At 39.5% G+C, this 144,179-nt stretch overlaps 4 protein-coding genes and 1 long non-coding RNA gene across 9 annotated transcripts; 3 read left to right on the forward strand and 2 right to left on the reverse strand.

The window, feature by feature from the left end:
- Positions 1 to 3,729: 3,729 nt before the first annotated feature.
- On the reverse strand, positions 3,730 to 27,864 carry HABP4 (hyaluronan binding protein 4). Of its 2 annotated transcripts, XM_053969020.1 has the most exons (8): positions 27,439 to 27,863; positions 16,986 to 17,133; positions 16,045 to 16,203; positions 15,776 to 15,844; positions 13,938 to 14,021; positions 7,023 to 7,191; positions 5,291 to 5,467; positions 3,730 to 4,256 (listed from the first exon to the last, which is right to left on the reverse strand). In XM_053969020.1, exons 1-8 carry the CDS (start codon positions 27,728 to 27,730, stop codon positions 4,206 to 4,208), a joined length of 1,149 nt encoding a protein of 382 aa, XP_053824995.1. In that variant the 5' UTR covers positions 27,731 to 27,863; the 3' UTR covers positions 3,730 to 4,205. The 2 variants fall into 2 exon arrangements, with proteins under 2 accessions (XP_053824995.1, XP_053824996.1); XM_053969021.1 differs by lacking the exon at positions 16,045 to 16,203 and having other exon boundaries at positions 27,439 to 27,864.
- Positions 27,865 to 37,825: 9,961 nt separating this feature from the next.
- On the forward strand, positions 37,826 to 42,661 carry ZNF367 (zinc finger protein 367). The gene is made up of 5 exons (XM_053931832.1): positions 37,826 to 38,437; positions 39,416 to 39,566; positions 41,177 to 41,296; positions 41,670 to 41,808; positions 42,388 to 42,661. Exons 1-5 carry the CDS (start codon positions 38,078 to 38,080, stop codon positions 42,626 to 42,628), a joined length of 1,011 nt encoding a protein of 336 aa, XP_053787807.1. The 5' UTR covers positions 37,826 to 38,077; the 3' UTR covers positions 42,629 to 42,661.
- On the reverse strand, positions 42,556 to 45,876 carry LOC128781844 (uncharacterized). The gene is made up of 3 exons (XR_008428529.1): positions 45,797 to 45,876; positions 43,996 to 44,075; positions 42,556 to 42,641 (listed from the first exon to the last, which is right to left on the reverse strand). It is a non-coding gene; the product is annotated as an uncharacterized LOC128781844 (long non-coding RNA).
- SLC35D2 (solute carrier family 35 member D2) lies at positions 45,495 to 69,335 on the forward strand. Of its 4 annotated transcripts, none has more exons than XM_053931831.1 (14): positions 45,751 to 45,832; positions 47,087 to 47,182; positions 48,389 to 48,422; positions 50,008 to 50,094; positions 52,919 to 52,986; positions 55,389 to 55,460; positions 57,439 to 57,507; positions 57,731 to 57,775; positions 58,562 to 58,664; positions 60,665 to 60,757; positions 63,832 to 63,899; positions 64,635 to 64,713; positions 66,506 to 66,588; positions 67,189 to 69,335. In XM_053931831.1, exons 3-14 carry the CDS (start codon positions 48,402 to 48,404, stop codon positions 67,289 to 67,291), a joined length of 891 nt encoding a protein of 296 aa, XP_053787806.1. In that variant the 5' UTR covers positions 45,751 to 45,832; positions 47,087 to 47,182; positions 48,389 to 48,401; the 3' UTR covers positions 67,292 to 69,335. The 4 variants fall into 4 exon arrangements, with proteins under 4 accessions (XP_053787803.1, XP_053787806.1, XP_053787804.1 ...); XM_053931829.1 differs by lacking the exon at positions 45,751 to 45,832 and adding an exon at positions 45,972 to 46,061; XM_053931830.1 differs by lacking the exons at positions 45,751 to 45,832; positions 47,087 to 47,182 and adding an exon at positions 45,982 to 46,061.
- A 14,284-nt stretch (positions 69,336 to 83,619) lies between these two features.
- Positions 83,620 to 91,697, forward strand: HSD17B3 (hydroxysteroid 17-beta dehydrogenase 3). Its single transcript, XM_053931391.1, is given in 9 exon segments — positions 83,620 to 83,683; positions 84,699 to 84,810; positions 85,269 to 85,331; positions 86,092 to 86,126; positions 86,553 to 86,584; positions 88,228 to 88,274; positions 89,303 to 89,395; positions 90,538 to 90,592; positions 90,925 to 91,697. Coding segments are annotated over 9 exon segments (672 nt in total). The 3' UTR covers positions 91,096 to 91,697.
- Positions 91,698 to 144,179: the final 52,482 nt, after the last annotated feature.

Consider the following 144,179-nt stretch of genomic DNA (forward strand, 5'->3'; position numbering starts at 1 on the left):
AGCTTCATTGGGTTTTACTTTTCCCACACTAGCTTCTAAAGTTCCAAGTCTTTGCTAGAGCTAGCAGAAACTCTGAAAAGAAGCACTCAATCCAAAATCAACAGAAATATAACCAAGCAACTAACAAGTATAGAATTCCTGGATCAGAGTATGTCAGCTTATTATTCTCTTCTGGCATGAGAAAGAAGTAACAGCAAGGTGCAAAATTTTTATGTTTTTGCAGAACTATCCTGCTTATTCAATTCCAGTACACAAAATTCAGTATTTTTAATTCAAAGAGTCACTACTGCACAAATCTCAACAGAGGAACTACTATTGCTAAAAGTAAGGAACAGTTTACTGAGTCCTGCTAACTAGCTGGAAAACATTGTAGAGACAACAGAATACAGATTATGAATAGTCACACTAGTAACTAGTTTAGTTACCTAAACAGGGAGAGCAGAAACTTTATTCAATTTATTTAGGACTGGTTAATCTCCAATGTAACAGTTATTAAATATACAGTATCTGAGGCTGTGCTGAAGATACAGCTATCTGCAACAATTGTATCACAAATTCAAAAAGGCATTTGTTGAGAAATTAAAAAAAAAAGAAATAAAAATCTGCTGAAGATAGAATTTAACTTGAAATACATTTTAAGTAACACAGACAAAGTGTAACAGTTGTTGCTTCCTCCAAAGACTGAAGGCTGTTCCCCTCCAAGCACAAACTGTTCAGTACTTGCTCAGCATATACTACTCAAAGAGAAAAAGCTCTGATTTCATGCCCAATATTCAGTGATTAAAATGTATTTTTTATGCAAAGAATCATTTTTCACATTCAATTATTGATCCACTGATAAAGAGTCAGCTGCATGTGTATATATATATATGTATGTATGTATGTGTGTATATATATGCACATATATTCAGTTTTTCTTATGAACATATGTACATGTGCCTGTGACAGCTCTGGAAAAAAAAGGAAAAATTATGTTAAAGTTGTGTAATATAAGATTAATAATCTTAATGGCATAAGTGTATTAGAGGTACAGATTTTGTGTTTAGGCCCAAAGCACACTTTTACCCCAAGGCCTATTTTCATACAAAAAAGTGTAACCAGATGAAAGCTCATTTCTTATGGGCTCAAATGCCCAATATTCTTATCCATCAACTCAGGGTTTTTACTTCTGAGTCTCTTAATTCATTCTTTGGTATTCTTACCTTAAGCACAGACATTTCTCTCCTCTTTCTTCTAAAGGCACTTTCATATTAATATATGCTTGCCAATCCTAAACTGTAGTACTGCATATGATTCAATTGAGCAACATCATATCAACGCTATCATATGTAAGTGACAGTCGTTAAGAGAGGTGAATTCCTTTCTTTGCAAACTTACTGCAACTTAACATGAATCTAAAACTTAACCTGAAATGCAGTAGTTCTTCCTAGGCCACTCACTACATTAATCCAAAGAGTAGCTGGTAGTAGTGCATTAAGGAATAACATGACTAAGACCTGCAACACATTTTAATATCTTCTTAATATGCATGCCATGTTCTACTAGTGTTTGTGTATATATTTACACCTGCTGCCAACTGCTTTACATGAAGGAGTAAAGCTACACCAGGAGTGACAGCAGCAAATCTGTGCTTAACAGATACAGCTACTTTGGTACCTTAAATATGACAGATGACTGAGATTTACAGTTCTGTTACCACACAGCTAGGCAAAGAAATTGCAACACTGCCATCACTTACAATTTATTTATTTTCTATACTTGGATATACCATCAACTGGAGAAACTCTTAAGCTATATTCAAGTCTGACAGACTGAAAAATAAAATTGTCACACATAGATGCTCTAAGAAACTTCTGGTTGAAGCAGTAATCAATTACACTAAATCTCATTCTCACAAAGTTTTGGATTGGATGGGTTGTATTTTTTAGTTTTGGTTGGTTGGTTTGTTCTGTTTTTAAACAGTCTTGTAACCATCCCTTTTAACTAGGAGTTTACAATCTGCTGACCAAAAGTGGACATTTTCACAAGTCCTTTAAAGCATTCCTCGAAGAACCTATTTGTCATTCTGTTTTGAAAGGCAGATCAAAGTTAGAGGAATAAACAGTAACTTTGCAACAGCAGGAAGGAGATTGAAAAATAAAATAATTCTCTCAGCCTTCTCAGAGAACAGTCAGAACTAAACTGAATGCATCACAGCAGATTGAGCCCAGTAGCACAGCACAGCAAATATTTAAATTTTTAGTAGAAAAAGGGAGGGTTACTTTGAAGTATATGAACACTTTCCTTAGCAAAAACAGGTCAGTAGAAGAGAAGGCTATGTTCAAAACATGACAGGAAATAGAAGGAAGCCCTGCAAAGAAGTTCTCCACATCTCAATGCATATACTCACCCCAGCAAGTAAAAATATAAATAAAAATTCAGACACATTCTTCCCTGTCCAATGGGAAAATAGGAACAAGAAGGGAAGAACAAGCAAAATATTCCAAGAAACCCACAGACCAGATCACTTGTATTCCACATTGATTAAATTGCCATTTTTGGCAGAAACAAACAACACCTGTAAAAAGGGCTGCATCAGGTAAATCTTAAACTGCAGTGATTTCAAGTAATACCTTGTTACTACAAAGTGAAGGAGCTGTGCATTATTTCATCCAGTTCAATTACTCAAATAGCAGCAGCATGGGTTCCTCTAACACCAACACTTTGGTTTTGCACATATTTCCTACTGCAAGTCAGAGCATCTCTATGCCACTACAATGAGCTTCTTGCAGAGTAAAAAATCTCATGTTATGGCACATTGTCATATAAGTAATTTAACAATGCAAAAAAAAAATCCTTTGGGCTGAACTACTCTGCAGACCATCTGTTTGGAGCACAGAGAAAAGAGTCTTTGTAGGATGACTACATCCTACTTGAGTAAAGCCTTATCAGTGAGAAAAGTCTTTTAAAATTGTGAATATTCCTTAGAGCTTACTCCAAAGAAAATCTTTTTTTCTTCTAAGTTTCATCCACTATTTACTCTCAAAGGAGACTGCTTAGAAGTGAGGCACAGAACTGGAAAATGTGAAAGGTTTATAGTCATCTGCTTTCCCAGTAAATTTAACGAACATGTTCAAGTTGAGCAGGCATTTGAAGACTCCTGTGAGGCTGACAGCTACTTCCAAAATGTCCAGGGTGCTTGTCATCTCATTTCTTTCTGTCATCCCCTCTGGCACCATTTTCTTGGTTTTCTCATATCCCCCAGAATGGCTCTCTGTGTCCCCTTGGACAGGGAACAGAAAATCTGGCTCAAGTATGTTAAAGCTGCAATGGAAGAACATTGCACCTCATCCCCAACATGACAAATTTCTTAGTAAGGCATTTAGTATTTTCATTTGTAGTTACTCCTACTAAAATTAAAAACTTCCTTAAAAATTTAGTTCTGTCTTTAGGTTAAAATTCTTATTTTACTTAATCTTCAAAGTAATTGCAGTCTATATCTTGTTACTTAAGTAGGACTTAAGGTTAGGTGTCAATTCAAAGCATCTATGCTGCCTTGATTTTAAAGATCACTTCCATTTGGAGAGATGTTCACTTTTTTTGGTGGGTACAGATTACTGTTTAGGGTCTGGGTTTCCCCCCACACTTTTTTTCCCCAGACTACATTCAAATTACTTCTACCACTCTGACTTCTTAAAATAATACCCACCTACCACTCTGACTTCTTAAAATAATACCTCAAACCCAAACCAATGTGCACTTTCCTTTATTTGTGAAACTCTGAAGAACTGCAACTTGCAACTGTCTGAAATATACACTTCACCCAAAGGAATCTACTTTCAAATGTACAGTGAAATTGAGTTCCAATTGTGGATTGTGTTGTACAGTTTACATTTCACCATGGTGTCATGGAGAACTTGATATAATCTCTATATATACATTTTTAAACACTCTTCCCTTTAACTTCACTTGAAGCCTAGTAGGGAAGTAATGTAAGCTTTCCCGTAAGTTTCATAAATGAGGCAGACATTGGAGCCTGTGACAGGATCCCAGTCCACCCATATTTCCAGAACCCAACTCTATTAGCAGACAGCTGCAATAATTCCACAGCAAATATCCAAACAACTTCCCAGAAAGAAACTGGCCTCCTTAACCCACACCAGTATAGAACTGGTGTCTTCATAGTTAGAAAGCAACTTTGAGATACCACTGTTCACGATGGGTCTTCAAGCTAAAGCCGGAAAATCCTCAGGATCATCAGGATTTGGAGCAACAAGCTGCACATAGAAAGGAAGAAGTCTTATAAAAAGAATGCCATTTCCAAAGTGTCTGACAGCTATGTATACATATTTTACCCTCAAAAGGGTTCACTCTTCTACTCAAATGCTTCTACTACTAAATGCTACTTCTACTCAAGTTGTATCCATCATTATCACAAGGCTTTTATCTCAGACCTTGTGACTACTAAAATTTCTTTTCAGTGTGAATGTTTTTATAATGCTCCCTGGAGAGGACCAGAAGGTCACAAGTTCTGCAGCACCGAATGAAGAAAAAATAAAGCAGTCTCAAGCAGAATACGGCATATTTTAGAAGCAGCATTACTATATTTTTACATTCTACAGCTACTGAATATATTGGGTTGTCATTTTAATCTCTCTGATCTGTTACCATAAAGAACCTTTTTCTTCAAGATGAAACAAATGCATCAACACGTCCATATTATTCTGAAAGTTCCTGGTCTTAAAGCATTTTAGTCACAGTAAAGTTTCTGTTATTATGAAGAATAATGATACCAAATTCCAGGTCACAAATGCTTTTTTCTTCCAAAGGAAAAGGTAAGTGGAAGTTTTTTATAATGGTTATATTGAACACATGAATCATTCTGTAGGATCACAGATTTACTGATCTCACTGTTGGTAAACAAAGTATTACTGTAACACAGAATATCTTCAAAGAGATACAAGCCTTTAGTTATTTTAATTACTTCGCAATTTATATCAAAACTAATTGCATCCTTTCCTCTAGTTACCATTAGAGCATCTAGTAATCAGACCTTCTGAAATGTATGTGTTAAAAGTTGTGAGCCTGAATCAGTATTTAATTTCAAGTAACATAATATGGGCCAGGAACTCAATATGCAGGACAACATAGTATAAGACTTAAGGAATTAAAAACAAGTCTGTCAGTACCAAAATCAAAATTCCACACAGAAATGGGCAGGACACACACAAACACCATCAGCAACAGGAAAACCCCAAACAAACAAAAAACCCCAAATGAACAATAACACCACCACTATAAAAGCCATTACCTGTACTTCTGGTTGAGATGCTGTCTCTTCAGGTCTTCTGCCACGACCACCTCGTGCTCCTCTTGATCCACGGCCAGGGCGAGGAAGACTCCCAAAATTAATATCCAACTGAGAAGTTATATCATTCACTGGTTTTCGAAAGACATGAGAATTATCTTCAAAGTCTTCTTTTCGCAACTAAAGAGAAGATCTGGTTAAAGCCTACAGTTTTTCATGTATGAGCTTCTCCCCTCCCAGATACACATTCACATTTTGTATTATAGACTAAGCAGCAAATGAACCAAGATAGCATCTGGAGTAGAAGACAGGCCTTAACTTGCACAGGATTTTAACACAGATGAGGTAATTCCAGCTTCCCAGATGTCTGGGATAGTTCTTTGTTGGCTCAGAGATTCCTGGTAACAAAAGCTACCAACTCCGTAATACTGAAGAGGTTTGCCAGAAATATAAATCTAGGAAGTTTTCAAAGAGACTAGAGCATCAGACCTAAGCTACTTACTCCTAAGTTATGTCCAAGTAATGGATAAAAGGCCATACCAAAGCTACTTACCAAGGCTACTAGATGAATATGAATTCATCTACATGCCTGCAGGTATGAGATTACTGTGATTTTAACTGTGTGTTCCTAATAACAAGTGCATGTCAGACTATTGCCCAGCATAACTTTAAGGGGGACTGTAGCAGTGATAAAGTGTATGTTAACTCATCCCTTACAATGATTAATCATTTATTCAGTGTCTAATTCAGGGATTTCACTTGCCTATGTTACACAGTTCCTTCTGTTCTGTGTTCGCTTTAACAAGGTCTCTTGGTACCACTAGAACAGAAACTTTATAGGCAAAAGGAACAGAAATTTGTATGTACTTTTCACACACCTGTATGCTTTCTTCAGAGTTTATGGAAGGTACTCTTCCCACACCTACCACTACCTCTCAGAAAAGAAAGAGGGGATAATGACAACTCTGACCTAAAAAGTCTCACTAAAAAGAAGGCAGACTCAATGATCTAAAGTGATTAAGCAAGTTTTGATGTTAATATTATAACTAGAGAAAAGGTACATATTCATAAATGCACATAGACTTCAAGGATCAAAATTCCATCGTGCTAGACTGTATGCACATACTTCTGTGACCTGAAATCTAAGTAAGCTAGAATCTGAAAGAAGCTTACCCTCTCTCCTCAGAACTAGTAGTTCTCCATGGAATTTCACTCTAAATAATACTGTGGAATAAAATTTAGAGGAAATTGAGAGGGGGTGCACACTACAGCACCACAAGCTCTCCAGGGTTCGTTCTAAGAAGGAAGACCCCCAAAAAAAACCCCACATGCTAAAAATCCAAAATTCATATTTCCAAGTGCACAATGTATACTGGCAAGTTAGCTAAACAGGACTCGAACTGAGGAAAACAAGTGTATAGTAAACCAAGTTTCATAAACCAAGTTTTTCTAGCAGCATGACTAGACACCTATACAGGTAGCAGCAGCTGAGCCATAAGGTAGAACAACTTGATATATTACATGTTTGCACAGAAAATAGGGGCGATGATGTGAGACAAAAAAATTGAATACAATTTAAAGCCTGTTTTGGGGCCCATGTCATTGCAGTGATAAAGCTCAGATACTGTTTTCTTGCCTATTCAGATTATACTAAAGCTAGTAGAAAAAAAATAGAGACAGTTTCCTAACCCTGGCCATAAAGGAGGGTTTACAGAATTCCTGAGGCAATGCTTACATCATCACTGTATTTTGACTTGTGAATCACCACTGCTTTGGAAGGAACAGTGGATTCTGGCTTCCGAATGTTGAATTCAGGCTTTGGTCGATTCCGTTGCTGAAGATTTTTCCACTCATCTAATGTCATTTCTTGAACCACTTCTTCCATTGGGTCTCCTTCAGCAGCTCTATAAGTTTAGTTTTAGAGTAAAAAACACCAGCTTGCAACATTCCAGGATAAACAAGAACACTTATCTCCAAAGTAAGGATACTAAACAAAACATTTAGAATGTCTCTCACCAAATTATTTTCAATTCCACTTACTCCCCACAGTAATTTTATGAGATAGTTTTATATTAATGTAACTTAGAGTATATATTTATGTACTCTTTGAAATTAGTCATATGAACAAATGCTGTCTGCAGCTTCCTGTATTAGTACTCATCCAGTCTCATCCTGAATTCAAGCACTTAGATTCCAGACAAAATCATTCAGCCTTTTGATCTGGCATATTCTTAACCCTACAGTTTAACAGTGGATCTACCTCTAGCAAATATAGTCACAGTAAAAAAAAAAAAAAAAAAAACAAAAAAAAAAAACCACACAGCAGTTTTAAAACACCCCAATTACATGGTTTCATTGCTTTGTACTGTACAATGACAATATGAGATGAATTCATGCTTCAGTGTAGCTTTCAGTAATCAAAAATGATCACCATATGATGATCACACCGTGGGATCTTACAGGTAATTATTAACATTTCCTTTGTTAATTTCACAAGATGCTTCCTTTAATTTTTTTTTGTCACATGTAGTGACAAGTAGACAGTATTTATCACTTGGTAAAACTAGATCAATCCTAGTCAAATTATAACTTATCACTAAGTACAATAATGATATGTTCTAGAAAAACATATGGAATACATCAGAGGCTGCCTTGCATATTTTTGAACTGTAAAGACAGAAGGTTTTATGTCTGTAAGACACACAGAGATAAGACAAGATACATAAGCAAAAAAAACCTTCTCTTCCACTGATCATGCTTGAGTACTCTTCTGCCACTTTTCAGCTGCTGATCACGAAAGGCTTCCCAGGACAGCAGCTTTTACAATACTACAGGTGTACATTTAATGATACCTACAGAAAGCTATTACCTACTAACCAGCATCACATCCAGGGAGCAAAACTTCCTACATCACCGTAACTGTCTGCTACATAAACAAGTCAAATACCATGACTTGTATAGGAAAGCCCTCACTGATTACTCCAAGACGTTTGAGAAACCGTTTCTCCTTACATAGAAAACTGTCAAGTTTTACAATAGCAGTTGGACTTGACTAAGTATTTCCCTAACAATGACTTTTCTGGAAAGCCCTTCATTAGAACCTGTCTCATGGGAGAAGATGGATTTGGTTTTACTCATTCAATCACAGTTCTACAGTCCTACCAAATAATTATGATTTCCCCAGTGTAAATATACAGTTTATTAGGTGTAAGTTGGAACGTTTTTATCATGGAAAGATGCAGAGTCAAATGACAATCAGTGACTGTGTGTATTTTGTTTTTAAAGTTGTACAAGCAACCCATTGGAATACACACATTTTTTGGGACTGTACATTACAGAACTAGCCAATATGGGAACAGGCCTGGTCCTCCTTCTTACCTGATTCTGTAGCAAAGCATTCATTTCTTGCCAGTCAAAATTAGACAGCATTTTTCTAAACACCCAGCATATGAATGAGAGAAGCAGAACTGAACACTAAAACAGCCCTTAATTTTAGTTCTAGGATTAACACAGTTCTAAATTCACTTCACAGAAGAGTAACAAATACAGAAGTCCTGCACTACATGCCTGCCCCTCTGACATGCCTTTATGCCCTGTTGTTTTGAAAATTCCAGCTTTATCAACCAGAAATTCAAGGTTAAAAGACTGGTAAACAGTCTGTAGTTCCCTGCTTATTATTATCTGAAACTGTATTAGAAGGACTATTAGGGAAAAAAATAGTTTACTGAGTTACATGAAAAGGATACTGGTGAAAGAAGCAGCTACTTCTGGAAAAACTCCAACAGATACTGTTGCATCTGTAAAAGCACTAAGAACGTATAGCACCAAAAATATTTCAATTTGTTGTCCTCAAGACTAAGAAGCCAAGTAAATTTTGATCAATTATCTGAACCTTCAGTTTTGGGAATAAGTTAGAAAAAAAAGACTAGTAGTAAACACTCAGAGGAATTAAAGAGAAACATAACTAATAGAAGTGTCTCTATTAAACTGATTTAATTTTTTCCTAAGCCACTATCTCAGTAAATTGCATATCTGAACTTTAGGAAGTCTTTTTTTCCTCCTCTCCCATGAACTTATCACCACATTACAGAGATAATGTTTCAGTCCTTGGCAAGAGATGCAGAACTGATAGGAAGAAGTACTTGAGAACTAGCTATCAATATTTCAATTTGCAAAAGAAAACCAAGAATGTGAATGGGAGTTTAACAGTGTAAAATAATGTTTACTGCATTTTCTGTGGCACAAAGATTGCACAAAAGAAGGGCAATAGTGCAAGTATTCAAGAATACTGAATGGCTTCTAATTCAGTGGTAGGAGATCCTAAAGCGACCCAGTGACTTGTAAACAAGCAACCAAAACAACCGTCACCAGAAAGTCCCAAGAACAACTAGAAATATTTACACTCAGGCAAAAGTATCACCCACCCAAACACAGAAAGAACCACTAACAAGACAGAAGCTCTGAAGGAGGAACCTCAACTCCCTGGATTGTGCAGGAGCACTGCACTCAAGTATCTGTTCCTTCTTCAACAACATAGTATGTATGATAAGGACCCACATGAACAGTTTTGTTTGGATCAGATGTTACTGCTGGTAGGGTGGAACAAGATCTCTACTGAATAACGTCTCTCCTACATGGGAACAGGAGAGAAGTCCACAACAGCACTGTAAGACTAAAGTCTAAAACATGTACAATGGGAAGCCTTTAAAGATGTGCAAAGGAAATATACATAATGCTAAAAGAATTTTGCATATCCATGACATTAAGACAAGACATCCAAGAGAAAAAAACCTAACATAGCAGCTTCTATTTTTTCTAAGTATTAGAAAGACCATCAGGGGACATTGAAATCTCCATTAGCAGAGTACATTAAAATCAACTAGACAGGTATCAGAAGCAACAATTAAAATTGGTCATGCCTTGGGCCCAAAAGACCCCTTTCAGGTCTAAATTGCTATGATCATAAGATAACATGAGGACATTTGACCACACAGCAACTTGATCTCACAAAAAGCAAACAGAGCTATTGCTTTGAAAAGTACACATAAATCAAAAACATCCACTTGCCAGTTCCAAAGGAAATACTTGCAGATTTACACTGTAAATATTTGTTTTTTTCAACTGCAAAGTACAGTTTAGGTTTTTACTCCAAGGGATGGTTTTAATTGCTAGGTTATTAGCAGTACAAATTTGTTTTAGGATGTCAAGACTCCCAAGGGGAAACACCTATGAGTGAAGCACAGCAACAAAAACCTGCATATCACATTTTTGGACAGAAACTTAATTGCAGCAAGGTATTTTGGGCACCAAGCCAGCATGGAAGTGCATTCTGTGCATTACTTTCTACCTTCTAACGTTATACATTTTTAGTAATTGCTTGGTGTGCGTTTTCATTAATCAAATTAATAAGCTCCTTGGCACACAAGCAGTCATGCTTACAAAACAATGCCAGACAACTAAGCACAACCTCTGGACATGAACAAACTGAATACACAATGCAAGTCCTACCAAATCACTAAATGAGAGCCTTCAGTAATGGTTCCTACTTCTTCAGTGTCTCCAGTGGATGACAATAACCCTTTAACTATGCCTTCATTACAGTGCATACAGTAAAACAAAATACCTTTTCTTTTTAGAAGAAGGAAGGCAAATGGAAAGGAATGGCATTTAGCTCAGCTATTCAGCTATTATTTTCATATTAAAAATAATGACAAGTCTCTCTCAGATCAGTTTTTGTATTATTCAGCCGCACAAAGCAAATGTTTAGCCAGCTTTTATCAAGAAGTCAATGACAAGAAGCTTTCCCACAAGAGCATTATCACCAGCTATAGAAAAATTTAAAGTTAAATAAGGTAAGACCAAACAACAATTGTACAAACTTACTATGGAAGAAAAACACTGAATCAAATACTTATGAAGCTCTGGCCTGATCTATGAATAGCTTTATGCCACCAGTAACAACAACAAAAAATAAGCAACAACAAAATAAATAAACAAATGAGCTAAAACAACTTGAAGATAAATTGTTAAAGCTTCCTATTACATAACCAATATGATACATAGCTCCACCAAAAATGAAAACTATCATGTGAGAAAAAATGTAAGAAAACCCCACAAGATTAAATACAAGATCTGAAAATACCTTTAGGAACAGGAATTTATTAGCCCATGTGTTGTACTGAATAAAACAAAAAAATCTAATTTGAATTAGTCAACACAAGTGTGTTACATTGTTTGAAATATGAAAAAAAGTTCAACCAAAAGCAGTTGTGAGGAAATATACTTCTCCACTACCTATGGAGGGTTGAGGTTAGGTTTTGCTTTTGCAGCAAAAAAAAGCCCTATATGAGCATGCAGTTTGGGATGATGTAACAGGAGATAAACATTGTTGATACACTCAAGAAGATTTGAGGATATGGGAAAAAACACCTTGACTTATACAAGCATTAAAGAAACTCTTATCCTGCCATACTCTGCAAATAAAAGCTCAGGAATGGCAAAACAGAGTTCTAAAAACAAGACCACATAAGTCCCAGAAGCCCACAGAACCTCTTTTCCAGAGTTGCACAGAAATTAGCCAGTACCACATCAGAAAGCTACACACCATCTTCATGCAGACAGGTTATTCCCAACTTCCAAGGATACCTTTTTTTACTTGTAATTTTAAATGGAAACACTTAAGACTAGAAAGAGAATGAGAGATGAAACAAACCCAACTCTTCCATCTCTTTCTCAATGCAAGCACACAACTGCAATAAAGCAGTAAAAAAGAAATGGTTTCCTTGCAGGCACTGCATTTTAGTGTCAAAATGAGAATGACCCTAGCAGCAGCCCAAGCAAACACACAATCCTGTATAATACTGAGGCTGCTGCAAAAGCAGAAAGTAACGTAATTTGTGTTATCTGGATAGCAGGGACAACCTAAGCATGTAAGACCTTTAAATACATCCTGAAGCCTGAACATCATATCCTACCAGCTTTTGCTTTTAAACATTAAAACAACAACAATTCCATCTTGTTAAGGTATATGCCATACAACCATGCCTAATGACCTAGGCACTATTCACACAAGGTCTCCCGTTTTAAAATACATAGGGCCACCAAGCTGACATCCCTGCAAAAGGTAAGTGCAGGGAGATTTATGTAACTTATGTTTTGTATATAGATTTGTAAGCCTTCAGGACAGTATTTATTGCCCTAAAAGGAGTACACAGTGCAGAATTTTGTACTTGTAGGTTACCTGCTTTTTTGAATAATTTGAGTTTCAGTGGACTATGCCTAAATTAATTTCTTTAAAAAAAAAATACAAACGGGAGTAAAATCTCCAGGAAGGCTCCCAGTCTGGCTGAATACCTAGTCATCTCTAAGAAAGAGTTAAAGATAACTGGCAAATTCTGCCAGAGGCCTTTTCCACTGTATACACTTCTCATGCCTTAAGCTCTACAGTGAACATATATAGGGACATATATACAAAGAGCTTAAATTGAAGTATAAACAAGTACAGGCATGAAACAAGCAAAGGTACCAGCAACTGACAAAACCAAAATTTTTAAAAAGCTGAGTCACTGTTTTCATATTTAGCTAATACAGTGCATTTTTGCCAGTGTACCTATACTACCCATCTAATTTAAGTTAGCCCAGAAACATTTTTTCAGTCATAAGTCATTCAAAGACAGATTTCCCCATGTGTATACACCTCTAGCTATATATTAAAACTTAAAACTTTAAAATTAAAAGAATTGAAGTTATATCAATTGAACTTCTTACATGGTTAAACAACCTGAACATATAAAACAGGTTTTGTAGTCTAGTTAGCTTTATAATTAATAAATGAACCCGTATCACTAACATCTGGAGCTGCTCTATGAAGTAAACAAGGCTTCACAGCAACAGAAGAGGTTGACATACTGCACTGACCATCTTTCACTAATTAGGAGATATGCACAACATGCTATTTAAATATTCTTGAAATCTCTTACTTAGACAAGACTGTCCAGTTATTTTTCTTAAGCCAGTGTTCATTTATTTGTTGTGACACTGATTAGAATGAAAGCCAGAAGACAACAGGCACATTTCTCTCTCAGTTTCTCTACTCTAAGTCTCACTGCATTTTCAGAAAATTTTTCCAAGTTCTAACATGGCCTCTTCACGAATAGATGATATCTGCATGATATTACTGATTGGTGAATACAAACTTAGAATAGCTCAGAATAGCTCAGAACTTAAAATGCTTAGAATAGCATTTTAAATGTGTTTGTACAATTGCATGGGCACCTCGAATACCCAGAGAACATCAAAAAGCATGGTAGTTGTCAGAGAACATCAAAAAGCATGGTAGTTGCTACAAATTAGACAACTTAAAAAGGTAAAACGTAATATGTAGCTCCCCCCTTAAATTATCACCAAATCCTACGAAGTTAAGCATCTGTGCAATTAAATGCAATCTCCAACTGTATAAATCAAGCTTTAGTCAGAATTAGGGACATATTTTCCATACTCACAAATACAAAACAAAGCTTTTCTATTTTTAAATACATGCACTAGCAAAACTTCACCGTTCACATTTCAAGTGTGCCCCTCAATACAAGTACATCAGTAAGAGTTAATTGTTTCCTTTGCATTTAGAAAGAAAATATTTGTCTGACTGTACTTGCTCAGAGGTTCTCCTTCAGATGTCCCTGGCTGTTCAAGAGTTCCCACGGTCTCCTCCATAGATGCAGACTGTTCCTTCCCACTAAAACAGTAAGCAAACAAACCAAAACAAAACACAGACAAAAAACCAAAAGAAAACCACAGTCTTCATGAGTCACACTGGAAAAAACCAAATCAATACATTACTTCTTCTACCAGAATTCCTTGGTAAGGAGGGAAAAAAAAAAAAAAAAAAGGAGAAAAAGGAGAAAATTCTTTGATCATAAGCAGAATGATATACTAAGCAACTAGTTGAGCAACTAACATAATGAGCATATTTTGGGAATATCGGGAAAAAACCTATTTCATTTTTAAAAAATAAAAGCATGTATGAAGATGAAATAATTTAATCATGAATACTAACCATGATTAGTATTAGTTGTCAGTATACCACTGACATTTGGGGTTGCCTTTTTGCTTCTTTTAAAGAATTAAAGTTTGTATTTTCTGTAACAAGGACTTTAATTCACTGTCAAATGACAGCAGGAACTTATTTTCATTCCAGTGGTAGGCATACATATTTAAAATTAACACCTTTTAGATTCAATGTATTATTAGCACAATTAGGACACAGATATGCTTTTAAAATGGTTCAGAGAGCTTTAATTTTATGTCACTTCTACCACATCACAGGAAAACACTGGTCTAAGTTCTGGTGCTATTGAACTGAAAAAAAAAAAAAAAAAAAAAAAACAAACCTTAACTAGGAAGAAAATCCATAAAGGCAAATAAATACCTTGTAAGTTTATGAAGCCTTCCCCAATATCCTACAGAAGATAGTTTTCTGCTAGCTAGTTTTGTACTATCAGTTCAGAACAGTGTTAACCTAGCTTATCCTTTGAAAAGCCAGGGTACCTAACAAACCTACTCTTAATATGAAATTCTGTAGGAGGGAGAGAATTTAATACAATCTTTCAGAAAAAATTTGGAATATCAAGACTCAAAAATTATTACACATCAAGGTTATATTTTTCAAACTTTTAGCATGATTGTCTGAATCCATTAAGTTTTAAAATTAGATTTTATTTTTAAATAAAATTTTATTTTTAAAACAATTTTGTCAATGGATGTGTATGTAGCCAAATTTATTTGCTGCAAATTAAATTAAAGAGTTCTAGATGTATATGAGAACAAAAGCTACTGGAAAGAGCAATGTATTGCTAGATAGAAAGAATTTACAAATGCCAACATAATCAGTGAAGTTTTACAAATCTGAACAGAAATCAGTACCACTAAGAGATATACAGAACTGGAATGGAAAAGTCATGTTTTTTTTTTTAACCTCAAAGTGGCCATTAATCACATTACGCTACTGATTTTTCTAGCACTTTAAAATGTACTTCCATAGCACAGTCAACACAATATTACCTTCAGAACCACACTGAAATATACTACAGTTTTGCAATTTAGAAATTATCCATAAAACTCCAGAAAAGAGTAAGCCCAGTAACAGAGTTTTAATCTTAGAATTAGCATTTTGGAGCAATTCCATTAAATACCAGAGTCCCATTTACTTGACTATTGAGAAAAGTAATAACTTATTTCCACTAAAAGACAACTCAGCTCCAGTCAAAAGATTCTGACTGTCTTAAGTGAACGAACATCATCATGCATTTGCTTCAATTTAATCTTACCATCATGAAGGAGTCAAGTTAAAAAAATGTAACATTACATTAATTACAATAATAGAAAGTGATGCTTATAAAGTTCAAAATGCACATGAAACTGATGAAAATTATGATCTAACATAGGCCATAGAAAATTATCATCTATGATGGGCACAAGTATATGACATACCTCATATCAATCATTGTTCTGCAGTTGCGAGCTCCACGACCATCCTTTCTGTCATCTGCTTTCACAACTCTAGAGAGGAAAACAATTCCGTGAGTTTAAGAGGATTTTTCCTTTTTTTTTTTTTTATGACCTCAAACTAGAACCAGTATTGACGTTTTGCCTGCCAACCTGAATATGGAAAGGAACAGAATACGCAAAAGACAGTACTGCAGTGCTGACACAATTATTTACTTGTATACCAAGTAAGAAACAGCACACAGAACACTTACGTTTTATCATTCCCACTCTGTCTTTCAGGTTTTCGTCTTCTTTGGTCAAACCCATCAAAACTTCCATTTAATCCACCACCTCTTCCTCTACCTCTCATTCTGCCTCTTCCCCCACCACGGCCTCTTATTGGTCTTTCATAGTCTAATCTTTCCACTGGTCTAAGAAGAAGGTAATTAGTCAGACTTTTGTTTTTATAGAACAGTTAACAAGAAGAAAAAAATTCATATTGTCATGTTTGTGCAGCTATGGGACACACCAGTATATAACAGTTACAGCACACAATTTATAGAGTGTATCTTTATACAGCACACGCTACAGCTTGTTTTGGTTTTGTTATGGAAAATGGACATAAACTGAACTCTGGAGGAATTATTACAGCACACAGAAACAGAAAGAACAGCAGTTATTAACACTGAAAACATTACAGAAACTAAAGAAAACATAAAACTGTCAAACCTTCATAACTTCATCATGCAATATCTCCATCATCTAAACCCATATTTATATGCAACTGCTAAAAATTTCAGACAACTTGTTAAATATCAATTATTGTGGTATAAAATAAGAACAGCCATATTCTGAAGCATTAAGGGTTTAGGTGGAATCTTCTAGTATTCACGAAGAAAGCAAAAATAATATGCATTCACTGTCCAAGCAGTAAGTTCCAGTTTGCAACCTCCTACATGTTCTGCAAAGCTTGATATGTGAGCTCAGAAACTAACATTATAAATACGCTGCTGACTAGGGGGTACAGATCTTTACATTTTTCAGTTTTGCCTTTTATTTCTAACATTCAACAAAAATGTACCAATTCAACCCCCAAGGAAGCTGAAACTACAACTCTGACAGGCATGAAGTAAGTAGTCCTGCAAAAAACCTGCACACTAACAACGCACAGATCATCCATGAGGAACCTTAGTTCTCTCTGCAGGGTACATACCGTTCCACTGAGAATTCCACTTGTCTTTGTGCTCCATAGGGACGGTATTCCCTGAAAGATGGTCTCCATTCAGTTTTGTCCTGTTTCCCCTCTGTGCCTCTGTTACTGAACCCTTGTTCTTCTCCCTGCCTGGGTACTCGCTTTGGGCCTACACAAACATACGCAGGGATTACTGACAGCTCAATAGTAACACAATTGCAGTTACCAAACTACTGACTGAAGTGAGTTGGCTACATGTCCAAACCTGAGTCCACCAAAACATTAGAAGTCCTTACAGCTAATGTTGCCAGACACTGTTTGTTTGAAAGACACGTACTTATTTTACCCTCTGTATTGATAAACCTTCAAAATACTATGGGTTTTGACACAAAGATTTCCAGAAAAGATAGTCTAAAGAAAAATCTCATTTTGCTCACAAGAAAAGAAGAACAAAAACTGTTTCTCTCATGTTTTCATGAAAGTGTAGTACAGGATCATGAAAGTGTAGTACAGGATGAGCTGGAGAAGCTTCAATGGAAAAGACTAATTGAAAGATAGCAGCAGAAGCAATGAAGGTGAGGGAAAGAGAAAGACCCCTAACAAATAGGTGTTGATTGTGAAACAACACACCTCCTGCCAGATGAGCTCAGTTTAGAAGTGTAAACCTCCAGGTCCTCTAAGCTCATGGTAACAGTGTCAAACAACCAGCACAGGGTCACTTCCTCACACTGCTGTTCTCTGGAGGAAAGCACCATTCAACAACACTAAAGGTCACTGAGTTCAGCTGGCAGAGACCCAAACAGTAAGTAGAAAGACTTCAACCCCACTAATTCTAGAACATAAACATATTCCAAGATAAAATATACTTAAGCTTTTTAGAGTTTTTTTCAGCCATTGTTGGGGTTGAGGAGGATTGGGTTGGGCAGAATGAAAGAAATTGTGAATTATAATAGAAAAAATTGCAGTTTTACACTCAACCTGTTTACATCTAGCAGAAGTTTAAGGTTCTTTATGTGCTTCTTTTCCCATTTTCCCAAATTCTGTTCTCTATCTGGGACCAAGTCCTCCAGAAGCAAGCAAGCAAGCCATTTAGTCTGCTAGCCTCTATATTTAAACCAACACCTTTTTCAGCCAACAGTGTAAGTCAATCAAACAAGGAACAGGAAAACTGGTCTCAAACAAAACTGAGCTACTGTTTCCACAAGAAGTACTGTGCTACTGTAGAATACCAAGCAGATTACTGAACTCAGGTTAGTGGACAAGTGACAGTCCTGGCTACCTCTGTTGCTAGAATATAGAGAGAAAAAAGGCTATTTTATGTCACAATATTAATATGCAAATTAATTCATAGCCCCAAAGAAATGCCCATATAAGATTATTTTTGATCAAAGCTTAGGTGGTGAGGATGAAGTCTAATACCACTTGTAAAGAGAAAGTTTCAAAGAACTGTCCACTTGGTGAATATGGTAAATAAAGCTTTTTGTTATGCAGTAAGAAGAGTCATATTTGTACAGAGAAGATAGTTTTATATGTGGTGCAGAAGGAACTCCAGCTTTGCTTTTCTTTACACTACAAACCACTTGACATAATACCTTCCACTAATTCTCTCTTCTCAGGTTTGGAGTTACTCGACCCTTAGAAGACTGAGCATTATCTGCATTACCCAAATTACGATGTAGTCTCTGGATAAACGACAACTTTTGATATCAGTTTCTGAGTAAGCTTTTCAAATCAGGACAGTTTAACACAAAGCAAAATTATAGAAGATACAGAACTGTACATGCTGTTGGGAAACATCTGCTCTACACACATCTCAACTACACTACCAACTATGTAAATGTTAATTCTAAATTGGAATCCTGCTGTGGAAAAAAATTACTACTAATTTCTGGCCTCATTTTAGTTATTTTGTTTGGATCTGAATGCAGAACAATGCATAGAAGACTATGGTGTTATTTATTTTTGATCCTTTCTCACTGGCTATCATAACCATCAGTTATTCTAAAAGGATTTCTTTGGCAAGAATGCAGTAGTCAGACACACCCATCCCTACATACTTAGTATTAACCTCAATTTCACCTTGAGATTCAAAGAGCTCCTTCAAACTAGCAAAATAATGGCAAAAAAGAAGACACAGAAGTCATTTTAAAAAGATAGTGTCTCATTTTATTACCCAGTACTGCTTAGAAGTACTTCAAAACAAGTCTTCTTGCCAGACATGTCAGCGCATTACATGTCAGCAGAACCGAGAGTACTGGATGGAGCTGTCTGCTCTATTCGAGTACCAAGCTATTTCACTTTGATTCTAACAGGTGGCTTCATTTACTGCAGACGGATTTTAAACACTAGAAAGACTATTTTATACAGGTAGTAAGTGCCACAAAAACATCTTTAATTAGTTTGACAGACATGAAGCAGTGGATTAAGGCAGTATGCAACACCTGTATCTCTCTAGTAGGACAAGTCACCCTTAGGGCAGAAGTTCATGTGACCTGCTTGTGAATCAGTTCAAAAAGACAGCTCAACTTTCAGCTCTGCATGTAAATGCAAACCAAACTGGAGCTTGGCAGGAGTGACAGCATAAGCTCTACAATTTTAATCCTCTGCTACGTGTGTGTCCTAGCACAGATGTGTATGCCCTCAGTTTAATTCACAGAGTTCAAGGGCCACCTACTCTTTGGGGGACAATAAAACAAGGTAACAAAATCAAGAGAAAGCATAAGCCACCTTGTATATCACTTACATAATAACTTAAAAGAACTGGGGTACACTTTGAATGCTTGCTTAATAACTACCTCTCCAAATACACCTCAATTTTATCTGCTTGCTTGTCTACATAATCTGGTATGCAAGCTTTCTTCAAAACCACACAATAAAAAAGCTCTAGAGTTCTGTGGATCATCTGCTTGAGGCCTTGCAAACACAATTCTGAAAACTGAAGATCACTCTTTCCTAGTTACCTAGTTTAGTCTCTCTTTAAAGCGGTTTTTCTGTGTCTTAAAATTACATCTGTAATCTGTATTCACCTGAATGTGTCCCACTATTCTCCACTTCACCACAGCTTTCCTGGATTGTTACTGCATCAGCCCAGTCTGTTGGTTAAGCTGCCTATCACTTTACTTTCCAAACTGAGGAATGAGAACAGAGATCTGTGTTTCAACAGACCTAGCTTTCTTTTTCCCTAGAAGAAGCAGCTGAGCTATTATTAGAGGGAAAATTACCAGGTACTAGAACTAGGCAGTGCTAAAGAAAAAAAGCTCAGTTTTACAAGATATTGTTAAAACTCTAAATCATACTTAGAGCAAACATAGTTAAGTAGTTTTCACTTTCCCCACAGTAATACTTCATTATTAGTATTAGTTTTGCTAACACTGCAGCACTTAGATAAGAAGACTTTCTAGAGAAGTGTTTTTAATAAGTACATACACAGAACTTGCTACTGGAAAAGCATAACTTATATTTTCATAACCGGCACTGCTTGGTTTTCCAGACACTGGATATCTATATATTAACATATGGATATAAAACAATGCAGCAAAATCTAGCTGCCTTTCCAGGGTTGCTATCTAGCTCTCAGCAACCTTTTCCATCCACATAATCCATCCTCAAACAAGTGAGACTTTTGCTTGGAAAGAGGTATCTCTCTAGGTTTTGTGGCTCTTCACTGGCTTGTAGTGAGTGTGCTCTCACCTTTTTTAAATTTTGCATTTTAAATGTTTTTTTGTAGAAAGCCTTGACTTCAGATAAACACCACAAGGAGACCAGCTTGCAACTGCTATCAGTGACTATAAGCTAAAGTAAAACCTTGCTGTTTCTCCCACTTCCTAATGTAAGGATGTGACAGTGGTAGCTGGCATGCAATTCACAAGCTGAGAGAGGTAACTGCTTACAAAGAGCAAATGGAAAAAGAGTGTTTGTGGAAGGGTCACACTGACAGAAGACTTCCCAGCATAAAAAGAGACCTCTTACAGACCTGAGATACAGAGATATATTTGTTGCCTGAATGGATTGATCTAATCATTATGGGAAGGAGTGAAATCACCAAAAACATACAAAAGGAGCTAAAAATACCAGAATTTTTGAAAGCCACAATCACAAAGCTATGGAGCTGTGGAGTAATCAGCATTAATGTAGAAATGATGCTTGGGCTTAAATCATAAATAAAACCAAAATAAATAAACAAAGAAAAACCACAAAACAAAACTGACCAAACAAACAAGAAAAACCAACAACCACCACCCCCCACAAAAAAAAAAAAAAAAAAAAGGAGGAAACCCCTTCCAGCTTTGAAAGACTATCCTTCTTCCCAGTATACTTCAAAAGGACAAAGTAGACCCAAAATAGGCCCAAGGCTATGTTAGCGATACCTTGACCAAACAAAGCAACAAAGAAAACAGTTGTGAGGAATTTTTTAGGCACAGTAGGGTATTGAAGACCCCAAGAACTAGGGCAGGACTAGGGCAGTTAAGTAAACCACTGAAAGAAGTTATCCAGGCAGAGAAAGTGGAATTGGAGTCTAGAGAAAGGATATTCCAAGCTGTAAAAGGAATATTAGTTATAGGTCACTTGTCTGTGTAACAAAGTAAAACTGATTCTTAAACAATATGATAGACAAACATCATCCCGAATTTAAAATCATTAATTTAATTACTACTACATTAAAAGGATGCCATGTTTTGAATTCAGCAACTTTACTATTTGTTCCTTCCAACAGTGAGCTGAATCATGATTGCTATGAGGTGTTTCACTCCATACACCTATGGACAGATCTGTAAAATCAGCCTCTAGAGACCTTAGATCTTACACTGCTGACCAATGGATCTCCACCCACTATAAATGGAAAACAACACAGAGGCTATGCATTGGTGAGAAACTTTGAGGGGCTCGAAACTGAACCTCTACAACCCTTGCTGATGACCCAAGAGGCCAGATTAATTGCATTAGCAAAAGCAGCCTTGTGGTGACATGACCACCAAGTGCCACTATTTATACTGAGTCTAAATAAGCTTTTGGAGTGTCATGCAATGGGTATGCTATGGAAAAAACGAGAGTCCCTTGCTTCAGCAGAAAATAATATTTCTGCAAATAGTATTCCTGTAGTACGCTCTTGAGCTCATACAAAAGACTCCCAACAAAATGAAAAAAAAAAACCAAAAACTCAAACTTGTAGTCAGATAGGTTTATTTTGGCCTGAAGCTTATGAGCCATATTCTTTGGGATATTATACAATGTTGGGAAATAGCCCTTGCCAACATCTAAGGTTGTCATCAACAGGATTAGTGTTTGGCAAACAATTACAGCTAGGATCAGCCTCTTGGAGATCAGTAGTTGACCCAGTATGTTGAATAAATGCAAAAAAGCTTTGAGAGAAAAAAGACGTAAGCTCAATGGTATTACTGAAGTATTAAGGTATTTTCACAGAAATCCAAATTAGAACCTAAATTGAAATAGTCACTATTTCCACTCTACTATGTACTTTGCTGTTAAAGCTTCGGGATATTATGCCTGTTACTTGTAATAACACCATATGTGACATTATTGATAGCAGTTAAATGCTTTGAAAGACTTAATGAGTTCTGACAATAGTGGGAAAGCTTAATAAAAACAAAGGGAGGACTACTGTGTCCTTCCTTTATACTGAGTTTAGTTAGCCGAATTCTTTTATCTAAGTAGTTTTGCTTAGCACAAGCAAAATGCTGAAGCTTTAGGCCACAAGCTGCGAATTTTCACCTTGAAATGCTGAAGGAGTCTTGTACTACTGTTTAGCTACAATGAAAGGAGGCTCTGAGACTAGTGCAAACTAAAAGATTAGAAGTTATGGCTACCATCAGAAGCTGCAACCCATCCAGATAAAATAGCTACAGAGAAAGAATGTAACATAAACAAGAAGACTCCAAAACAAAAATCACCATCGGAGTAAGACGTGCATGCAAGGTGCGTGAAGTGTGCAAAGAACAGGTGCATAGGTTGTAAAGGTAAAAAATCCCAGGTATTTCTTTGTTCTAAGTCCCTCTGGTGAGACACCTAGCTTGAGCTGTACTTGTTGCAGTACCACAAATTTATTAAGGTTTTTTTTTCCCCAGAAACTGGATGTCAGCTGTGGGAAGCCTAGGGTGAATAAACTTCTTTAACAACTTATACACAGGCAACTAATCATCCTTTACAACAAAAACTTCATAACTGGAAATAGTAAAGGGCAATTTACCCTCACTCAAACACTTATTTTGCTATATTTTAGAGAGTAGAAGAATTAAGACTCCAAAACCAATTTCACTTTCTCCCCTTTAAATGTGTGTGATCCTAATACCAAACTTCAAAAAATAGCTTCAGCTATTGCAAGCAACACACCAAAGAGACACATGGAGTTAGACTCTATCCTGTGCCATTTTGTTTTCATTTGTACCAGTACATGCTGAATTAAAGAATTGCCTACCACACCTTTCCTCTAGACAATCCTTATGGCACTGTAGTTGAAAGAATGCTATCAGGATAAAATATTAAAAAATAAGAAAATTACAGTCAGTCTAAGATAAAACTCCATAGAAACTTCCATGCTATTTTAAAACCACAGCTAAAAACACAAAAGCACACTATTTAGGAACTGTATATGAAGGTTATATCATCATACGTACATGAAAGAAAAAAAGCCTTTTAGAAGTATTAGCAACAAAGGTTTAGAGATTTCAAAAGAACAGAGGGTATTACTGCATGATCAACAAATTTCATTTTCCTGGACTAGTAATGCAAGCACTGCAACTGGGCCTTTTTGAATAAAGAGCTGGCAAATGCAGTTTGGTCACTGTGGTAAGAATGAACTAAGTTAACATCAAGTGGTGTAATTACAAAAGCTGCAATACCAAAAATCAGCCTTTACCCAAATCCTTAGCTAATACAGTCTAAAAATCACAAAACAACAGTGAGCAGAAGAGAAAAAATACACCTTTAAGGTCAAAAGTTTACGTTCTGGTAATAGGAATAGGAGTCCAATGAAATAGGAGTCCATTTTCTCCATAACAAACAAAGCATAAAGAGCTGTCTCCTTACAGTTGTGCCATTTCATAATAAATAGTTTGGATTCTAAAGGTCAAAGTACTGCATTATCTGGCAAAGTCCTCTCAGGAGGTTTGCTTCAAATTGAAAATATGTCCAGAAATTTAGTAAAACTTGCTTTGAAAAACTCAGTGAAGATTAAAAAAAAAAAAACCTTTGGACTTTGTGATTGAACTTTCCACTCAAACATTAAAACACAATACTACAAAAAAAAAAAAAATCTGACTACTGTAAAACTTCTTATATTGAAAGATAGAAGACTGGATGTGCTTTGAGTCTTTCTAAAGACCCTTTTTATAGATTAAATATGCTTAAGAAATAATACTAGAATAAAACAAAAATAATGAAACTTAAACCTTTTTGTAGTCCAAACAAGCAAGTACTCTAGCAATTAGATAAAACAGTCTGGAGGAGTCCAAAGTAGGGTTATGAAGATGATCAGGCTGCAGAATATCCAAAAGAAGGCTGTGAAGATTATTAAAAGGTTGGTGAGTCTGCCTTATGAGAAAAGACTGAAGGTGCTATGTCTCTTCTTCCCTGGACAAGGCGTCACATAAACCACATCACAGTACCCAGGTATTTGAAAGGCTGCAATGATGAAGGCTCTCGTCACAAGGAGCCACATGAAAGTGAGTGGCTACAGTAGGGACAAGTCACACAAGAAGAGATTTCATCTTTGTTAAGAATTCCTTTCTGGTGCTACCTTACGTTGAAACAACCTTCTCAGGGTTAAGCTCCCATCAAAGAAGGCTTTCAAAATGCAATTGGACAAGGTAGCAGATGAGGTCTTAAAGGCTGCCTTTCCTAGAAAAGGTTGGACCAGACCAACCTTCTAACATAGCGTTTCAACCCTGTTCTGTGATGATTCCAAGAACACTAGTACAATATACAATGAATTCCATCATTTCAACTGTAATACTACCAGAACCTGATTCTGCTGTTCAGATGGGTCTAGATGCTATTTTTTGGTGTTTAATTACTAATAAGTAGAATGAAGTTAGAGGTAGTTATGCCCAAAATCAGGGGGAAAAATCACTAAGAAAGTCTAGAAACAAAGTCTTACGTTTGGTATATTGTTGTTTTGTTGGTTTTTTTTTTAATTAAAGCAATTAGTTTAACAATTTAGTAATTTTAAACAATATTATTTATTTCCCCAAACAGAGGTGCAGTTTTCTAACAATGCATCTGTTATTAGAAGCTTTATGCCAAACTGTGAGAGTACAAGGACATTCCCTAGAGGTTGGTCATTCTCAACTGTCAAGCTGATAGCCCCCTGAATCTGACATAAAATACAGAACAAACTATGTTCGAACAAACTAACTTTGTATGGCCCCAATAGAGAGCTGACCCACTCCCTTCCAAAAAAACGCAGGATTTTTCTCTCAACATGCCACTTACTTAACATTTGTCAGCTACATCATCACTTGTGTATTTACCCTAACTCAGAGGGTTCTCTGCCATTCAGAGCAGACTTGCTAAGACAGCACATTCAAAGGAAGAACACACAGTCAAGACCAAGTCTTGACTATCCACACTGGTTTAACATCTTAGGCACTGTACTTTTGTAGTCCTTACTTCCTAACAAGCCCGAGACAAACACACAAAATCCCAAACAAATGCTACGTTTAAAGAAGAAAGTGTGTTTTTAAATACAGAAGAGAAATCACTCTTCTTAAAATAGATCTTAATGTCCTTTCACTAAGAGTACTATAGTCAGCAGTCTTTTCTCCATTTTAAATTATCAGGAAATTGAAACAAGGTGCACATGCCTGTTGTCTCTGTACGAGAAAAGAGGTTTCTTAACACTGAGGTTGCAGAGAATAGTCAAAGACACAAAACCACAGGGCCACTGTGTATTGCCAAGAATGGAGATACTTATAGACAAGATGGAGGTAAAGGATGGCTTTCACATATTACCATGCTCACATGACAGCCTGCTTCACATACTACCATGGTAGTATGTACCACCAGTTCTTGTTAAGAACTTTTTCATCAGAACTTGAGACTTTGCTGTTCACTGAACAGACTCCTTCAACTGCCATTGACAACCACAGTAAAGCAACCCCTAAATAAAATAAGCTGTTATAGTCTGAGTATTGGTTTTAGGAGACTAAGTCCCTCAACTGCAGAGAAATCTCAAAAATATTAGTTTCATATAACTGCCCATAAAGACAGTGATAACTTGTTGATATCTTCCTCTACAGAGGTGCTCAATGCCCAGCACATATTTAGCATTGAAAGATTCTCTGCTCCACAAACTGCTAAAAATGCATTAACTAACTGTTGTTGGGAAAAGTGTAAGACTGTAAGCCTAAGCAATAGAATTGGTAGCACTGGCAACAACTTGGAGCAACAAACTCGATTCAAAGACCTTTTTCTAGGACATTAAAACACACAGTACAAGTACTGTGAGTTTAACGGGAGCTTTTACTAGAGGAAGAAAACAACTTAATAACAGATTTTGTGTTAGGCTTCATTGCTCCCTGCAGGTGAATGGGAATTTACAACTCAAGAGGGTTGAGTTACAAACCCTTTACAAATCTTCTGTGCAAAGGTTCTCAATATTTGGAAACAATCCACTAGTTCTCAAATACTTTAGATACTGAATCCAGCAACCTGAAGCTCAATACCGGATAAGCAGTAACAATCAGATTAAGACTAGCAATCAGCTCCAAATGCAAGAAGCTACAGCCCACAAAGCCTCCAGCTGCGAAAAGGACTGTGACAGACATTTTAGTACAAAAGCCAATTGACTCCCTCTTTCCCCAAGCAGTATTACACATCAAAACCTAGCAGCTGACCATTCCTGAACACCTGCTGAAGAGTCACCCCAAGAAATAAGGTTTTATTCAAAGGCTGGTTCACCGATGCAAACTCAAGGCAAAATAAGTACAGATCCCTGGAGACGTTAGAAAGCTGAAGACACTGAAAGGCCAGAAAACTCACAGGCACCAAGAAATCACGCCTGGGACCTTCACACACTGAAGGATACTGTCCAGGGTGACAAGCAATGAAAGGCAGCAACAGGGCTGCTAAACCAGCATGAAAGCTGTAGATGCCGCTGCGTAGGAGTTGACTTGTCTCTTGGGGATATTGCTGAAGTTTTCACTACATATTCAAAGGCCTTCTCGGCTGAGAGTGCTCGACAACATCGTGTCGGGACCGTGCCCAAGCGTCACTGCTCTCTCTGAGGGGACTTTCAGCTGCGTTCACCACAATGACCCCGGCAAGAACCAGGATTTTTCAGCCCTGCTATGACAGCGCTACCCCCGCCACGCCACGGCTGCCGAGAGGTCGGTGAAGCGCGGAGCCGGCAGCCACCGACGCCGCGGGGCCCGCACTGGGCACCACAGCGCCGGGAACCGCCTTCCCTCCTTCCCAAAACCGGCCGCCGGTCCCGCCTCGCCGGGGCGCTGCCGCGTACCTGGCCGCGGCGGCACCGCAGGGGAGGGTGCAGGGGAGCTCTCCGTCTGCTTACGCTCCTTCTGGGTCTCCCTCCTGCCGCCGCCCGCCCGGCTGCCGGGCACGGCTCTCCTGGCGACGGCCGCCGCCTCGTCGCGCTTCTTCCTCTGCTGCTGGCGGCGCTCGGCCTCGCGCAGGACGTCGAACGGGTCCGAGTCGTCGTCCAGGAGCTGGCAGAAGCGATTGGCGACGGAGCACCCGAAGTTCTCCTGCATGACGGCACCCACCGGGGTGCCCACCAGCCCCGTCATCATCCTCGCGGCCGCCTCGCCTCGCCTCCCCTGACCGCCCCCTGCGGATGCTGCGCGGGGCCGAAACAACGCGCACGCCGGGCGAGAGCGACGCCGGGCGAGAGCGACGGCGGCCCGACCCACGCGCCGCCCCGGCACCCGCGGCCCGCCGCACCTTCCCGCAGCCCCGCCCCGGCCGGGCCGCAGCAGCCAATGGAGCCCCACAGCGCACCCGCCGCCGCCGCCGTCCCCGCCGCCTATAAGCGCGGCTGAGCCCGCCCACAGCCTGCACGCGCGACCGGCGAGCAACAGATCAGCCAATCCGGGCGCCAGGCTCCGCCCTGCCCCGCCCCTCGTGCTCTTGTGCCTGGCTGCGGCCAATTACCGTGCAGGGCCACAGCTGTCAATCACACCCGCTGACCAATGCGGTGCGCCGCTCTGTTATTCATCTGGGGCGCGCCCCACCTCCCCGGCAGCGCTGCGGCCGCGCCCCCCTCTGCCGAGAAGAGCGGCGGTGTTCATCCGGCAGCGAGCTCCGCGGTCCCGCGCGGTGGCACTGCCACCAGCTCACACTGGCAGCGCTGCGCGGAGCGTGCGGGACTCACAGTTCAGCTCGGAGAGCTGCTCCGTCCAGCGGAACCCAGGATGGGGCTCCCCGGCCGTCACCAAGGGCCCATGGTGACAGATTCTAGTGCAGCACGCCTGTCGGGGTCTTGTCAGCTGCTCGCAGTTCTGCACCCAGCTGCGAGTACTTCTGCTGTCTCAAAATAAAACTGTCTCAATGACATGCCGGGAGACTCATCAAGGCATTTTTTTTCCGCAGAGGAGGGGCACTGATATTTCGGGCGGGCGAAATATCAGTGCCTCTGTTTTACCAGCCACAGTAACAACAAAATCTTAGCCCTTCAGCCACAACTGCCCAAAGAATGGCGATTGCAGTCTTGATTTTTGTGATGAGGCTGTCCAATCGTTCATGCGAAACTAGCACTTCCTCTATCATGATAAATTCACTGTATATACCACCTTCTTTGGAAATTAATCTTATCCTTATTACAGTAACTTGAAACAATATCAGAATTCTTGCTATGTTTCAAAAGGCAGAATTAAAGACAGCCCTGTTCTCACTTTGTTTTGGGATGCTGATAAGTCTGTGGACACCACTGTAAAACAAACATAGTCATTGCATCTCTCCTGGCTCTCATGTAGGCCCCCTTTTGCAGGGCATGCTTACTGCAGAAGAAAACTAATTTAATTGGACTTAGTGCCCTTTCAAGTTTCAATTTCATTCAAGCGATCACAAACTGTTTTGCATGGTATTAATTACAGTATATTCAGGCAATTATCTGTTTGCAAAGAGCTTTACAAAATCTTAGTAATGGAGTCAAATCTCTCAGGCTCTGAAACGTTTCAAATTAAAAGCAGAAAAATATAAGTCAACTAAGGAAAAGTATTATTATTTCTGCACAGTTCTTATGTTGCAAAATGTAGCTATCCATAATCAACAAAAATTCGTGAAGAAATTTTCAATAATATGATAAAGGAATAAAATACTTTATAAGAAATGTTCACTTAGATCAACTGTCCTAGGAAACTCTGAATTGTTGGTTTATTTTGTAGAAAGATAAAACTTCATGTGTTTTTAGAGTGAAGAAGGAACTGGGAAGGTACATTGTCCTGTACTAATCTGGAAAAAGACATTAACAACATCACATCACTACAGCATATGAAAAATCTCACCAAATATTTGCAGATCTTTTTGGAGCATTTTGGTATCAATTGCAGCATCTACACTAGATTTCCTCAGCATACACTGTATTCAGAAAGTTTTTTAGATATTTTAGAAATATTTTTATTTAAATATTCTACAAGTTTGAATCAAAGTTATGCTGTATATGAAAGATGACAGACAACCATCATTGATCAGTGCCATCACTGACTATAATGTCCTTACAGCTTTAATAGGTACTTTGAAGGTCATAGTGTCTCTGGAGAGGGATGAATATGAGGAATTCAGATATATTTCAGCAGTAAGATTAGAGATTTGGTGTTCTGTGGCATTTGTCTTTTTGTTCGTGAAGTCTCAAAAGAGAAAAAAAAAGTCTAACTGCTCCGAGAGATTCCACAATGACAGCCAAAACCAGTGTTTGCTATAAATATATCTAGTCTTCATATGTATAATTCTGTTTCCTAAAATGAATGTAAAGATTTAGAAAAATCCTTGGTTTTCTGATGTTCTGAGCTGTCAATCAAAACAAAATTTCTGTAAGAGATTCCAACCTCCGATCTGATTAAAAGTCTTGTATGACAAATGAAAGTAATTTGCAATCTCTTTTTTGCTTGCAGCTGTCAGGAAAATTAATCCAAAATGCCAGAGGTTTTTACTCCGGCTATGGAGTCCCATAGCTTTTTCAAGAATAAAAGGAGAATTGCTAGGGGATGCATCCTCCTTTTTGTCCTAATATCTCAGCCCCATTTCCTTCTCTCTTTCCCCATTGTTTTAGGTACCTGAGAGGTACAGACTTCCCAAATCACCTAATATAGACCCTTTTCTAATGTGCATCCTCCCCCCTTCCCTTTTCTTTGTGTCTCTCTTCTTTTTCTCTAACTCCAGGAATTTAGCACGGCCTTGAGTGAGTAACAGTCTGTGTCAATTAGTGGAATTCCTCTGGTATTTATGTTTCTACTATTGCTTGTTTCACCTATCAGTATCTGGCTCTATCTACCAGCAGGCCCACAGTTTGTTTGTAAAAACTCCCTCTCATTCCTTTCACAGCTTTTCACTATGTGCAATCAGTGTATGATTGTCAAGTTGCTTACTTACACAAAAAATGGAGACAGACCAAGGAAAACCTGAATTTTACTGTCAAAGTGTAACCAAATGCTCTGTCTGGAATTTTATACCAAAAAGTAATAGTGGTGGCTTCAGCATGATTACATATTTGCAAGCAAAGCCTGAATCTCATAGTTGTAATACAAGGCATAGGTGCCTAACCTTTCTGACAGCAGATGACTCATATTAAGTGAAGATGAGGGCTGCCCGCCTAAGTGGCTGCTCCACATTCTCTCCACAAGTGGATTTTTCACACAGAACAGCACCCTACCCAAGGTTGCCTAGCAGGTGTAGATATGGAATATGGCATCTTTACCAAAAGAGCCCTTGCTTTTTTTTTTTTTTATTTTTTTTTTCAAGGTGCAAAAGTGCCTCTGCCTTCAAGAGACAGAATTGAGAATGGTGATTGGTGTTTCTCTGACCTTTGCAGCTAAGTACCTAATCAGCAGCAAGGGTCATCCCATCCTTGACCTTTCGTACAGACACCTTCTCATCCCTGGACATTTCATTTTCTAGTGCCCACATCTCTCCTGCCTGAGGGAGACACATCCTGAACACATCACATGGCTCAAGGTGCTGTTCTGGGGCAGGGCACCAGAACAGGCAGAGAGGGTAACATTGGATCTAGCTATCACATACATTTTCCAGCAAAAGAATTCTACTAAGCAAAATTGACTACATTAAGTCTTAAGCCAAAAAAGAGCTGCATCACCAAAGATGGACATGCTTATAGAGGAGTACATCTAATGGTAAGAGCTTTGTGTGTGAGCTGGACATTTTGCCCTGGCTGGCAGCAAATGGTTGGAGCCCCAACAAATGAGTCAGGAACAGGCACTGACCTTCTGCTAACAAAGGGCACAGGGACCTGCAGTGCTAGCTGGTAGGGGTGGGGGTGGCCAGTCACCTAGAGACTCTGCAGGACCCAATGAGCAAGGAGAAAACCTCAGCCAAAATATCACCCCTGGACCAAGAGGCATGAAGGGTGGCCACGTAGATTGTAAGGGTGTAAAAGCCCAGGGATTCCTTAGAAACAGCACATGCTGCTACTGAGTTGCTGCATCATGATCAAAATATTTCCAGCATCTGGGACATTGCTATGGGAAACGTGGGGTCAAGATGGCAAAGGAAGCTTGTCTAACAGTGTGAGTATGCTGCGCGTAGAGATTCAAATGGGGCACCCATCAGGTCACTGGAGCCACCCACTGCAAAGGGATCTCAGTCCCAGCAGTGAAAGTCTCACAGGTTGTGAATGTGACTTCTAGAGTGGAATCTGAATGCTCAGACAGGAAATCCGGAAACTTGAAAAACGTAATAATAAAGATTTAGATAAAAGATATTATTACCATTGCTAAGGTTTTACATAAGCCCGTTTTATAACATAGTAACAATAAAGTTACATGCAGTGTGATTGTTTGCTATTATCTACCTAAAGGCCATAATCTAAAGTGCATGCTTTAAAGACATAGAATACATCTTTTCATCTTTATTTGTCATGTTTTGTTCTGTTTCCGAGTTAGTTGTTTTTATCTCCGAAAGTTTACTATCCTCAAACTCCGTAATTGTAATTTCTGTCTTGAGTCTAACAAGCTAAATATAACACTGGTATTTTTCCTGCTTTCTCTTGAATCCTTCCTCCCTATCCTTTTACAATTCCAGTCTTATCTCATGTGTGATAAAAAGTATGCTTTGTTGTAACAAGCAGGATTTGATCTGACTGTAGGTTTTATCATGCTTCATTATTTTCGTCCTTTAACTCTCATACAGAACTTTTTCTTGTTTCTACACTAAAATTAATGCTTTATTAAAATATTAATGCTTTAATGCATTGAATTGGGTTTGCAAGGGCAAGTTTTGGAGGGAGGAGGGCTACAGGAATGGCTTCTGTGAGAAGCTGCTGGAAGCTTCCTCCATGTCCAGCAGAGATAATCCCTGGTGGCTCCAATATGGACGTGCTGCTGGCCAAGGCTGAGTCAGTCAGAAATGGTGGTAACACTGCTGTGATAACATGTGGTGGTGTGTTTTTGCATTAAATTTGTGTTTGTTCCCTTCCCTAATCCCTTCTCTCCCCAGTTGTCAATCTTCCCAAGCCCATCCCTCACCTCCTCCCTTCCAAGTTGTCAATCCTCCCCATCCCAGAACTCTCCCTGCCAATCCTCCTTGTCCCAACCCCTCCTTCCAGAGTGTTCCCTGTCTATTTTATTGTACTTGACACCCTATTTGTTACTTTGTGTTATTCCACTCCCCTATTTCTCCTGATAGCTTTACAATAGTTTAGTTCCACCTTTGACCCCACCCCGGCCTTACCCTCATTGGTTAATGTTCCTGCACCCCTCCTCCTTTTACTGTATAAAAACTTCTGTTCACCCCCACCCCCCCAGCTTGGTCTTTGGTTTCAGTTTCGTCCACCTAATAAACTCATCCAGCCTTTACCCCAAAGTCCTGTGTCGTTATCTGTCCCTGCTCTGGACCAGTGATTACTGGGAATTGCAGAGCTCACAGGGGGACGGTTGTGCCCCTGCTTTCACCACCCAGCGTGCCCCGACAGCGCGTTGCAACAATAGCAGATTAAAGATGAAAGGAAAAAAAAGATATTGTGATATTGTGCAGATACAATTGTGGCCAGGGAAGAGTAGGGTGAGAACACGTGAGAGAAACAACTCTGCAGACACCAAGGTCAGTGGAGGAGGAGGAGGCGTGTGGAAGTGTGTTTTTCTGTTGTAAGCTTGACTTTTTTCTTGTCATAAGTTTAAAATGGTTTGTTCCATTTTATCCCCTATGTATGTGTGGTTCCTCCCGAGTTGCACCCTCCCATCTCCTTGTTGGTCTCCCCACAAGATCAGCCCTTTATTCCAAACCCTTCCCTGCCAGTCCCGAAGGCACTGCCCTCCTCCCTTGTCTATCAATGTAACCCCACCTTTGCCTCCAGAACCTTCCATGTCCATCTTACTTTCCCCAAAGACTCATTGGTGTATTTTGTCCACACTCCTCCCCTGTTATCCCTCATTGGTTGTTTAAATGAAATCCCCACCTTGTACTCCTCCCCTGTTGTCCTACTATTGGTTAAAAATTGTATCCTTGTACCCTTCCCCCCTACTTAAGCTGTAGTAAGCCTGTTTGAGCTGTTACTTGTTCTTGGATTGTCTCAGAAATTAAAACCTCTTGGGAGCCCACACAAGTGATCCCTCCCTTTCCTTTGTTCTGGATTCCTCGACTTGGGATAACACCAGTAGCCGCACATAGCAGCCTACTGCTTCTGGGAGCCAAGCAGCCCTGCTTACACCACTACTCAGACCGGCTCAAGGGGTGGATAGGGGGTGGCCTCTCCTAGCACAGGCCAGGAGGTGGGGCTAGCTGTGGTCATTTCCAGGTGGCTAACTGTGTCAGAGGAGAAGCTGCTTGAGGCATTAGAGCTGAGGTTTTCCTGCAGCCCGTGGTGCAAACCACAGTGAGGCAGCTGTGCCCCTGCAGCCCATGGAGGTCCATGGGGATGCAGAGATCCACCTGCAGCCCATGGAGGAGACCCACACTGGAGCAAATGGATGCACAGAGGAGCCTGTTGTTATAGGTAAAAATTGACCCAGCCGAATTAAAAAGAAAAAAAAACAATTTTTATTACAGTGATCAAATTCTGTCTGAGCCAGCCGCAAAAAAAGGACAGAGCCGAGCCCAGGATCGGCGCTGGGTGAGACACAGGTTCAGCCACTCTAGCAGACGGTCTCTCCTGTGCTTCACACCACCCGTTCTTCATGAGCAGTTTTTATACAGTTTATTTTGCTTGAGGCCGGGATTTTGGTGATCAGTGGTGATCAGCCTTTTCTTTCCATTCAAAGTCCCACATATTCATAAGGTCTCTTTTCTCTGCGCCGGGTTGAACAATCCGAGGTCTGGGAAGTGATGTACATCGGTGATGGAGTTATGGGAACCTGACATTGAGATATGTCCCTCGGAGATTCCAGCGATTCCAATCTCGGGTAGTTGTTGGGTAGTCGTTGGGACGGGTCATCCCTCGGGAGATCATCCCTCGGAGTTCCTAGATTATCTCAAGAAACGGCCCATCTTGGAGCAAACCACATGTATTAACTTCTAAATGAAGCCTTGTCTACAATGGTTTCGGCATACATGAGGCAGTCCCCTTGCCCTGGCTTGCTTGCTTTGTGTCTATATTTTAATCATATAAAACTCCTACCCATATATCACTTTATAGGCGCAAATTATGCCTATTACACATAACACTGTGAACCCAAGGGAGGCCCCATGCTGGAGCAGCCTGTCCTTGAGGGACTTGTACCTTGTAAAAGAGTGACCCACACTGCAGCAGTTTTGGGAGGACTGTTGCTCATAGGATGGGCTCACATTGCAGCAGTTCACTGAGAGCTGCTGCTCATGAGATGGACTCATGCTGGAGAAGTTCATGGAGAACTGTCTCCCATGGGTGGGACCCCAGGGTGCAGCAGGGAAACAGCTCCCCTCCCTGAGCAGCAGGAGAAGCCTTGGGTGATGAACTGCCATAACCCCCATTCCCTGTCTCCCTGCACTGCTGGAGTATGAGGCAGAACTGGAAGGAAGGAGGGGTGGCAGGAAGCTGTTTTTAAGGGGTTATTTTATTTCTCATTATCCTGCTCTGATTTTGTCAATAATAAATTTACTTCATATCTCTTAAGTTGGGCCTTTTATACCCATGTTGGTATTTGGTGAGTAATCTCTACCAGTCCTTATCTCAACCCATGAACCTTTTGTTAAAATTTCTTTCCTCTGTCCAGCTGCAGAGAGAAGTGATCGAGACTTTGGAATCTAGCCAGGGTCAAACCACGACACACATTAAGCTAATTAGCATAGCATCAAAATACTATGAAAAGGAAACGTATTTAATATTGCTAAGACACTACAGTTCAGATGATTACTTTAGAACCGGTTTTACATGTTACATGAACTTTAAAAATAATATATCACAATACCTATGACTGTGTACTGAAAAGCAGTGTGTTTTAAGCCCTCTAGGTCAGGTACATTCTATATGCACATTTTCTCTTCCAGTGGCAGGATCTGGAGAAAAAGTTCACTACTCTTTGGTTATGGCTATTACAACATGAAGCACTACTGTTCAGAACAGTTAAAATATCAGATGTGGCATCAACTAACTTCTTCCTTGTGGTGCCTCTATTAACAAAATTCTATTAGTTGGCATTAGAAAAATTTACAAGATCCACGTAAATAAGTTAATCTGTTGCCAGCCCCTTGAAAGTCATCACAAAACATAATGTGTACATTGGGGCAGCATAGGTTAAATATGGAGATATCCAGTTGCTCACAATGCACTGCACCATTCCCAATATCTACAGTTCTGTATACCAGCTCACAATGTCAATTCCATCCATCACTGGAGTTCTTTAGCAGCTACATGTACTATCTGAAGCATTTGGCTTCAGGTTTAGAAGTAGTTTTGGAAAGTTATGAAGAGTATTTGCAGTTTGGTTTTGGGGTGCAGTAATTTTAACATAAATAATATTTTCCCTTTTTTCTATATTTTAAAGCAGGTTTTAACATATTTTTCTTTATTACTACTCCTCTACAACATCATTATATTACCAGAACTATTTACCATGGGCTATTTTTAGGGCCAAAGGTTTTTAAGGGGGTCAGATCCAAGCATGTGGAAACCTATTTGCTCATTTTGGAAATAAATGCTACAAGCTGCAGTATTTTCTTTCTGGCCTGGTAAGCAAGGCCTGACCTGGTATAGTAATGGTAGGACTTTGACATATAACACTGACTTTGAGAAGCTGAGATAGCGTAACGATGAACAAGATTTTGCCTAAGCAAACATTTGAGGATTTTTAGTTAGTTTAAAAGAGTAGTCAAAGCAAACTCAACTATAATTCATAATGAAAGAGCTGCTGATCTCAGGATGGATAAGGAATGCTGCAGCCCTATATTACAGCCTCTGCGCTGGAAGAATTAGTAGGCTTTTCGCATTATGCAAAAGACCATTAATTAGTAGCCATATGCTGCAAACCAGCTCTTCCTTGCACTTTCCTGTTCCTGTCAGTCGTGATGTTTGTTGCTCTTATAAGGCAGCAGTCTGCAGCATACGAACTGTGAACAAAATAGACCTAGGGAAAAAAAACTTCACCATTTTTACAGCTCCGTGGCTTTTCTGTGCTCCTGATAGTGGCCTCAAAATTTAGCTACTAATGTAATAAATGCAAGTTATGTTCTCAGACTGGAGTAGCCTCATTTTGAGGGGGAACTTCTTATGTTTTAGTTCTCTACCACACTCAACGTAATGAAGCTGTTCCTCATGTTGACGTGAAGCTTCTTATGTTTCAGTTTAGGGCCACTGCTCCTCATGCTATCACTGGGTACTTCTGAATAGTCTGGCACCATCCTCTTAAAATACCACCTTGCTTTAAGAACCTCCTAAATTGCCCAAGTCGAGGGCCGTGACAACGTCTCCTGCATACTTCTCACAGCCCCGGGACCGGTGCATGTAGCTGAAAAGCTACGAGTGCCCTATTGCCGCGGGCACCGCTGCTAGACCGGGGCGTCTCCCCGGGCGGCCCCGCCAGCGCCATAACGGCCGCGCTGGCCCGACACCGCCCGCCCTACGATGCCAGCGGAGGCGGCGGCAGCTCACTGAGGAACCCTCGCAGCCCGCAAGTTCGCTCGCAAGTCTGTCCGCCGCTGAAGGCAGGGCCCCGGCAGAGGACAGGAAAGAGTTTTTCCCCCGCCCCAGGAAAGGAAGCCACAACCCGCCACCAGGCGACCGCTTTAAGCCGCCGGGCGCGCCAACTCCGCTACGCCGCCACGGGATTGGCCTGCGCAGCCCGCCCACAGCAGCAGCGCGCCAAACCTGCCCGGGCGCGCCACCCCGCCTCCCCCCGCCCCCGCCGCGGCGGGCCAATCAACGCCTACTCCGGGGCCGTCGGCCCGGCTTCTGTCCAATAGAATGGCAGCAGCCGCACGGTCTCGCCTTCAGGCCCCGCCCCTAGAGGCGCGGCCGCCGACTTTCCCGCCCAGCGGTTGGCCGGCGGGAACAGACTCCCCGTGACACTCGCGCCGGGCCGGGTGATTGGCTGTGCTCGGGCGCGAAACGTAACGCGGGAAAACCTGGGGCTCGGCCCGGGCTGCGAGCGCGGAGGTACCGCGGCGGTGGCGGCGGCTTCTCCTCGGGCATCGCCGGGACCAGGGCTGCCAGCGGGGCCGGCTTCGCTTCGGAAAGGTGCGGGGACGCTGTGACTGCTTCGCTCCGGCCGTTGCCATGGTCGGGGGCCGCCGCTGACTTGGCGGATCCGCTCGGGGGTGGCCGCGGAGGCGGAGGGGTGCGGCGGGCAAGCCACCAAGACCACAGGGAGCCGCCGTCCTCAGTGATGAGCGGCTGAGACGAGCCCGGGCGGCGACAGGTGGTGACGGCCGCGGGACCTCCGTGCAGCTGCACGGTCCATTCCGGGACACAGACGCGGACAGCGGGGCCGTGCCGCCGCGGAGCGCCCTCCTTTCCCTCTCTACGCACTCCCTCCGCCGCTGCCCGCGAGGGTGCGGCGATGGCGGAGCGGCTCCCGCCGGGCCCTCCCCCGGTGATTTTTTGCCAGGACTCCCCGAAGCGCGTCCTGGTCTCCGTTATCAAAACCACGCCGATTAAACCCTCCTCGGGGGGGAGTGGGGGCGAGGAGCCGATGCCCGTCCCGCCCGTCCCCACCAGCCCCGGCTTCAGCGACTTCATGGTCTACCCCTGGCGCTGGGGCGAGAACGCGCACAACGTGACCCTCAGCCCGGGCGGCAGCGACAGCACCGCCGGCCCGTCAGCCCTCCCGCCCCCCCGCGGGGGAGCGGGCAGAGTCCCCGGCGGGGACGAGGAGAAGGCGGGGAGCCCGGGGAGCGGCGGCCGGCACCGGCACCTGAAGGTGAGCGCGCGGCGGGCGGGCGGGGGCGGGCCGCGCGCTTACAGGGTGACTCCGCGGCGCGCGCCCCTCCCGCGCTTCCTCCCGGGCATTTAAAGTGAAGTCACTTCCGGCAACGGCGCGCGCGCCGCGGGGAAGAGAGGGGGGGCGGAGTGGCTCCCTGTTCTCCCCTCCTTTAAAGAGTAAAATAATAAACATAAGAAAACCACCCTCGCCATCGATAAAAAAAAAACTCTTGTCCCCTCTCTCCTCGCATCTGGAGCGCTTTGTCCCGTTCTGGGTTCCTTAGTACAAGAGAGACATGGAGCACCTGGAGTGGGTCCCGTGTAGGACAACAAGATTATTCAGGGACCGGAGCATTTCTTTTATGAGGAAAGGCTGAGGGAGCTGGACCTGTTCAGCTTCAAGAAGAGACGACTGAGATGACTTTATTAATGGATATGAGTATCTTACAAGGGTGCCAAAAGGATGGAGCCAGGATCTGCTTGTGACAAGCTGTAGGAAAAAAAGGCAGGAGGCAAAAACTGATACGGAGGAAGTTCCACCTCAGTATGAGGAGGAATTTCTTTATATGTTGGTGACCAAGCACTGGCACAGGTTGCCCAGAGAGGTCTTGGAGTCTCTGTCACTGCAGATACTCAAGAACTGTCCGGACACAATCCTGTGCCATGTGCTCTAGAATGATTGTTTGAGCAGAGAGGTTGGAGCAGATGACCCACTGTGGTCCCTTTCAACCTGACCCATTCTGTGATCGTGTTGTCAGTTTCTCCCCACACTCCTGAGCACATGGTGGTGCCTGTCACCTCCCCTCCTGCACCGGGCAGTTGGGAATGGGCTGGGCACAGTCTGGTGTGGCTCTGTGCTGTCACAGCACCATCCTTGGTCATGCTGTTGCTCCAGGGGATGCTGTGCCAGTTGGCCAAACTGCCGGGGGTGGGGGAGGAAGTGCCTGAGTTTAGTTGCCGTGTTATTTACACCCAGGATGGAATAAGACGTGGCCGTCCAAGAGCAGACACTGTCCGAGACCTGATCAGTGAAGGAGAGCACTCTTCCAGCAGGATACGTTGCAATATTTGCAACAGGGTCTTTCCACGAGAGAAGTCACTGCAAGCCCATAAACGAACTCACACTGGTGAGTAAAACGAGGTGTGAATAGCTGGGGAGAGCCAATTAGGAAGCAGGAACGAAGGAATTAAATCCCCCCCAAGCAAACATAAAGGAAGTTATGAAAGAACTTGACCTGTTATGATTTTATTGTAACTGCTAAATTAACCATACTTTTTAGTGCTTTTTAGTCAATCAAAGTCTTTGTAATCATATTTGTCATGGAGAAGCAGCAATTTGGGCTATATTAGTATAGTGAAATTGTGTAAGCATTTTATCTGTCAATGTGACAGACTCACTTTGTAAGAGAAAGAACTAGTCTTGGGCTTGGTGCTCTGTACTTGAGCTTTGTAGCACTTTCTATCCTGATTGCCTCTGCTCTGTGATTTGTTTCCTCCTTGCTGATGTATTTTTCACATCACAATTGAAGTTTTGCTGTTAGAGGTTACAGTAACTTAAAAAGCGGCTGGCAACTTCAGGATTGTCACATCCTAGGAAGTGTGCTTAAATATTGAGAGAAGAATCCACTTGCTTAAAATCATCACCCAATTGTTTTTTCCCACCACCTAAAATTAATTTTCTAGGGTGAATTTACTGAATTGTATTTAGGAGGTGATTTGTAGTTAAGCTAAAATGTATGACAAACTCACTCAATACTCAGCTGAGCTTAAACTGAAGATGCTGTTTGAGTTTTTAAAACTAAACAAATATATTCTATTTCTTCAACAAAACACTGTGTTTGCCATAAGATATGAAGAAATGTAGCTCATAATACAGACACAACCACCAGCACTTCCCCCAAACCAACCAAACAAAATCCCACAAAAGCCTTGGCTCTCACCATCTCCTGACTCAGGTCACTATGACTAATCTAGATAATGATACTAAACAGCAGCATTCCTCATTTTTGGTCATGATATGTTATTTCACTCGGTCCTACAACGTGTTGAACTTGTAAGAACTACTTAACTGAGCAGAGCTTACCCTGTCATTCCTCTGAATTAGTGAGCCAGACTCACCCTCATTTTGTTGCCTTCCTGAGGGTGGTGGTATGGCATACCTTTGTGTAGCGTGTGCAGTTCAGATCCATCTGGGGAAGGAGACACCTCTGGTTGCTGTTTGCATGGAGAACTCTTCATTGATGACTGATTTAAGAAAACTTAAATCTGGAATAAGTTTCTCATGTAGCCTCCATAATTTTAACTTTTCTTAAACATGAGATATTTCTCCTGATGAGATATTTCTATAACCTTGTAGTAATGTTGACCTCAGGTATTTCACCCTAGTTCAGGCTATGGTAAGGATAAAAGTTTTCTGGTTACAACCTGAATTACATTACTTGTCCAATTACTTCTCCATATTTCCTGCTCTACATCTGCACAGTTTTACACAACTTACGTAGTGCTATCTAAGAGTCTTAAACGAGAAAATATGACAAAATACAATTTTTTTTTTCTCTTTGGAAATAAGTTTGTTCAGTAGCATAGAGCATGCACATCTAAGTACACCTGGATTTTTTAAGTAGATACAAGTTTCTGAGTGGGTAAAAGGAGAGTTTGCTTTTGCCAGGTTCAAGCCAGGGACCGCCACTGGATACTATGACTATCTTTCATAAATCTCTTCTGTTACTACTTTTAGGTGAAAGACCTTATTTATGTGACTACCCAGATTGTGGGAAAGCCTTTGTACAGAGTGGGCAGCTCAAAACTCACCAGCGTCTCCATACAGGAGAGAAACCCTTTGTCTGCTCAGAGAATGGTAAGTCATAAGAGAACGATTTGCAGCTTTCTGGGGTCAGACTAATATTGGAACTGTATGTGTGTTTACATGGCAAAAGCTTTGGAGTTTAAATTTGGTGGAACTTTTATGGAAGGGAAGAGCCATGCAGAATCTGCTTAATTGTGCAAGTATGTATCTAAGGATTACATACATTCTCAGTCAGTGGATACTAATGTATAAAATAATGGGGCATGTTACCAACTGAGAGCATTTGGTTTTCAACGAAACCTAGGTTTTTGTGAATGGGAAAGGGCGGATTCAGTGGCATTTCCATCCTACAGATGTTACACTTTCTCTGGTTGGCTGCTTTCTGTAACATGTTCTTCATTGTCACTCTGTGTTTTTTTTTAAGGCTGTTTAAGCAGATTCACACATGCAAACCGTCATTGTCCCAAACATCCCTATGCCCGACTGAAGAGGGAGGAGCTCACAGACAGGCTGAGTAAGAAGGAGACCGCTGACAATAAAGCTGTGGCTGAGTGGCTAGCGAAGTAAGTTCCCTCATGGTGTCATCTTAAAATATTTGAGTGGTCTGACACAGCATTTATTTTTTGGGATAGTTAAACCCCAAGAAAGCAAAACTAGATGTTCTTTCAGTACACATCAGTACAGCTTTGCCTCTCCTTGAAGAATTATGAACTTCTGGTCAAGACAAAGTTCCTTATGAAATTTTTTTCTTACAGTTTTGTTTTGTTTTGTGTTTGCTCTCTGATTAAATATTTTTTTTAGCTTGATCAACACCTGCTAATACTTTATTAGCTGGTGCTACAGTTTTGCTGAATTTGCATTTGTATGAGGGGTACTGTATGCCTAGGAAGAAATGCCTGCTGAGAACACCATGGAGACAAGAAATCTGTCACAGATATTCACTTGGGCACTTTACATTTAAAATACTGAATAAAGGTTTCTGACAGCTTAAATACTACCATATAAGGGCTGAAAGGTAAAGCCAAGTGCAATGCCCAGTTGGATGCAAGCTAGTACTCGGGAGGTTTTTGCCCATTTTGAATTGTTGGTGTGCGAGTCAATTGTGTGTATTTTACAAGTATTCCTCATGTTTGATGTTACAGGTACTGGGAGACTAGAGAGCAGCGTGCTCCTGCTCTGAAGACCAAAGCAATCCAGAAAACAGATCAGGAACAGCAGGACCCAATGGAGTATCTTCAGTCTGATGAAGAGGATGATGAAGAGAAAAATGGCGCTCATTCAGCTGCCCGTCACCGTCGCCTCCAGGAGCAGCGTGAACGCATGCATGGCGCGTTGGCACTCATTGAGCTGGCAAACTTAGCTGTGGCACCCCTGCGACAGTAGATAGGAGCAGTCTCTGCCCATAAAAAAATGTACTTTCTGGTGTTACTTAACCAGTTAGATCCTAAGCATAAGCTAAGCACCTTATTTGCTTATAATAGGCTGCTATTCTGTAGAATTTATGAAGAATGTTGTTGCCCCATAACATGGGGTGAGAGAATTGCACTTTTGATAGGGTAGAAGACAGATGTAAAATTTCTAAGTATTTTGTAAATATGGGACTGCATAAGGCAGGGTTAACAAATTTATGTGTCATGGGAGGCTAGATTTTGCAAGGTTAATTCATTTATCTGAAGCAGATTTCACAGGAAACTCTTTCTGAACAAAGTGTTCACGATTAGCAGGAGGGTACATGTGGCCAAAGAAGGCTGACAATAAAGTATTTATCTGATTATCTAGCAAAGTGATGAGTCTGGGGATATTGTTAAACAGCAATGAAATAATGTTTTTCTAATGTCTGTATATCTTTACCTAGCATCTCCAAGGCGAAGGGCAGAGGTTATTTATCTCAGCTAGTACAGGGAAAGAAAATGCTTAATGCAGGGAATATCTTCACTGTGACTGCCCAAGGTATGAGGCTTGACTTTGCTGCTTCACATTTTTTTTTATTTGATATCAGCAGAATCTCTTGGTAGCACTTGTTATTCCTAACATGTGTAGTTGGGAAGTTTTGCACATTGTTTTATCTGAAAATGATTAGTCTTGCAAAGTCTAGAAAAAGGTAAAGAACTGGTAATATTTTTTCAGGTGTTTTTAGGCCCTGTAGTGATTTGGCACTTGATTTTGTTAGTAAAGGGGTTATATACAGGGTGGTATGAATTTGTAGTAAACTATTCTAGGTCTTCTATTAGCAAACACTAAGTTTTAAAGTATTGCTTTTATAATGATTAGCAAATAGAAGCCTCCATACTTACTGTGCATAAAGCCACCTTACTGCTTTACTCCAGCATAACATGCCGATTTTTTATTCACTAACCATAGCACAGCTATAAAGTAAACACTGCTGAAAAGTATTCACTATTCAATTAGAAAATAGGCTTCCAAAGTTAGTTACAAGTTTGTTAATAGCGTGATTTCATATATGTCCCAAATAAATGAAGTTGCGGAATGCTGCCTAGTACTCAGATGCTATAAATGATGATACAAAATGTTTAACAGGGTATCTTGTCACTTTGTGAATGTTGTGTACTTTCAGTAGCATTGTCTCATGGTGATATTTTACCATATTTTGCTTTGAAGGCAGCCAGAGATTCCTAATATGCTAACAAAACTTTGTTTTCAGATTGGACTTTTGTGTGTGGTTTTGTTGTTGGTTGTTGTTGTTGTTAAGCTACTGCTCAAGGGGATATTAATAATGTGTATTTACTGACCTGCTTGCTTTAACTTCTTCCTCTCATTGGAAGTCAGGAAATTCAGATGAGAAGGGAAGCCTCTTTCCCTCTCACTTGAACTGAAAAGGAAGAAAACATTTTGTCAATCACTTGATATAGGCTGACCAGACACATACAGCTGTTCCAGAAAAGTAGAGTGGTTTTACATCAGAAACTGCAGCTGTTGAAGTATGTTCTCTGATAACCTATTGTGATTGAAAATCTCATTAACCCAGTTTGTTTAAATCCTGTGTTGATGCACTTAACTAAAAAGTAATTGAATAATTTAAAAAAAGAAAGTGTCTTTCATTGTTTGTAAATAATTTTGCACCAGTGCTACGGTTTAACTTCTGCTTCAGCTTCTGAAAAAAATAGGAAACACTAGTCATACAAGGCTTCTTTGCCTACATAAAACTGGTAATTCATTAATGTATGTAGGTTTTGGGTTTTTTAAAAATATTAAGTGCTTCTGACTGTTCTTCTGGCTTCATGTGAATAGTCTGATCCCAAAATGAGCCCTGAATACACATCTGTTGTAATTCTGAATCATAACTCAGAATTACTCCCAAGTAGTATTTCACAGGACAGAAGACTGGTATAATTACCAGCCACTTGCAGACTGGTATATTACTTCCATCAGGATTGGTTGTGGATTTTTTTATTTTTTTTTTTTTTTTTTTTTTTTTTTTTTTTTTTTGTTGGGTTTGAGGTTTTTAAATTTCTTTTTTCAGTCAGCCAGAATATTTCCTCAGGTCTTTGAAGTATGACAAGTACACTGGATTGTACTTTGCCAGACAAAATTCAGACAGCTGAAGCAGTTTTGGATCATGACAAGTTTTGGGTAAAATACCAAGTTAAAAAAGCAAAGATGAGATGTGGAAGACTGCTTTTTGTTTTATTAAGTGATTACATACAAGAAATTGTTTGGTGCTTTGAAAGATTTAAGTTGTTTGGCATGAGTTAAAAGCAGAAGAGTTGATGTGCTGTCATTCTAATAGATGCTTTGAATAAAAACTTGATTTAATTTTCAGGTTTAATGTGTGCTGTTTGGTAATTATTAAATACTCAGCGTCTTCCTCGTTTCTGACAGCCTGACACGTTGCAGAGGAGGTTTAAGATGTTTATTTTCCCTGTCCCTTGAAATTTGACACAAATTAAACCACCCAAGGCAAATTGTTTTTTTTACAGTTTCAGGAACTTGTGAGAGTCCGTCCCGCCGTGCGAAGCCCAGGCCGGGCTCTGGGGGTGCTAAGGGTGGCTGCAGCGGTGTCCTGCTGTCTGTGCCCGCGGGGCTCGCCCCTCTCTCTTCCGCGGGCGAGCCCCAGAGGCCCCGCTTTGCCACCGGCCTGGTTTAACAGCACGGCCGGGCGCTCCGGGGACCGGGCTTCAGCCCGGCAGCTGCTGAGGCGGCGCCCCGGCACGCCGGACGCCCCTCGCGGTGCCTGCCCCGCCGCCGAGCCGCGCAGGCCGCGCCGCGGAGGCGGCCCGGCCCTGGCGGAGGCAGCGCCTCCCGCAGGCGAGGTGCGGTGCGGCGCCGCTCCAGACCCGCCCGCGGGGCCGCCGCGCCCGGGACCCGGTGCCGCCGCCGCCGTCTGGGGACGGGCCGGGGAGAAGGAGGAGGAGCGGCGTCCCCACGGCCACCCTGGTGCAAGCCCGCGGTGCGGCCCTGCTCGCCGCCGCTCGTCGCCGCCATGAGCGCTGGGCAGGCCGCGGAGGAGGAGGCGGACGCCGCCGCCGCCGCGTCCCCGACACTTCCCAGGGTGCTCTCGGCGCTCTTCTACGGGACGTGCTCTTTCCTCACCGTCCTGGTCAACAAGGCGCTCCTCAGCGCTTACAGGTGAGCGCCGGGCCAGAGCGGGCGGCCCCCACCCGCGGGTGCCGGTACAGCCGGTGCCGGGCGGTGCCGGGCTGTCCCTGCTCGGCGGAGAAGCCTTCCCGCTCCTGTTCCCTTTCCTGCTGGCGTGGTTCACGGGCGTCCGTGCAGCTCGGAGCCCGAGCAGCCAGGTGGTGGGCAATGTGCTGGAACCGGGGCCGGTTTCTCCAATTTGAGACCCCACTTGTGCCCAGTATGTACCAGTTCTGCAGCACCGCCCGATGGGCAGGCACAGTTTCGACAACACCCGTCTTTTCCTCCGGATCTTTTTGCTATTCCCAGAGGATGGCACTGCCTCAGACACCCCTGAGGGAAACAGAATACCCTCTAACTGTTCCTGCTGAACAGTATATTCCTTCCAGCATCTTTTTTTTTCTGAGACAGCCAGAAACGAAAAGTGAATCTCATAAAACGGCTTCATCATAAAAACACAGAGAGATTCCGCCCTGACTTGATGGCGCTAATTCCCATAGGGAATCCTGGTGATAGCTAGCATCTTCTACCATTGCGTAAAGCAACAGCATTAACTGCACAACTCTTACGCATGTTTTACTTAAAATCTTTGTTTTTGCTGTGGTTTAGCTCATCTGAATCAAAATAAGAAAAAGAAAAGCCAAAATGAAAAGAAAGCTATAAAGTCAAACTTGCTGTCATTTTCTAACATTCAGTGCTATTTGAACATATAGCAGCTGTATTTAATATGTCTCATAAATTGTACATGGTGCAAGTTAAGATTTTATTTTACAGTGGTTTTTATCCTACAGACTGCAGCTCCCTGAAAGTCTCTGGCATCCATCTAGCACATCTGTGTGAGATAATTGAATACAGTATGTCCATCAGTAGGCTTAAATTTTGTATTAATTCCTTACAGCATTGCTGCAAATATTTAGGCCTCTGCAAATCACAAATGTCTGGAGAAATCTGTGTGGTACAGACGGGCAAACTCTCCATCTTTAATGGGAAAGCTGTAAATACTAAACAAAAGGCAGTTTAAGTATCACATGATTATAAATGGAAGTCCCGTTATTTCTTATGTTTTTTCTGCCCCCAATACTTCTGTTTCTCTGATCTCTTTTGCTATCAATTGCTCCTAACTCAGTGTCAGGACTGTAATGCTCTTATGGCCTTTTTGCTGTGAGTCAGCATGTTTGTTTCTTTTGTCAATGTTTTGTTCCCATCCCAATTATGTTACTATTAGATGTACATTTCTCACCACAGTAAGTAGGAGAACAGCAGCTTCTGCAAACATCATGAAGTTCAACAAGGCCAAGTACAAAGTCCTGCACCTGGATTGAGGCAATCCTAGGCACAAAGGTAGTCTGCACAGAGAATGGGTCGAGACTAGCCCTGGGGAGAAGGACGTGGGGGTGTTTGTGGTAAAAAGCTGACTAGCACCACATGCTTGCAGCTCAGAAACCCAACCACCTGGGCTGCATCAGAAGCGGTGTGGCCAGCAGGTGAAGGAAGGGGATTCTCTGCCCCTGCTCTGGTGAGACCCCCACCTGTAATAATGCATCCAGGTCTTGGGCCCTCTAACTCAAAGAAGACATAGACCTGTTAGTCCAGAGGAAGACACTAATCACAGGGGCTCTGATCACAGGATGCCAGCACCTTTCCTGTGAAGACAGGCTGAGAGAGACAGTGTTGTTCAGTCTGGAGACGATTCCAGAAAGACTGTATTCCAGGAAGACCAGAGTTTCAAGTACCTAAAGGGAAGAGATCAAGAAGGACTTTTCAGAAGACCGTGTAGTGACAGGACAAAGGGAAGTGGACTTAGGCTGAAAGACAAGAGGTCTAGATTGATATTAGGAAGAAATTCTTTACTGTGAGAGTGGTGAGGCACTGCAGTAAGTTGTCCAGACAGGTTGTGGACTCCCCATCCATAGAGGTGCTCAAGACCAGTCTGGATGAGGCTTTGAGCAGCCTGGAGTAGTGGAGGATGTCCCTGCCCATGGCAGGAGGTTTGGAGCTAGATGATCTTTAAGGTCCCTTGCAATCCAAACCATTGTAGGATTCTGTCCATGCTTTCAGCTAAAGCCAGCTGAAGGGTTATAGTAGGAATGTAGCTGGTTTAGTAGATAATAGATGTTTCTACAACATTTACCTAAGAACTTGATTTTGACAAAAACATATTGCTAGTATGTTTGGATTCTAGTGATAAACTTCCATGTTAGAGCAACTACAAGATGTTTTAGTTATTATCCCATCTCAGGATTCAAAATGTATATGTGAAGCTACTCAATAAGCAACACATTGAGAGTCCTCTAAGTGTGTTACCTTCACTTATGAATATTCCCCAAACAACTAGCAATTCAGAATTGATCAACTGTACATGGGCTGTATCACTTGGGCTGCAGAAATAAAATAGTTCTACTACAATAAGTGTAGTGTTGAGCTCCTCTTAAACACAGGCCAGTCATCCTCATGTTTAATTGTTGACTTTGGTTTTAAACTTTGACTTTATTATTTTTACTAATTATTTTAATTCCTCAGTACTAAATATCTGTTCATGCTTTTCAGCTTCCCATCACCAATGTTTCTTGGAATTGGACAGGTATGTTCACAAGTAAAGCATACTTAAAGTATTCATTATTTTAAAGTTAAACTAATGATAATAGAGGTAGATTTTAGGGGGCAAAATCACAGTTACAGTGAACTCCTTGTGTTCTGGATTAGATACACTGTAAGGAACTGTAATTTGTTTAATTGAAAACAGGCAACTTTGAGCTTGAGTCAAAATTATTGCCCAGAGAGAGTCAAGTTAAAGACTGGAATGCTATTTATTTCTCCTTGTAAAGTTCAGTAATTAAGGAATCTGGCCTTCAAAACTGTCCAGCTTTGTTCTAGCAAATGCATACATTCTGTGAGGGTCCTTGAGCCTTTGTGGACTACACGCAGAGATATTGCCCCTGCTTGTAGCCAAACCACGTATTTCCTCATAAATTTCTCCCCATTTCCCAGCAGTTTTCCATTAGGACCAGTGCAAAATTTTGATTCTTTCTTGCTTTATATGCCCATGGGTAAGTTGCAGTATGGCAGCAGAAATTTTTTTTTATTATTTCTGTTGTTAGGAGGCATCATGGTAAAACCAAAGTTCAAATGCTTGTGGACTGGGTCCATAAAGAAGAATGTATCACTGCAGAGGGATCACTGATAAAGATTGAGCTTTGAAGCGTATGTTGTTTAGGCAAATACATTTTATAGGGAATTTGCTTTTTGCCAAGGCTGCACTGCAGGGGGTAGTGAGGAAGTATTGAAAACAGGGTACCACAAGTCTGACATCTTTGCTCTTAGGTGCTAGAGAGAGTAAAATGTCTTGTAAAGACTTTGTGATGTGATAGAGAGTTTTACATACCCAGATTGGTCAAGGAACCATAGACCATGTTTCAGTGAAAGGCTAGAAAATAATTCATGTCTTGATGCAGCTTATTTCTTTGCAGAAAAAAGAAAAAGAGTTTTTGCAGAATCAAAGACTTATGGCATTTCCATTTTTTTGTTGACAGATCCTTCCAAGATTTTCCTGAACACTATATAAAGTACATATGATACAGTATAATGCTTTAGTCTGCAGAACATGACTCCACCTCATCCTCTAGATAGTTGATTGCTGTATTTTTGTATTAGGGAAATTTGACGCTTTGTTTTGACTCCTTGGGGCAGCATTAACACCTATGATGTATGATTGCTCAGATATTCTTCTTCATTCTGCCTGCATCTTTACTATTTCTTCCTCATTGTCAACAGACTGATCAATACCCAACCTCAATTTTGCATTACCAAAAAAAGTTCTGGGAGTGGTTCTGCAGACTAAACAATTCTCTGAGTAAAAATTTCATAGTTTATCTGGGATTGTGTCCTATTTTATTTGCTCAACTCCTTCTCAGTATGCATTGTTTCACAGTATGCCACTAATTTTCTTCGGAATAGTAAAGTATATGTGTGTATTTTACTTTTAAATAAATAGCTGGCAAAATTGATAAGAGCAAAATTATTTCAATTTGTTAATTTCATTCTGTGCTATTCTTTTAGAGAAATACATAAAACCATAGCATTCGTATAAAGATTTTGTCTTTGACGTAGTTTTTTCATTCATTACAATTTTGCTCTTGCGTGACTTCTCATTTTTTCTTTTTGTTTAGATGGTAGCCACTATACTTATCTTGTATGTGTCAAAACTAAATAAGATTGTTCACTTCCCTGATTTTGACAAAAGTATACCTGTGAAGGTAAGGATCACATATGTCCTGGTATTAATATGAAAGAGTTACTTTTTATAGTAGCATTCTTTCTTACAGGGGCAAGAAAAACATTTGCATTTCTTTTTCAAATGGGATTCTTTGTATCACTGTTTCATTTAAAAATTGATTTGATAATTTTAATTTCTCGGCAATATTCTAGTTTGGGCTATAGATATAAACTCTGTTTGCAGAGAAATCTGGTGCCATTTAGTTATGCAGCACATGGGAAGGGTCCTTTACCTTTATACAGCAGGATGAAATCTTCCACATTCCTGAATGGTTTTTCTGGGTATGGCTCTCTGTGGGATCAATGGGAGATAGGTGTTTGTGAAAGACTTTTGAACAGAGCATGAAGAGAGAAAGGCTGCTTGAAAATATGAATGGAGCATATGATAAAATAGTAGAAAAATAATGTGATAGATGAGAATCCGGAACAACAACTGACTCCCAGTATAAGATTTATGTTCCATAGGAGGGGCTAAAATAATACCCACTGAAAATGCTGTAGGTGGCGACTAGCTGCATCATACAGACCTTAAATGTATATGGTCTAAAGAGGCAGGACAGAACAAATGTGAGAGGACCTCCTCTTACCTCAGTTTGGGAACTAGAATGTGAAATGACTACAGCGATGATCCTCAAAGGGTTTTGCATCTATGCAATGTTGCTGGAATGTTTCTTTGATGCATTAGCCTGTGTGTTTATGTCTTGTTGCAGGTTATCAGTTCGGTTTGCTCCAGGACACAGGGAGTGTTCCCAGCCCTGCTGCTAGGATCAGATAGTATAGCTTTTCAGGCCCACAGCTTTATTGCAGAATCTTGTCTTCCTGTCAGTGTGAGGTTTACAATGGATGTCTCACAGATATGTTCATTCTTAATGCATGTTGAAATCATTGGCATTTCTACATGTTCTAGTCTTGGAGGAAAATCTATAGTATCATTCATAAAATGGACAATTCTTCTTTATTATTCATAAATAAGAAAGGTTTCCCAGTGGGTAGCTTTGAGTTTCATGTATAAACAACTTATTGAGACCTTGAGAAGTTTCTTCCCTCCATCCCCCACAAGTCTTGCTGTGCTCCCTCTCTGCTGTTGTCTTCACTTTAACTTATATACAAAGGCATTAAGAAAATACAGCATGTATTTTCTTTATCCTAATAATATCTGTTGTTTGGAAGACTTTGCTGTACAGGCTAGAAGCAGTCAGCATTTTTGCTTCCAGGACTTCTATATTGTTTGTAGTGTTGGATTTGACTAGTCATAGTGAATCAGCTGGATTGCTCATGGTTGATTTCTCTACTTTTTAAGGAACCCTTAGGCCAACTCCTTATCCTTTTGTCAACTTTTGCTTTGACACTAAGATTACTTTTCACTCCTCAACTGGTTTATGTCTTCAGTGCATTCAGCTAGGGTTTTAAAGCAGTGAAATGCTTATTTTAGTGACGAAGCTTTGAAGTTCCTGACCCCTTTTAAGTAAATAATTCACTGATCTCTGCTGTTGTGCTGGATGTTGTAATTTTGTCTTTACAATGGAATGAATTTCAGAGGAAAGATAATATAATCTCTGCTCTGCTTTCAGCCTATGAATTAAATGAAACAAGATGTTCTAAATAAAAGTCTGCAGATGAGACAGTACTTTACAAAATTTTTACAAACTTATGCTGACAGGCTGAATATTTATTGTTACTCATATTCCTGCTTTCTTTTTTTTCTCCTGTTTACTTTTACTGTGACTTTCACTTAAAAGTTAACTTTAGTTGACTATCAGTTAACTTTTACTTAACTTTTTTCTGTCTTGCTGTAAAAGAAACACAGAATTTTTAACATAGATTAAATACACCTCTCTGTTCTGTATGCTTTTCCAGCAGACAAAGTTTAAAAATGTATAGCCTTTGACACTTTGTCTTCCAAAGTGTCCCTGTGTAGAAACAAGAGCAACTATTACACATTGGGTTAGAGGATCTGTTATGTCTTTCTGCCATTTCAGCCCCTCTTGACTGATAGTGAACGGGACCAAATGTACACACTGCCTTTGTCCCCACTGATTACTTTGGTTGGTTTAAATCTTCCTCAAATTCCAATCTTATCCATTCTATGATGCTGTAATTTTTTCTGTAACAGGAAAATTAATGTCTTTGAATTGCAGCTGATTATTGTAGGGATCCATGTATTCTTGTACATTTTATTAAGGCTCATAAGTTCCATTATTGTTTCTCTATATTGTGTTATGGACCATAGATTTCTGTGCAAGTCAGTCTCTTTGCTAGAAGTAAAGTTCAATTTACTCATAATTACTTACCTTTCCTTTCTAGTATGTTACATAGCATAATTTTCTGGGTTAATCTAAAATGTTGCAACTTCCAGCTGTACTAATATATGTGGAATATGTAGAGGAGCACAGCATACTTGCAGTTTATTAACTTTTTTATTCCATCTCTTCACTTGCCTATTTAGATACTGTTATTATTATTAACTTTATATCTAAAATGAAATGTTAAAAAGGATATTAATATGAGGGTTATAGTAATTAGAATAAAAGTGATTAATATTTACTCTAAATGGATTCTAAGTCTCATTAGTGGTAAATTGCAACTCTTCTAATGACATCAAGTGAAGCTGTGGTCACGACCAGTCACATAAATAGGAGCTGCAGATAAGCTTGCAGCATAGTTACTTTTTTTTTCCTGTTTAAAAAACCCTCTTTCTTCATAGAAGTACGTATGATGTGACAGGTATTAAATTCTATCAAGTAAAGTTTCTCAACAGTACTTCTAAACAAAATAATCTGAGCTGTGCTTTTAAATTTATCACAGTTATTTCCACTGCCTCTGATTTATGTTGGAAACCACTTAAGTGGATTATCAAGTACCAGCAAACTCAGGTACAGTAAGTAGAAGTTATAAGTAGACTGTTTGGATTTTACCTTTTTCTCTTGTGGGGTAAAAAAGAAACACTAAAGAAGGGCATTGTCTGGAGTCTTAAATCCATGTGGTGTCTGTCTGCCTGTCTGTCTAAACCCCTGGTAGTGTTATGAAATTTTTACACAAACATTTGATCAGTTTACAAGTTGTCTGCTTTCTTTAAGGGGAGCTTAGCCAGTCCTGTACTGACATAAAATTACAATACTCCTATATGACCATGAAAGTGCTTACACTTTTGCTTCACACCCAAGCATCCAGCTTTTCCTGGGTGTCTTAACCAGAAAGTTGGAACATTGTAAGGTGTTTCTGAAGGAAGAAGCATAAGGAAAATATTTGTACCATGATGTCATGGCAGATATTTAGGAGTCACCAAGAGTTTAAAAAACTGCTGTGTAGTGGGGTGGTGGTGGTGGCCTAGCCCTGCTGAGTTCAAAAAGCAGGTTGTCAAGAAGCACTGCTGAAGGGTGCTTTGACTCCCATGTGCCTGTAAGCATAGACCCATGAGAGTTGCTTCCATGCTAGTGCTAAAAAGGTGTAAGTAATGCACACATGTGCCGTAATAGAATGACTGTATTTCTGTGGAAGATGAGCACAGAAGCATGATGGCTGCGCCAGGACTGGCGGATACAGCTGGAGGATACAGTGGGATACACCACTACCATTGTGGTGGTTTTTTAATGTCACTGCAGGCTCCTGAGGGTTGTACTAAACCAAAACAGAATTTTGCAGGTTTGTGTGCATTTTGTAACTATGAGACAGATGCTAGGAAAGAAAGTAGAGCCACAGAATCATAGAATCCTCAAGGTTAGAAAAGACCTTTAAGATCGTCCAGTCCAACTGTAAACACAGCACTACCACTGTAAGCCTGGACCAGTAATCTTATCCTCCAGTGCCAGGTCCAAATACCCTCAGGGATGGTGATTCCACCACCTCCCTGGGCAACCCACTCTAATGCCTGATCATCCTAACAGTGACTTTTTTTTTTTTTTCTAGTATCTAGTCTGAATCTCCTGTCTCAGCTGAAGGCCATTTATTCTGGTGCTCTCACTGCAGGCACAGTAGAAGAGACTTGCCCTCACCTCACTACACCCTCCTTGTAGGGAGTTGTAGAGAATGATGAGGTCCCCCAATGTATTACTTTTAATTTGTTTGCATTTATTTTTATTTTATAGAATTTATGTTCTCTAGTTATAAACACTAGATGCCTGATTCTGCAACTCTTTGTTTGTGTTCACAAGCTGTTCCACTGAAACAGACATTAAGACTTCAGCAGTACTGTGCCTAGTAGCACTTCAGCCATTGTGGAAATGAAAATAGTTCCAAAACTGTAAAAGTTTGCTTTTTCTTTCCCTTTCCTCTGACTGTAAATTTAAATGCTTAGTAGGGTATGAAAATGCACCTTCTTCCTCTCCTGTGCTGGTATACCTCTTAGATTTACTAGTTTTAACTAATTTTTATAACAGAAACTTTAAAATGCCTGCAGTGGTTCTATAAATTAAAATTTTGTTACATTGCATTTCGGTACAATATATGATACTTGTTTACATCATTGAATTTTTCACCTTGTTTAGGTTGTCTGGAAGATGCAAATGATCCTATGCATAAATTCAAAATATCTGTTGCAAAGTTTTTAAACATTGTGTTAGGAACTGTATAATTTACTAATGCAATTGTTAATAATTATCTTAAGCAGGGGATTAATTGGTCCATATGGCCATGCTGTCATATTTACAGTGTCAGATGTGTTTTCTCACCCAGAAATGTTTCCAACTGCATTACTTCATGAAGATCAAAAATATGTTGCTAAAAGTAGAAGTTTGTTTGGTAGTGGCAGCTGTGGCCCCACCTTTCATGTTTCTTGTATTTCCTCTAATTTTTTGGTCAAGGATTTATTTTATTTTTCAAAGTACAGCTTGTTTACTAAGCATATTTTCTTTGTATTTTATTTCTGTTACATGTTTTCAGAAAAAGGTTTATTGTCTCTCCTTTTAAGTTTCAATAGAAACAGTTTTTATTTAACTATACCTATGAATTTTGCAGAAAGAATTATTTCATAAGGGTTATGCTAGGTAGAAAATATCTACTATATTCCATTTCAATAATGCAGAGTGACCTTCAAACATAGCCAGTTGCACTGATTTACTAATTGGCAAAGCTTGCTATCTTTCAATGATTTGGTTCTCTAATGTGCATGTCAGAGTGACATTCTTATATATGTACTAAATGATTTGCTATTTGTTTTGGTTTATTATTCCTGGACTAATTGTTCTATCCCCTGGGTTAGTAAAATAAGAGCTAGAATATAAGATTTCCTATTAATCTGATATTATGCTTGGATTTTTATTTTGTTTTTTTTTGACAGTTTGCCGATGTTTACAGTGCTCAGGAAGTTTACCATTCCACTTACTTTACTGCTGGAAATCATCATACTTGGGTGATCCTTTTTGTTTGTTTTTGGGGTTGTGTTTTTGTTTGGTTGTTTTTTTTTTTTTTTAAGATTGCTTTGTTTTAGATCATATCAAATGGATTACTTGTGTCATGTCATCAGAAAATCAAATGAGTGTTTTTTATTTACAAATAGAGAAAAGCAAAGAAAGTGATTTATGTAGCTTTTTTGAAGGCATAGATATATACATTTTAGTGAAGAGAAGGAAAAAATCAACTTGCCTTCATTTTCAGATCTCATTCTCTAGACTGTTACAAGGTTTCAGGTTAGCAGACAAAACTCAGACACTTTCAGTGGTTATGTTTGTGTCTTGTCTTGGAAGCTCCTAAACTGTGAACTGCTTCAAACAGACAGATTCTTATTGTCTCCAGAGAGTGCTGGTAGCATGGCAGTCTGCTTATGTAGAGCAATTGTCTGGGTCAAGTCTGAAAACATACCAGGTTACTGAAGCCAAATGGTATCTACCCATTGTTAGATCAGAGAATTCCTTACTTACAGACACCTACATTATTTTCCATGAGAAATTAAGAAGGATATGCTAGCTGCTCAGGATCTCTAATTTCAGTAGTACTGAGTTGGAGGAACTGGAGTATAAATACATCATATTTTGTCCAGAACTTGACAGTTCTATCCACATGGCTGATGCTGGACTCATGAGATGAATTCACAAGGAGAAAACCAGCTTGCTGAAGCTGAACCCAGGCAGCATGAGAGGGGAAAGCTAAAAAAGCAAAAAGCCCCCAAGTAAACTATCATCTCTTTTTGGCTGAAGCAGCAGTTAACTCATCAATGTGATTCACTTTTGGATATGCTATGGAATTCTTTTGTAGTTTTAACTTCTCCCAGGGAAAGGAAAACTTGCTGTCTTCTGTGGGCCTGAAGACTCCCACAAGCAAGTGGAAAAAAAAAAAAAAAAAAAAAAGTGAGTCACTGAGATTTACATAAGTGCTCAGCTGGAGAATAGCAATGTGGCCTACCAGTGCAAGCAACATCCTAACCAGTGGGAAGCTTGGGAGGAGAATGCTGTATTGGTGCAGACTGACACAGTGTATTTCCTCAGGGCTGACAATGAAAGGACTCTAGAGAGTCTGTGCAGGCTTACGTCAGGATTTTTGAAACAATCAAGGTTTGGATTGTTACTCTTGAGAGTCATTATGATCAAAGCCTAATTTATCTAGAGTCTACTCCGTGCTTTATTCTTGTGACAGTGGTCCACAGATGTGCTCCTTTACACACAGGATTTCTCCAAGAGTATTTCTTCAACAGAATTGTACATTTTGTTTTGAGGATCTTCTCTCTCAGTCTACCTTGACAGAATAAGAACTAGGGGAATATCTGTAAAGCATATTGCAGTATGATGCAAAAATGAGTGCTTAAGATATTTCCAAACAAAGTAGTATAGATACAAAAACCTTTTTATAGGCTTACAGAATGCTTTTTACTACGCTGTGTCAGCACTGATGTGGTAGTGAAAAATGTCATAAGCTCCATATTTTCCCTTTCAAGTAAAAAGTTTCAGTTCAAAATAAGTATCTGATTGAAAATAATCCAGACAGTGTGCTGTATAGCATCTGCCTCAACGAAGGTGATATGGAAAACTGTATGAGAGATGTACACTGATTTTCCTTTACTGGACTGCTGGAAGACACTGTAATATGTCTATTATGAATATCAATACACATTGAATTTGTTTGGTTCAGTGCTGTTACTTTGAACCTTTAATCTTTACTTTTATAATTGTCTAGTAAGAGAGCACTCACAGTGCTTTTTCAATCTCCATTCTCAGGGCCAAGGTCTGACAGCATGGCACATGGGCAATCACGTTGTTTCTGTAAGGTTGTCAAGACTTTGCCCTCCTGTTAAATGTTCTGTGATTATTAATTGCTTTGAAACTTTTCAGGCAGACAGCCATTTAATCTCTGCTTCAAAAAATGAAAATGTGAACTGTTTCAATTTTTGCCTACAGGAAACGGTACCCACTGAATATTATAGTCAGCGTATTTGCCATCATTCTTGGGGCTTTCATAGCCGCTGGGTAAGGTTTTAATTTCTCATACAAAGCCATATTATGAGGGGAGGGACAGTAGGAGGACTTTTTCCTTGTTTAATTCCAAGTAAACCTAAGTGGAGGTAAGTTACTCTGGATAAAGTTTTGATTTGGAAAATCTCTCTAGTGACATCACTTGAAGGTGTAGTTATACAAAGGAAAAATCTAATTCCTGCTGACAGTGTTTGGGTGTGTCTTTTTCCACCTGTAGGTTTTCCGTGTTTGGAGGATCATTAGTGGATCAAGTTAAAACTATGTGAGGAATGTTGCTTTTATTTCATAGTATCAGTGTATTTTAATAATCTTGGAAAAACATATTCCTGTTCTGGATAGAAAGAATGATATTTTGACTGTCAAATCTGGAGTTACACATTGTATATTTTTTAATCATAAAAATCCCACTTTTTTTTTTTTTTTTTTTGTAAGTTCTATTGTGAGATAATGGTCACAAAGCACCTGTATGCTGTTGTCCTCTGTTTTCTGTTTGAACATTCCTTTACCTATCTGGAAAGTTAATGTTTTGTTTGTTTCCTGGCTTTGCTATGAACAAAGGTAAATAATTTCCATGTGATGTGACAGAGATAGAGCCATGTCCTATCAAATGAATTACCCTGTATTGATGAGGTAACAAGTCAAAACAGAAAGGATGACAATCTGTCTGAGAAATATACAAATATTGTAAAAAACAGTTGGATTTTATTCCCTAGCCACTTTTTGTAGTAAAAGAAATAGGTAAGTAAATTCAGTTATAATTGGACTGGTTGTCAGGGTTGACATGGGTGAAATTTTCCTCTGAATGAAAACTGAAGATTTCCTGCCACTTTCACACTGAGTATTTGGAACTCTCCAATGTCTCATTTGTGATGGTCCTATGACTAGAGAAATGTAAAGTACTTTGACTTACAAAGAAGGCTTGAAGCAAAACCTGTGACTAGCTGGGTTTGCATATCCTCATTCACAATATTCTTCTTGGTAAGCAAGGTAATGCAATGCATTGCATATTTTTTGCTTATTTACCATACAGTATTTCTTTCTTTCCCAGGTCTGATATGTCTTTCAATCTGGAGGGCTACATCTTTGTGTTGTTAAATGATATCTTCACAGCAGCAAATGGAGTTTATACAAAGCAGAAAATTGATCCAAAGGTAATTGTGGGGTGATTGGATTGAATTTAGCAGTGGGCTACTGTCCTGGTTTAGGGGAAATTTAGGGAGGAGTTCCTCTAGAAAGCAGATTCAAGTGGCCTTTCTCCCTACCTGTTTGGGAGATAAACTTCCTTCGAGAAAAGCGGAAAAATGTTTATTTAACAAGCAAAGTACTCACAAACATGAAAAAAGAATAATATTAAGCATTGGAACCTCTCACTAGTCCAAAGAGAGGTTTCTCTCTGAAATTCATAGAGAGAGAGTCCTTTTAGTGGGGTGTAGCTCAGCTCACTCAGTCTCTTATCAGTCCCTCTGGCGCTAGAAGATGCTGTGTCCTGGGCCCTGGTGGGCCACAGGGATGAGCTTCCGATGTTTTTTCTGGGTTTTCAGTCCAGAGCAGGTTTGAATAGTTCCAAGAAAAAGAAAAACTACAGCCCAGGGAACTTGTCTACCTCAGCTAGTTAAAAAAACTAACTAAAAGCAAAGGAGAGCTCTCTCCCGCTGTCCGTGCTGCAGATAACACACACTGAGAGAGAGAGCTGAAGCTCCTGTCTCTATGTTTTTGAATACAGCTGCCTCAGACATTCCACCACTCCTCCTTTTCTCCCTCTTCACTTTCAGATCTAGTTTTAAAGGCACAAAACTTATTTCTGGGCTAAACAGACAAATGGGGATAAAATTCAGCATCATAAAGTCACCCCAGACATTAGTCACCCTAGGACACCTACTTATTATATGAATTTTATGTACTTACCATTATGAACTTATAAATAACTTCATTTACTTTCACATTCCAGTTGATATTTCACAGTTGATATATGCATTCTTATTAGAGAATAGCCTAGAAAAAGTTGTTATTTCTATCTCTGGCTAGGCTTCGGTAAGCAAACAGTGTATTTTCTTTCCTCCCAAGTCTTTTAAGCAGAGAGTAGTAGTTATTAAAAAAAAAAAAAAAAAAAAAAAAAAAAGCAAACTATAACCAGTTTACCTCTAAATTTGATATATATTTATATAGGGATGATGACTTTTTGACTAGAAACACATGTTATGTGAGGTTTATGTAAAATAAACAGAGAATTGTCCAGACTAAGTCATAACCACAGTAACTGTACAGTAACTGTAGTCTTTTTTGGTTATCTAAAAGCAAGTATTCAGCAAAGGCAGGTGTGACAAGGTATTAGGTGATATATTGATACACATGTCTTACGTAAATGTTGAGCAGGCTGCTCTTCAAATACAGTGCCATGAAACATACTAAGTATAGCAAAGAGCAGTCTTGGATAGAGGTTTGGTTTCTGACTTCTGTGGTTCACTCTGTACAGCAGAAATATATGTCTTTTAATAATCTTAGACATCTTTGTCGATTCCACACTGCATTTTTATATATGAGAAGCATTTAACAGCCTCACAATTTTCTGCAAAATACAGGAGAAGAGATAGGCTGGAGAGTTTTTCTAAGCAGCATGGCTGAATCTGGAGGGAGGAAGGGAAGGTTATTTTTTCATTCTCTTAATTTCCTGCTGTTGTGTCAAGCAAGTTAACCCACAGGTTAGATGGCAACCCTTAAGTTGCATAAAGTTACATCAATTACCAGTGGTTACAGAGCTCTATGAGTCAAACTTCATTCATTTTCCTGTTATATGTTTTTGTGGTTGATTTGTAGTAGAAGGACTAGGTGATTCCTTGGCCAGGCAGAAGTCAACTTATGTGAAGTCAACACAAAGCACTTCTGGACCAGTGCTTTGAAAATTCCTAGTGTTGTATAGAAGGGTCCAAGGAATAACAGAGCAGTAATACTCTGCTGAGTGCACAGACAAAGTGAGTGAAGTGGAAATTCAGCTTAGTAGGAAACACTGAACCCAAGGATTGCAAGTTTGTATTTTAAATTGAGATGTAGTCTGTTTACTCACTGACAATAATGTCAGAAGAATTACCAGAGTAATATGTAGTATTTTGCTCCCAAGTGGCTTTTAATATCAAACACTTTTTGTTTTTCACAGGAGTTGGGAAAGTATGGTGTCCTGTTTTATAATGCTTGTTTCATGGTGATTCCAACAGTTTTTATTAGTTTTTCTACTGGAGACTTTCAGCAGGTAAGTAGCAATATTGCATATCTCAGACTGTTAATATTATTTTGTTCAGATTTCATTTGGGAAGTGGGAGGGGCTTTGGCTTGTTTCTGAAGAGGTAACCCTCCCTTTTTGTTAGTGGTTAGTGTGAAAAATGTGAGTTGGATTTGTCCTTCACAAGTAAGAACTTGTGATTATTCACTTAAGGAAAAGCTGAATTTGTGTGATAGTCCTTATCTGAGTCTTTCTCTGGGAACTTAGGTATGTTCAGGGACTGCCAGCTAGAACAAATGGTTGAGAATCCAACTGCACTATGTGATTTGCCACATGCTCTACAACAAGATTGCAACTGTACAGACAATTTCCAGTCTTTCTCTCATTCTGATATCCAGGGCAGATTTCTGTTTAGTCTCAGTTTCATTTGGTAACCTCCGTTGTGCATTCTCATAGAATGAGAGCAAGACTCTCCCCAGGCAATCCTAATACAGTATCCGTAGGCAGTATGTCCTGATACATAAACTATCAGACCAGAAGGTTTTCCTGGCTCCCTCACAGTCTTGCTGAGTTGCCTTTTTCATAATAGTTAAATTAATCTAGTCACTCATATTGCTTTCTAGAAATGTTTTACATTTGCCACGGAAAATTCTTTGGAGGGTGTAATAAATAATTGCAGTGTTCTTTGTTGTATATTGTTGTGCCCTGAACTCACATGATTTTGCCATTGTGTACTTAGAATTATGCTTTAAGCAGAAAAATTATGATTCCTTAAAAGTGCTGGAATTAGGTCTGCTGTGAATGTGAAATTTCTTTATGTCATCAGTCCAGCATGACCTTGTGCCAGTTTAGGAAAATGCATCTGCTACCTATCTTGGAAAAGGAGCCCAAATTTTTTATAGCTGTAAGATTTCAACTGCTTTTCCAGCACACAGGGTTGAGATATGGGAGATTTTGGGAGCCCTGGTCAGAGAAGTTTACCTTGTTGCTAGGTTTATCTCAGGGGAAAAAAAGGAGTGTGTTGTGTCCACTGGCTTATTTTCTGTAAACATCTTAATGCTCAATTACGTGAAGAGAATAAAAATCTATTAGAGAAATACATTGTGCTTTCTGTGCATCACATTGGTTTGGTCACTTAAAAATAGAAGTCCTAGTAAATTATGCAGATAACTAGTGTCAGTGTGACACACAGAAATCAAATCACAGAGAAAACAGAGAAAATGGAAAAATATTGATGACAAGTCAGCAAATTATTGTAGATAACCCGTGTACTTATAAGATTTTTCAGACCGGTTTTTACCCTGGCAGAGCTTCTTGCCTTGACCCGTCACAGCATATGTCTTCTGCTCTGAAGTCAAAACATCAGTACCACATCTGTATGATAGGGACATGCTTCTACTCCTCTAGCTAGTTCTGTAATCTTGGAGAGATTGCAGTTTGTGAGTGAATGTCTGAGTTAATTTCTCCCTCACCAGCTGGCTCACTGTGAGGAGAAGGAAAGCACTGAGAGGACAGGAAAGCATGATTCACTATAAGACGAAGGAAGCCCCAGAATGGCTCTCTGCCGGAGCCTTCCCCCAGATTGGGGTGACTCCGGGTGGTGGTAAAGTCTCTCCTCCAACCCGTGCCTTCAAAGAAAGACTCAGTAGTCTTCAGTCGTCCGGTCTCAAGGCAGTTTATTGCATGTTATCTCAAGGCACACAGACTCCCTGACATTGTCCCTGATTTCTTCTCCCTCTGCGTCTCTCTCTGCGTCTCTCTTCGTCTTCTTCTCTGTCTCCGTCTCTGTCCCTGTCTCTGTCCCCCGAGGGGCTGGTGCCATCTTTTATATCACACATTACGTATTAGGTGTTTATAGTTTTTCCCCAATGCCTATTACCTATGTTGAACAGTGACTTTCTACTCTAAACCAATCTGTGAGTGCCAACACCACCAAGAGCATGGGGAATAGGAAGAAGAAAGAAGGAGGACAGGGCACGCCCAAATCCCTCCATCTTAGAACCTCTGACCCCCATGTACAAAACTCAGACCCCTCTGTACAAGGCCTAAAACCCCCCTGTATAGCACTCAAAAATCCTACCTTTCACTTTGTGACTACTTCTATTATAATATCTAAACTTTTGTGATTTCTTGTTCTTCCTGCAAGGTTGGTAAATTGTTCCATGGGTCAGACTCAAGACCACAGGGGTTCCTGGCTGCCTGCCAGGGTCTCAGAGGCTTCTGCCCTGGGCCCGGAACATCCAAGAGTGTCTGAGGGACACCTTGGGTTCCGACAGCTCTCTGTTATACTTGGCAGCTTGTTGTTGCACACCGGCAAAATTCTAGCAGGGCAGAGCTGCTCAAGATCCTTTTCACCTATTACCTCACATGGTGGACGTTCAGCTGGCTGTTAGCATGGACTAACAGTTTTTTTTCTGTTTCTCGGGATGCATTCAGCCTCAGCTGAATTTGGTACTTATGCAGCAAGTGTAGACTAACCAGATTAAAATGAGGCATATCCAGGAGTTAATAGAGATGGAAAAGAATCTGTGATATGTTTCTTAGTGACTGTGTGGCACTGTATGTTTGTTTGCTGCACTTCACTAGGGAGGATATTTCAAAGTAATTGAGCCTTTTCATTGATCTTCATTATTGAGAGACCTTAGTAATGCTCAAAAATGCAGGCATGGGCCTTGAAAGCTGTTCATGAATGAATCTGTGGTGTGGAAGAGATTTAGAGGAAATTATTTATGTATTTGCTGTTTCTGTCCATCTCACATCAACACTATTTATTATGTGTTATTATTCACAGTGTTAGTATCTGTCAGTAAATACCAAAACACAATTTTCTGGATTGCATTTATGTAAATTGTTTACAGTATGCACTTGTATATCTGCACTGCTCTACATGTTACAAGTATGTGTCTAGGTATCAGAGATGCTGTTGTCCTGCTGTCTGTCAAGTTAGATGCATTAAACTGTTTCCAGAAGTAATATAAATGGTTCATAATTTTGGTATGAATTAAATGTATTTTGTGAATTTATGTATTTTCATATTAAGTACATTTTGTATGTGTTTCCAGTTGATTATATAGCACATAATTCTCTCTCTCTCTTTTTAATAGGCAACACATTTCCAGCACTGGACAAATTTTTTATTTGTCTTTCAATTTATTCTTTCCTGCTTGTTTGGGTAAGGACACAGGGGAATAAAGCAAGTTGTTTTCATGTCAGTGTTTCAAATTGCAAATCTCAAATGTAAGACTCACTAATATGTTAAAGTTCAGAGAAAATGGGTTTTCCCCCAGGATTATGTCTTGACTTTTAATTGTTTCTAATGGTGTGTATAACTGTTCAGTGCTATCTGGATTTTTGACCTCGCAGTACAGTGCTGAACAACATGACATTTAGCTTTGTATTTTCTGTACTGTCTCTTCTGTCTGTCTCTTCTAATCATCTAACTTCTTTGCAGTTAATAGCATGTAAGTCCGTGAGTATAGGAACTGTTTCAGTGTGTTTGTTCTTTAAAGCAGCTGGAAAAGTGTGGGAGACTTAAAAGTAATGAAACAATGCTTTGTTCCTGTTGAAACTGCAGAGTCAAAGGAAGAAGGAATTGCATCCTGTTCTCTTTCACGTCATAACCAAGAGGTCAAACTAACTTCAAATACTGACATAAAAGCAGCACAGAGAAAAGAGTTGACTCTGTTAGAGCCCAAGTAGCATATTTTAACATATAATTTGACTATTCTGTATGTGCACATCATTAACTTAAAATAGAGATGCACAGAAATGCTTTTACAAGGGTTTGAAACAGGTGGAATTATAGATTCCAGAAAAATACTGATCCAGATAATGTTGAACATCTTGAAGTAATGTTAAACTTCCTAGCTCCCTGGGAGGAATTTACAAAATTTTCTCATTTGTTTAGGTTTCTCTTGATGTATTCTACTGTCCTGTGCAGTCATTACAATTCTGCACTCACAACAACAGTAGTTGGTGCCATCAAGGTGAGTTATGGACCAGAAGACGGAAATAAAAATGCTCAAATAGACAGAAAAGAGCATTGGCTCAGCAGTGATCTTGAGTCTACTTTGAGATAGAAACTCAAAATGAAGGCTAATACTGAGACACTGCTTGTGCCAAACAAGGTCACACAACAAAGTGACCCTCTTCTCTTGCCTTCAAAGTCAAGTATGCTCCAGAAAACATTGTTGGTATTGATCTATTTTTATTTCTTCTACAAGAGAAACTGGAACAATTTTAATTAAAAGTTGTACATTTAGCCACATTTCATCAGGCAGTATCCTGTGCCTCTGTTGTTTATTAGGTTACTGTGTGTTAGTCAAGATGCCCAGATGCAAATCCAGGTGAACTGATGGGGACTAATTTTACTTTGGGCTAAACTAATTTCCTTTGCAGCTGATACATAGGGCTTTTATAGATACAGAATAATGACTAAGCTGAAGCTTTATGGTTAAGTGCCTCAGCCTTTGTGTGAGAACCTGTGTTCTAGGTGAATGGACTATTTAACTTTGGTTTGTACAAATTCTGGTCAATTTGATCAACGCCAAAACATGCATGTATTAAAAATTGAATCCAGTATCCTTACAGTCTGTTTCCTTTAACCCAATTTAATTTAAAACTGTGCATCTTGCTTTGTATTGATGAGGACAGCATGTCTAGGAACATCCCTGACTGCCCATACACATTTTTTGTAGGCCAGTTTGGAGAGAAACACAGAACTGTAAAGCTGAAAGAGCTTTAGTAAATACAAAACTTACTCAGCTGTGGTTGAAGCATTTTCAGAATTCAAACTAACTTAACAGGAATAACAGTAGTGAAAGTGCACCCTTCCATGACTAAGAAAAACAATAAAATAAAACATAAAATACATTCACCACACATTCACCATAAAATCTGCAAAAGGAGGGCAATACTTTTCTTTCTACATCCTTTTTCTTTTTTGAAAGCTGCAAGATTAATCTAGTAGTTTTCATTCTGTGGCTCTGGAAGCGTTCTTTTAAATTTTATATGTCTGCATCAGAACATTAAGTCAGGGCAAGACTATTTCTATTTTCTTAGCTGTAATAGTCTTTGACACACTTAGAACAGCTTTAAAGTTGAGAAGCAGGTTATGATGCAGCAGTCTCTATTAGAGACTTGTAGAGACAGATGTCATTATGCTGACTAGCTGCTAAAATAATTGAAAGCAACAAAGTGTTGGTAAAATGATCACACACTTCTACATCTTTCCTTTTGTCTTTAGGGGACTATTTTTCTAAAACTTGATGCCGGTGGGTGAGAGGTAGATTTTTTAACTTTAAACTGTGCCTGTCTTGAACCTGTACCAAGTGATTTCAGAGCACATTTAGTTGGAAAAGTAAGCAGATAACCCTCTTAAGGTAATAATGAAGAACTTTTACTGTAACTTTAAGGCATCCTTTTTATGCTGGAGAACCCAAAACCCACTTTTAAGAAATGAGATTTGAATTCCAAAGATAATAATAAATAAATTTCAAAAAGTGACCTTAGGTCCATTTTGCCTAATATCAAATAGCTTTTTTTCCCCCTAGAAAGTTACTGTGCATTGTATACATTTAGAAAACATACTGATTTTATTATTCTTTTCATTGCTACATTATCCATAAGGCTGACATCCATGAAATTAGTTTAAAGGCTGATTTTAGAGTGGTCAGCAACACAGTATAGCTATTTCCTTAGAAAAGTTAATTAGGTGATATAATTTGTATTCATGGAGATGAAATCTGACTTAAATGCATGACTTTTGTTTCCTTTCAGAATATATCCATTGCTTACATTGGAATGTTGATTGGTGGAGATTACATATTCTCCATGTTAAACTTTGTAGGGCTAAATGTTTGGTAAGTGAAACTTGAATAGCCTTTATTTATTAAAGCTGAAAATTTCTCAGTGAGTTCTAGTTTTATACTTCGTTTGATTGGACTCATTTGAGTGATGCAGTTTTGAAACTACTTGTCTGACAAAGCACTGCCTCAGGATGTAAAGGTCATTACAGTTAGTTATGACTTTTCCTGTCTATTTTCAGATATTAAATCTTGCTGTGGTGAGGCCTAATTGTGGAAATATGTCTGCAGTTTTACTGTGTGGAATTTTTTCTTTGTTTATAAGCAGCAGTTCTGAGCTGTGAGGCTTCCAAGTAAAAGTCAGGTGTGGTGTGGGAAGTGAGAACTGTGACTGAATGAGTTGTGCCCATTGAATATAAGTTTTAACTTGTGAGTGGTTACTTTGTGTGCTTAAATGATCACCTGTGTGTATGAATCTGGTAATTGATCTTTGTCTGCTTGGGGCTGCTTTCTCAGATGGGTTACATAGCACTTAGGCACTACTAGTTTATTATAGCTGGTGTTCTTTAGCTCTTCAGAAGGAAAGGTATGTACCTATGAAATGACATCTGTAACTTCAGACATCTTTGACACCACTGTTCATTCTCTTTTGTTTAGTATGGCAGGAGGACTGAGATACTCGTTTTTAACACTAAGAGGAAACAGCAAGCCTGCACAACCCGGGGATGAAGAGAATGCACTTCCAGTGTCAAAGAATTAGACAAAATGCCTGCCTTGAAAGAGACTGAAGATACCAGTTTGTTTAGCATTGCTAAGACCTTAAATAAGTATATGCTGAAACATATTTGGAACAACAACAACAAAAAAAAAAATCTACCTCAGTTGTCACAGATATGCACACAATTCACTGGCTCAGAAATATTCTTGCGCGCCATTTTTTTACATGCAAACTAGTTTGATTTTAGCTTTTTCTTCTTAATCTGATAGCCATTTTATAGGAAAGAATGCTATGAGCGAATCTCAAGTTGTAAATGTCTGCATTTACCTGTACTTGGGTGCTATTTCAACAAGATCTTAGAGTTTTCAGTGACTGCCTGTAGTTTCTTGAGGCAAAATTCCCAGTAAAATCATGAGGCTTGATTCACCATTGCCTTATGCTGTATGCAAACCTAGATATCAGTGACGAGATGAAAGATCCTAGTGGTTCAGATTGATTTCATGCATGCATGTGCTCTTGGGTAAGTGATATAGAACATATGGGACAAAGAGGATATTTGCCCCCAGGTTATTCACTGTGTAAGTCTAACTAAAAAATTGAGGCTATGTCTGTGTATGTACATTGTGTAGGCATCCTCTTCTGTGTTTCTCTCATCCTCAATCACGCTGTGGTGTTCTGCAGAAGTTGTCACTGTTGTTATAAATGAACCCTCATAACTTCGCAGCAGATCAAGGAGAGTAGGGAAATGACAGGGGATTTTTTAATATTTGAAGATGTTTTTGTGTGTGTGTGTGTCTGTGAGCCAGTACCAACAAATCTACTTTTGTTAAGGTACATTTTTCTTTTTATATCACATTCCCCTCCTCTCACATTTTATCTGCAGCCACCTTGCTGCAGAAAAGTGGTGCTACTATGTACAAACCTAGTAGGGGAGGGAAACTGACTGACTGTGTGGAAGACTGACTTGTGTTTAAATGAGGAGAAATGGCTAGTGTCCTATTGTGTCTTATATGTACAGTAAAAGCTTATCTGGTACTAGTTTATGCTTTCAGTTCTAAGCAAGGAATCATAATGAGCCTGGGGATGACCACAGTAGGCTCAGCTGGTACAGTGGTTAGGAGGCCCAGACCGATGGTCTGAGTGATCATTTGGGAAAATAACACCCATATCTATATTTCAATAACACCTATATCTGTATTTCCTTCTTTGAAAATATTTGATAATGCTTACCTGTTTCTTTGAGGATAAAGTGTTAACCTTTGAAAATGTGATAGATGCACTGAAGTGTTGGAAGACATCAGACAAATTAATCTTGTTGAAGTTCTCAATTCCCTGCAAGCATGAGCCAAAATTTTTGAAAACAATCAAATCAAAAGAAGATTTTGAAAGACTTTGACATAGAGCCAGGGTGGTCTAATGACTTGTTTGATCACTTCAATTAAAATACAGCTAATCTGAAAATACAGAAAATCAGAAAACATTACTCTGTGTGTAGCACATCAATGAACAGTCTGAATTAGATCTAAGAAACATGTGGGTTACTCACACCAGAAGCTTCAGGGAATGACTGCCTGCATGGATTTGAATGGCAAGAGGAGCAGTGACTGCAGATACTAGAAGTGGCATTTAAAGACAAGGTCAAAGAGAGAAGAGAAATCTGAGCTATCCATTTTCTCACAGCTGGTGAAGAATGTGACTTTCATTTTCTATCTGCTGAAGATGTGGAGGGAAAACATTTCTGCAAATATTTTTCAGTGATTTTCTGTTTAAAAAATTTCCTTTATGCATAAAAACCTTCAATATTTTTGAGTGTATTCTTTTATAAGGCTCCTCTTTCTTCAGATCATCTCTACCTCCACAATTTCAATTACTGAACCTTAACTCTGCCATGAGACAAGGTATTGGTAAGTTTTCATTTATTATGAAATTAGTATGAGTGCCATTTGATTGCAATACTGATGAACACACAAAGGCACCTGCTAAATAAGATGTAGTTCCCACAAAGGAACACTTAACATTTGGATATAATTAATTAATATTTTGCTGTACCTTTTATAAATAAAAAATATACAGATTACAATTTTAACAGGTGTTTTGTTTGGGTTACTTTTTTTTTGTGGGTGGACACATTCAATTGTCCCATGCACATGAACAACACTAATATTTGCTTTCTATATAATTAACTCCTATACTGTACTTCAAGTAGTTTCTTTAGCTCATTCTGTACCATAGTGAAGTGATTTTATTTAATTTCTTGTTCATAGAATGTTCTTGAAGTGCTTCAGTCTTAGATTTCTCACCTGAAATACAGACCTGATAATCATAGTCTTTATGACAGTGTTACTCAGAATCATTTAGAAAATAAATCTAGCAATAACAAGAAATAGGTACTATCTAGAAGTACTTGCAATTGCTTGCATACTTTCACAAAGAAACTCGGCTTCAGTCACTTTCTGTTTTCTTCTATATCTGAGATACTGTTGATTTCAGTAAATTTGCTTATTAAAATTCTGGCAATATGGGCTTGACCAAGCACAACTATCATGTGAGAATTTAGGAAATTGCACGGCTGTTTCGTCCAGAACATCAATAATTGTGTCTTTCAGTTAATAAGATAGAAACTTAAAACTGATTTTTTAGGATACAGCTGCTTAGTTTTCTATAGATTTCATATTAATGAACTTAAGGTTTTAAATATGACATTCATACCATTACAGGTGTCAGGGTGTATTTACAAGGAGACATACAAAGAAAAATAATTACTGGACCAGAAAAAAATATTATCCTGTGCATTGGTCTGTTCATGCTCTAAATTTTGTGGGGATTTTTTAGCAGTGACCTCACTGTAGTGAAGTGAAATTAAGTGAGAAAATGTGGTCACCCAAGGAACTTTCTACCCATTCACTGTGTAAATTTCTTGCAGTGATTCCTGTGGAAGTCAGAGAGGCAAAAAAAAATTTACCTCAGAAAAAAACACTTAGACTGAAGAATTCTTCACATTCCTAAGGATTTATTTATCTTCTTATTGGCCTAAATTACTTATATTGGGCCCATGATGCTCTGTAGACCTATCTGAGATGCATTACCAACCACAGGAAAAGAAAATGGAAACAGAACATGGAAGTCCAGAAGAGAAGACTGACAGCTGTGGAAGACTGTGTTTTTTATTCCATCATCAAATAGAAGGGGTTCTTTTAAATTTTGGGGGCATTAATTTAAAAGAGGTATTCAGTATTATTTTTTAAATGTAGAAAACAGTGAAACCTCTTCAAATTTAAAGTATTCCTTGAACAGTGAGTGATTTTTTTGAGTTATTTGTGATTCTTTGTAAATACTTTTGTAAATGTAATATTCAAACCTTTTTTATTTGTTTGGCCTGGCTTACTTATGAGGTGAACCCTGAGGGGAAAATTAAGTATGAAAACTAAGTGTGAGAAAATTTAGTGTGAGGAAACTGGGTTGTTGTTAAGGTAAGACAGTAATGATTATTTATCTTCTTGTTACAGATGAGTTAGCGTTACCTTCTGTGTGATTCAGACATTGCCTTTACTTGTAAAGCATCTGCACAATTGTGGGGTTTGTGTCTGAAGGTGTTAGTAATGTAACGTGATAAATCTTTTTTCTGGTTTCAGTGTGAATTTGTCCTGGAAATCCTGGAAATTGTCTGGGCCACAATTTAACTCTTCACTGTAAGAAGTAGTGTTGATCTCTGTTTGGGGTAGTCTTTTTTAAAGGTTTGGTTTACATCCATCTCCGGTCTGTATGAATGGTAAACAGTGACAATAAAATTAGTTTTTTGGGTTTGTGTAGTTTCCAGAGAAAGAGGCCCCTGAGGCCAACATCAGAAATCAATGTTTAGTTTGGATTTTCTCAATAGTTTACAAATGTGCGTGTAATGTAGTGATGTTATTCTAATGTAAATCCTGGACATTTCCTGGAAAATGAAATAATCTGATTTGATTCATCCTCTCACTTCTCTGCCAAGGCTCAGAGACTAACAGTGTGCTGTAAAGAGGTATTTTCTATGCAGAGAGTGTCTGATTCATACAAGCTCACTACCTTCTCTCACCATGGAAGTGTTCCAGCACATGATTTGATTGGTTCCTTTTTCTTTTCTCCTAAAGCTTTCGGTTTATGAACCTGAAGGTTTTGTGTACTTGTGTATTGCCGCAGGCCCCCAGCCAGGTAATAATTAGCATTGACTCTATGATTGCAGAAAGCTGGTCAATTGCTTTATTATATCATCTTATACTATGTTATACTATACTTATTAAGAATCTCAGTAACCCTTACAGCCAGTCTGATACAGCTTTGACCTAATTGGTCAATCCATCCATCTAGTGTCTAATTAAGAAATCACTCTTTGATGAACAAATCTCTATGACACATTCCACATGTGCACAACAGCAGGTGCAAGTGCAGATAAGAATTGTTTCTCATTCTTTCTGCTGATCTTCTCACAGCCTTCCTTGGGAAAATGCCTGGGAAAGTCTGTGCCTGCTCTCTGTGGCCAGAGAGCTGCTGCCACACTTGGGGAGATTAGAGAACTGGTCAGACTGGTGTGTCAGTTCACACCCTGGTGTGTTGATGTGAATTCTCTCCCTGTTGCTACTTCTGCTGTTTTCTCTCTGCTGCAAATACTTTTATTTTAGTAGCATTACCCAGATCCTCAGTTTTCTGGTATGTGAAGCTGCTAGTTTAAGTCTAGCATGTGTTCTCCAGTTTTCAAAGCAACTTTTCCCATTTGTGTTGATGTTGCTCCAGTGTGTTCTTTTCCAAATTGCTGACTTATCCTTAATGATACCATGAATGAACTAAATTTACTTTAGTCTGAAATCTTCAAAGGCTGCAAATTGGCATTGTTTTTTAAGATAGTATGCATTCTTGTAGAATGACACAGTTTAACAAGCACCTGCTTCTTCCTATTGATCATTCATGTTTTTTTAAGCTTGTTAAATGATCAGTATAAAGCAGGGTTGAACAGGTGCTGCCGTTCCTGAGTTCCTTGGCTGCTAGTGTTGCTGATGGCAGCTTGTTGTTAAGGAATTACCTGAACAGTAGACTTATGTTTGATTTTTTTCCCTGCATTAGACTTGATGGGACTAAATACATAAAATTATTAAATAAATTAAATACATAAATTAAATGTACAATTAACTGTTAAATATGTTTATTTACCACATCTCCTAGTGGATTAATAAATTAAATCCATTCCTGTAGAAGACCTTCCTGAATACCACATGCTTCTAAGGCAGTGCATAAGTCTTATTTTGATTTAAGTGAGCCAAGGACCTCCCTTCTGTGTATGAGATGAGGAACAGCATGTGGAACTTTCTGTGTAAAATTTTTCTTTCCTCTTAAGGTTGAAAGACATGTTTCTTTCAATGGACCCTTATGCTGTGTTTTTATAAACAAAGTCTTCTGGCCCCAGTAAAATTCATCAGGCTCAGATAATTTGTGTTGTCATGTGGCACATGAAATTCTGAAAATCATGAAAATTAAAATTGGCATGTGGAAGCTTGTTTCTCAACAGACTCTTCACTCTTCATCTACAGGTCCGTTAGGAAACTAAATACTCCTGCTCCTTAAACTAAATACTCCTGCTCCCTAAATACCACTGCTCCTTCACTGGGATCTCATTTCCCTATGAAATGAGAGAGTAATTGTTCTTCTGTTGGCAACACCTAACCATTCAAAACCATTTTGCTTTCTGTGTCTCTGGCAACACAGAATTCCTTAATCCACTTTTTTTTTATATTGAGTAGTTTTTAATTTGCTCTGAAACTTACCAGGTTTACCTTGGAATTGCTTTGGTGCTTTGCTGTATTATTTCTTCTGTATTTCTAAAGTGTTAAGAATTTTTCTTTTTATAGTTCCTCTTTGGTATTTATATGCATAGTGTTTAAAGTTCAGGGTACTTTACAAATGCCAGGATTTGTTTATTTTCACAGTAAGACTAAATCCAAAAGTGAACTGTGTAGTACAGTTCTGAAGGAAGTGCATTTTATAGGTGGTGGCAAGTTTGATGTGATCTTTCTTTACAGACAGAAATCTTGTGTGAGAAATTGTTGTACCAGTTTCAGTTATCAGTTAGTGTTTATCTCCTACCATTCTCCCACCAGCATATAAGTTCAAAGCTTGCAAAATAGAACTTGTGAAAATACATGTATGGTAGAAAATTCTGCCAGCTCTTCAGCAACTGACTTGTTGCTTGTGGACACCACTGAAAATGAGAGTAATGGCTACCTCCTGTACCACATGGGCTACCTCGGGGAGAGATTTGCTGTGAAAACAGAAAGTGCTGAATGAATAAGAGGTGCATAGGTCACAAGGAAAGCAATTTAGAAGACTGGTTCTATACTTGGGTGGAGACATCTTGTATTATTCAAGAAATGCAGATGATGAAGATGAAACAATTCAGAGAGAAGAAGCTAAACTAGAGCTCCAAACATAATCCGTGTCCTTTTTGCTTTCTTCTAGTGGTCACAGGAACAGGAGATGGGATTGGAAGAACATATTCCTTCAGGTAAAATAGATTACCTGTCCTTCATTTTACCTTAACAAAATGACAATTGCTATCTCTCCATCAGTGTCTTCAAATTAGTAAAATTATTCTAATGACATGACCATGTCATTACTAAAATTATTCTAATGACATGACCATTAGGACCATGTTTGTCATGACCATGACAATCATGACAAACATGGTCATAATCTTTCTCTCCTGTATAACTAGAATAGCTTTAATCAGATTCTGAAAGGAAACCATTGGTACATTTCAGAGGAAAGTTATTCAGGCATCAGTGGTCTCATCAAACCAGGGAACTAAAATGAGTGATTCAAAAGAGGGCCTATTGTCTGTCCAGAGAAGAAAGTCTCCTAAACTGTCATTTTTCTCCCAGTTTCACAGCTAATCTGCAATGGGCTGGTCCAGTATTAACACACAAAACATATTTTTCTAGCCTTTACACTTGCAAACACATATTGAAAGATTTATCTGAAATAGCCAATAAGGGAGAAACTTGTATAAATTAATATAAACTACAAGTTATGGAAAGTATAAGGAATCCTAATAGTTTAATTCAGAATCAGGAGCTCTAGGAGGCTGCAGGAAGAAGAGGATCTCTGTGCTGTCCCTGTAGCCACTGCTGTGCAGAGTCACTGCAGCAGTATCTCCCTATTAACCCATGGTAGTCAGCACTGAGGGCAGACTGGCCTTGTATTGTGTTGTATAGCCTTGCTATTACTGATTGTGACTGAGCAGTACATTTTCTCCTTGGTGTCTTCTTTCTAAACTGCCTCCCTTTCTAGAAGCTAAACAGCAGTGAATCAAGAGTGGCTGTTTTCAGGGCTGAGGTGACCGGGTGGCAAAGAACATCCTGTAACATGCAAGAGTTTTGATGTGATGCCTTCTGCTCATAGATTATAAAAGAAAAAAAAAATTGAATTGATTTGCAAGATTTTTTGTGCTAGTCTTTTCATTATGCATTGTTTAAACACCTAGATATCTTATGACTGCCATTGCTTGGAATGGCAATACAAGAACTATTTTTGAAAGAACATTGAATGTAGAACCAATACCAGGTATTAGAGTTTTATGTTTGGCATAGTTGTGAAAAGAAAAAACCACCCATGGGAGAGAAGGGAAAGTGCTGTCTCCTGTCTACTCACTGAGTTGCAGTATTAATAACTAAACGAGAAGGGTCTAATGAATACGTAGGTCAGGGGGAATGGGATGGGATTAATACAGGGAGAGCAGGCATAAATGCCTAAATATTTTTACTATGTCTCTGGGTGAAGTTCTCTGTTTATGCAGCTGAACTAATTTTCTGTGTGAGCACCTGGTGATATTTTATCCATGTGAAGGCTGCAAGAAACTAGAATGTCTAGATTGGAGCCTCTGTCATTGTTCTGCTTCGTTTGTGCTGTATGGGTTATGCAAGAGTAAATCCCATTAAATGGCCAGCTATAACATGTTAATGGCTGCATTATGCCATAAGAAAGAGTAAACACACTGCTGTCCTTTTTTTTAAACTTCGCTAGAGCTGGATAGATTTTGTGGAACATTTGTTCATTATTTTTGGCATTTGTGGGATGACTGAAATTCATCTTTCTCCGTGCTGAGATGTACCATCCTCTCCAGGTGGTCCTTTTGAATGAAGCTGTGCTCAGCTACTGCTCTGTGGGACAGATCCCAAGCCCACACCACATGAGCTCATAGTTTGGCACATCACCTTGCTGGCTGAAGTAGAAGCACACACTTGTGTGTGGCTTGTAGATAAATAAATCTGATCCTGCTGTTTTAATATTTGTGTGCCTTCAGAGGTTCTGGCTCAGCACTGCTGTCTTGCTGCTCTGATGTCAGGATACAAAATTCTCTGATGTTCTTCTGCTGTTACGTACTGATGTGAAGGCAAACCTTGTTTGATGGGCACAGTCTTCTATAGTATTAGTTCTGATGTCAAGTGATGAATTTCTTTCTGATGTCCTGAGCTCAGGCATGGGCTGATAATGAGTCAAAACTAATTTAAGGACTCCTTACTTGTAGCATATGCTACAGGATTCTAAGGAGAGCTGGTTTTGTGTTTCGGAAGGCTAGTGGAATGTGGTTTCCTGTGCTTAGTTTTATGTAGAGATCCCAATAGGTGGTTCATTGGATAAAACTCAGCAGACTGAGAGAAATTACAGTATCTACAGGTTCCATACTCTTGTTTTCAAGGTTTATGCCTAGATACAGGACTCTGCAAAGTCTCTTAAGCTCAAAAGCTGCCTGGGGCTGTATGAGGAACCTGGCAGCTGTGAAGTCTCAGAACACTACTTTGTTGATGCTGGGACACAGACCTTTCATTTCACAAGCTTGTATTGAGAGGCAAGCAGATGTGGAACTTGAGTTTATCCTCTTCTGAATGAATATCCAGGCTTCCCTGAAGGCTCTAGATGTATTTTGAGTAGATGAGTTGTTTTGAATGACTGACCTTCATGAAGATGAAGATGAAGACCCTGACATTTTTACTGACTGCTGTGATGTCAGAGTACTGGAATTTTGGATCTAGTTTGCTGTATGTACTTGAAAAGCCAGGCTTCTGTTACAATTGGTCCATGAGTTCTTGGGCTGATAGGGTTTAAACTCACCAGACTTCCAAAAAGAAACAAAAGTAACTCACCTGTGAGTCTGCTGCTAGTCTCTACTCAAGGATTAGCATTTCAGGTACTGATGTAGTCTTGTTTGTTCTGCTTTTGGGATGTAGTACCTACAGATGTGCTTTATCATCTGTTGCTGACATAGCAACTCAGACATACTGGGTTTATGGACAAGGCCATGGCATATGCTGAGATTTATGGTTTGGCCTCTACACACTTCTCATGTGATGTCAGGGCATAAGCAGGGTGTGTTTTGGCTTACATGGTCACCATTCTTGTTTCTGTTAATAGTTCATCAGTCTTATAAGTCAGGCCAGTGCTTGTGTTCAATCAGTGTTTCAGCAGACCATTTTGAGACAGACCTCATTCATTTAAGATTCATTCATTTCCTAATTTATCAGCTCCTTGAACCTTAAACATTTGTTTCTTGTCCTGAAATTCTGTATAGTATTACCAGCAGTATAATATCTGTTAAATATGATCTGAGTTTTCCTGCTCTGGTTGCAAAGTATTCTATTTTCTCCACTTGATCTTGGATTTATTACTGGAAATACTGCTATTCTCCTTGCATTGCACAGAGCATGCAGAGCTAGCAGAAAAATTGTTATATCATCCTGCTCTGCCATCTCAGTTCTGGTCTGCTGGACCAAAACCAGGGTTGACATATTTGAACCATACTTAGAATGAATGAGTTTTTGATTCGTAGGGACCCTACAGTTCTGAATCCTAGTTAAAGAAAACAAAAGGTGAAACATGGATCATATCAGTACAGTCCTAGAGAAGAGTCTCTTCTCTAGGAAGTTGAAGATGACTGTAGGCAACTACAGATTCCACAAAGCATTAATAAGGATTTAAAATTTTTACATCTAATGACTCATGTAGACTATAGTGAATTTGTTAAGGTAAATGTAGCAGTCACATGCAGTAGCAGTCATGGTTTGAATTTAAAACCTATCTTGCCTATCATGAAGCTTTATTGTTTAAAAAATCAATTCAGACTGAGCTGTAAAAACATGCTAGAAAATGCAGAGGGACTTAATACTCATTTAATTTGAACTTTTTAATCGTGCATTTTTGAGATCCCAGCATGCTGATTCTGTTTGACTTTTCTTTGTCATTAACCCTATTTCTAAATGCTTAGTTGCCATGATTCTTTATGACTGGAGTTGGCAATAATGATCTTACATTTAGGCAGAGTGCCTCTCAGAAGCATTTTAGTCCTTTGCCACTGGGAGTCAGGATTTCCTTGCAAATGCCACTTCCCATTACACACTGGCTGGGAGCCAGTGCTTATTCTTTACTATGAAGGGGAACACCATTCTTTAACGTCAAAGCCTTTGTATATTAGGAAAATTCTTTGTGCTGAAGACATCAACATTAAAAGCTACCATCATTTGAAATATTAAGCCAGATCTAATCTTTCCTGCAGGTGGACAGGGAATTCTAAGCACAATTATTTTTGTTTGCTTGAGGGTCTGTTTGTATCTCATGGTTATTACAGTGTCTTACAAGACCTGTTTCTGGAAAGGATACACATTTTCTATGTGGGTAAGGAAGCAAAAGAGACTAGTCAGGTGTATGGCTTCCTTTGCCTTGACTTCTGGTTAGTCTGGTGCACAGCAGCAAGGGAGGTTCCTCTCACCTGATAGGTAACACTTCTATAAGGTTGCCCTAAATATATGCTTTTAGGTGAAATACAATGCAACCTTAGCACTAAGGATCCTTTTATAGTTAGGTTTTAGGAGGGGGTTTTCTATCAAATGACATACGGAGAGAAATACATGATACTGAGAAGCCCAGTGAAGCAGAACTTTTTTTAATTTTGTGTTTTACATGGCTGGTAATTGGTCTTGCATCTGAAGATGCAAAAGTCTAAACAAACCCTATCCAAACACCTCCAAATGACAGAAAGGAGAAAGTGACCCTGGAAACAGAGACCATATCTCTGACTGAAAATGCCTTGAGTCAAATTCCTTGCAGACAATGGAAAATCTACCAATATGTAGGCAATTATAGCTCTCTATATGAGAGCTTCAAGTGGAGAAAGACTTTTGAAACCCCAAAGCACCCAAGTCTATGCAGGTGTCTTTGGAGCCCTGGTCAATTATGTTAGAGGATCTACACAACACAAATTTGTGAGAAAGGCTGAAAATGCAAATAATTGTGGCTGATGCCTTTAGCAGGGTGATATCCCCTTGTACTCTTGATGGAGAAAATTTTTGAGCAAAGGTCCTTATTTCTTAACATCCTCTGCATTGTCTCATGAGAACCAAACAGGACAAATTGTTTCCTCAAATAGTTTTAAGAAGAAAGTGTTGCAGCGAGTCAGCTATAGAAATGGATGGATCTTCAGTGGATGGCCTTTGGCAGTTATTTCTTCTTCTAAGCAAATCTGAAGGTTCTTTCAGATGATGTGAGCTTTATGTTTTGTGATGGCTCTCTTTCTCCTTTCTCTCACAGGCATTTTTCTGGTTTTAGTTTTATCTTTATTTATATACTCAGCTCAGCTGACAATTTTTAATAACTTCATTTCAAAAATTAGGGCCGTGATCCTTTCTCTGACTTTGCCTAAAAATCTGATGGGAATGGAGGGCCTCAGAAAATCAGGAGAAAACCATTCTATGTTTGTTCTGCACTTGTTCTGCACATGGTTACACCAAACCAACCATAAATGGATCATTATGTTAAATAGTGTTTTCAGCTATAGAATTCCAGCTATTTCCAATTCTTTGTGGATGTACATTTTTGTGACTCTATTTTGAGTATTTATATATAACTCACCTTTTTTCCTTTGATTTTTTAATATTTATTTCTTTTAAATTTGCATTTAATTAAAAATAAGGGAAAAAACAGTTAAAATTTATCCATTAAACCTGAATCAGATCTTATTTATTCAATAAGAATTAATAAAGTCCAAATCCTTTCTCGCTGTTGGGCCTTCAATTCAACAGGCTTAATGTACTTCTTCAGGAAAAAAATATGATGATGGAAGGTGATGCTGTAAAATGACTGGAAAGCCAGCAACATGACTAGGCTCCCAAACCCACACAAATATAAAAATAAAAATTTATTTCTGAGAAATTTCATGTGATTTTCACTCCCTGAAGACTTTCATTCATTTGAAGTTGGCTCAAATTATTTTTATTTTTTCATACTATTGGGATTTGGTTGTTGTCCAGTATATTTTTCCAGTAAGGATCCAAAATTATACAGTGAAGGAAATATTCTGAAAGTCTTTAGAAGACTGATTATTTTGGCCTGGTTTTAACATCTCTTATTTATCCATTAGGCAAGGGACAGGTGAATGAAAACAATTTAAAAATTCATTATTGCTGTTTTTGCAAAACTGTAAAAAATGGAAAGATTTTTCTCACCTTCCTGTTTCCTAACAATTTTATATTCCTTTGGCAAGAAGTGGATTAACTATAGTGATGATAAGGAGAACCTTTAAAAAACTGAATTTGTTAAGCATTTGTCTCAAAATTATCCTCCCATTTACCAGTCTGGCTTTACAGGGATCTGCAAGTCTTTTCCCTGGTTATCTAGCACAGCAGGGTGCTGGATATTGCTACAGCTTACCTCCAAGTATTTCTCCAATACTAAAAACTTTTTTATATTACTGTGTCCCTTGAGCTCTTCTAGACATGGATCACTGTAAAAATATATGTTTACTTTCAAAGAGTGTAATGGGCTAAAAGAAGGTGAATGTGTGCTTTTTACTGCCTTTATCTGCCCTTAAAAATCTGTAAATACAGATAAATAAACTACTTTAAAGGTTAAAGTAGTTCTTGGAACAGAGCAGTGGAAGACTAAAACCAAAATCAAAGTACCAGGTTTGTTTTTTGTTTGTTTGTTTGTTTGGTTGGTTTTTTAAGGCTTTCAAATTACATTTGGCTCTTGATTAAATAGTTAAATAGAGTGCCTTTAGAATTAATGTTCCCTTTCTTTTCTTCAAAGGAAATTAGCCATTAATCCTGGTGAATGTGTAGTATAAATATTTTAAGATTGACAGTTAGAATTTATTTAGGAGTCAAATGAGTTTTTATCCTCCATTAACTTTACAAATTGCTAGAATGAAAATCATTCTTTCCACTGTCTCTTTTCCTATATATGGCTTCTATCCAGCAGATTCCTTGATTTACATGTTTAAAAGTATGTGTCAACTCAAGACTATATCTATACAAGTTGGAAAGACTCGTCTTTAAGAAGGCTTAGCAGCTGAGTCCAACAGAGTATCTTACCTAAGAGAGCAGCATGTCTGTCAGGGATGTGGCAGCCTTGGATGAAAAAGTCTGCAAATTTTCAGCCTGCAGCTACCAAAATCAAGGAATGGACCAGAAATTTTCTATCCAACATGCCCCTCTCTCTCTCTCTCTTTTTTTTTTTTTTTTTTTTTTTTTTTTTTTTTTTTTTTTTTTTTTTTTTTTTTTTTTGGTGGGGCTAAATAGATTTGTTTTCCCTTGGAAAGCAAGGGGTATCTGATGAGGAAAGTTGTAAATTCCTCTGCACTATGTATGATTGAATACAAGGGCACCCGCAGTGGACACCTTCCTAACTGAGGCCATACTGCACTGCACTGTGTAGCTGCGTGTGATGAAGGACTTGCCTGTCCTGCAAACACTCCTACACCTTCTGCACACACCCATGGATTTTCACTTGTTCACTGACAGCTCCAAGCTTCACTGACAGCAGCAGTATTATCCATGTAATCCAAGGTGTGGGGAGGTGTGTTGAAGTCTGGCTACACTGATAAGGTTTAGACACTGTTCCACCTGGTTGTGGTCATAGCCTTTCCCACAACTTGCTGAAATAGGTGGCAAATCCCAGTGAAGTATTTCAATTGTTTTCAGCAGGTTTTGGCTGAAGTCCAGAGTGAGTCATCTGTTGTTTATTTTATCAGGTTGGAAATTAGTATCTTAACAACAAGTAGACAGCACAAACAAAAGGAAAGAGATAAAAATACAGTAATGAAAAGCATAGTGTATCTGTTGTGGAGGCACTTAAACCAGCAGGAAGCTCTGGACACATTATTCTGTTTGGATACTGAGTGCTATAAATTAAAAGAGTCTAAGCTGTGGGTAATTACAGACATCTCAGTGTTTGGTTTTCTGAGTTCTGTGGGCCACAGGTGTGCCTGAGAACGGCATTCAGAGCTGGAGCCAGCAGAAACCCACAGTAAGAAAAACATTTCTCCAAAGACACACTGGAATTGAAAACCAGATTTCCATTCATTCAGACTGGAAGCTCTTTTAAAATGAGATAAAAAATACCAAAGTAGGTGTTAGAGAGGGCAGACAGAATCACTAGCACAGGTACACTGCTCATTTAACACATTTAGTACTGTAGTTGTGAAACATTGATCAAACCACAATACCAGGGGATTAGAAATGATGGAATGCTACTAACTGCAGTCCTGTTTCTTCTGCTTGTATTTCCCAAGCAAGCTGTACAGGCAGAGTTAGGTCCTGTTTGCAAATCTGTACCATACTGTTGTTAAAGCCAAATAAACAAACAAACAAACAAAAAAAAAAAGCCACTTCTGCAAGATACACTAAATCTCAATTTACTCTTCTATCTGTAAATTTCCACTGCATATGAACACCATCTAAGATTTAATGCTTCTCTCTTTATATTCAAGTGTTGCTGTAGTACTTCAAGAAGGCCTTTCAAGATCAGTTCTTGTGCCACTTGGGCATTCATTTTGCTATGTTGATTTTCAGAACATCTTCATAACTCTCTAAACTATCTAAATAGGAGGGGAGTGGTTCTGGAATGCTGTATATCCTAAACAACTTAATTCTTCATTCTGATTTATTACCTTTTTGGTAAATTTCAAAAAGCAGCACATTATCCTACCTGACAGCAGATTCCCAAGTGGTCTAAGGTCAGAAGGAGGTAGATGTAAAAGTCTTAGCAATACATCTTATAACACATTGAATTAACCAACTTGGTTCCACTTCTAATTTTCTTTGAATTAGTTTTTACTCCATTATTTAAAATAAAATAAAAGAAAAAAAATTAAAAAAAAAGAAAAAAGAAAAAAGACAGAAGACAATAACCTGTCCTGGTGTTTGAAAAGCTAGGCATTTTACTTCTATGACACTTAGGACTTTTAAACAGAGATGTAATCGCTTGTATCTTCAAAGACTATCATAAATCTTTGTCACAGAGAAGGAGAAACATAAGAAACATTGGAAATTGGTTTTTGGCTCTCTCCTTTTGCAGAATTGCTATAATTTTCTGAAGAGCTATCCCTGGGTAATTCAGTTGTCAGCATGAGATTTTTATTGGTTTTTAATATATTGGTTTATTCTTATAAGAGACAGAGGAAAGCCATCTGGAGTACTTGCTTGTTGGCTGACAGTGCTGGTTGCAGCCATACAGTTCTGTACAGACAAGGAGTTGCAGAGAAAGTCCAAATGGCTTGTTTGATCCTCATTTTTATGTTGCTCTAGTTTTGGCTGCCCTTCTGATTGCCCACGAGAAAGATGGCCACAACATCACTATACATTTTAAGACCATCTCATTTTGTTTATAGAGCTCTTCAAACAGAAGGTCACTGTAGGTGTCTGCTCCAGCTGTTGCTCTGTTCTTTCCCACTCACTGCATTTACACTCACAATGTCCTTTTATTTATAGTTTCACTATTCACCCAGCCTGGGACCATGACGGGGTCATTTGCCACTAGAGTTGCTTTTATAGGTTGAAGGTTCAAAGGATGTTTTGTCCCTTTCATACACAGAACTGCAGCTTAGAAAGAGGGCAAGAAAAAGGGCAGTCCTTCCTCCTTTCTTCTGTCATGGAGACAGATGTCCTGTAAAACTGCACGTAAGATGCAACCCACATTTCAGATCCGCAGTCAGTGTGTTTGCTGTTTCCTCAAACTGCATTACTTGAGTAGTGTAAGGTGGTCAAAACTCGCAGTTTGCAAAGAGCTTGGAGGGGCAAAGAGGAACAACTGGAAGAGAGCAACTTTATCTCATCCTCCACTCCAACAGAGGTTCTGATTTGTTGCAAATTGGCCTGCTGGACGCAAAGCCAGCTTTCTGCATCCTTGCTCTCCCACAGAACCTGGCACAAGGCCTCTTCTTAGTGAATGAGCACCAATAGATGAGACATAATTTCTGGGTAATAATTCAGCAAGTCTGATTCCTGTTCAAGCCAATGCTTTCTGTCTTCTGTATGATAAGATAAGAATACAAACCAGCAAGAGACATTTTGCCAAAAGCCATGTGCACTTTTTGCCATGAGTGTGCACCTGAATTCCCGTCACTTGCAGAGAGCCTGCAATCTGGTATTCTATTGACATTTCCAAGCTTTGCTTGTCACTTTTTCAGCAAACTTCATCTGGATTTCAGGTTGCCCATAAAACTTGAAAGCGGGTTTAGTAGCAAAAATTTACAATGTGAACATCTAGTTAGAGGAGATCTTACTGGGCCCTTTTAATGGAGAGTCTTGCCTTTAAAAATTAGTAAATAAGAGTTTCTACTTCTTTTCCTCATGAAACTGCATTGAAAATATGAACAGCAATAAATCAACTGCTGAAAAAAAGGCAATGTACAGCTGGGCTCCCCTCCTGCATAAAAAGTGACATTGGAAAAATCACACACATTTCCCTTTCCCTTCTAATTGACCTTGTAAAATTTACGCTATAGCCTCTCTAAAATGCCTTTTAGTGCTGCAAAATCCCAAGAAAGGTTCAGACTATGAGAGTGCAAATGTTAAAACGGGCAAGGAATTTTAAAAAAATAATGCAGAAAATGCTACATCCTATCCATCCTTGTTTACCCCTCCTCTTGTGTAAAATGATAAGTTTCACTTGTTAAAATGCTTATCTTATTCATCAAAACTCTTTTAAACTGTTCTGCAAAGTTGTGCTTGTATAGGGGATCTGGCATCCACATTCATTTGTCTTATGTATGCTGACAGTGTTCATCTATATATATTATGTTAACAAGGGGAAGAAATCCTGTGTGGCTTATTTCCAAATTTGTTTTGTTTTACCTTACTGAAGGACTAAATGTTGTGTAGATCTTGTAAGAAAAATTCCATTGATTTTAGGGCATAAATTCAGCCTATATATGCCAGGCCATTTTCCTGAAAACAGCTGGGTAGAGTGAATATGTTATGCTTGTGTTGTGTTATTTCTTAGAGTAAGAAGGTTGAAACAATTGCTTGATGTACAATGGACATTACTTAGCAAGACATCTGGTTGTTTCTCTTATTACAGCTCTCCCTCTTTCTCAGTCGATGCAAACCGGTTTTCTTGGCTGGTTGGTCTTTGGTTTTGGGTTTTTCTTCCGTTACAGAGCTGGCCACAGATCAAAAGGTGAAGGGTATACAAGTTGATTTCACTAAAAATTCAGTGTAAAAGAACGTAGAAAAAGATCTGAAGGACGTGGATATAGGTTTTCTGGGTCAGTCATTAAGGTCTGTTAACTGACAAGTATTTTATAGCTGTAGTGTATTAAACAGACCATTGTATAAATGATGTGTTGTAACAACTTGTTAGCCAATGTTTAAAACCAAGTACTCATAAGGAGTCTGTGGCTTATTATCTGGTATGACTCATGAAGCAACAGTGAAAACATGGGGTTTTGGAAGGTTTTTTATATTTTTAAAGAAAGTCCTTTTAATAGTGAAAGAAATGAAACAACAGCAACAATACACAACTTTAGCAACAGTCTGTTTTTCTGTTCCCGAGAGAGCACTTATCAGTATCGGTGATTTCAGTGAAAACAAGACTTGATGCTAAATAGTGTTTCTCTTCACATGCAGCTCACAATTTTCTGGGTCTTAAGAAGAAGCAATTTGTTTAACTAGATGAACTATGCACTTTTTCTATATTTGATTCTTAACATTGTATTTTCCCTGACTAGTTAGCAATGTTTGCTTCATAATCCGCTTCCATGCTGTTTCCTTAATGGGCCAAACATAGAAGAGTTAGGATTATTCTGTAGATTCATCTTCTAATATAGCAATGAGGAATTCATTGAACAAGGCACAGATTTTGCCCCCACTACAATAAAGTATTAACTGTTCAGTTGGGTTGGAAACTAACTGGGCCTGAAGAAGCATATTTTGACTTGGTTTTAATGCTTGGAAGAGCTTGAAAGAGAAAAGGAATAGTAGTTTTCAGCTAAACTACAGGAAGCATCCAGTGATAGAGGGGAGAGTACAGGGGATAGAGGGGTTGTAGCAGGGATTAGCAGACTCCCTGACTCCCTGCTGGCTTGTAGTGTAATGGGGTCCAGTCCATCCATAGCCACAGCTGAAAATATTGGGTTCTTGTTAGTGTTATTAAAACTTAGTTTCTTTGGGACACATTGCTTAAGAATGTGGAAATAAACAAATAAACAAACCAAATTTTAAAAATGAGAAAGAATAAAAGAAAGAAAAAAGAAACCTCATTTAAATATTGTTTACTTTGTGGGGGAATTAATTTACAGTGGTTGAATTGAGTGAGAGGATTAAGGATGTGATCAAGTTTTCCATTGCCTTATTGTTATTTACCTCTATATCACTTGCAATGAAAAGGCCAGAATTTCTAAGTGTGCATCTTGCTAGAACCTCTCGCAGGATTCATTCAGTTTTTATGTCATCATCAGAGAATCTCATTATGCCAAATCAGAGAATCTCAGGCAGGCTGCTTCCCTCAAACTCTGACTTAAGGATGAATTTACTGTTTTGTTTCTTCCTGCTGGACCTTGTCAACTGCATTATTATTTCTGTTTCAGGTAGGTATGCGACACAGTCCCATCTGTTCTAGTGCTGTAATGTATTTCATTGGAAAAAAATCAGTCCCATATTAGAGTGACCAACTATCTTTTCTGTGTATTATAATTTAATTCATCAGCAGACAGTGATTTTCAGTAGGCATATCAGTGTTAATTTAAGGAACCCACCTGTTTCTATTACCTGTGAAATATTTTGATCAGAACTGACTGGAAAATTTTTAACAGAATTTCTCAGTTGAAACACATCTTTGCACTACAGCTGAAACAGCTAAAAAATTCACAAATCATTTTTGCTTTGGTATTCAAGGAGATTTGCTTCAGAATTAAAGTTTTCAAGACAGGTAGACCTACAGTTAGAATTTTAGCACTGTACTTGTGGTTTTTGTCACAATTCTCTTTTGCCAACATGTTTTTGGATCAATGCAGGACAGAAACTCCAGGAACTGTCTCCTAATTCTGTATTGTTACCCCTTGGTGCTAATTTTGGTTGGCTCCTTCCCCTCCAAGAACATTTAGTATTTTATGCTTTTCAACTCTGATTAAGATTTTATTTGCTCTGCTGTTTGCAAGCATGATGTTAACATGAACATGAGCAGAAGATCTCAACCTTGGCTTTCATGGCTTTCATGTCTTTCTAAAAATGGCATGAAAATTAACAGCAGATGTTTGTCCTTCTCTGGCTTTTAAAATTTGCATCCCAAGTTTGTACTGCTGCTTAATGACTTAAGATAATAAATCATGTAATACCAGTCAATGGAAGCAAATTCTGTAAGTAGCTTTTCGACATTTCTGCTCCTAGGATATATTCTATGTCAAAAGAACAGAAATATCTGCAATATCTGAATTATATATATTATATATATATATATATATATATATATATATATATATATATATATGCCATTCTGTACCCTCTCGGTCTAGATACAGAAGGTTTTTCTTTTGATCATTTCCCACTTTACATATATCTCAGAATCAACCTCTTTTGTTTTTTCAGTGTCTGGGCATTGCTCTCCCCACTGCTGCAACCACATCCTTTTCAGTGTTTCATGAATATTCACTTTCCTCCAAATTACAGAGAAGAAAGTACTCTCCTGACCAGTATTCCTCATGGTTAGGTCCAAATAATCTTTAAATCTTTTTGGATTTTCCTTTCCCCTCCCTGTCTGGATTCCTGCTAAGATCCTGTTCACCATTTTTCGCCATTTCTCCCGGCTCCCACAGAGGTCAGTGGGATTTTCAGCACTGCAAAAAAAGGATCTTTTCTCATGTTTTGTGCTTTATTTGGAAATTCCTCTTCATCCAAACTGATGTGACTGACCTATGTTGTCAGACTTTGTCAACCGCACACTGCTCCTACTATCCCCTTGAGCACAATGACATTACTGAAAAAAAAATCAGGAAATAACAAGTATTCAATTAAACTGTGCCATTAATTTGCACTACTTTTCACTACTGCCCTTTACAAGTTAGGTCACACTGCTGTCTTGACACAATATATAGTGTAAGTATGACTTCTCCTTGGTACTTAGGCTTACTATCAATAATACCCTTCAAAAGCACAAAGAAAAGCTGATTTCTTACCTGAACAAATGCATCTAAATTCACTTTAAAAATCAGATGCCTGATTAAGTCTATTGCTAAAATAAGAATGAAAAAAATATAAAGTAATTAGCACTAAAAATGATCCTACAGCTCTTTTGGGAAGCAGAAAAAAAATTATATATTTTCCTGATTTTCTGCAATTTCTGATCCAGCTGCAGGTGTGACAATGCAAAAAGAACATGGAATTGACTTTCTCCTTGCAGTTATGATTCCATGTTGAAGAATGATGAAATTCAGAAACTGTTGAAAAGCTTTGGATAAACATAAGACTCTCACTGCTTAGAGGCTAACCTTTGGAATTTTTTGACAACTCAGATGATTTCACAGCATTTCTAAAATATTTTCCGAAATGTTGAATGTGCCATATTTTAGCTATTTGAGCTGTATATATATGGTTTGATCAAGTGAAAAAACTTGTTATTAAAATAAAGTCAGTTCAAAAGTGCTGTCAGGAAGATGTGAAATGGAAAGAATTCTTAAAATACTTGTCTTATAGATGACAAAAATAATTTTGAAATTCATCACTTCACAGATGCAAGCAAGGTATTTTTTCTATAACTTTGAACTGTGTTCAGCTTCTACATTCAATGCCTTTAGTAGTAGTTAAGCTTTTTCATTAACATCTGGACTTCACAGTCTATCAATCAGTAAGATATCTTCTACTTCAGTTAGTGCTGTATGATTATATGTATAGGAACTCCCACAAATTGTCAGTCAATTGTAGAACAGAGCAGAAAACAAAATATATATCTGTCCCCAGTTAAAAATGTGTGGCAGAAATAGAAAAGGGTGTGATGGGCCTAATCAAGGAAGAAACAGCATTTGAATATATTATCTATTCTTCTAAGAGTGGTAGTTTAGCTTGGAAGAAGGATCTTGAAATAATGCTTTTCAAGCTCTGGAAATACCCATATTACTAATCAGCGATATTAATTTATCTCTGCAATTAAAGATCCCTGTCCTCCTTTTCATACTACATGTATTTTAGACATGGGGTCCTTATCTAGAAGTTTGGCTCTTTGGATGGATTTTCTAGAAAATATTGTTAAATACTGCAATTTAGAGGACAGTACATGCTTTTAGTTTTGGCAGAAAAAAACCTTCTTACTGTTTAGTTTTATTTTTGGGTTTTTTTTTTTTTTTTCCTCGTTGTTGCTAAATGCATTGGGTTTTAGTGATGTGTACAGGGAGTTGTGAATGGGGAAGCTAAACCAACAGATCCATGGAGCAGGAAAAAGAATGTGCTAGCTAGAGAGCAAAGGGGATTAGCCAATTACTTAGGAGAATAAAAACTTTCCTCTGATGACAGAGTTTTTTCTCTGTTAGATGTACAATTGCATGTACAATGTTCCCATGGTTCTGATTGTGACAGGCATTTAATTTTCACTTATGACATTATTCCTGTCTGGTTTAGACCAAACTAAACTGTAAAAAGGGAGTCTTTTGAAGGTACACTTGACAGTATAGGAGAGTTATGCCTTCTGGGGAAAAAAATGTTTTCTGCTCATGCTCTCTTTTACTATAATCCTGTAAAGTGTAAACAGAATGTAACTGTTAAAATTAAATTTCAGTCAGAAAGTTCTAATTCTGAATCTGTCCTCTGGTTCGAGTACTTTCCCTTGTCCAATATATACAATGCACTCAGTTACTAAGATAAATCTTTCACACTGCTTTATGAAGAAATCCCCATTAAGTGTTTCTCAAAGCATTGTATCAGTATAACAAATGATCAGTATATAAATAGCATTGCTCCATTGAAATAATGAAGTAACGTAAATTAGCACTACCTGACAACCAGGAATCAGTGAAACTATGTAAATGAAATCAGCTCAGGGTATGTCTGATCCTTGGAATGATTTTGCCTTTGATTAAATAGTATTATACCAGTGCTCACAATTTGTCTTCATTCTGGGAAGTGATGAATTTTACTAGGCTCACTTATCTAGTTTAATTAAAACTGTAGATGCACAAAAGTGCTAGGTTTTGCTTATGGAACCAAGAATAAAATTTCTGGTAGGTGACTGGTAAGTTGCCTAACTTCATAGATTTCACCTTAAATTTTGAAAAACAGTCTTTTTTTTCCTCACTAGGACTTTTATATTTTTCATTACAGAGGAGCAATTCAACATCATCAAGTTTCTGACTATTTCTCAAAAACATCCAACTCCTAAAATCTCTCATGAAAGAAACTCAATATTTGCATAAAGTTAGTATATACATACTCTTCATGATGTCGAGAAAAACTTAGACAAATCTAATAGATTGAAGCTAAAACTTTCCTTCAAATTCAGAAATACTTGACTTTGAAACATTTATCTGTAGGTTATGCTACTACGAAAATACTGAAGGTACAAGTTTCATTTTCCTCCACTTTTCATTGCAAAAGAAACAACAAGTGCAAGTGTCTGACTGGCACGGTAGGGATCATCCAGAACAGAGAGCCACATGAAACAATAGCAAGAATAAGTGGGACTTGGGGATGTCTCTACTTTTTCATAAAAGTGTCAAAGCTTCCAATGCAGTCTGCAGTACTACTTGTTGCATGTCCAGCTCAGGACAGTGCCAAGTTCTGTCTTTTCTGGCACAGAAAAAGAGTCAGCCTCGCCCAGGTGCACCAGCAGAAACTGTATCTTGAAAGCTTCATTTCTATATTTTCCGCCACTGTCCTGGGACTTAGCTTGTACAGTGTTAGGCCATTTATGTTTAGGACATGTTCAGGCATTTCTGAGCATAGTGAAAGCACTTAGTTTCCTATGCTAATGGTTTGTTTGGTTTGGTTTGGTTATATTCTATCTAGGCTTCTATAAACACTTCTACAACCACTACAAGCAGAGTATAAGGCAAAGGTAATTATGATACAGGTGTTGCTGTATCTTGCCATATTAGCCTTTGTTTCAGCAAATTCTTCAAGAATATTTGAGATGCCTAAATCCATATCATGTAGCTGTCCTCAGTGAACTGCTGGGTGACTCTGCAAAAGTTCTGTCTCCCCTCTATATGAAGCTTTTTTTCCTTATTTCACCATAATACTATCACTGATTCCATATAGTGCCCTAATCCATTGCAAATATCAGTTAAAATATGTCAGATGCTATGGGATTCTGTAAATGCCTTATGTAAGTGTTAGATGGCACTACACTGTTGTTATTATCTTTTTTTTTTTTTTTTTTTTTTTTTTTTTTTTTTTTTTTAGATAGTGATTCCTTATGGTGTTTCTGCTCCAGTGACAACGTACCAAAACCCTGATGTTATTACAAAGGCAGCAGAAGAGCTTGTTAGTGAATCACTGGAGTATGTCACCTTTGGAGATGAGATTTTTGGATGTTTCACCCATGAAATTCTGATTGAATTTGCTTGTGTGTAAATGTCTTCAAAAGACTTCAGCCAAGTCTGTCTGGGGTCAGCCTGTTCTTTTCACTTTTTCATAGACCTTGGACATAAATGAGAAAGAGACAATGGGTTGTTAAAGCTAATATGGCATCAGTAAAATATGAAGAGAGGAATACACAAGTAAAGTGTAGTGGTAAGAGCATAGTATGGTTTTCTTTGCTTATGAGCCTTGAGCTGAGCTCAGTTTCATGTCTGGTTATCCTTTATCCTCTCTCCAGCTGCCTGTTTTCATGACCTTGCTAAGGAATTTTCCAAGACCTCTACTCCTTCAGAAAAATTGGCCAGAAATTTCAAAAGTTATTAGTGGGGGAGAGGAAGGACATAAAACCAGAATCCACTATCACAAAGACATAATTTCCTTGGATACCATGCTAATAAAATAGAGTAAATATTTATACACAGCACCTGTTAATGATGAGCATTAAATGCAAGTATAAGAAAGGCAACAGATTTGCTGAAAGCAGAGGAATTAACAATTTCCTCTAAGAAAAATGTAGTTACTGAAAGCCTGAAGTAAAAGGTTTTGTGGGCCTTATATAGGCTCTAAGAAATTTATATAACCATTTTAACATAGTCTTGAAGGTCACCAATAATTATGGTTATTTGATATTTATGAATAAAACAATTATTTGCTTTATTTCCATCTTGTTCACAGTATATTTTCATGGTTTCAGTGAGTGCTTTGTGTCTTTGGTTTCTTTGGAAAAGTCAAGGAAATTTGCAAGAAGATAAAAAGAAATCTGTCAGAATGTAAAGTACACAGTGGGTTTTGGGAAGCCTGCAATGATTTTTTTTTTTTTTCTTTCCAGAGCCTGTGAATGGCTCTGCAATATCCAATATGGGATGTAAGAGGCAGCAACATAGGAAAAAGATACACAGTAATTCTACACTGCTGAATGAATCCAGAAGACAAATGTTTTGACTGGATGCTGGTCAAATCAAATTGGATGGTGTTAAAAGGTATTTCAAGGACAATGCAATGACCAGGCATAGTCATTGTGGGTTCATAAAGGGAAAGTCCCGCCTAATTAATCTGCTACCCATCTAGAATAAGGTTACTTGCCTAGTGGATGAAAGGAAGGTGGTAGGTGAGGCTTTTCTTGGTTTTAGTAATATTTAGTAAGATTTTGATAAGATTTTTGGTGCTGTCCCTCACAGTGTTCTTCTGGACAAGCTTTTGTGATGATGAGGTTCACAGTGTGCTGGATGAAGAACTGACTGAATGTCAGAACTTCAGGGGTTTTAGTGTGTGGGGCTACCTCTGCCTGGTGAGCAATCACCAGTGGTGTTCTTCAGAATTCACTGTAGGACCAGTTCTGGTCAACAAGTTTATCAATGATCTGGATGCAAGACTTGAATGGGCCATTTGCTGACAGCACTAAACTAGGAGATGCTATTGTCTCTTCAGAGACAAGAGGCCTTCCAGAGGGATCTGAAATAGATTGGAACACTGAGTAAGTATCAATAGCATGAAATTAAGCAAGAACAAATCCAGATTCTGCCTCTGGGATGCAGTAAAGCTGGGCACAAGTATAAGCTGGGAGAGGAGTGTGTGTAGAGCAGCCCTGCAAAAGGGATCTGGGGGTGCTGGTCGGCAGCAGCTCAGGCTGAGCCAGCAGTGTGTGCCCGGGCAGCCAGGAGGGCAAACCCCATCCCGGGGTGCATCAGACACAGCATCACCAGCTGGGACTGGGATCATCCTGCTGGACTCAGCCCTGGGGCGGCCTCACCCTGAGTCCTGTGTGCAGTGCCGGGCCCCACAGCCTGAGAAGGGTGGGAAGGTCCTGGAATGGTCCAGAGGAGGACAACAGAGCTGGTGGAAGGGCTGGAAGGCACATCCTGTGAGGAGAGGCTGAGGGCTCTGGGTTTGTCTGGTTTGGAGAGAAGGAGGCTCAGGGGTGACCTCATTGCTCTGTACAGCTCCCTGAGGAGGGGACCTGGAGAGGGAGGGTCTGATCTCTCTGCTCTGGACATTAGGAAGCACCTCCCTACTGAGAGAACGGTGAAACGCTGTCACAGGCTTCCTAGAAAGGTGGCCGATGTCCCGTGCCTGTCAGCGCATCTGGACAATGCTGTTCACCTTGGGCTTTAACTCCTAGTCAGCCCAGAAGCAGTCAGGCAGCTAAACTACATGATCTCTTTAAGTCCTTTCCAACTATTTTATCCTGGGCTAGGCTTGTTTCTGCTGTTTAATCAGATGGATTTCTGTTCATTAAAACTCAGTAATTTTCATGTGCCCTTTAATTTTGCATGTTTATTTAACTTCTTCATTTCAAAAAAGTATTTGTAAAACACTTGTATGAAGATAGCAAGGATTCTATTAATAAAGATTTGAGATTTTTACCAAATGTGACAGACAGTCTCTGTAATCTTTGCCACATAGATGGAAGAGAAACCACAGAATGTATCCTACTGGCTCCAGAAATTGCTGTCTGCTGCATTGCAGTTAATGACATCTATAGACAACATATCATAGACATATATTATAGCACCATTTAGGTCCCAGCTTTCCACACGTCTCCTATACTTGTTGTTATAAATCTCAAAAGAATAACTAAGGATTGAGCTGACATCTCTGAATTGAAATAATGAAAATTGCAATACATAATATCTTTCCTGCAGTACAATCAGATTTGACCCAGATCTGCAAACAGTTGTAAAAAAATCACTTTACTCACATGGGCGCCTATGAGTTCGTTCTGCCATTGAATTCAATGAAAGTGCTGATACACTTATGTTCTTTCATGATAGAATTGGAAATAAAACTATTACTTGAATATTATCACTGTCATGGTTTGACACGGAAATGAATTTTCTCAGGAAGTTGTGGTCAAACCAATCAGTGGTCAGGTTTGGATATTGGCACTTGGACTGACCACTGAAGGCATGGACATGCCTCTGAGAACACAGGGGGTTAAAAGCAAGAACTCCCAGGGGAACTGTGTCTTTGGTTCCGGTCAGTGTGGAGTGCAGACTCTCCCCTGCCCAGCCTCAGGCTGGGTGGGGCAGGGGCAGCCACGCGGCCCAGGCTGAGGTGGGCCAGGGGTGGAGGGACTGGAACAGGGCCGGCCCCCTGCGGATGGAAGGGTGGAGGAAAAGTCTGGGATGTTTGCGTTCCACCCCCGCAGAGTCCCTCTGGAGAGAGAGAGAAAGAGACAGCGGTGGTGCCGGCAGTACACCAGCAGAGGAGAAGGAGAAGCGGGGGGAAGGTGCCCAGTCGTGGGAGTTGGAGGTCTGGGCAGAGATTCCGGCCATCTGGGGAATTTGAGACTTTTAACCCCTTCTTGGATGATGAAAGCTTTGTGAAATATTACTCCTCCTTGATCTGAAGGAGAAGAGATAGCCTGGGAGTAAGAGGTCAGAAGAAGATGGGAAAATGAATTACAGTATGGGAGGAGATGATGGAGTGGCCTTGGCTGGACTTTTCTTGTATAGCCATAGACTGAACCAAATTCTCCTGCAACAGAAACTGCATTTTTAGGGGGATGCAGTGGTGAGCCAAGAAACCTGCTTCAGCAGCTTAGAGTGACAGGAGTGGAGTGAACAGAGAAAAGTTGAGGAGGGTGTGGTGATGCCCTCTGTCTTCAGAGAAGAGAAGAAGAAGATCTCTGTTCTTGGACCCTCGGCCCCAGGGGGAAATGGGGGGGACTGTGGTCCCAAAATGAGAAACGGAACTGTTGTTTTTCTTTGGTCCTTGGCAAAGCATCCTTGAAAAGAAACCCTATGAGCAGTCTGTCCATGCATGATGGTGAGATCACTGTGACATGGAAAGGAGAGTGTCACACTGGCAGATTTTCTCTGGGCGGTTGCCTTGTGTGACATGGAAACACAGGAGGTGGCAACTGTGTTTCCTGAGGGTCTATGGCACAGGAGAGACTCCTCTCTCCCTTGATGGACTGAGTATTGATTATATGAAGGGTGGGAACCTGATTGAGGGTCCGAGTTGTGTCTCACTGTGGTTTGTTGGAACTGGCGGGGGGAGGAGGAATGTTTTGGAAGGTTTTCATCCTGGATTTAGTGTGTATGTCTTTTATAGTAGTAGTAGTTTAATAAAGTTTTTTCCCTTTGTTGTTAAGCTTGGGCCTGCTCTGCTCTGTTCCTGACCACATCTCACAGCATTTATTTGGGAAGGTGCATTTTCATGGGTGTGCTGGCATTGCGCCAGCATCAAACCATGACAATCGCCCAATGTAGAAAACATCTGGAAATAAGAATGAGATATCTATGCTGGACATTTCAGCATTGATGGTTTGAAAAGGAATAGAAACAGTTTGTTCATCACTCCATAAAGACTTATGTTTTTAAGTGATTAAACTGTATTCTTCAAAGTGTTATATTTGTGCAGCTGTGCAGCAAATAAAGATAGAATACAAGATATGTTACAGACTGCATGTACACCAAAAGCTGTTGAAGCTTCTGGGGGAAGTGTACATTGAATATGAGGTGCAAGTGTGGAAAGTAGGGTTTGTGTTTGTCATTAGTAGAAGTGCCTATTTCTCTACGTATGTATATGCTCAATCAATACATCCTCAGATACAGCATGGATGCAGTACATATCTCTTCCCCAGTTCATCCACTCCAAGCACATTCTGAGGCCTTGTCCCCAGACAGCTCTCTGCATGTTTGATTTGCGTGTGTTAGTAGTGACAATGCGTTATTTTTCCTGATCTCAGGCAGCTCCGGAGAGCCCGGCTCAGGTGCTCCTTCTCGGCAGGACCGGTGCTTGTCGCAATTCCCAGGCGCTTCTGCTGCCGCGCACCAGGGTGGGCTGGCTGCATTCTGCCGTCAGCACGAGGGAGGAGACAAAGAGGTGAAGGAATTGTCCACTTCGTCCGTGTGGACGGCTGGAAAGCTTTAATGGCTGCGGGAGCTGCGGTGGGGAAGCTGCAAACCGCCCCCAACTCTGCGTGGATGAAAATGGCGCTGGGAGCGGGGAGCGTGGGATGTTATAGGGGGCGGGACAAGGAGGGCAGAAGCCCTCCCGCCCAATGGGGACAGGCACCGTGGCGGTGACGTGGACCACGGCGACCAGCGGGAACGCGGCAGGGGAGAGAAGCACTCTCAAAGCCCGGGGCTCCGGGGCGAATGGGGTTGTGGGAACGGGGTGACGGACACAGAACTCTCCGGAGTGGACAGGGGGGTGGTTACAGGACTGGCATGGTGAGCTCCAATGGTAAGAGACCCAGAGTGGACCACTGCGGGCGGGGGGAAACACGGGGGTGCATGGGGGTACACAGAACTGGCTAACTAACACATAACAGAACCCCTAATCTAAATGCAGCCCGGGATGCAACAGTCCCTGCAGGGTAAAGCAACTCCTACAGAGCAGTGACTTCTACTCTGCTGGAGTCAGTGGGGGTCACTTTGGGATTCAGTCACAGCAGCAACAAACCTGAGGACTCTCTAGCCTGAAGTTTGTCATGATCCCTACAATATAGTTAAATTCCTTTATTTTCTCTCTGACTTTCACACCAGTTACCTAACTCATGTTAAAGAATACACTTTTACCCTTCATACAATGACAATATTTTGGCACTGTAAACAAATGTTTATCTGACATACAGGGACCCTAGTAACACAAAAGTACCATTGGTATAGGTATGGATTAGTGAGTAAAAGACTTGGTTTCCAAGGTTTGCAAGTCCTGTAATCTGTGACAAATGACAAATCCATGTTTCTTGTCTCACACTGGTTTATGGTTGTGCATTCTAAGTGAGTCTTGCAGTCTGTTGAGTAGAAAGCTGAGCAATCAGCTTAGTGTCGATTTGTTTCTCTTGATGAACACAAGGATACTGTTACTTGCTGCTCTTGCATGGTCAGTCTGCAGAGCGTCCTTGTTCAACCTTTCAGCTCAGGCAGATGGCATGGTTCATGGGGTGTCCTGAGTAGGCCCAGGAGTTGGACTCGATAAACCTCATCAGTCCTGTCCAACTCAGCATATTCTAGGATTCTGTAATTTTGTTTTTCTATTTGCACATTATTAGGCTGGATCTTGCTGACTTCCAATCTTCTAATGATAAATTAGAAGTGCTCTCTCCAATGATAAATTAACCTAAGTCTGCAAGAAGAGGTTTCTTTCTCTTCCTTTGACTTCTCAAAGAAGTTAGTGAGTGGATCAGCTACCAGTGTGTAAGCTTGGAGGAGAAGAAATCATACCTTCCTCTTCATTTTGTACACCACATGTTCTCTCTGAGTGCTGAACAAACAACTCAAACATTATATTATCTGCTCTTGCTCTAAGTTACATTATCTGCTCCTGCTCTTGGACCTGGTTGATGGGGAAATGGAAACAGAACGGAAAAATAGCAGTTCTTCCCAGTACTCCATACCTAGGGAGAAGGTGGAGGAGCAGACCAGCAAGTCAGGCCTTCTTCTTCTCCCACAGAACCCATAGGAATTTCCTCTTTTATGATAAAACATTGCCAATAACCACAAAACTGCACACTGGAGCAGTGGCTCTTCATGGAAGGATCCAGTATTATCCCTGTTTAAGGAGTGGGAAGAAGTGGTGCAGGGAGGTGAAGCACCTGCCTCAAGCCACCTGGAGGAGGGAGGATCACCTCAAGACAAACACTGTTCACCTCTTCTCAACCCCATCCTCCAAGAAGCCTATGACTTCTAAGGAGACTCAAGGCTCAGAAAGTCAAATGCCTTAAAATTATGTAACAAAAATAATGGCTATCCACCTAGAACCAAACTTTGCTGGGTTTATGTGCTTATATCCTGACTCGACCAAAACTGGGAGTTTGATGAAAAGCTGCCATCCATGCCTTAGTGGAGGGTTATGCCTCCTTTTCCCAGGGTTATTGGATCAGGGAATTACAGAATGGTTTTGATTGGGAAAAAACTTCAAAGATCATCTACTCCAACATCTCTGCCATGGGCAGAGGCATCTTGAACTAGAATGGGTTGCTCAGGACCCCATCCATCCTGGCTTATTCCTTCTATATATATAAAACATTTATATATATATAAATATAAATATATATATATATAAATAAATATATATATATATAACATTTTTATCCTCTAAAACTCTAAAACAAGTTCGCCCTCTTTCAGTTTAAAACCAGTGCCCTTTGTCCTGTCATTACAGACACTGATAAAATCTCTCTCTCTCTATTATTAGACTCCTTTGTCTATTGGAAGGATGCAATGAGGTTTTCCCTAAGCCTTCTTTTCTCCAGACTGAACACTCCAACTCTCTTCTTAGGAGAGGTGCTCCAGCCCTCTGACTATTACTGTGGCCCTCCTTGGAACCTCAGGTCCCAACAAGTTCATGTTTTTCTCCTGCTGGAGACTCCACAGCTCAGGAGTGCACAGGATGCAGCACTCTGGGTGCACTGCTCCTCTGTTCTAATGAAAACAGAGGACAAAATCTCTTCCCTTGCACCACTGTGTGCACTTCTTTGGATGCTGCCTAGGGTATAGTTGGCTTTCTGGGATGCAAGCACACATATGTAATTCTCATATGTAATTCTTTTTATCTGCTAGTATCTCCAAGTCCTCCACAGGGCTGTTCTCAATCCATTTATCTCTCAATCTGTACTGATATGGGAAATTGCCCAAACCTAGGTACAGAACCCTGCACTTGGCCTTGTTGCACTTCTTGATGTTCACATTTGCCCTCTCAAGCCTGTCAAGGTCCCTTTCTTCAAGTGCTGACTGTACTACTCAGCTTGGTGCAATCCACAGAATTTCTGAGGATGCACTTTATCCCTTTCACTATATCACTGACCAGTAATGGTCCCAAGTGACAGGATCCTGAGAAATTTTGTGACCTCTTCAGCCAGAACTCCATCTGTTTATTTTCAGCTTCTTAGGGCTGCTTCAACAATTGTCTACACACATTATGCCAATTTTGGCCCTGACCAAAGCCATGCGTGTGGTAATCACATATCCTCTGAACAGAGGGAGACATAGCTCTCCCAGGATTTTCCTGGGAAGATGTGAGAAGCTGTGAGAAAGCTCAGAAAAAAGAATAAGAAACAATTCTTATCTTCACTTGCTGCACCTGTTGTGGTGCACATGTGGAATGTGTTATGGAGATTTGTTTACCAAAGGGTGATTTCTTAACTGGCCAATGGTGATGGTATTTGGATTTCAATTAACCAATCTGGTCTGGCTGTATTGGACCGTCTGCAAAGGCAGAGTGTTTCTTGATGGTATAGTATAGTACAATAAAGTGATTGATCGGCCTTCTGGAACCAGGGAGTCAATGCTAATTATTACCTGGTGGGGACCCCTGCTACAATACACGCGCTAGAAAAAAAATCCCAAAAACTTCATATGTATCCTGTTGCAATGGTGGCAGGCCATTGGGAAGACCACCATCAGTTCCAGTTCCCCTCAGATCTGGCACTTTCTTGAAAGAAGGCCTTTGGCCATGGTCATCTTCATTATGGGCTGGGTACCAGGGATGTTGAGCCACAATTTCGCTTGGGCATGTAAGTCAATCACCCAAGTAATGGCAGTGCAAAAGCATTAAGTGAAAGGCACAGAATAGCAGACCCTTCAAGAGCGTGCTGTAGCTAGAGTTATTCCCAAAGAGGGGTTGTGTCCTGATTTTTCTGCAAGGAACTAAACCTAGCCTGTTTTTCTGAGCCATAGCGGAACAGAAGAGAGATAGAAGGAAGGGCACTAGACCTGTGGAAAAAAGAAATAGGGTCAGAAATACAGTGTAGTGCACAAAGCAAAACATTTAAAGGATCTCTCTTTCTTTCACACACTCACACTGGTTACATTCCCCTGCTTTTCCCTGTGAGCATGCATGTGCATAGTCACATATGTGTGATGCCATAGTATTGGTGGCTTGAGTTACCTTGAAGTTGGTCTTCAATATGGGCCACAGAAAATTAAAAAAAAAAAAAAAATTAAGAAAGTCAGATCTTGTCCCTGAGCTCCTTTCAGGTATAAAAGTGCAAGTGTTCACTAGGGACTTCGAATGCAGAGTGTGCAGGCCAGTATAGAGTTGAGTGAGGGTTTTGCTGGTGGTTTTTTTGTTGTTGTTGTTGTTCTTGTTTTCTAGGGCTGTAGGGTTTTTTGTTTGTTTGTTTGCTTTGGGGTTTTGGGTTTCTTTGTTTGTGGTTTTGTTGTTTGAGTTTTGGTTTGGTTTTTTTGTTGTTGTTGTTGTTGTTGTTTTGTTGGGTTTTTATATTTCTTGTTTTTTACTTTTGACTATTTTTCATTTTTCATGAGGTTTTGATTGGCAACTGATAAACCTCTTGTGATTTTTTCCCCAGAATCACTATTTTTTGAGTAAAGCTAAGACAATTTACAGCTGTGGGATGCAAACTTCAAATCTTTGAGTGACACAGGTTTTAGTTATTACATTAGTCACATGCTCAGGCAAAGCAGAAAATCACTCTAGGAAAAAAATCTCTCTGGTTATCTTAACACTACTAGATTAAGGAAAAGAGGAACTATGCAGTGCAAGATTGTTTATAAAAATACATTATATTCAATCAGTGGGTTACATCAGCAGTTGAGTCAAAGCCTTACTTTCATGAATATTGGAGCTTCAAGTCTGTCTAGACAAGTAATTTACAGCAAGGGAAAAAAATCTAAACCATTGAACCCTAATGTTGTAAACAGTCTGTTATCAAGACTGGTAATACAGACAGGGCTCTACTTTTCTCAAGGACCACCCGCTAGAGAAAGAATTTGATATGGCAACTTGCCTGAAAAATTTATTGATGATATCCCAGTATGTGGTACCTGCATGAAAGAGGTGTATGAGTGGGGAGTGCTTTGCTGAGGGAGCAGGTGATGGGATTGGCCTTGACAGTGACTGCAGTATATACTTCAGTAATGTCAGTCCTCCTACAACACAGAATAAAGACAGGGAGTCTTCAAACAATCTCTTGACTATTCTGCTCTGTCCTTTGGTCTTTCCAGCATTATGGCATTTCAAGAATCCCAAATTAATCATAACATGCGTAAAGGGGCAGTTGTCTTTCCCCCTGCCCCCTTTCTTTTTAAAGAGCCTTCTTGATTAAGAGCCTAGTCGCAGACCTTCTGCATGGTCTTTAAGCCACGGTAGCATATATCCCTGGTACATATGGTTTCTGAAGGCAAAGGCAGAGTTCAGCATTACAACCCAGAGTTTTCCAAAGTCAGACACACCATCAGTCACTGTCGGCAGTTGCAGCAGGAGCATGGCAGACATCTGGTATAAACTGCCCCTTGACATCCTCTAACATCTCCTGAGACAGCTGTGGGACAATGAGAGCTTTCTAAATCCCATTTTCAGTCTTGCATATTAAAGCTGAATACCAGCATCCACACTTACACATTTTAGAACAGTCTATGTGATTTACATTGAAATTGCTGTCCAGCTTACTGAGAGATTTGGGAGAGAGATAGCAAAATACACTTCTAGCTTAAGTCTCCTTGCATTGATTTTGCTGTATTTTAACCTTACAGAAATGATTAAAATCAAGAGTGACTGAAATGTTATATAAAGCACATTTTGAGCTAAAGCTATCTAAACTTTTCCAATGTTTCAAATCTAGCTGAATTTGGGCATTTATCATGAAAAACAGAGGCAGTCACACCAAAAAGGAGACCGCTTGTAAAACAGTTCTCCCCTCTCCACAATGTTTTGAGGTATTGATTTTAGTGGGTTCGGTTGGTTTTTTTTTGCTTTGGTTTGTTTTTTTATTTTCCAGTCTGATTTGATTTTGAGAGTTTTTTGGTGAGTTGGCTGGTTGTGACTTTTTGTTGTTGTTGTTGCCAGAAAGAAAGGTACATGAAAAAAGAAAAGGCTGGTTAGTGTTCCTGGCTACCTGCTTGGTGAAGAAAAACACAAAAAAGGAAGCTGTCCCAAGAGGGTTATTACATTCTTCTCTCCCTTTCTCTTTCCTCCACTACTCTGCAAACTTCCGAGTTGAATGGTTCAGGAGTGACTGAGTGGGGAGCAAGGTCAAACACAGCTCTACACAATGAAATCACATCTTGATAGCTTTGCTAGCTCAAGGGGAGAGTATAAAATCTACTGGAGGATGACTTGTTGCATTTTGCACCTCCCTGAATCCAGGCAGCTAGGATTGTTACTCCCTAGGAACAGATTAAAAATATATTGGGTATTCCCAGGGAACCTTTTGCAAAATCTGTGTGGCAAAACAATTGTTGCTACTGTCCAAAATGCTAAAAGCCTGTTTCAATACAATGAGAGATTTTGTTGAAACTGTGACCTAGGAGGAGATGTCCTCCTGCCACCAGACTTTGCTATGTTGTGAGCACAGTGTGAGTCTGTGCTGGGGAAATACCTTCACTAAACAGGTCAATGAAAATTAAATAGAGATCAAAGTTCTTTTCTCTTCGTCAAATAGACAATGACCTAAAATTTGCTATAGAAGTAAATAGTGGGAAGAAACAATGACAAAAATATATTTGTGCAGAAATACTTGGCAAAGGAAAGGAAGTATAAAGCAAACATTTTCCTTGGCAAAGGAAAGGAAGTATAAAGCAAACATTTTGATGTAGACTGAAGCCTATTTGGGGTGCAGGAGAGAGGGGGAGATGGCCCCAGTGCCTGAGCTGGAGCAATACAAGGGGAGTGATCTAGGCTGACAACTGATGTTGGTACAGGGGTCAGTAGGGGGTCTGTGATTACTAAGACCTCTGGATCAAAGTTTCTCTCCATGGAGACAAGAACATTTATCCCACAGCAAAGATACTAAGATGTGAAGCCACCATTTTGGAGGACTTATTGCAGACATAGGGAGGCTGGTTAGTATTACTACTGTTTAACGGCTTAGAATATGATAATTCTGCTAGTCCTGGGAAACATAGTTCTTTCCCTACAGATTGTACAACCTAAATTAATTCTGGAAGAAAATAAATGCAGCCTATTTAGGATTATAGCTGCTTGAATCTTCCTGTCCAGGGTAGGCTAACTTCTACAACCATGTTTCAGAAAGTACTGATCTGTCAGCATGTAAAGTAAGCAAAAGAAAGACTTCCAGTGACCTCAATGGACTTTGGCTCAATCCCTACTGAGACAGAATGAATCTGCAGGAAACAAGACATCTTCTGCTGATACCAGATATTGTGTTTCAAGGAAAAGTATAATATTGTAATCTGTCTACACTCAGTCCTAATAGGATTTTTTTATGCAGCACAAATTTCTTGCAGGTAAGTGACCTGACTGAGTTAATCAGACCAATTGTCACCTCTTACTGAACATTGAAGTGCTGTTATTGAAATGAAGAGATCAAAATATCAGATTTTAAATGCTTATGTAGGATGGTTGAGCCAATGTCTGGGAATGAGGTGTAGATTGGCCTCACTCCTGGAACAGGCACAGCAAGGATGTGCCCCGCAGGGAAGTGAACAGGTTGAGGGAGGTGAGTGATGCAGAGATGTCTGTGCTGCTGGCATAAGGAACTGTCCTTCTTGTGTCATACTGGAAAACGGAAGCACTGCCTGGTGCCTGAAACTATCTCCTGGGAAGCAGTAAACCAAGAGCTGGCCTCACCTCTGAGACGTGCTATAAGAGTGTGTAACCAAAACACAGTCAGCAGTGCAACTCTAGCTTGTATAAGGAGAACAGCAATGGTGCGTTGCAGGAGTTCACAAAATTGTACAAAAAGCAGAACAAGTCAGAGTTGAGAGAACAAATCAGACCTTTAGGCTTTATGTACACTGATGTTTAAATAAAGAAAGTTTTAAAATTAAAGGAGCCATGCAGCTATCTGAGCAAATACCTCTGGGGGGCACTATGACCACAAAATGAAACCCTGGCAAATTTGGCTGCTATTTTATTCCCCTGTTTATTTTCTTCTAAATGGTATTGGAGGCTTCGTACACTCATTCATCTACTCTCTCCAAGATATATACTGAGGTTTTTTTTTTGAGGAGAAATGAAAGAAAGATTTAAAAATTAAATGCTGATTTCAAGGGAGTTTTTCTTGAGACAGAACACAGTGAAACCCAGATAAAGCATCATTGATCTCTGTTCTGCCTCAGCCCTACAGAGACCACTGCATGTTTCAGCTCCAGTCTTAGCTGGAAGGTCTGACAATCCAGCAGAAAGTCCTGCCTTCTGTACACCTCTCAACAGCATGCCATCCAAATTAATAACTTCCGAAACACCTGACTGGGCATGCTCACACCAAAAGCCCACTGATGTCAACACAGTATTGAAGAAGGATCAACACTACAGAAGATCAGCCCATGGGGCACACCTGGTTCTGGTTTATGTCTGCTCTGCTTGTGGAGTTTGGTCTAAATCCCCTGTGTTGTTCCATTCCTACCCACGGGCTAACATATGGCTGGGAGTCGGATCATCTGACTGCTTTATGGGCTCTTATCTTTCATTGTGCTGCACACAAGCAGAAATACTTCTGGATTTTGCTCTGGTAGAGCAAACAATTATATAAGTGACATTAGGTAAATAAAACATCTTTTTGCCTTTGAAGAAGACAAGAATGTTATATATCTTCTCGCTGATCAAAGGTGGTTATATTGCCCTTTTTGTTACACATACAGAAATTGTTGTATTTGTTTAATGTTTACAGCGTGTAAGGCTGATTTAATCTGTCACTCAGATTTCATAGTTTGTCTGCTTTTGGTTTTATCTCAGCTTTGAACAATAAGGTTTAGTGAGAAAGTATAGCTGGGTATTTACGCCCCCTTTTTATTCCAGCTTGAGTTTTCACCTGCCTTTTCTTTGTAATCTGCTCTACCCCCTACTCTCCAGCCTGTGCTGATCAGCACTGATGATTTAAGACTATAGCAAACATTTCACTTCAAACAGGATGGAAATATTTCAGATATCATCGGAATGGTATTCTCCCTCACACACAGTGACAGAGGGACTTGAGTGTGCATGCAAGAGTGGGAGAAAAAAAGAAGGCTGTAAAAGGAGCTGAATTTAAGCATTGGCAGCCAGACAGTGGAGTTCTCTGGCAGACTGGCAGCTGCAAGTTGCTGGGAGGCTTTTTGGGCATGATCAGGAACCACAAAGGCAATGGAGTGTGGTTTCATGACACCCTGAACAGCACAGCCAGACAGTCACACACAGACTTCACAGCACCATTTTTAAGCATTCTTAAATCTAAATCACCTTGAATTGTAGTGTCCAGAGAAGACTTTCTAAAAATGTAAATGAAGGTCTGAGCCTATGTGAAAGTTATGAGACAAGTATAACTTTTAACTTCAGCCATTTCAAGTCATCTGAACACAAATCTGTTTAAAACAAGTAAGTATTGATTCCCTGATATTTTAGAGTGAAGAACCCACTCAGCTTAAACAACTGAAGTAGCTCATCTCAGTGGTCTCCTCCAGGGCTTGCTGCAGCTTGGTCTGTGTCTGATTCTTTCACTGATCACTGGTACATTGATAAGTCATGCAGTGAATTTATTTCTTGACTTCTTTAATTTGTTTTGGTCCTTAGATGGGACCAATATCTGTGAAGACGAAAGCCCCTTTAAGATGAAGATTGATGAAACCAGTTTTACTAGCAAGAGTTGAATATTTTGTAACTTTAACCAAGGACCATTCTTTACCTTGTTTCTCTCTTCTCTTCTCTACTGTATTTTACAGAGGCAGAATATCTGTGTCACCTGGAAAGAAAGCCTTTTGATGAATAAAGGTGTGCATGCTAGAAAGGCACGTAGTGGAGAAGAAAGAAACCTAGATATGAGATATCTAGGGAAAGGGATGAGAGATTTACAGAAGTGGCCCTGGTGGCAAAACATTCTTGGAGAAATGTCTGCAAGGTGTAGGTTCTGGACATAATCTCCAGTGAGACAACCAAAGGATGATAGCTGCAGACTGAAAGACTAAGAATATGTCACAATTGAGGGACTGGAACAAAGATCTAGGAAAGTGAAAAATGTCTAGGAGGCATGAAGATGGAAATCATCTTGTGAGGCAAATGTCTAATGCCCAAAGTGGAGGGAGTTTCTGTAGAAGGGAAATTGAGAAGTCAGAAACAGGCAAGTCATTTGGTTTTGGCTCCTGTGCTGTAAAAGCAAAGAAAATCTATAAACCTTTCCATTATGTCTGATTCTGCCTGTCCCATTGCTTCTCCACCAGTCTACAGGCTTGTGGAGTTGTTCTAGCAGCTCACTCTTTTTCCTAAGCGTCCTAAAACTCCTTGCTGCTACCTGGCTTCAAATGTGTGCCCATCAGAGGGCAAAACCAACACCAATGCCATTTTTTCTCTCTCCTTCTCTACAATTTGGTGTGTGAAGTAAATATGACACCAGTCACATAATGGGGAGGAGCTGGAGGTTATGTGGCCCCTGGTACACCTGAGTTTTACATTTATTTCTTTCAATCGGTCTTCTGGAGCTTTCTTGCAAGATAATGTAGTACAGCCCACAGCTCACAGTTTTAATTGAAGCCTGAGAATTTTTTTGTAAGGACGTTCTCCAGACTGCAATGACTAAAAGTTTCTGAAGATGTTATATGTATATCACACTTAACCACCTGCACCCAATATGAGTTGCTCAGAATGGATAAGCAAAGCACACTCTGCCTTTTTTTCAGCACAGGAAGAGTTTTGAAAACAAGAATATTTAAGGATTAATTCTGTACCAAAAGAAAAACCAAACCAAGCAGAAGTTCTTGGTGTCTGAGACAAATGTTTGCAGAACATTGTCTAACTATTTTCACATGCTGATATTATAGATCTAGGCTTTAAATGGCAGCTTTCTTCTCCCAAAACTCCACCCCCATAATAAGTCAATAAATAGATCAATAAGTAAAGTAACAAAATATCTATGCTGCTGATACACAGTATATGCCAGTTTCTCTTCCTTTTCTGTTTGGCAGATTCCAATGAATGGCACAGAGTGTGTGGCCCATACATTGATAATCACCTTAATTGTCAGAGTTGCCTCTATGTCACTGATCCCATCTGGATTACAGAAACCAACTTTACTAATGAAATCACAGAGAATTTCAATAAAAGTTGAATAATATTCTTTCAATATTGAATAACTGTGTGGATCTGACTGTGCTCACAGAATAAGCATATGGCAAGCACATGAACTACATGCTCTACTCTGAACCTATTGTTTTAGTTTGTTTCTAGCAGTTTCAACCCAGAAAAATCCATTGCTAGTAAATTACTTGTGATGGTTTGTTAGGAGAAAAAGATGTTACAGCAGAATAATATCCTCTCTCCTTGATGCTCTCCCCCCCACCGCCTGTTGAGAGAGTATTGATGTTGCACACAAACACTACTTTTAAATTTTTTTTTCTAAGTATAAGCAAGTCTGGCAAAAAGAAAGTAAATTTCATGTTTTAATAAGAGTAAATCAATATTTGTCAGGAAAGATAGTCCTTTGTTAGATTGAGTGACATACTTGGATAAAACAGGAAATCTTACAGACACATATGCCCTCCTTCAGGTTCTAATGTAATAAAAAATTTTGCCTCTCTTCACAAACACTGTCTAGTTTTATCCTTGTACCTTGTATCAGAGCTAAATCAACACAACAATCATATGCTTGTGAGCAACAATCACAGATACTTTTTTTATTACTTGACAATTTCAGATGTTGCTTTTGGAGTTTTTGAGGACACACTCGCAGCCATCTGAATTTTTTTTTTACATTCTGTAATGCAACTGGCTTCACAGTAAAAATGAAAATCAATGTATTTTTAAAATTCTGTTTTAATTTTTAGATATTATACTTTTATGTATTCTCTGATCCAGTTACAAACTTCTGCTTGATGTCAGCAACAGGTTCTCTTTTTTTAACAGTTTCCTAACAACTCCATAGAGACAGCCTCTGGCTCCCCAGGTGCCATGTAATTCCAGCAGTGGGCATATTCTAAATCCCGTTTAAATGTGGAGTAATTTTCTACTTTTTCCACAAAAGAAGGGCCACCCAGCACTGTCTGATATGTCTGACATGTTGGAAGTACTCACAAACACAGCAAGAAAGTGACAATTACTTATTCAGTGCATTTTCACACCCTATTTTATGCTGTAGTACATCCAGCTAGTGCATCCATGTCTATGCTGGAGATGGCTGTTTCCTGCCTTAAAGCTGTTCCTCCACATGCATTTGGCCTTCTCATTTTTCTTCATCAACCATCTTCTCATGAAATCTTATTTCTGTTGTAGGATGTTTATTGCCTCCTCAGGGAAGCAGTGCAGAGTACAGCCTCTTAAACGATTTGAGATTCTTGCCTTCTGATCTAGGCATGGTTGCCTGCCTCTCTCTGGGAGTGGCAACTGTGTGGAGCATCACTCATTGTCTTTCTTACAGGACTGCTCTTTGTCCCTGGTACTCAAAAGCTGTGCTGCTGAACCTGGCCTTGAGCAATGTGAAAGTGTGCCATGTAATTTGATGTGAGGTGACACGTCAGGTCAGCTCCTCTAGGGATGAGGCGTTGCCCCTAGTTCCACCAATCATCAAGTTATCTAGCCAGCTACCTGGCCAAAGAAGCACAGCCTGTGTACACAAAAGTGGAATTCAGCTAATTTCACCTTCAGAAGCTACTTTGTTGAATTTGGCAATATAAATCAGGAGGCAAACAAAGTTTCTCTAGGCACTGGTAAGCTGCCTTCACCTTGCTGGGGTGACTTCCTAACGTTCCAGCAGCACCACGTGTAGCACTGATGTAGGGAAAGCTACACCTAAGCTTGGAGGTCAGATTTAGACTGGGTTAAGCCCAAGCACCCTCAGGGCCATTTAAGTCCTTTTCCTCTTCTGGGGGCAGTAGACATTTTAGCATTCATGTAAATAAAGTATGTGTGAAACATATGTGGTATCTCTCCACACAGACACACATGCATGACACAAATGCTCTGAGACTATCTGGTCATTTATAATGCTCTTTGGTTTTTATTACCAAGTAGATACAGTATTATTCATGTATACAATTAGCATATTCACTATTATTTTCAGCTGTTATAAAGTAATAAATATTCTCATGCACCTGGCCATAATGGTGCTGCAATTCTTATACATTTGCCTTTCTCCCATCACTTATTTTAAAAGTTCAGTATTGTTCCATAAGGTTTTGGAAGTGTGACAATTATTTTAGTCTGATTAAAGAAATATTGCTGGATAAAATATTTGCTCATCAAATATGCATTGAGCCCCTAGATAACAACACAGAAGAAAGAGCTGGACTGCTAATCCTTGGAACTCATCTATTCACTACTGCTGTAATAGTACCTTTGATTTAATAATAAGTAACAGGGACAATATACCTCTTTTATGTTTGTGGCACCATTCATGTTTCCAGCACTCTGTTAAGTTGTAAAACTCTGTTAAGTTGTAAACCCTTTTAAAGGCTGTCACAACACAAACACAGAGTCTGAAAATAAAATTCTGGGAAGAATGAAGTCATAAATGATCCAAATAAAGCAGCTTCTCCCCATTTATAAAAGTGAGATGACACTGCAGCAGCCCCAAGTTGCCTGTGCTGCTGTCCCCCAAGGAAATGCCTTTTCCCTTTTAGACACACCAAGCACGATAACCATAGCAGTACCTATCACCTTCAGAATTCAAATTGACATGAGCTGCAACTGCAGGCTTAGTGCAAGTGGACAGGAAAGATTCTGGAGCTGCCACTGCTCCCACACAGCCACAGCAGTGCAGGTGATTAGGTGGATTGCTCTGAGATTTCCACTTTGCTGGTAGAGCACAGAATTTCAAATGCCAGGAAAAGAAAGTAAGATCATGGCTTTTTCATATGTTTTCTGTGGTGTTACTCTAAATACGTGTGTGATCTGCAAAAAAAAGAGTGACAATGGACCTGCCATTTCTCTGCAATCTTGTCAAGACAAGACTACGTGGTGCTTCAAAACAGAATAATGGCATTTATCTTCAAAACAGATAAATGGCATTTATCCCAAGGTGTGTTTCTAGCTGTGCTTGCACTATCCCCAGCAGTCTGTGTGGTGCACTGACATAAATTTGTACTTGTGGGAATGCACTACCACATAGGGAGCAATTGTTGCTTTTCAAGATGCAGCTTTTTTCTTTTGAGACAATTAGCTTTTTCTATCAAGTCCAAACACTGGAAAAAATGGGAAGAATAAATCCTAAAATGACACAATTTACAAAGTGTTTAGCTTTAGGGTATTAAGATATTATTAAAAGGGTCTTCACTTTGTTGGGTTCACTCATGTCCTCTGCTTTGAACTTGACTTGCTCTAATTAATATGATGTTTCATTGAATCAGGGAAAAAAACAAAGGAAGAGAGTGAAGCATACAGGACATATAATTAGGCCAAAGCCTCTGGTGTCAGGAAAGGACAGCACTAAGAACAGTCAGTGACATTGGAACACGGTAGTTCAGAATACACTTATGTTTGTGGACACATAATAGCCTTGTCCTCAATTCAGATATATTTTGAAGATATAATAAAATGTTATACTGTAGTTTCTCGTGAGATGGTGTACTGGTTGGGTCCTGACATGCATCAGCATTTTAGAAAAGACATTTAACATGTAACAAGAGATGAACCATTATTCTCCAGGTTTACAAGAATGGATAATAAAGACCATGAGTGATAGTCTGGCAGAAAAGTTCTGGCAAGGAGGATTACATTGAATTTTAATATGACTTTGGAATGTCATATAAAGGTACTTTTGAAATCTACATATTTTGGTATCTGCTTCTCCCTCCATGCACTCTAGGTCTAGTGTGGCTGCATCAGAAAAGCTGAATGAGTGCTACTATGCACATGGTATTGTGCAGATTTAACTGCTGGATTGTCCCTGGGCCAGTGAAGAAAGCCCTGCCATGGATTGTAACCTTTCTTCAGCAGAGGGGTGAGTCACGAGAACACATGCATATATGTGACAGTGTGTTTTGATAGGCCATATCTTCTCCCCTTTTTGCTCCTGGTGAAAGATCCTTCACCTCTGAACAACTGAGTGCTATTCAGGACAAGATTTTAGGTGACATGGTAGTCAATAGCTGCTCTTTCTATGCTGCTATTGGAATGACACTTAGGTAAAGGGAAACTTCTTGATGGCAAATGTCGTGGCCAATAGGGAAGGCATTCCTGATAATGTAGTTATTAGCTAGAGGAGAAACTCTGGTTACCTCCAGCAGGCTTCTCTAAAATCCATCACAACATCAACAGTAGAATTGCTGACAATTCTTGCTCCTCTTTCTAGGTAGGTGAAGTTCATTCATGATGAGGGGCTTCTACTGCTAAACCCAGGCCATGCTTTTTGTTTTTTCCAGTAGATGAAAGATGATAGAGCTTCTTAGAACAGAGCCTAATCTGTGAAGAGATGAGGAACTCAGTGTACTCACTTCATAAAGAAACCTCAAAGGAAACTTTCTCTGTTAAAATTTCTCTAGTTTAATAGCTGTGAAGTAATAAAATTTAACTGAACATTGGTTTTCCATATAAAGGTCTCTTCAGTCAATAGTTCCTCTCTAAGCTGTCCCAAATCATCCTGGCTTCAATAAGATCAGATGCTCAAACAGCCAGTGCAGGAAACAGTGTGACTTCAATAGGTTTAGCAGCTGTTCAATATGCTCTGTTGTGGTGGGTCTTTCTTGTGTACAGTTTTGTCACATTTTTCACAGGCTTCTGTTATTGTGTCTATTAGACAGGACACATAAGAGATAATTTTTTAAGCAGTTTGTAGCGGGAGGCATTGCCTATTATAGTACTTTTAAATTGAGATGTAGACAGAAGTTCCACTTATTAAACCTGTAAATGGTTTTGCAGTAAATTAGCAATATAAAAGAGGACTATCTGAGCTTCCAGAATCAGACAAGTGTTTTGCAGCTCCAAGTGGTGATTAATGTCAGTGATATTTATTTATCTCATGAGCACTATGACAAAATAAAACACAGCCTATTGAATTTCTTGTGTTTGTTTCACCAGAAAATGAGAATAACATAAATTCTTTTAGTCTCAATTCTGTTCTCCTCATCTACAGGTCAATAAATTAGAAATACAGTAGAGATGGAACATATTTACTCTTCATGTAGCCCAAGTTCATCAGTTGCCTTGCTTTCTCCAATTGAAAGGGCATCTGCCCTGGATTGGATACCACAGGCTCTTGTCTCTTGCCAAGAGTGCAGTCATAGGTTCATTGCCATCCTGCTGTGCCTTGCATTCATCACTGCTGCAGTGCTGTGGAAGGATGTGTCCCTGAGAACAAATTTCAGATTTCATTAAAAAACCCTAAACTTTACATGAAGGATCGGTTGCATTTTCAACCACAGACAAACCAGGAAGTTGTAAAACAGTTGTTGGAGAGAATGTGTGAGGCATTTTGTTTAACCCTCCAATGCAGAGTTTCATTCAGAGATTTTTCTGTCTTGTAAAATAAAGATGGATACATTTCTAAAAAGCATGTCACTTCAAAATGTGAAACCAAACTTCTCAATTTTTTATTTAGGACGTCAGTTAAAACTTTTGCTTTTCTGTGTATGGCTAAAGCAACTCAATGTGTTCAACATGAATTCCAGTTCACTTTTACAGAGGAAACATTATGAAAACTAACTCCAAACTAATAAAATACAGTTCTTCTCTCTCTAACTGCACTTATTTCTAGATTATTTAGATTTAATGATTTTTAGACTATGGGAGTATATTATTACAATTTATTTATTCCTTTGATGTAATAATTCCCTGGGGGAAAAAAAATCCTGCATCACTTACAATACTGTGGTCCCCCGTTTGGAGAATTTTCATATGTATAATGATTGGTCTGAGAATTGTAGTGAAGTCAATGATAGCCAGAGTCTGCCTAAAACTTGCAATCCAGATGCAAAATCAATACCAGTGGTACATCTCTCAGCAGAAAACTGCCTCTTTCTCTTCTGGCAAATAGTTGGTATGAGTGGATTGTATCTCTGACTTCAAGAATCTGAATTTGATAACACTGTAAGTCCATAATAGAGATAGTCCAAATACAGGATTCTGGTAATCTCAGAGGAGTCAGCTTTTTCATAAACAAATTTCAGATTATCCAGTTGTCAGACAGATCCTTCAGTTCTAAAACTCAGGGACTACATGAATTTATTTGAAATCACAACTCTTGGACTGTCCTGGAGCTACTTGGATGACTGGAATGTATCTGCATTCCACAAAATTTCAGCAGACTTCCCACCACACTAAAATATTCAGAATGAGAGCTGGCAGGTCATAATTACATTCATATATTCACATGTTTGAATGACAGTTTGTATATATTATTATGATGTTGCTTCATTTTCTTATATATGTATTTAGGATTAAGGTATTAGGAACATCCTTACTATGTGGGGGAGCTGTTCATCATTTATGTCTGTATCTACTCTACTGTTTTGAAGTCAAGATTTTCCATGCTAGCTCCAAAACAAGTTATGTGGTTTAGGTAATTTGGGCTGATAATAATAATAATATTTAGGTAAAATATTATCTCACAAACTGAGATGAAACACAGAGATCCACTGTGGAGCTGTACCAAAAAACATTCAGAGAAACTTTGGAAACAAATGCTAGTTCACAAAAGAGTTTTCATAAAGCTCTGTCCCTCCTGGCTGATGTGGGCAGAATGCAGATGTTAATGAACTGCAAACAAATTTTGAGTGTCAGAACTATAGAATCATTTCCGTGGTTGGAAAAAACTTCCAAGATCATCAAGTACAACCTTTGACCAAACACCCATGCCCACTAACTCACACAAGCTTCCTACTTCTTTCCTCCTGGAGGACAGGTGTTGATGAAGGGTCAATACTCTTGGCACAACAAAAGCGTGTGCCACTGATGGTGTGAGCTTAGAGGTTTGTTATTCACTTGAGGCTTGTGAGCAAAAACGATTCCTACTGGTCACTTTGAAATGAGATATGATTGCTAATTAAAACATATGCCCAAGGGTAATTGTTCAGTTTTGGTCATTATGGGACTGTTTCTTCTCCCTTGGGTGCAGTACAGTACAGTAGAAAGGTCTGTTTAAAAACCCGGACTAGCCTCTCCTTCTTAGTTTTTCAGGGACAGTGTGATTCTCCAATTAAAATTACACCAGGGATTGGCTATGCTGTAGTTTATTAACAAAACATTGAAGCACATATTTACTGTAGTCAAAGTTCAAGCATTTAACCATTAAGCATATGACTGTCTGCATGGTGTAATGGCAGGGCAAATGTTTTCAGAGACCCCAGACTATGTAGCAATGTTTATAAATGTCCTTGCCCTTTTTTTCAAACTTCATTTAGCAATAGCTTGGTGCTTCAGTGGTGCTGTGTGAGTCTGTATCCACACACAGCAAACAGCAACAGAGGAAGCACAAACTCAAAATTGCCTATTAGTTAAGATTGCATCTCTCAATACATAGGGGTGTGTGTAGGGAGGAATGAAGGGTTACACCTCTTAGGCAGACAGTTTTGTTGTGCATATGATCAGCACGGAGACTACACAACAGGAAAGTTGATTGATGGTAAAACCAGGCATGAGCTATGAGCTCTAGCACAGGTAACAATGTATGAAATGGTGTTCAGTGACGTGGCCAAGTGAGATTCTGTCTGCTGATAAACCTGAGTTTTACCAGAAGAGACAAGCTTCCTCTTATGGTCTACATGGAAAGGAAGGACAATTTTGAGTTGTCTTCTGGAAGAGCTAGATGGAAGAAGCAGAGTACTTTTTTGACCAGCTTCATTCAGCCAGAGATTTCTGTGGATGTGATAGGAACATTTCACAAATTATCAAATATTTATGTAATTTGATGGCCTGGTCAGAGTGCAGAAAATCAGCTCTGTCTGTGCCTAGTTTTAGAGATTAGCTTTCCTATTTATTTAAATAATTTAATCTAATTTGTTCAGAGTTGTCACTCTCACATGTAAGGACACAGGTCCACAACTGCAGATGCGCATAGGCACAGAAATCTAGCCAAATGCATCATTCTTCTCCCATTAAACTGTGAGTGTTGCATGAATTATCTGTGAAGCTTGTTGCAGATATGCCAAGTATTTACAAGCTTGCTACAGTGTTTCATGGGAAAAGCAGGGAGAGAAGTGCCCTTCTCAGAAATGTCAGGTGAGGTGTACTCTTAGACTGCTTTAGAACATGATTTCACCAGTCCCCTAAAAAGGCGGAGTGCGAATGGGTGCTGCTTCTGTGTATATTTTGAGGATGAGCTTTAGTGTTTTAGAAGGGGATCTCTGCATATGATTTTGTATAATGCTAAGGGTAGCCAGGCAAGAGTGGATGAGATAAACTGTAATTTAGGATAGTAAAGTCCAAAGCTGTCAAGATGCCATGTGGGTACAGCTAACCACTATTGTTGATCCCAGCCTAAGAGTCGTGGATGAAAAGAACTCAGTGCCAGCAAGTCATAAACAGCTCAGGAAAGAATATGCATTACAGAATTGTAATTTTAGTTAAAAGGGAATTTAAAAAATCCAGTTTTGATGTGACCACCATATGACATTCACCTATTTAAATGTGTTTAGGTAACTGAGTTTCAGATGCATATGAGTATTCACTGGCTTTGTCTAATCAGTGAAGAGGAAGGGAAGTTCTAAAGCATGGGTCCTCTAATCCCATGGCAGTGTCTAGGTATCTTAAAAAAATCCTTATCGCTGACTGCTGATGAAGTCTAATAGCTCATATTAACTGAAGCCTAGATGCAGGAATATTAAGTGATAAGTACTCATTAATTAGATAATAAATGTTGAAATAAAAATTTAAGCACCTGTATTAAGATTAAATTAATTTTATTCCCTTTAACTGAAATAAGGAACTTCTCAAATACCATGAAAACTGAAGGAAAGTGGTACTGCATTACCAGTGTCCAAGTACTTAAAAAAACCCTATAACAGAGTTTCTGAGCTGGCGTTTAGAAGACCAAGGATGAAATCTTGGGATTCCCTGTTAGTCTTTCAAGGGTGCATTAGACTTTTGACAAGAGACAGAGGAAATTACTTGCTCTGATGCAAACTTTTCACATGAGAATATTTTGGAGTGTGTATGGAAGAGTTTATACCATCCGCAAGGCATCCTTAATGAGAAACCTGGCTCATAGCTCTCTTTTAAACATCTGGGGCCCCTCTGTTGGTCACAGCTTTCAGAGAGAGAAAATCTAGTAGGAAAGTCCAAAGCCATCATGGGCCTTGTAGGTCAAAGTCAACACCTTTGCCTCAATCTGGAAAAACAGCAGGAGAGCAGCAGAGATCACAGAGCACTGTGTCACATATTGCCATGCTGAGGAGTTGTCAGCAAAAATCCAACTCCAGGACTGCTAGAAAAAACAACAGATAGCAAAAGGTTTGTTTTGCTTCATTTCAGCTGAGTTCTGAGGTTACCAAGTTTTACAGAATGACAACGACCATGTACATTTTTATAGTCCAGCAGAGTTCAGAGCCCTGGTAAGAAAGCAAATCACTGCTTGGTCAGCTCCGCACAGGCACAACAGTTCAAGGGTTTGTGTTTTTTCTCTCTCAGCTAAGCTGTTTTCCCAAGAACATCTTCGTTACTTTTTTCCATAAAACAAAAGGTCAGGTTTGATGTTGCTCCCAGAAATGTTCTTGTTGTTCTGTTTGTTTATATAACCCCCTTCTCTGTCCATCTGATGGAGAATGTGCTCTGTTGCTTAATGCCAGCTGCATGCAGGATGATGAGAAGAATGACAGCCCCAAAAAGAGGGCCAGGGGAGGGGTATGCAGAGCTGTGAAGGAAATAAGGGGAAAATAAGCAGAGTTTTGCCTCTGGTCATTTTCAGACAGCTTGTGAGATCCTCACATCACACACATAGCTGGGTTGCCTGTGACGTTTCTGAACACACAAGCTGTTATTTCCTCACAAGGAGTCAGCGCCACTAAACCTTTTCAGGCAACGTGGGTGGGCACTTTAGAAGACATACTGTCTCATCCCATTCAGGAACTGCCCTCTGTCACTGCTCTCATGGCATGCTGGATGTTTGTTGTTTAAGTAAATAAACTGGCTTGTGTCTCAGGCTAGCTGTGAATGCTGTGTCCTCCCACCACCACCCTTTCCCGGCCACTCCAGGGGACAGGACAAAAAAAAAAAAAAAAAAAAAAAAAAAAAAAAAGAAAGAAGACAAGAAAAAAAAGAAAACAGCCAAAAGCAACAAGAAGATGAAAAAGTTCACAAAGAGCTCAATGCCACCCACTAAGCCCCAACCTACAAATAATCAGTGACCAAATGGTGTTATTAGAGGCCCCAATATCCTGTCAGCACTCAGGCTTTTGATGGAAATCCATGATGGAGGTGATTTCAAAACCGTTTTTCCTGTCTCAGAAAAGTTTTGGGGAAATGGCTATCACAGGATACTTTGGTTTTCCTTATTTCTTTCAAATGTACCTTTCAACTTCCAAGTCAGGGGTCAGCTTCTGCAAAACTAAAATAATAACTTTTGAAGCCCAATTGTCAGCTTGCCTCCTTCCTAGGCTATGGAATGTATGTGATGTAGAAGGGAGATGCAAGATCATGAATCTGCCTCTGTTTTGTCAAAGATGCTCAAGCATGATTGCAAACCGGCTTAATTTGGATTTTACTGCATCTCCACTGCCCCTTTTTTCAATATTGATGTTAAGCTACAACAGGGAAAACACATGTCTGTTACAATACAGATTGTCTTTAGGGTTAAAGGAACTTTCCATATTGGCTGAGGCAGCATGCAGTTTTTCGTATTCTTCTCTTGCTGGGTATTCACATCAACCAAAGGCAGAAAATTCATTAAATAATCTGGCCTTCCACCCTTAATTTCATAGGCAGTCAATGAGAAAAAAAGCCCAGGTCAAATCAGAATAATTCTAGTAACTTCTCTTTGAAATCAACTTCTGCATGATTTTCTTCTGTCTTCCTCCTCTGCACTGCCTCTCTGGTACTGCTTTACCAAGTGCAAGCAATTGAATAAATTAAATAATTTCTTCACACATTAGTCATTGTGTCTTTATGCTACCTGGGAACAGAGTTTATCGCTGAAACATTGCTTCTGGAGAAACTGCTTGCAAAAAAAAAGTTAATTAAGTGAAAAGTACAGAATGGTGGCAGATCCTAAGAATTTGCTCAAATGGTTCTGCTTTCCTCTACAAACACCTTTACCAATTTTCAGACTGGATTGATGACATCAACCACATTAAGAGTTAAGGCATAGAAGAACCCCAGCACTAGATGCACCCTGCAAATGCAGAATGGCTAAACTGAAAGTTTTTGTAGGGTGCTTAGTAAAACTGGCTTTCAGAAGTGTTTCATTCAGTGAAAATGTCATAAGCCTTGAGTTATCCACAGAGAGATGTGCCATTGATTTCCCTAGTCTCTCAATACACTTTTTCATAAATAATCTAAAAAGACTTTTTTCACAGTTATTAGCACCTCTCCATTAGACAAGTGGGGCAACAGAACCACACTAAGGTCTCAGCCCCTGAAGTTCTCAAGAGAGGCATCACTGAGCACAGACAGGTTACTGGTAATCTATCTGAACCCACAGCAAATCACACTGTGTTTCATAATACTACTTGTGTCTCGTGTTCCCATAAGGATGAAGATCCAAAACTTAAAGGGTTATTTTTATATCCGAGTTTCTACTGATTCAGCATGGTTGCTACCATATGAACTCGATCAGTTTGCATCTGAAACTCATACAAAATTCAAAAAAACTTCACCCCCAAACCCCAGTCCTTAGAAGCAAGATTAATTTCTAGTCTTCCTTTCAACCTTTTTATTTTCACACAGTTCTCAACAGGGGGTCTTGTCACCAAGGAGGTGTTTTTCACTTCTACAAATAGGCAATATAAAAGAAAATTGGTCTAATGTCAAATTTAGGGCACACTGTGAGTAAACACAGAAACTGACAGCAGAGTCATAGTGCTTGATGCCATCACATTTAGCAGTTTGTGGGGGGCTGCCTCCAACTTTGAAAAATCATAGCTGCATATTCTATTTGGAGACCATCCTTTATTTGACAAAGATTTCTTTAAATCTTAGGCAAGCTTTGAAATCATAGGAAGAAATATTGCCTTGCTTTCACAGAGAAATAAAGGTGTTACATGAGATTTCATTTCTCCTGCCTTCTTTGCTCTAAGTAAAGCAAAGTTTAATTTTACAGTTGCATTCACTTGGACTGAAATAAGCAAACAAAACAAAAAACAAACAAACAAAAAACAATCAAAAGAGATCCACTAGGAAAAAAAAAAAAAAGAGTTCATTTAATTCAGAACTTCAAAGCTCTAATAATAGGCACAAAGAAAATCTTAGTGGTCAGATTCTGTCATGCAAGAAAACATCACCAGGTGATAGATTAAGCCACTACTGGCATGATTAAAGGAGTGTAAATAATGAAACATACCAAATAACATGGCCCAAAGCATTTTAAAGCTTTCAAAATCATAATGGCTGCAGTAGTCACACTTCCACAATTGTGATTACAGATAACTGGATTCAACATATTTTCCAGACAGTTTTTGCTCTGTATTTTGCACTAAACTTCAGCAGACAGTGAGCCTGGGAGTAGCAGGGTACAGCTGGCCATTCCCACCCATTCCTCAGCCCCTTCAGACCAGGAGGACACTGCTGCTTCCAGAGGCCAGGTCCTTACTGTAGAAATAGCAAATGGTCACAATCCCTGCTCTTGGCCTTTGCTTTCATGGCACAGGGGACTTTCTCTCCTGATTAAGCATGGGGACATCCCTTCTCCACCTGACTTGGAGACTCAGCAAAGGGCAGAAGCCATTGTCTCTTCCCACAGGCCAGGTCCTGCAGCTTTCATGACAAGCAGGACAATGGCTCCAGACCTCGTCTCTCTGACCTGCTGTGTGAGCCTTGGCTTTTGTTGCAAACACTTCAGAGCAGTACAAGTCCTGTGATGCTACATAGCCTTCTTCCTCCTTCTTTTTCAGTAACTCTATGTTTGGTTTTTTTTTTTATCAGGTTCAGCTCTACTTTGGAAAATGACTTTAAAATGGAAATAAGTTTATTGTGCATTTCGTAGATTGAAGTCAAATATGCTGCCTGTATCTCTTGGCCTTGCAAGCAACAGTCTGGTAGCAAAGAACAAGGCAGAAAGTCTGTTCTGTGTGTGTATCACTGAACTGCCTTGATACAGATTGACCCAGAAATACAGAGACTGTAGAATGCTTTGTTCACATGGGCAGTTTACATGGGAAGCTGTAATTGAAAGCTGTAGTAGTGATGCTGAATACAAATGAGATAACACATAATTTAATCCCAGTTGCTATTTAGAGCTATTGTTCATAGGAATCACACATTTTAAATTAGCTAAACCCCAAATTGAACTGACATTTTAACTATCATATTTTCCCCCTTCTACAATTTCTTGTGAAAAATCAAAACCAAAGTATGGTTACTATGAGAGCTATAGTAATATTCTGCAAATTGTCTTTTTATGATTTGCACCATGCACACAGAGAAGATTGGAGTGTTAAGTAACTGTGCTTAAATTGTCACATGCACATACAAAAGGACTGTCTTTCCCTCCTGTCCTTGAAAAATGTTTTAGAGAAAAACAAACCAGCACTGAAACTATGCTTGTGAATACATTTTAACTTAATTAACACTATGCTAGTTACAAATGCAAACAGGTTCCCAAGCACGAAGTTTGGCTGTCCCTCCACTGTGAATTCAAATTTGACTCCTTGCTTTGTTCTAACAAACAAAGAGAGCAAAGAACAATGCAGCCCTGACCCTTCTTTACCCCCTCACATACAAATTATCCCTTTAAATATTCAGATGCCCTGAGACATGAAGAGGTCCCATAAGAACAAACACCTGCCATTCCTCCGGACAGCACTTTGACCAGACATTGCCTATCTACTTTTCAAACAATTTTTATATTCCTGGGACCGTTTTATAAAGAAGATGGCAACACTTGTGTTCTCAGGACATAGTCTGTATATCTATGCAGAAGCATACAGTGAGTGCCTTCCTACCATATAAACACACTCCACTTGCAACCTCTCAGCAATTTCCTTGCCTAGGGCTCCAATGCCATAGGCTTGGATTCAGGGTTAGTCTAATAGTCCATCTGCAAACTTCCTTTGAACATGTTTGTGTACACGTGCTTGGACTGAGATAGGAATCTGCAGTCTCCACACACTCTTCCACTTAGGAGTGAGTCCAGACCCAACGTGAGAGGAGGATGTTAGGAAGCTGTGGGCACTGTCTAGACTGAAAGTACATTTTTGTTCCTTAAGTGCACAAAATACATGCATAACTCCTAAGACAGGGACATTGCTGGGTCTGGACCCAGTGAGAACTCCAGCTGTGGTGCTGTGGACACACGTGGGCAATGCAGGGGGCAGATCCTTGGGCCCTCTGCACAAACTGCAGCAGTCTGGCTTCCGTGTCCGCTCCAGCAGCACTGGGAGCTGGGCCCTGAAGATTCTGGAAGATGCTGGAAGACGGCATGAGTCTGGCAGGATTTCTTGTTGTCTGGTGATTAGAGATTGCTTATCCTCTCTCAGAGGTCCTGGGTCCTTCCTTGCATAGTTAGACCACTTGACCAAGACCACTTGGCTTATTTCTGAAAAGCTCACTAATAGGAAGAGATGGCTGGAAATACCTACATAGCTCACAAAATTGTATTCCTTACTGGCCTCAGAAAAACTCATTTTAAAAACCCTTTAGGGCTGAGAATTTCCACCCCCGCCCCACCCTCAACAATCCATGCTAGTGCATCACCAACTACACCATTGCAAATGCTTTCTTAAAATCAGGTACAAATCTCTCTTGCAATGATTTGTACCCACTTGTGTCCCCTCTGTGATGGACATAAAAAGTAGATTATTTAGAAGAATGATGTCTGAACACTGAAAGGAAACCTTGTTCTGCTAAATGATATGATGATGAATCTGCTCTAAAACTGCTACATTCAGCAATCACCAAGATTTTCTTCACCACTTTGGAGTGCAGAGTAAGAGTTGACCTTACATTCAGACTTTTCTCCAAAAAAGGATCTGTGCTGCTGTAATTTTTAATGACAGAAGGCATGCAAAATGGGATCAAAGAAAAACAGAAGAAAGGAAAGCCTTGATCAGATAGTACTGGCCTTTGAACTTGATGTTGTCTGAACAGGGTGGTTTCCTCCATGGTTCTCATCTATCTAATAAAAAGCAACAGCATAGTCTGAGCATAAAAAATCAACAGAGGCATGTTTGCTCTGAAAAGCAACGGGAACTAGGCCCTGACATATCACTGAGACTTGTCAATCATTTTCAACTTTTGATTTTGACTAAAGTTGCAGAAATACTCCCAGTCATTTCTGGTAGGCAGCAGCAAAAAAACCTAAACCAAAAGCTACAAGAAATATTGGCCAAAAAAAAAAAAAAAATTCAAGAGTCTAATTCCCACAGGAAACAGTCATGTCATTGAAGTTAATGGAAGTTTGGTACTGACCACTTAAAAGTAGCTGAGCACCACCAGTTAATATTCTTCCCAACCACAATCTGTGAGAAGGTTTTGACTTTGTTTTTATACTTGAAACATTAAATTTTTGACATTTTTCCCATTGCTTTAGTTCTCAGGAAGAGATGCAGACTATTTCAGCCTAGGTAATGTGACAACCAACCATTTATCACGTTGCGTAAACTGAGCCAGAGCTTTTCTTTTCAAGTAAATGAGTACATTTTCAGAACAGCTCACTGCTTGTCCTCACATATGAAATGAGCTTTTGCCCATGGTCTAACACTGAAAGAGATTGCTGCTATGGTTTAAAGAAACAGCTTCATTGCTTTTCCCAGGGTTAAGGAATGCGTTCCTGGCATCCCATGGAACTAGCTGGGACTCTGTTCCATCATGAGGTATCCAGCCACGTCTGTGAGTGGAAGTGATTGAACATCCATCTAAGTGCTGTACACATGCAACTGCATAAGAAATGTGGGGGCAAGGGTGTTGGGGATGGAAGTGACTGCTCTTGACCAACTTCCTTCCATGCCCATTACTAGAGCCAAAAGTTTGTGGTGTTTGATGAGCCTGTTGTTGTTCTCAGTCTTACACTTTATTTCTGTCTGTGCTTGCTATTTTCTGATAACTTTTTGGGGTAAGTTGAAGCCATACAGAAGAATGCTTTTGCTTCATACCAAGCTCTCTAGGCCTTGATCAGAGATCTGAAATGAGGAAAAATGGGTGGCATTGATGGTTATATCTTTGAGGTCTGAGCTTGTCAGGCTGAGGAGAGGTGTGTTTGCTACACAGAGATTTGTAAAATCAAATATGCAAAAATACAGCTCCCAACTGGCTTCTGACCTCATGATTCACCATCAAATGTTACAAAGTGAAGTATAATTTAGCTGTGAGAGAGGTTAAGTTAGAACTAGGAGTCTATGGCTTTCATTCTCCATCATTCAAATAATTTGGATTAAGACCTTTCAAGAGACTTGAACAGAGGTTGAGACCTGACAGTCTTTTCCCCTTGGAGAGAGGTGGTGCTCTGAGCTGGTATCAAGGAACATGGGGCATAAAAGACACCTGAGATACTCCTGGCCTGTGTTCTCAAATGTTTACTAAAAATGGCTGAGAGACATTTTTTGCTCCTGGGGATAACAGGCAACAGATCCTGAGTGGCGGTAAGAGAAATGTATACATTCCATCAGAAATCTAAAACATGTAAACAGACAGACAGAAATTGTCAGAGGGATGTGAGAAACTCATAAATTAACAACAAAGGCAGGAAGAGGAAGTCCAGAACAAATACAACAATGTTTTTCACAACCATGGAGGAAAGTAATCCACTTGTTTATAAAACATTTGGTACAGTAAACATTAGCTGGGTAACAGGCTGAGAGACACATGGCACTGGTCCATGGAAATATGAATACAAGGCATTTGTTTCATTGTGTTTCTTTTTCTTTAAATATTTACATTCTGTGTTTTTCCGGGGTATCATTTTTTATCCCATATGCATAACAAGATACCTTTCCAAAGGCTGAATTGGGAGGCACACTCAGGGTCACTGGTTTGGCCTCAGTGGCTCTTTGTTGGGATTTAGTGTGCTTCATGAGGGAAAAATAGATATATACAACTTTTCTCTCCCATTCCTAATCACCCCATGCCCCACCACTGTATTTGATAGCCTTTTTTTGCAAAAGTTCTTGAGAATAAGGACTGAAGGGGTTTGCAAAACAACATCTTTTTCCTCCTCTTTTTCATGGGCTGGAGCATCTAGAAAACAGATGTGCCTGCATGGATAGGGAAAGTAGACGTGTATCTTTTTCTCATTTCATTGTAGTACAGTCCCTTAGGCCTTAGAAGCAGTTTGAGTGGTGTTCGACCCTATGAAATTTCATGGCATGGACAAAACACAGAAACTGGAAAAGGCACCTATGAGTATGTTCATTTTCAGTGTTGGCACACACTGTTACTCATACTTTCTGAGCTGTGTATTTTCGGCGCCATGCACTAGATTGGCATCTGCCTGTTTGCAGTGGTGACATTCATGATTCTGGATATGTCATGAACCGTGTGATTTGAAGGCCAATTGAAAGAAGTATGAGAGGTGGCAGTCCTACCTATAAATCAGGAATCCATACAAGATTGTCCTTTGTAGCCTTGAGGCTCCATAGCTTCTGTTACAACTTCACTTTCCTGAAATGCTTCATGCTAGGAGGAATGCACCATTTGGCATTTGAGGGCCTACTCTATCTTTTCCTTCCTATCCCTTAAAAGGGGAGGTTGAGAGGAATTGTGAACAGGACAGGTTTTTGTCAAAATTTAAACATTTTACAATCATTACTTTCTTTGAGATTGATATGTGCTATACCAGAAAATTAGTTTGAACATCATGACTCAAATCTGAAGCAGGTTTACACCAGCTAGCTCTGATAGTGCTGACAGTGCAACACCATCAGAACCATGTTCAGTGATGATGAATTATTTCAGCAGAAAACTGATGTGGCCTGAGACAAGGACCAGATTCTTGACTGCTCCATAGCTTGACACAGAGCAATGTAAATGTGCTTCTGCACGTTCTGGGTCTGCAAAAGCATCAAATTTTAGATATCCTGTGAATGTCTGTAAAAACAATGGACAATTTAATGACATTTCTAAAGGTTCCTCAATGTCGCAGAGGGGCAAATCTAGGGCAAGAATAGAAGGTGGAAATGATGAAAGGAAGAATATTCATTCTAACTGTAAAATGATTCCCTAAATATTGACAAATCTTTGATTAGCACATTGTTCCTCAGAGCTAGTTGATATTTTTCACTACAAAAAAATGTCCTTTGTATGTATTTTCCCCCTTTTTTTACTTTCAAGAAGAATCAAACATCACTTGACAAACATAGATATTATGCAGTTAGTTGAGAATTGAAACACTATGCTGAGAATGGAAAAGAAGTGAATGACAAATAAACTCCTCAGAAATATATTTGTTAATATAAATGCCAACATTCCTTATCCATCTCATATCTTGCAGAGTGTAAAAAGCTAGTTACAAAAAAGGACTACAAACATACTTAAGTCCACGAGGGGGGGCTTCTTCTTCCCTGTCCTCCATTTCATATGCATCTCATAAAAGTCTCATAATCTAGTCCTTTATTCTATTATGCTTATGGAAAATTCCAGAAGGTGTAGCAGAAATGGTTTAGCTGATTGAAAGCTGAACACTGTAATGTTCAGAGCAGGTGGAAATGTTTGCTGGCAACAACCATGAATACACATTTACTAGCACTTCAACAACTCAATTTTTCTGATCCATCCTCCTTTTGGATCTTTTCTTTATTTGCAAAGGATATTTTTATTAAAAAAAGTCTGTGGCAGGAAGAACAAAATGACATCTTAACATTTTTTATTTAAATTTGTATTTGAGATAGTAAAATATTCTGACATTACTTAAAACATTTTTAGTATGAACAATTAAAAAGAAAAAGCAGCTGGACCTCTCTTATTTTTATGTAGCTATTATCTCGCTTCTCACCAGGATACCCGTCATGGTGTAATTTTGAGACATGATGTAAGAATATGTCTGTTCTGTACTAGCCCTTGTGCTGCTGTAATCTCTATTTGGCAGGATCTGTTGCCACCCCAAGTGGCCACCCCAAAATTGTGATGGGCACACTGAAGATGGAGAGGAGTAAGTGAATCTCTCATAGTCAGGCCTTCAGAGAAGGGCCAAGGCATCTGGTCTGATGTGGATTATTGGGCCACTATCCAAATTCACAGCTTGATCATTTGCTGAAACACTGATTCATAACAGATAAACTCATCATACTGTAGTTCCTAGAGAAAATACAAAGAAGTTTGGCATTTCAGTGTCTAGGCCCACAATATATTGCCATGCTGGCAAATACCAAATCTTTTCTTTCATTGTACTATGACTCTAAACCTATAACATTGAAAACACACAGTAGAAAACTATGTTGAAGAAAAAGATTGAAACATAGGTTAAAATTTGACTGTGACTTGGGAAGGACATAAGAAAAGAAATAATTCTAATTTCTCTTTTCTCAAAAAGTGTGAGTTCACAGCTTATTTTGAGCTATATTCTGAGCATATGTTAAAACATCTCTGTAGGACTAATAGAATCTTTATTTAAACATCTATGGAAGTTGGAAGTGTAAATCCAACCCAAAACACCATTTTAATTTGTGCGCAAATGATGCAAGTTTTAGTGTAAATTGAATGACAATTTTTTGCTTTATATGCTGCTGTATTTGGACCATATGTAGGGAGCCTAAAGCATTCTAAATATAAACATTATAGACAAGGGTTTGACAAGGGGAAGGTATGTGCCAATAGGCATGAGAAAACTAATCACTGTCAGGAGGACCAGGAAAAGTTTACAGAACCAGACTCCCCTACTTTTTCCCATAATAAATTGAGTCAATCTCCCAGGCTGCCATGCCCTTCTCCCATTTTTCTCCATGGGAAATTGACTCTGGGAAAAAGTATTTTTCTAAACGCAAAATATAAAAGTCATCAAGAAAATAATTTCACTCTTAGCCATCACTGGCAGGCAGCTGCTTTTCTGGGGGAAGTTCATACAGCATTTGTAGGTGCTGTTTGTGTGCTGGTGTTGCCAAACCATCTGCATTCTGATACAGGCAGCTTGTGAATGTCAAGTTAATTAGCCAAGGCTAATGTCTGGTTTCCCGTGGAGAGCTTTTGTGGAGTAATTGCTGTCCTCGAGGTCAAACCGGTGTAATTACAGGTCTTTAATTAATCGAGATAATCAGCCTTTGAATCTTTGCAGTGAGTCAGCCAATCACTCTAATGGACTTTTATCTTAAACTACAACAATATAGGGTATTATGACAGGTGATAGAAACGCTTTTTATTTGTATGGGATCTAAACAGTAAGAGTTTTCACTAAAGCCATAAAAATTATTAACATCTATTAAAATCCCTGCCTGGGCTTAAGAACAAATTCATTGTTACATGTTTCTCAAGCCAGACATTCATTTCTAAATAGAGCAGAAGGTAGGTGTTTTCACTGATGTAAATGAGTAAGAGAAAGAAAGTATTCTTACGGTAATTTCTCACTCTGTGTAAAGATCAAATTGTTCTTTAAAGTATAGTATTGAGGCCATTTAAAAATAACAACCTCCCAAACAGCCTGTTTCTCCTCCTTAAGTGTTTTCCTTCCTCTGTGTCCCCTTTGCTCCTCACACCTCTCCTTGGGGCTCAGATATTTTGGTCTACTATGGGAACGTTGGCAAATGTTTCTCCACCTAACTTCATTATTTCTAAGGTCAATTCTCTGTAGAATTTCCTCCTCAGAAACTGTTATTTGCTTTACTGCCTTTCCTTGTGCACTTTGGTGAATAAAATGTCTAAAATAATACCCCATTTTATGAAAAATAACCACCTTACTTCTAGTATGAGGGTCTACTCTGATGAAGAAAATTAAATGGAGTGTGGAAGGAAATTAATAGAGGCTTGACCCCTATTATCTTCTGTAGACTTCATCTTAGTTTTGGAGTGCATAACAATTTTAGGTACCATATTTCCCTAATTTTAGTAATCACTGTAGTAATACATTACTAGAAACACATGGTAGTTTAGTCTGTTTTTCTGCAACAGATGAAAAACAATATTTGGAAATAACCTTCACAGCAGTCCAATCTGGCAGTCAAATTGTCAACACCTAAGAAAATAATGTCCATAGTGCTGCTATCACTGAATTGATTTTTTTATTTTTAATAACTAATAAATTGAATTTGCACATTCCTGTTTGAGGTTTTTTGGGGGCAGGGAGTGATTTTTCCTTTTTGGTTTGATTGGATGTTTTTGTCTGATTGGTGGTTCTTTTTATTTTTTTTTTATAAACTTGGAGTATAACATAATTAGAGCTTTAAAGTAAATTAACAAGCACTTAAAATACAGCATGATGAACTCTAGAATGGTAACTAATGATCAAACAATATTCAGTGTTAGAAAGCAATATGTTTCACATAAGGAACTAGTTTGGCAGGAAATCAGTAGTCATGTATGTACAGTGAAAAGAAACAGCTCTTCAGTTTTATTAATTTTGCATGCATGGCACACAGTGTGAGGCTGCTCTTCTTGCTTTTTGTGACCCTCGACTCACACTGGGTCCATGTGATATAATGTACCGTTATCACTGCGCAACCTACCCAAGGTAATAAGAAGAAGGACTAGTAAGGGTTAAATAAGTCCTTATTAACCAAGTGCCTAAACATTTACATCCCTTTCTCCAAATTCAGAACAAAACTCTGACTTTTTGTCTACATATCTGTAGATGCACATGTGTTTGTGTGTATGTGTGTGTGTGTGTGTGTGAGTGTGTTCTATAAAATATTATTCAGTATCTGACACTGGAGTATCTGTTCATAAAGACCTATGGGAAGGCCAGCTCAAAGATCTCAAGTAATCAAGCAATGCAAATACTGTTTGCTGTGCTGGCACCAAAGGTTCTCTCCACAAAAAAAAAAACTCAGGATGGTTAAGCAGTATGTGAAGGAATACTGGAAGATATCCTTGGAGTGCTGAGTTGTTTTGCGGGGGATTGTGTCTGTCCAACTACAGTCAGGTAAGGCTTATAATGTAGATAACTCTAGGATCCAGTCACTCCAGTCTTTTTATAGCCAATAGCCATCAAGTTGATAACCTAATATTACCTGCAGAGGGCTGATTTACCTCCCTTATTTGAAAAAGGACTGCAGAGACAACACTGTTGTCATAAGTGGGGAAGCCCTACCCTACCTGCACTTGCAACAACAAAGCATCTTCTACAATGGCTTTCCATAGCTTCTCTATTCTGTGAGATACTGGGAATTTCTCTGCACTTACTCTTTGGCAGTACTTCTCGTTGCAGTACTCTGGCTGAGTTATGCAGCCTCATGCTGGGCACATATTATATCCACATTACTTTAAAGCTGCCTAAAGTTGTCAGCACAGGCTCTGTGTCTTTCTAAATATTCATTGTTCTGCAGCAGCCATTCTGTCCCAGCCTTTCACAAGCTATGTAATGTGTTGACTCATCTGCTCTCTTTCCCCTTCCCACCCTGTATAAGCTTTCAGTCACTGACAATACATTCAAAACAAAAGTATCCAAGAAATTAAAACCAGAATGAAATCTTCAGGGCCAGTATTCAGAACCCAGTTGTAAATGAAACATCTAGCTGCCTTTATAGTATTTAAGTGGTGTAATGGTAAATAAGATTTCTCCTTTAAGAGGTGACCCATATGCCAGGGCACACTGGAAGGCACAAGCAAACTGACCGAATTTGAGTGGGATGCAAAGTGCTAAAATGCAGCCTTAGACATGTGCAGGAGTTTGGGCCCAAGAGACAAGTTAGCTAGGACTTTTAAAGCGACAGGGATCTGAGGCAGTTGGCAAAGTGAGAAAACAACACAGCAGCATCAATGATAGCAAGAAATGGTCTTGATTATGGATACCTGCCAAGAGGAATATTTTTGCATATGATGAATCTGATGCATCCATGGCAGAAAGCTTCTCTTGTCCTTCAGTGACAGGGGATGAAACACTGACCATAATTAGTGCAATTGTAAAAGCAAAATTAATTCCAGTGTTTTCCAGTTTAAAGTCAAATTCCAGGATTATTTCATCCAGAAGCAGCCACAAAGCTCATACAGTGACGGAATAGAGTCTTTGCTTTCTACCCATTTGCCTGCTGGCAAAACCAAGAGCCTCACCAACTGTATAGACACATTAATAGATACAGTTTCGAGACTGTCGTCTTTTAGCCTGTGTATGCCAATCCAAAGAAAAACTGTGACTCTCTGGTTCTCTGGAGAACCCTGGGAAGACACAGAAAAGTAGATGCACATGCTGGGCAGGTAATTCTCCACTGACTTACTGTTATAAATATGATGAGGGTAAGGTTTAATAGTTACAGCAACACATTAACAGAGGGATGAACTGAAATTGATTCCTTACATCTGCTCCAGCTTTTACATCACTGGGAACCTAACACATTCTCTCATCCTCACTTCACACATTCCAGTCTCCAAAGGCATAGGGAGACTTTTCCCACTCCTGGAAATCTGGTGGAAGGTGTTTCTATGTGCAAAATATTATTTATAAAAGAAAAAAGGTGGTGATTCACTTCCTGGAAGCCAAAGTCCTTTTGTTTGACATTGAAACATTGTCAGGGCAAGGCATGTATAGTCTGATAGACATTCTTAGTCATAACTCACAGTAGAAGAAAACACTAGAAAAATTTTCAAGTATATAAACATTAAAACTGAGTGTTCCATTTAAATGATGTGTGTATTTATTTGACCTTCCTGTTTAGACAGTGCATTTGAAATTGTCAAATTGAGTCACATTTGTGTATAGCTTTGTAGTGTATTACTTTTCTTGTATCAACAATACGTTACATATATATCAACCTATAATACCACAAGGATATGAACAATACATATAAGGATATAAAACTGCTTCCCTTCCAGACTGGGATTCTTTAAAGGCGTTTGAATTTAGGGTTTTTTACTTCTCAGTGAAAAGACGGCTCTATCACAAGCCTCTTCCTGCTGATAAGCTAGTCCTTGAACATGTTTTGAGTGAACTTTTCTGGATACCAGACTAAAATTTTACTTTGAATATATGGTGAGGGTCAGGAGGTTTGAGGAGAATGGAGTGGTTGGTGGTGGTTTTTGGTTTTTTTTTTCTGTTTGGTTCGTTACTTTGGGTTTTTTGTTGTTATTGTTTTGTTGTTGATGATGTTGCTGTTCCTTTTTCTGTTTGGGTTTTTTTTGTTTGTTTGTTTGGTTGGTTCTTTGTCTTTTTAATTGTTTTTGTCATTTTTTTAAGCCACATACTAAAAACATACATTCACAGTTTTGGTTGTGAAACATGCATTTGTTGGCAGAAGTATTAACTTTTTTAATTTAATGCTCAGTGCCTAATCAACTGTAAGATTCTCAGCATTTTTCATTAATATCTCTGAGACAATCTGCTTTGCTCAAAGGTAGTGAGTTGTGAAAATTGTACTAGTTATCTTCCCGGAGTTAGTATTTATTTGGGGAGATAACACTTAATTTGCTTTTAGTCACACCTGCCAGAATGACTCTCTGAAACTCACACCACCCCAGAACAGTGTGTTTGAAAGCCTTCCAGAGTTTGGCCAACGACTACATCAATCATGGGAATGACAGTGTGTTTGGATAAGAGAGCTGTCAGGCTTGCTTAGCCCTTCTGGTACTCCCTTCCCTTCTCTCATCTTAAACCAAAGTCTTTGAAAATGCACCAGCTGTTACTGGGGAGAGGGACCTGAAAAGTATTTTCCAACTGTTGTTTTGAGAAGGGGTTAGAGATTGGAACAGCACCATCAATAACAAAACACATGGAACATAGCCCTGTTTCATAATCAAAAAAGAGGAAAAGAAGCCAGCTATTGAGAATGCTGCAATTAAAAACAAAAGCTGAAACAATAGCTTTGGGCAAATGTGATGTTGTCAGTGAACATCCTGCTTTTCCAGCAGTCCACATGGAGTGGGGACAGTAATGAAATGTCTCAAATCAGAAACAGTGCTAAGCAAAAGGTGCTGCTTCTGCTGGGATAGTCCTGGTCTGCCTCCAGTGGGCAGGCTGGAGCAAGGACGAGAGGGAGAAGCAGTGTTGACACAAAGCTCTTACCATAGCATTTTCACAGTAGCTTGCCATTGGGAAGTGTAAGACAGCTTCCAAGAAATATCTCGCTTCTGGGTGGGCCAGCCTAACACCACACATAAGTTTATTGCATAGGGCTGCAAAGTTCAAAGGAATCTCTGGAAAATGAGAACTGTGGCTCACAGTGCTGAGCCCAATCTGTTACACCACACATGGCTAAAGTACACACTATCAGTAATCAAGGGAAGGACCTCCCTGAAGCACAAATGGCAGTGGGGGTACCCTTCTATAAATATCCTGAGAAATAGCAGTTTCCTTTTCCAGTTGCCTGAGTGACTCCACCTCCTTTGATAGCTTGCAAATGTTCCCTAGGTTTTAGTAGTTACCACCGTTGTGTATGTTGTAGATCAAAAACAAGTGCATGGGAAAAGGCAGCTAAACACAATAGGCATAGGTTGAATTGCACGCAGTAGGAACTGTTTTAGAGTTGTGGTTCTGTCCCTTCCCTTTTTTCCATCCTTCTAATCTCTTTTCTCTTTCAGTTACATTCTGGTTTCTTGTACTCAGCGAAACCTAATGCCAGCTACAGTTCTCAGCCCTGAGGAATTAAAACCATACCCACAAACTGGTAAAAGACAGATCCTGCCTGGCCCTTTTCTCCTGCTGCAAGCAGCAGAGAAGTAGAACCCAAGAAGAGCCTCCAAGCCAACTCAATAACACTGGAAAACCAAGCTGGCATTCAAGTAATCTTTGTAGGTCTGCATATTCAGTTCTGACGTCTGGGTTTGGCTGACGATGATCACAGTCAGATTTGCCCTGATACCTTTCCACTAATCATTGGAAAGTCTGATGCAGACTTCACAGAATTCTGCAAACTCAGATCTATTTAAAATAATGCAAAGCACCAATAAAGCATGAAAAATACACACTTAGGTTCCTAAGAAGAAGCATAATCTGCAAGAATTTCCCCTGGAAAATAGCATTTTTGTTCCATAACATAAAAAGAGGTAGGAAAATTCAGTAACTTTGTTGCATCTACATCATCAAATTTAAATCACGGCTCATGTGTTAGAGATCAGAAGAATAAAAAGAAAACTTCCTCATTCTTTTTCATGTGTCTGGAAATGGTTCTGATGGATAAAACTTATAAATAGGTGTGGGAACTGGCCTGTTGTATAGAATACAGCATGAATACAGTGTGACTACCTGGAATTTAAGATGAAAGAAACACTACTAGAAATAGTGCTCAAGCCTTACACTTTCCTAAGAGCTGCCATTTACCCAAGTGAAAAAGCGACTCACCTGTTGCTGTAAGTGGCACTAGTCACCTCTGATGAGGATTTAAACCTTTTTGAAGCCCTGTGATGACTATGAGAAAAGCTTTCATTTTGGGAAAGGCTGGGTATTTCCTCCAGGTTTAAAAAAAGGTACCATACAGCACTGCATGTCATGTAGCTCATCTGGTTCATTTTTAAATGTTTGAGGGATAGACTCAATTTGAAATCACACTGCATTTCTGTCAAGGAAAAGAGGAAAGGGAGCACCTCTTCATCGAAAGGTCCCACAAAATGCAACAGAGGTTTTTCTGGATTAACCTGCAGAAATATGGGATTATATTCTTGTTACAAAATAGGAAGAGGCAGGAGCCTTATGAAAGGCTATTATTGCTTTCCTTGCAATCATATCACATTACTACAGAACCAAGGTCATACTCAGCACAACAAATCATTTCTGTCATGAGGATTAGTTGAAAGAGTTGGGTGATTTCTCAGAGCAGGAACTCCTCCACAGGTTTGGAGAACATGTGGAACCTAGAAGTTCTTCTTCTTCTGAATAGAGCAAAAATAGAAGCAAAATTTCCTAAAGATACCTTTACTTCTGAAATTTTGGAGACAAGCAGCAAACAGTCACAAGCACAACAGCTAGCAAGTGAAATTTTCATTACTAGTGACAAAAACAGTCCTCTAATGCCTTTTGCCTACCATGCCAATGTGAAATCTTACAAGAGCAGAAAAGGTGATTTCAGGCTGACCTTGAGCCTACCTCCAAAACCAAGCTCCAATTTTACCTAAAATATAGTCCTGCACCTACTCCAAATCTGTCTATTTTGTGCCCATGTCCTCCACATGATATGCATGTGTGGTAGATCACTAGGCAGATGCAATGATAAAAAGAGACCTGTTAAATATCCCTTTCATTTGGTACATCTCACTGAACAATCACAGAGACATATTAAAATTATTACAGGAGATATTATATGCTTGCACAATAAATGCTACTTACCGAAATGTTAAGTTAAATACTTTTTATTGTTATTCTTTTTCTAACAATAAAATTCTTTCTAATGAAGCCAAAGCTTTCTATCATATCCACAAACCTTCTTTTGTATTTAGCAGAAAAAAGTAAGTGGCAGATGCCAGAGATCTCTTCCTAGGAAAATAGTTCACTTTGGCTGTTTTTGCCCCCAAGCTATAAAATTAGATGCACATTTACAAACTCTGTCCATTGCCATACTTATCTATGCTAATACTGTAATTTAATCACGTTTATATGGTTGACAAAAGGTAATTTTTCAAATACATTCAGAAAACAGCTTTGATAATATGAACACTAACTGCCCAAGTGTTTCTTCTACCTAGTTCACAAAAACTGAAGGCTAACAATAAATTCATCATGAGACTTTTATTCCTGCTTTACAAGCACGTGATTCTTCTCATAATACAGTACACCTTATACAAATATTTCACTCAGGTGTCCGAGGTACAAATTCTTTATTCTTCATTATAGAAATTAACAAAACTTTTAGGCAGGTTTCTAGAAGCATGATTAACTTCTCTGTGTATACAAAAAGTGTGATCTGCTGAATAGAGCTGAAGAAGAGATAAAAAATATCTTTAAATACTGAACAGTTCTTAAAATTATGCAATCTATTAGACTTGTTGAACTTGATGGGAGACTCGCAAAATCAGATGGTGTATAAATGTTTGTTGGATAGGAAACTTACACTTCATACTTAAAGTAATGGGTCTCCAAAGATTCCCAGGCTTTGGTTGCAGTTATACTTTTCAAATAAATTTGAGCAGGATTATTTCTGTTGTATTTTTACTTGACCTGTGGCCTTTGAAATAAATACTGTAAAGGAATTGAAATTCTATAATCATTTCCCCCTGCTTTTATGTCACTATAGTACTTCAATAGATATAGTCGATAAAAACATCAAAACCTTCTAAGGTTTCTTACAGACATATTTTCCAGGTTTGATCATGATGTATTTTTCAGGTACAGTTACTTTTTCCCTCAATGACTCTGATGTTATCTTCATTCTGTTGTGGACTCTTATCTCTGAGGGATGAAATATCAGTTGATCTCCTTGCAGGAATTACATGCTCTGTCTTTCCATTAAGTGAACCCAATTATGACTTTTACTTTGCAAATGATCTTCTAACATGGAAACAGCATATAGGAAGCAAATGGAATAAATAGATTTATCTTCAATTAATGCTAATAAAAGAAAAACACTTTAATTGCTTTAGTCAACCTGCCTTAAGTCTAACTTTATTATCTACCATGCCTTCTTTTGAAGAAGTCATAGTAGTTAGAAAAAATGTAATTTACCTTTGAACAAAAGTATAAATTTATAGAGAAGATATTAACTAAGGAACAAAATCTAGGTCAAGAAGAATAAAACTTCAGAAAACCTGCTTGATAGGTGTGTGGGTATAGGTGTTCTGTTATGATGGTACTACTCAGGCCTCAGTGTGGATTTCATCAGCATGAGAATAATAAGCTACATGGCAAACTTATTATTTTTAAAATTCTTTTCACTTCTGCAATATGTGATATTTTTAGGTATTAAAAATTAATATATTCTGCTTTATTTTGCCCATGAAACTCTTCTATCTGTTAAAAGAGTGTAATTTCCTTCAAACCCTAACAAGAGCACTCCAGAACAGCAATGAGCACCCTGGTTAAAGTGTATTAACACTGTCATTTCGAATGGATACCACAGAAGACAGTAAAGGAAGATGCAGTTTTGATTTGTGGCAGGACACAGGAGTCATATATGGAGTCCAGATATTTCTGGGACAAATGCAGAGGGAATACCATAGGTTCATTCTGTCATTTTGGGATCAGGTCACTCCCTTTCGCCCATATGCTGTCTCAGTCCTTTTTCATCCCCTCCCTCATGCTTTCAGTTTATTTTGTCGTTCACCAGATGACAGTGCTTTAACACCTTTATGTTTTAGTAAAATAAAGAAAATATTATTAAGCAAAGAGGTCTTACACCCTTTGTTTCCTACAGTCTCCAAAAGTAATGTCTCTTTAGAGCCAGTCCAAGCACCAGGCTCAGCAAAGGGAGCAACTTTTGGGAATTGCCTGGTCTGTGACAGCCTGTCCTTTAGCAGTGTCTTATGATTTTAAAAAATCTGAGTTTTTCCATTAAAAGAGGAATGGTGTCTTTTTATCACTTTGATGGGTGTAAGAGACATATGTCTCTCTTGCAGTCCCTCAGGATCCCTGGGAAACACCCAGATGAGGATTGTTAAATAATTAGTAATTACTCTTGCCATGACAGCCCGACATCTGCAGTTTCAGTAGCTGTAAATGTCTTCTGTGAAACTCCCTTTCAGTAGAGTGCGTGTTTAAAATCTTTATTTTTGTCACAGCATTTTAAAATGCATATAGATTTCTCCCTTGGCCTGCATCACCTGTAATTGGGTAACATGCACATGATAACTCCAGACATAGGGTGTTTTTTCTATACTTTTCATGTACATGTTCCCAAGTACACAACCTGCTATAGTAGAGCTCAGCACTTCTGAGTCATCAAAAAGTCATCTCTGAAAACAAAGAAAACCAGCCTCAAGAATGTTCACATGAACTTGGTTTAATTTGTACCATCAATGGTTGTTGTTGGGGTTTTATTGTTAATGTTGTTGTTGCTGCTGCTGCTATTATCATCGTCATCATCATCATCATTATTACAGTAATTTTTAGTATATTCAGACAACGATGAGATGGACAATTTTTCTGAGTGCCATCTTGATCATTGTTGCAGCCTATCCCCTTGGGCTGCAATTCTCTGAGACTTGAAAAACAAATAGCCTGAGATTGCTCAGCACATGGTCCTTCATGAAATAATACTATACAGTTGTGCTTGGGAGGTGATTATCCACTTTGTTCTTTTCTTCCTTTCTGCATAACTTTAGGATAATTTCCTGCCAGAGGTCCTGGTTTTCTTTATAATAAGTCATAAGTTGCTTGTTTGACTGTGTGCTAAAATTAAATGCATCTTTGTACTTGGGGCAAGACCTGGGTATGTTCTCTAGGTCAAATTACAGTTTGAAAAATTACATCCTACTTTCTGAAATGCCAGCCATACATTCAGCTGGATATTAGTACTTACCACTTTGCAGCTTACAATATTGCAAGTTTTTAAGCAGCTGCTGCTCTCCACTCTCCCTCCCCTCCAGGTGGCTGCACTTTACTGATGGGTAAAGTGATTTTTGTTTAGAGAAAAAGCAGCTTTTATAGTTTGTAAATGGTTTTAGGGTCCTTTGGGAGGAAAAGCATGGTGCAGGAATGTAAGCTATTCTGATTTTTGTTAAGAGAGGGGTACAAAACCCTGTGGGAATTACACCAAAACGAAACTCCTGTAAAAATCTCCAGGTGTGCAATCTCACAGAGTAGGAACACTGGGCCAATGAAATGATCACTTGTGGATTTAACTGAAAGCTCTGAAGAAAAGCAAAAAGTTGTTAACAACATTTACATCATGGAGGGAGAATGACGGAGAAAATGGTTGATACATAAAAGGTCCTTCTCTTAAATGTGTTTACAAAATCAGGAAACTTGTATGAAGTGCTAATGATATGACAAGAAACAATCCCACTTCACTGTCAGAAGCCAGTTTTTGTGAGCTCAAGTGGACCGCACTATGCCTGTGACCCAGAATGGATCCATTAAATTGTGATCCACAGGGATTTGTTGTGCAAAGGATGTTAATCAAAGTCTGATTAACTATGCATGCAAACACAGACAACCCCCACGGCTTCTGGCTTTAAAGCCTAAGCTTTAAACTCAGCCCAGCAGCACTGGAGAGCTTTAAATCCTGTCAACAGCACTCTGAAGAGTCCCTCTGAGATACAGCCAAGATGCACTCGGTGCACTGGGAACATTAACAAATGGGAACTAGACTGTCCCTTCAGTACAAAATGTTTTCTTCAGCTAAAAAGAAAAAAAAGTAGTAAAAAGAAGTGATCTGAAATTCGAATAAACTTGTTAGGTTTTAATCTGTGAGCTCATGTAATTTTTTCCATGCTTTCCTTAGAGAGAATTATTCCACAATTTAAATAAAAAGTTCAATTTTCTTGTAAAAATATTGACATCGACAACACAATCCAGAATCCTCCCACAAGCCCCCTCTGGCTGCCCTGTGGCTGGCAGGACAGGCATTGCTGTGGCCAGGGCCCGCCAGCACCCTGGGGACAGCGGGATGCTCACTGCACAGAGGCACACCAGACTCCCAGTCTGCTGCCACAGGATGGGAACAGCACAGCCTGAAGCCCTGCCTTGCCACCCCAAGGCCCACAGAGTGGATCACATTTTGCATGTCTTCAGCAGGGTCACAGTGCAGAGACTTTGAGCGGGTCAGATTTAACAGGGGAACTTACTGGTGGGATTTGGAAAGGATTTAAATTACTGCTGTACAGCTACCAGGCCATTTTCAAGACTGAATGCACACCGTTTTTTTCTGATACATTTGTGTGGGTCTGCTGGAAGTGCATTGGCACACTGTCCCTTAAAGGCATCTGCCTCAAGCCCATATAAGAATTAGCTCTGGTTAATGCTCCAGATCTGCAGGTTACTACCCCTGCAGATGAGATGGGTCCAGATGATCTAACCTGCTTCTCAGTTGCCACCATTCCCAGTCCAGCTGTTTGTGTTCACTTCAATAAGCTCTTTAATTGGGTTGGCAGGGATGCAGTGGGATGTGAACCACAGTGGCTCACACCGCTCACTCTGCTCTGCTGCAGCAGGAATTGTAGCAGGCAGGTGAGATATGTCCTGCCACTGTAAAATCAGGCAAGGGAGCATCACCAGGGCACAGCATGGATTGGCAGGGCAGAGCCTGTCTCAAAGGCAGTCGCTGATCAGTGCAATAATACTTATGAGCAACTCAAACTAGAGATGTAAACGCAAAAAAGAGAACTGACAAGATCAATCCCACTCTCGTGACAGGCTTTCACATGTGTGACTGAATGTGCCTTCAAGGCAACTTTTAGGCAGCTCAGTGGAGTTGAAAGCAATCATTTGAGAGTAGTTTAGGGAGCAAGTGCAGCTAGCAAGAAATTTGGCAAATTTGCAAGGAGATATGCACAGTAGAAGAGCAAATGCTGTTCATCAGGATGTATGAGGTTTAGAACAAGGCCAGGTTAAGGGTGGGAAGTGAAAGCTAATTACCTGTTTTGACTTAGTCTTAGCAAAGCTTGTACAGGCTGCAGACCTTCTGTTTTGTTACTGCTCCCTGGAGCTTTCGGAGTCTCACACCAGCCAGGTACTGCTGGAATATGCCCTTGTATTGAAGTAATATTGACCCATCCTCTAAAGGCCCCTTGTGTCAGAGGATGCATGAAAGAAGGAAATGAAACTTAAACAACCTTCATATCTGCAGGGAATTTCCACACCATCTGGGTTCCTGGGAAAGCTCTCAAAAAAGACTGCCACTATCTGAGCAGTAGCAGCAGTACACTGACTTTGTACTGGGCAGATGCTCTCAGAATTTTGATTGAAGAAAACACAACTTTGACAGAAAAAAAAACAAAAAAGAAAAGAAAAAAAAAGTTGTCAAAACTTTTAACTACAAGTTGTCAAAACTTTGACTGCTAGTTGTCAAAACTACCAACTACAGTTGTTAGTTTATCAAAATTTGTTCTTGGCAATGGTGCTGTTCTTTATGTCCTCTACAAAGACTGGATTTGATTTGGCATGAGGAGACAAAGCTAATCAGGATCACATTAGCCAGGAACTAAGCCTAGTTACATTACTCCAGATGAGAGTTCTTCTTGCTACACATAGATCAACTTTAGGCTGACAATTCATTGGTCCAAGCTGAATATGTTAAACAGTGAAAGGAAGAGAATAATGAGAAATTTTACACACACAGAAGCACTGGCTCTAAGTTCCTGGCAGCAATTTCAATTTTTTTTTTAAGAGGCATTTTATCACAAAATAATTTTAAAGTAAAGGTGTTGTGAAAGTATTTGTGCTGCAGTGGTAGCACAGCCTTGCCCAGGCATTACAGCTGAATTCTTCTAACACTCAGAGCTGCTTGCAGCATCCTGGGTTCCCTCTGGCATGTAGGAGATCACTAGGAGAGGAACCTTCATGGTGTCTGGGATGGGAACAAAGCAGAATTGACAGCAAAGGGCTGGTCCATGGAATTGGTACTGTTGCTGGTGGCCAAACGCTAGCCAGTGCACGCCTTTGCCCCTCTCTGCCCAAAATGCTTGTTTATCAAACAGGGACTGTAGTATTTCCGTATCATGTAGAAGCCTTGCAGATGTAAGTGAACAAATTTTTCAGAAGGACCCATGAGGGTATTAGATAAACACTGCCAGTCTTATGAAATGTCACATGCCTTTCCAGCCAGCACAGACTTGCAGGAAGCCAGTGGTCTGCAAACCCTCCTGCCAGCTGCTGTTCCATCTGATGCAAATGCTCCTGCTCCCAGTCAGGTGGCATGGCCACCTTGTCCTCCCCCGCTGTGTGTGGTGGCCATGTCCTCCTCCTTGTTTAGGGTGGTGTATAAAAAATGAATAATAGTATAGGTGAGTTGGTCATAAATTAAGCAAACTACATTAAAATTGATTTTGGATTGTGGGGGAAAATTAAGTTATGAGGTGTTACAGTTGCAAACATTTTGTTTTATATGTTAGTTTCAAGAAGAAAAATATTATGCTAAATAAAAAAGAGTGTCAACCAATCGGCTCTCCTGATGCCTGTCCCTTCCTCCAGCAGTAATAGTCCCATTGTGCTGTTTTACAAGGCAGAAAGCCAGTCAGCAAGTGGAGGAACTACCAGAATAAAGTTCTCCTGGTTTATGCCAGGGAGGGAACCAAATTATGGCCTTGTAAAACAGTGTGATAGTGCTATTAGTGTGCGGGTGCTAGAAACTGCTTAAAATAGTGTTTTGAAGAAGTTTTTCAAAATATTCTCAGGAGCTGCTCAGGAGAGAGAGTCTGTGATGCCGAGTCATGTAAAGCAAGCAGGAGACCTCAGAGCATGTGTGTCTGTCAGGAAAGGTATTTGTGAGCCAGGACCCAGTGCAATACTGCATTCCTTGTTGAAGGCCAGACCAAGTTCAGGCTTGCCAACAATTCCTGTGGGATTTTCAGTCCTTTCTCATCCCTTGGCATAACAGACATTTTACAAGAATAACTGTTATCTCAATTTTTTAAAAATTAACTAGGGTGTCAAGAGCAAGGACCTTTTAACTGTTTTTGATCACTGATGCAAAATGTCCCATCTTGCCTTTTGTAGGCTGCCCAGGTCTCCCTGCAACATTAATGTTGAAAGGAAACATACTAAAATGCAAACAATGATAAAAGCAGACATAAGCTCCCTAGCCCAGAGGTAAAAAAGGATAGTTTAGGATAAACCTCAAGAGCAACATCGAAAACTAACCAGGTGGGGAGCAAAGCAATGATAGCTCAGAGGATTTCTAATCAAAGCCTTCTTGGAGGAAAAATGAAGTCTCAATCAAAAAGAAAATGTCTGCTTGCAGCAGAAAATGTTAAATTTCCATTAGAAATAATGTAAATGTCTGCCTGACAAACCAAAACATGTGAGTCAACAGGAAGTAATCCCATTTTGGTAGTGCTGTTGATGAATTCTGAAATGCAGTTGTCTCATAGCTCATGAGGCAGGACCATGCCATGTTCAGTCCCCTGTGACACACTACAGCCAGGGAGATTTTTAGGGCTTACACTGTGTCTTGAAAGAGAAGGAGAGAAAACACAGGTCATAGAGAAAGCCCATGTTCAGGAAAGAAATCCTTGCTAGCATTAGCAGATCAGTGGAAAATGTAGAGCATAAGCATGGCAGCTCACCAAACCTCAGGTAGAGACCTGCAAATGACACTCAGGTACTCTGTGAAATGCAGCAAACACACACACTGCTCCAAAGCCCGGAGGCTGGGGACAAGACAGACTGAATCTCTGTAGTTTATAAATCAGCATTAACTTATTTCTTTAATCTTTGAAAGATGTGGCTTGCAAAGAAGCTAAAACATATTAAAAACCAAATATCAATACTTATACATGGAATGTGCACTTGCATCCATGACTTATGCATTTGTAGGCAAGAAAAACAGAGCAGAATGGAACTGAAATAGAGGAAAAGGCAGGTTTAATTTGTTTAATATTTGTAAATATACTAGAGAGGAAATCTCATTGATTTAATTCTAGGCTCTGCTTGTTTGTTGCCTCTAGTAAATTAAATTCCCAGATAAAATTACCAATGGGCATATCTGAGACTTTTTAAAATAACTTCAGTGCATAAGAAATCTGGCAGACCTTCAAATAAAACAAACTATACACAAGGAAACCTATTCCTTTTAGTACAAACTAGAGATGATGATAGGGAAAGCAAAGCTCTGACACTTAAAAGCTCAGCAATATTGTTCAAAAAGAAGACATAAACAAGTGTTTACATTGTCCAAAAAAGGGTAAGAATGAAATAAGAAGCAGGATTTTGTTCAAGGCTTCAATGTAATTATATATTTTACATCTCTTTCAATGCAACACTTTGTTTAAGCATTGGAATGTTCTGGCAGACTTATAACAATATTTCCATACTGTACATTTATTGTAGCTGCTCATTAAGTCGATTTGCTAGCACATGAAGTCATGTGGAAAAAAAGAGGGATTTAAGACATAACATTTGCAGGATGCAAACATGGGAAGTGAAGATTTTTTCATCAAACTCTGGTTCACCCAGTCAAAGCAAAATTCCAATGAGCATGCAGAGGCAAGCTAAAGGGAGGGAGACTGCTATCAATTTGAATATGATTTTACTTTCAATTAGCAAATTACTGCTCTTGCCAGGCTGGTTGTGGTATATTTATGTGGTGCTATTCATATGAAAAAAAAATAAAAACATAATAAGTAGCAAAACTCTAAAAGTTTTAAAATATAGTAATCAAAAGAAGCATTAATGCAACCAATCTTAATAATTAACGAAGTGCTGTTATTCTCATGCTAACAATAATCCATGTCGAGACTCCATATTAAAGGTCTCTGAAAAAAATTGTAAACCACAATGTAATTAAGCAACAACAACAAAAAATATTTGGGGTGTGAAGGAAGCTTTGGTGTGTGTTTTCCTCTTGCTTTGTTGTCCAGTTGTACTACATTTGCATTGCCACTGCTGAATTTTGAATCTGTTCATTGCACACAGCTGTATTTCACAAGTTAACTAGACATGAAAGCTGTGCTGCTCATTGTCCTCCTTCCCCTAAGCAGTTTCCATTTCCCCTTTGCAGAGGAAGTGGAGCTCAAGTCCAGTAAGTGGGCACAGAAGGAGGGCAGCACAACCAGTTCCTCCACCGTGAGAATGGCAGCTTCTCCCCAGGCCAGCCAGAAATCTGCCCTCTGCAAATGCTATTCTAAGCTGGGGACCAACAGAGCAAGCTTTAGCCAGGTAAAGTATCACAGGGTTTGAGGAGGGGCAGGAAGAAAGGCAAACTGTGGGAACTATATAATTATGTGTGTATATACGCTAATGTATATTTTACACGGGAAGTGAGACCTGTGTAACAGATCAAGTTAAAAAACTTGCAACATAGCCCTGTCGGAGAACAAGCTGTAGCAACACTAAGAGAAACAGCAGCATCTACCCTCCTGCATAACACATGCAGGGGTAGTCAGTAGTCAGACATTTCTCCTGTTCATCTCATTACAGTGTGACCAAAATATGTAGCTGTAAGAAGGCCCTTTTTACTCCCTGGTGCTTACTATTTGTTGTTCAGTACAGCAGAAGGGGGAGGCAATAACAGCTACAGGAGCAATAGTTATGTGTCAAGGTGAAATAGAGTTTCTGAGAGGTGAGTCCT

This window comes from Vidua chalybeata, chromosome Z (genome assembly GCF_026979565.1).
Source record: "Vidua chalybeata isolate OUT-0048 chromosome Z, bVidCha1 merged haplotype, whole genome shotgun sequence".
Lineage (NCBI taxonomy): Eukaryota > Metazoa > Chordata > Aves > Passeriformes > Viduidae > Vidua > Vidua chalybeata.

Excerpts from the sequence above, each read along its gene's own strand:
- ZNF367 (XM_053931832.1), top strand. The coding sequence starts at position 38,078 with ATGGCGGAGCGGCTCCCGCCGGGCCCTCCCCCGGTGATTTTTTGCCAG. Across the intron at positions 41,297-41,669 it reads CTTTGTCTGCTCAGAGAATG|GCTGTTTAAGCAGATTCACA; the intron begins GTAAGTCATAAG and ends TTTTTTTTTAAG. Across the intron at positions 41,809-42,387 it reads GTGGCTGAGTGGCTAGCGAA|GTACTGGGAGACTAGAGAGC; the intron begins GTAAGTTCCCTC and ends TTGATGTTACAG.
- SLC35D2 (XM_053931828.1), top strand. The coding sequence starts at position 45,687 with ATGAGCGCTGGGCAGGCCGCGGAGGAGGAGGCGGACGCCGCCGCCGCC. Across the intron at positions 48,423-50,007 it reads TGTTTCTTGGAATTGGACAG|ATGGTAGCCACTATACTTAT; the intron begins GTATGTTCACAA and ends CTTTTTGTTTAG. Across the intron at positions 55,461-57,438 it reads CTGGAAATCATCATACTTGG|GAAACGGTACCCACTGAATA; the intron begins GTGATCCTTTTT and ends TTTTGCCTACAG.
- HABP4 (XM_053969020.1), bottom strand. The coding sequence starts at position 27,730 with ATGATGACGGGGCTGGTGGGCACCCCGGTGGGTGCCGTCATGCAGGAG. Across the intron at positions 14,022-15,775 it reads AGAACAATGATTGATATGAG|TGGGAAGGAACAGTCTGCAT; the intron begins GTATGTCATATA and ends TTACTGTTTTAG. Across the intron at positions 4,257-5,290 it reads CATCTCAACCAGAAGTACAG|CTTGTTGCTCCAAATCCTGA; the intron begins GTAATGGCTTTT and ends TTCTATGTGCAG.